Raw genomic sequence first — 121,896 nt, 5'->3', positions numbered from 1 at the left:
CCTCTTAGATTCTATCCATGTGCGAAATCGAACCCAGGTCTTTCGCGTAACGAGCGAACGCTTCACCCACTATCACACCGATTTTCAGCTCTCCAGCAGGTGATGTGAGGTCTATTAGCCTTTTGGCGTCGGATTTCAGATCAATGAATATCTATAAAACATATAGGCATGTGCGTGCGTCTGATGTGAGTGGCTGATTGTCCAGACTGATGCCGGCTGTACAGTGAATCCCATCCAAGACTTCGGGCAGCAGTTTATCACGAACACCCCACTCCGGCACAGAAGACTCGATAGTGAAGGTCCGGGTTAGACTTTGTCTGCGGCAATCAATGCTAGTAAGCCGCGACTAACATGACTTGACATGGTATCCCAATTGCTTAGATCGATGTTCGTGTTGTTAATCACTGCATTGCGTTGTCCAGATTGAATATTTAGAAACTACCGCCATATAGCTGGAATATTGCCGTTTGCGGCGTTTAACAACAAACGAACCAACCAGACAGCCCGAGGAGACTCCAAGCTTTATGTCCCTTAATGCCGTGCGACAAACTGGGACACTCAAGAGCAGACGTCTGTTACCTTTCGGTACCACGCTTCCAGTACAACCTTCCGCTCCCAAGGCAGACGGTCCAAGTGAATAGAAAAGACACAGAACAATTTCCGATGATGACTAAGTGTATTTATAGCATGAAAATAACATGAACATGACTTTGTTTGGATAAGATATTGATACATGTACATGCACTGTAACCTACAGCAATGGCTGCTATGTTGTTTAATACATCACTAGCACTCAGGAGACACGGCCTGTTAGAGACATTATGACATACAAAACACAATAACAACATCTCAAGCATTGGCCTCAAAACAATCTTGAAGTTATTTACCCTCACTAAAAATATATAATTCTTTTGCCAAGAATTCAGGGTGGAAATGTCTTCGCCAGATTCTTTTTATGAAAAAAGGAACATATTGTGACTCCATCCCCCTCTTGATATTTGTCCACATTCTTAAAAACAATCACATAAATGTTTCCTAAGAGTTCGTAATGAATATTTTCTAACAGAGGTTCAACATTTATTCAAAACTGTATTGCATTCTTGCAAGGGACATATTCAATACAAAATATGTAAAAACAGGTAACTGATAAAAATCCAACCTTTTATTAGTGCTTCATTTAATTGGTCGCTCTGATTCGCCTGCACAAAACTGATTAGTTAAACAGACTGTCACATTTATACAAACCTTTACCTCGTTATATCTGTCCCTCACACAGCTGTGATGACTCCGTTACCATTTATGACATCCTAGGGGTGATGTTTACCCAAGTGTAAAATCTACCCCAAACGCCCACGGTGTAAGTAGAGAACTGTTAATGCTGGCCCTGGATACCAATTGCGCAGCCAGAACGCCATGAACACCGGTTGTGTAAAGAATGTTTTATCGGTACACACACTTCTACAACCATTCCCTCAAAACCAAACACTCTGTGATAATAGTTGGACCACTGTACATATATTACTTCTCATGGAGAGACATAGTTGAAAAAGATTTAGACATTGAAATTACCACACAGATAATACAGATACGTCACACTGTTTTATTTGATAATAAAAATAAGATCTTGTGACTTACACGTGGTGTATGGGTGAAAAGGGTGAGATTGCTTGATAGCGATCCAATTATTCCATGAATATTTAGTTGTCATATGCTCAGTGTTTACTAAATTTGTAGTCATATTTCATTTGGTCAACATGCATCAATTTACATTGAGTAATCTGTGTATTTACTTCTCACTTCTCATTTTAGAGAACAGATACAAGTGAATACATCACTTTTGCTTTAAATATGCTACAGAAGTATACCAGTTTCAATTTCTATGTAAGTTAAAATATGAGAAGAATATCTGATGAAATTATATAATTCATCAATACATGTTTTCCGTATATATAAAAAAAATATCCCTTCTCTATCAAGTGTCCAAGTTGGGAACAAATCTTATACATTATAACCAATATTACCATCAACCCAAACTTAAAGCACATTCTAACGTAGCAATGATTGTCAATACATAGCTAAATTATCTCATAAGGGTAGGGGTAACTACAACATGTTTTCGATAGAAAAGAAATATATGTACAGAATTGAAATAATTCTTATCATGTAAAGGTTGATAGTTAGAAAAACAGAAGATGCTTCCAAAACATTTCTTTTTCAAAAACACTGTGCTGCAAATACTGTGTGATGAAAAAGTCATGATCGATATACTGGTGGATTTCTTAATATTCAAATATACATCTAAGCAACATTACAAAAATAACAGATTTAGGAACACAGGAGCAATACATCATTGTAATACGCTTGAGGTATTCAGTGAAGAAAATGTGAGAGAAACTGACATTATGAAAAACAAAGGTCAAAACTTTCATAAAGGTGTATCATAGAATTTCACGCCGTGAAATGGCAAGTTGTCTTCACAGTCAATTGCACGTACCCTTTTAAAAGCATCATCTCAATTACCTTAAATTATTTTAAATTTGAACAAAGATATCAAGAATGAAAGCTAAAATTGTTCTTAAAATTACTGAACTTCAGTAAAGTCACATGTTTCCATTAAAAAGTATATGATCAATGATCTAAATTCATCAACCAAAATAACTGGCCCATCAATGATCGAATTTGCACCAAACCTGGTACCAAGAAAATCAGTTTTGACCTCTATCACTTTCTTTGCATCTTTACGTGTTACAATATTTTACCTGCATGTTTATCATGCAAATATACATAACAAATCATGTTGTACAGTTGAAAGAATTGATGGGTAATGCCTTTCAGTATCTAATCATACAAACAAATTCATCTGCCACAGTCATTAATCACTTAAAAAGACCTGATAAAATAATATCATAAGATTTCATCAATTGCTCCTGGCAAAGCCTTTCTAAACTTTATAAATGACGTATGTAGCTTACAAATGTCCATTTCATCCGACAAAGTGAAAAGCTTTTATGTCATGAGTGCCTTCCTCGAAGTAGTCAACTGCATGTCTACATGTACCGGTAATGTCTGTTAGGATCAGGTCTGCTGACTTCCCTGTGCTGGCGAGGACGTGACATGACAGGCACCCCCACATCTGTTGTCCGTATGCCCCCAAAGGGCTGACGACTCCCATATCGTGACAAATCCTCTTCACTATTTACAAAATGTCTTGGTAGCTCACCGCTGTTTCGCTGTTGCCGTTTCTTCCTCTCCACAGCAGCTTTCACTTTCCCCCAGTTGTCATCGACTCGGCCTCTGTACAATGGCTGTTGAAGTAAGACAACATGACATCAAACATGATCCTGGCTCAGAAGGTTACAACTACTCCTTCTCAATGTTATCATCATTGTAGAATCTGGGGATTCCACAGATGTGTAATTACAGGCTTGATAACGCTCTTCCTCAGTCTTTGTACACCATGCCATTTTACTGGAAATCAACACAATTCAACAGACCTACCACCAACACTGTCTTTAATTCAACACCATTCAACAGACCCACCACCAACACTGTCTTTAATTCAACACAATTCAACAGATCTACTACCAACACTGTCTTTAATTCAACACAATTCTGAAGACTTATCACCTTGTATGTAAATTCAACACAATTCAGCATGCCTACTCCCAATCATGCCTTTAAATTCCACGTAATTTAACATACCCAACGCCAACCTTGTCTTTAAATTTAACACCTACTGACCATATCTATGATTATACCTGACACATATTGGTAGACAGACTGACCCTATCTCCATACCTCCAATTTGTACCATAACATTACTCAACACTGTGTTTCACATACCAGATCCCGAGACTCGTACAGGTGTATCGTCTCCACTTCATTGTCCGCTTGCTGTAGGTCACCTCCAGACCTCTGACTGTTGTTGGAGGACTTCTGACTTTGTCCTGATAACTTCCCTGTGACTGGCTTCCTGCCCTGAGGTAACGTAGATGTCTAATTAGAACTTGTCAAACCTACAAAGTCTTCACAAGCTCATTTCATAATAAAGGATGTGTTACATGACCCCAGTTCTTTGCCATCACCTGGTATCATAACTCTTTCAAGGTGACTCATAAACACATGCTCTGTCATAGTATCACATGGTTACAATCACTCGATTGTCTGGTTCAGACCCAAGTTGTTTACAACCAACAACACACAGCTGCAAAAATGTTGAAACAAATATCTGTTAATGATATTGTCACAACTGTACAATCAACTCTGCATTTTGCACAGTTTTCTTATGATTGTGGAAAGGGTTTTGTTGCTTCTGTTTATTGATTTCTTTCTGAAAGCTCCTGGTAAGAAAGTGCAGGAACATGTTAAGCCATTTCACATAATACTGTGCATGGTCTTCAAGCAGATCTTTGAAGGCATTGCTATGTGATCAGTGTTGTTAATAAGCTTGTCTTCAGGCCTTCTACTCTCACCAATGCATGTAAATGGTTTTGATGTTGTACATGGGGATTAGAAATGCAAAGTAACATAGCAAAGCTCCATCTTACCATCAGTCCGCAGATGGTAAAGAGACATGGCAATGCTCAGTCTGCAGATGGGAAAGTGACATGGCAATGCTCAGTCTGCAGATTGTAAAATGACATGGCAATGCTCAGTCTGCAGATGGTAAAGTGACATGGCAATGCTCAGTCTGCAGATTGAAAAGTGACATGGCAATGCTCAGTCTGCAGATTGTGAAGTAAAACCGAGTCTGGACCAGACAATCCAGTGACCAACAACATGAGCATCGATCTGCGCAATTGTGAACCAATGACATATGCCAACCAAGTCAGCAAGTCTGACTACCTGATCCCGTTAGTCGCCTCTTACGACAAGCATTGTCGCCTTTTATGGCAAGCATGGGTTGCTGAAGGCCTATTCTACCCTAGGACCTTCACGGGTACTGCAGATTGTAAAATGACATGGCAATGCTCTGTCTGCAGATGGTAAAGAGACATGGGAATGCTCAGTCTGCAGATGGAAAAGTGACATGGCAATGCTCAGTCTGCAGATTGTGAAGTAAAACGGCAATGATTAAAAAATATTTCTGCATGTGTGAAGCTTGCAGACCAAGATGGGTGAAAATTTATTTAAGATTTGTATTACAGAATTCAGAATGTGAACAAAATAGTACAACTGAGCAACAAGCTGTGCACCACCGACCCAGTCTTCCGTGGAACTGCAAATTGTCATAGATGGCTGCAGTGGATGCTGGAATTTGCCTGATTTTGTGTAACTGACCTACTGGTTACTAAGTAACCACTGTCAGACTGACCTTGTTCTGTTGTCCAGGTCTGTGTGGCTCCCCACTGTACACCTGCTCCACCCTCTTCTTCCTCTCTTGAAGTTTGATCTGGTAGAAGGAAACCCATGTTGAAGATAAATACATGAACATATTAATGGCAGAAATGTACAGAAAGATATTCTTGTCTTGAAACCTGTTTTTTCCACTTTTTTCCAACTAGATCTTCCTAGTTACCCATATCGAGGCACTGGTGATACTCTGGCATAAACTACTGAATGCCTAACACTGACAAATGTTACCTCAGCATCTGGGTCCCTGTCTTGGATCCGTGGATCCTCCAAAATGTAAGCAGGAGGTGCATCATAGTGTTCCATGAGACCATGAGGTCTTGCCTTTGTCTTCTCTGAAGGCATCTTTGTTTGCTGCCTCTGTAACACGTAAACAGAGATAAATGTAACATTCAATTCAAAGATCACTGTGACGTCCCACATGATGGTCAATGCAATATATCACATGGAGGTCAATGAAACATCCCACATGGAGGTCAATGTAACATCCCACAGTATGGTCAATCTGACATCCTACATGGAGGTCAATGTAATATCTCACATGGAGGTCAATTAACATCCCACATGGAGGTCAATGTAATATCCCACAGTATGGTCAATGCAACATCCCACATGGAGGTCAATGTGACATCCTACATGGAGGTCACTGTAACATTCCACATGGAGGTTAATGTAAAATCCCACATGGAGGTCAATGTGACATCCCACATGAGGTCAATGCAACATCCCACAGGGAGATCAATGTGACATCCCACAGTATGGTCAATGTGACATCCCACATGGAGGTCAATGCAACATCCCACATGGAGGTCAATGTGACATCCCACATGGAGGTCAATGTAACATCCTACATGGAGGTCAATGTGACATCCTCCATGGAGGTTAATGTAACATCCCACAGTATGGTCAATGTGACATCCTACATGGAGGTCAATGAAACATCCAACATGGAGGTCAATGTAACATCCCATAGTATGGTCAATGTGATATCCTACATGGAGGTCAATGAAACATCCAACATGGAGGTCAGTGTAACATCCCATAGTATGGTCAATGTGATATCCTACATGGAGGTCAATGTAACATCCCACAGTATGGTCAATCTGACATCCTACATGGAGGTCAATGAAACATCCCACAGTATGGTCAATGTAACATCCCACATGGAGGTCAATGTTACATCCCACAGTATGGTCAATGTAACATCCTACATGGAGGTCAATGAAACATCCCACATGGAGGTCAATGTAAAATCCCACATGGAGGTCAATGAAACATCCCACATGGAGGTCAATGTAACATCCTACATGGAATGTAACATCCTACATGGAGGTCAATGTAACATCCTACATGGAGGTCAATGAAACATCCCACATGGAGGTCAATGTAACATCCCACATGGAGGTCAATGTGACATCCCATATGGAGGTCAATGTAACATCCCACAGTATGGTCAATGTGACATCCGGCATGGAGGTCAATGTAACATCCTACATGGAGGTCAATGAAACATCCCACATGGAGGTCAATGTGACATCCCACATGGAGGTCAATGAAACATCCCACATGGAGGTCAATGTAACATCCCATATGGAGGTCAATGTAACATCCCACAGTATGGTCAATGTAACATCCTACATGGAGGTCAATGCAACATCCTACACGGAGGTCAATGTAACATCCTACATGGAGGTCAATGAAACATCCCACATGGAGGTCAATGTAACATCCCATATGGAGGTCAATGTAACATCCCATATGGAGGTCAATGTAACATCCCACAGTATGGTCAATGTGACATCCAGCATGGAGGTCAATGTAACATCCTACATGGAGGTCAATGTAACATCCTACATGGAGGTCAATGAAACATCCCACATGGAGGTCAATGTAACATCCCACAGTATGGTCACTGTAACATCCCACAGTATGGTCAATGTGACATCCAGCATGGAGGTCAATGTAACATCCTACATGGAGGTCAATGTAACATCCTACATGGAGGTCAATGAAACATCCCACATGGAGGTCAATGAAACATCCCACATGGAGGTCAATGTAACATCCCACAGTATGGTCACTGTAACATCCCACAGTATGGTCAATGTAACATCCCACATGGAGGTCAATGCAACATCCAATAATGAGGACAATGTAATATCCCTCAATGGAGATCAATGTAACTTCCCAAATGAGGCCAATATGACATCTGCTTTGGGTCAGTTTCATATCATACACACACGCTTATTTGATGTTCAAAATTTGATTCACAGGTCAATGTAATAATCTCACAATGAGCTCAACAAAACATTTCAAGCATACATTTAATGCAACATCACACACATGTCAATGAAATATCACCTGAAGATGTAAATGTAATGTATCACATTGAGAGCTATATAAAATTGCATGTTGAGGTCAGTGTCAGAACTTAGACAGAGATCTAGATAACATTCCCAAAAAGGTCAATTCCTTCATCCCAAGCAGAGCTCAGTATAACATTTTACACAAGTGGCTAACTGAACTATCATTAGAGATTGGTTTTGGTCAACTCATGGGTATCATTCCAACTCAAGATGTGTTGCATGGAGAAGGGGGCTACAGGAACAGCTGACCATGGCAGTACAGAAATACTACACTGCTTGCAGTCTACAACTGTACTGGCACTGATTGTCGATAACAAGGCGTGTTGTCCATTATAATCCTAATTTCACCTTCCAAACAGAAGACACAAGTAAACCCAGTATTGCTAACATGTCCTGATGAACTCTTGCATTAGAGGGGTCAAGGTGAAACTCATCTATGAGTCTGGTGAAGATAAACACACCAACAGAATTCAAATCTGGTTGTTTCGTAGCCGAAACTTCACAAATGGCAAGCCGTAGGTGTTGGCATACAAGCTGCAGCAAGCATCCTCCATAGGTATTTTATGCTTTGTTGAACATTGTAATGCCTGGTAACTTCCTCTTCTGCCATTTCTGTTAGCAGCATACTCACAGTTCATAGACGCAGTAACTTATTGAATGCAACTGTATGTGAGGCCTACATCAAACACTTCACTTGTTACCTCTGCTGGAAGTTTGTAGCCTGAGATGTGTAGTGGTGAGGATGGCTCTCCCCATGCAGTCTTCTTCAAGGGCGATGGGGGCACTGCTGTGGAAGACTGAAAGACAACATTGGTTGTGAGAGGACAGACAGCACAGAAGTCAAACACTTAAAGCACTGTACTGAATCACAACACTTGCTGTGAAAAAGTGGACATCACAGAGGTCAAAACATGTAAAGCATGATACTGACTCACAATGCTTGCTGTGAGATGATAGATGCCACAGACGTCAAAGATATAGAAAGCATGATGCTCACTCACAACCCTTGCTGTGAGAAAATGGACATCACAGAGGTTAAAGGCATAAAGCATTGTACTGACTCAGATCACTTGCTGTAAGACAGACGTCACAGAGGTGAAAAATGTAAAGAAATGTACTGACTCACAACACTTGCTGTGAGAAGAGAGATGTCACAGAGGTAAAAAATGTAAAGCAATGTACTGACTCACAACACTTGCTGTGAGAAGATGGACGCCACAGAGGTCAAAGACATAAAGCATGATACTGAATCACAACACTTGCTGGGAGAATGTAGACACCACACACAACATACGACGCAATGCGACTCAAATGCCAACACAGACACATACCATTGGAGGAGGCACTTCAATGAAGCGGGATTCTTTCACCTCAATGATGTCATCACTACTGTTGAGACTCTGATCCTGCTTCGTAGTCTGGCCACTTACAGGCTGGAAATTGTATCATGCAACAGTGTCATGCACTACAACTAGCTCTTCATTCACTAAAGCGCAGAAATTTAAACCACTCATGATTAGTAACCGTCTCACAGACCTGTCATGGTCGCTGTTCCTTGTTTCTGTTGGATCAGGAGAGACAAGGGGACAGAACAGACCTATTTGATAAGTGCTCACTTAGATCTAGATTGAGTTATCAGAGATTTCACAACTAAAAAAATGATAAAAAGGAATAATTAGGTACTAAACTGTCCCTCTGAGACAACCATAAAGGTTACTCATCAAAGTCATCACATTGTGGTTATACTGTAACATTTGCTAGAGGTCAAAACCAGAAATCATCATCACAGTGGCTGGTTATATTTCAGAACCACAGCATTCAAATTATCCCTCAACCAATCAATTCAGTTGCAACATTGATATATTTTCTTACTGTAAAACTATCCCAAAGTGTCTCTTGGGTTATAATGAGAAAGGACATCACAGGATTCGATAGTGGAGTCAAATATCACTGAGAGTTATGCAGAAGAACACAAGCACATCATATCGAATTGAAACTTCATTTGCCTTAACACAGCCCCACCAATACTTTTTGAGACAATGCAGTGTAAATGATGAAGAAAGTCGAAGTTATCAAAAGGCACCAACAAAACCCAAGTAAATCTATAACCATGATTTGGTAACACACCAACATGTGAATACTGTCATGCTTCAACAGGACAATGATCACAATAGATTATAATGAACATATATAATAAGGTGTTACACAGATCACAAATCCATCACACAGTGTGAGGTCCACCCATTCAAAGCAATATGACACTGTGCTTCTGTGAGTCCTGTGAACTGGACAGAACTCCCAACGATGATGGCTTGTTAGTCTGAGACAGAGACACAATGTGTACACCAAGTGGTCCTGATGTAAACTGACTAGAGGTTGATAGAGAAGATATGACACTCATCACTCTAGTGATATTATGGTATAAAGTATATCAGCATCCCTTTCAAGCGTAGACTCTTAGAGAAATGTACCCTTACAGGAACTACCAGCACCTCGGTCTCATCTATGACAGACTCATGACTTGGTAGTTTGATGTCCTTTTTCATCCAGCCTCCATTGATAACCTGTAATGTCATCGTGGTCAGGGCAAGAATAATGACCATGTATGATCACACAACAGTACTATTTCAGCTATATAGTTGGGGGCACCAGGAACAGGTTTCACACACTGAACCAACTTTGGACATCTAACCCTTTTAACAGGTGTTAAGACCTATGTTTTCCTTCTCCTGGTCTATTAACCTCTTCCAGGAGACTTGTCTTTGCTTGCAAGATGACAAATGGGTTTAAGATGTCCAAAGGAAACATCATGTGATGAAAGCATACACCCAAATTTTAACAGATTTTGTCTGGAATAAATATTAGAGAGAACTGAAATTTTTATTCATTTAGTAAAACATCCTGAATCTGAATATTTTTGTTTGAGGAATATGGATTAGGTTGTTTGGTACACCCAACTAGCACCATCAGGCATATAGCCATGGATGGCTCATAGCATCTTGCAGCCAGTCACAGCTACATGACAGACACAGACTGACCTACCCTAGCCAGTGGTACCTTTACTATGGCAGGACTGCTCTTCTCTAGGAAGGCATTCTCACTTGTAGATTTGTGGTTCTCTCGCACCCAAGTACCACTGACAACCTGTAAATGTCACACTGACATGCATTTCAGGAACAGAGCAAACTAAATGTCAGTGAGATGATATGTGTTTTACTCATGTTTCTGAGATGATGGCACAAAAGAAGAGTGGGCAAAGCAGAACACAAAAATGTCCTGAGCATAAATTGATATTATTTAACATCACTTAACACCTAGTGCATAAATAGATTGGGATTGAAGTCACCATGCAGACAATGCGACAATGACCAGCACCGTCCAGATGGGCTACAAGACATACCCTGCCAGGCACAGATGGTACTGACTGCTCCTCCAGAGCCTCCTTCAGAACCTCCTCCAGGACAGGCTCCTCAAGAGGTGGTTCAGGCATCCAACTACCACTGAAAGCCTGAAAATTATGTTTGACCTTGACATTCCAGTCACACAAGTGTGATGACTTTTGTGTAGGAGCATAATGTAAATACCAGAGAAGAAATAACCATGGACATTCACCTACCGTGGAAGATTCTATAATAAAATCATCATCTTCTTCATCAAAATCCTCTTCTTCCTCAGTAATGCGTTTCCCACTCAGAGGTTGGGGGCCGTGTTTCACCCAAGCCCCAATGACGGTCTGAAAGGTTCAGAACACTCAACAACAGAACAAGATGCTAGGTCTGACAGATCAACAGTACGACTTGACAGATGCAGGAAGTGGAGCCCAGTGGAAAACAGAAATATATGTCTCCAACTGACAGATCAGAAATATTCAAACACCTGTTAGGAAACCACATCCAGGAGAGTGGAATAACCAAAGATAGTAGAAGAACAAAGACTGATTGCACCATGACACCAGTCAGTCAGATCAGGGGTGCCTAAATGTCGATGAAGATATTAGTGTATGAATGTCCCGAAAACTGGTTGGGCTAGAACATTGCCACAAAGAAGGAAGGAAGTGTAGAGAAAAAGGAACATCCTTTTAATCCAAAAGAGCACAGGAATCATTCAACAGATATCCAACAAACACCACATAAAGGGCATTGTTGAGGCATACCCTTATAGTGGGTGGTTTTGATGTTTGATGGTCATTTTCCTTCTTTACTGGATCCTGGCAAAGAGATTTCAGATCCTTCTTTACTGAGTCAGCTTTCAGAACTTGAACCTGAAATGTGACATGTGCAAAGTCAGTGCAAGCATAACAAGCCAAGCACTGGTTCAGGGCTGAATGGTTAGTTGCCTAGGATCCCAGCACCTGTGAAGGTGGAGAGGTTCAGTATTGGGGCCCTGCACTTGATGTTCAGTAGAGATGATGGTGTACAAGGAGAGTATCTCTGCATCTTATCTGGACTACTGTAAGCCAGGTAAGGAGTTTGGACACATAAAGATGCTTCCATGACCTGTCTGTGCTGTGTTACAAAGCAAAATGTATTGACAAGACTGTGTAGTGTTAACCATTCTCCTTGTGGCAATACAGGAGATTTATCTCACACTGCATGACCCTAAGGGATACAAAGTAAGACAGCATCTTTGAACCTTACAGATGACACACTATCCAGAAAAGATATAAAGACATGAAAATAGAACCACACACTGCTGATTGAGGGACATTCCGCCACTGGAAGGTGGGATCTTATACGATTCCAATGGTAAATGTGGAAGGGCTATTAGTCCAAATCACATCACTGTTTGATGCTTCATGCACACAATACTTGTGAAGGAGCTGTCCTTACCAGTGAAGCTTCTGATTCCTGTTTAACTGAAATCTGAGTGTCTTCATCTTTGAGCCATCCATCTTTGATGATCTGAAAAGTCAGCCAGTTTTGGAGTGCTACTACCAAATATGTTCAGAATTAGCAAACAGGCATTCATGCATCTTTGAGTATAGAGGCCAGGAAGATTTGACCTAAGTGTATTGGTGTTCCAAAACAAAGACTTTGAATAACATCAAGACTTGACCAAGCAGGTTATCTCTAAAAGAGACATTCCCTTGGTGTGATGTTCGAAAGGACATTCCCTAAAGAAGGCTTTCTTCGGCAAAAAATTAATTAAATGTTAGAAGACATGTGAACATGCCAATCTAGAAAAACAAAAATTGCAAACATATTCTTATATCGAAACATATTAAAAATAACTTACACAAACGAAACCAACATCCAAATACATGTAGCAGAGCCACTTTAAGCTAGAACAATCCCAACCACACAGACATACCCTGGATGGAGGGGTTCTAACTGATTTCTCATCATCTTCCAAATCTGAATTCAGAGGATTGCAGTTTACTCTCTTAAATGTTCCTTTGACAATCTGAAAAGTTCAAGTTCCATGTGGCAGCATAATGCATCTTACAAGAACAACACCATGAATTCATTACAGACATGGACCCATATTCACCAAAAAGCAGTGTGAAGAAAATGTGATCCATTGTATCAGAAAGTTCCACGCCAGGAAGAATGAGATGAAGAGACTGAAGAAGATGTACCCACTTCAAATAGTGTTCAAAGAGTCCTATGCCAGGAAGAAGTGAGATGAAGAGACTGAAGAAGATGTACCCACTTCAAATAGCAGGCAAAGAGTCCTATGCCAGGAAGAAGTGAGATGAAGAGACTGAGGAAGATGTACCCACTGCCTATTCAGAAAAGTGCATATGGGAACACACCAGAGCAGGATAGTCTCAACATGACACAAACATACCAAGGGTGGCAAGGTTCCTCTAACACTGAGAGCACTCTTCTTCACTGAGGCCTGCTCACGACTTTGTTTGTCCTCTTTCATCCAGCCACCTTTGACAACCTGCAAAGTGTATATAGTTTGTAATCTGAATGACACAAGCGTCCTCCACCCTGGCCCCACACAGAACAACCAGAGGAATGAATACAAACGATCCCAAAGTCATGGACCAGTTCATTATCAGACAGTGTGAGAGTCCCAGCCAAAAACAAGCCGAGTAACAGATATCCTTAGCCACTGAGCACCATATGAACAACAGGTGCCAAGCCCAAATCAAGGACCACCACATCACTCAGCATATCAGGGACAAGGAGAGAAACTGTGTTACCCACAAGAATTTGAAGTAAAGGAGAAGGCAAATCCAAACAGACAGGGCCCATTCGTATTAGTCACATATGATCTGACCATAAGTCTTGGAAAAGGAGTAGATGCTCTGACCATTAGCACACATCAAGTCAAGTTGATAATTAGCAAAAACAAGATGATATCACTGTGCTGAAAAACAAAAACAAAAACAAAGGAAAACCCAGGCAAAAGTTACTGGTCACAGACAACACGAACAAAACCAAGGACTACCAGATATGTAGTCCAAGGGAAACTAGACAAAATCTTGGGAGATGCCTGATGATCCGCCAGTTTCAAATATACCATAGCAAGAGGTATTCTCATTGGCAGAGAATCATTGTCCTTTTAGCTGTCTATTTGACTCACAGGTTTGATGATGTCTGAGGGGGAGAACATGAAGGTGTTCAGAGTGTTGTCCATGTTCCCTAGCTTGATGTCTGAGGGGTCCACTGGGACATTGACCTTGTTGGATGGTTTCTGTGGGTTGTTGTGGTCCATGAAGTTGTCTGGGTTGGCATACAGCTTGTTGGCAATCTGCTGAACCTGGCGATCAGCTTCGAGGAAAGGTGACCGACCTGGAAGAAGCACAAAGGCGTCATTCACATGCTTAACTGCTTTAAGACAAGATGAGATAAAAAAATTCTACCCATTGTCTATTAAACAGAAGACACAAAATGTTATGTAGTAGATTCACTATGACTGTTTCAGTTTTGATCCTTAGTGGTGTATATTTAAACACTCAGACATGCTCTGCTTGTAATGAATTATGTTATGCTATGGCCATTGATTAAAGGAACTCTGTGATTAAATGTTGATGTGACTATCAATGGAGTATCCAGTCTACATCATATTTATGCTTGGAAGCCAGTGGGTGACAGCATGAACATATTACTGAGGAACTATCCCAACATGAATATGTTAATGGTAGAAGCTAATGAGACAATGTGGTCAGTTGGTACCTTTCTTGTCCAGGTCATTGATGGGTCTATCCTCCTCACTGCTGGTACTGACCAGTTTCTGAAAGAAAACATGATTATGTGGACATACAGATGACAGTACCACAGGCATCATGTACAAGACTGTCAAGAACCAAACGTCTACAGAATTAACGAGAACATCATACCTTTTGAAGGGTAAACTAAAGCTTAACCTTTACAAATGTATGATTTTTTTTATAGAAACAAATAAATTCAATTTAAATTGAAAAGCAGCCCCAGAAACTTGAACCTGAACCTGAGGAAATCTAGACTGGCTTCATTTAAGACTTTTGCACTGCATGGCGGGTAAGGTAGAAAGAAAAAATGATGTTGTTCAGGGACTGTGAGACACACTATCTGATGGTCTAAGGTTTAGTCAACAAGTTTCTGATTTTAAAGTCAAAACATGCAGCTTTTTTTTTGAGCTTCTTCCTACACAGAATTAATGTCTGTATACTTTAAATGTTCTTATATATATATATCCTCAAAACCTGCTTGCTGGTATAGTCAATAATTATCAATAAGTCCTATCAACAAGATGATTAACTTACCGATGCTGGCAACTGAGATGAGGACTCAGTTCCAGTTGTCTTGAAACTCTTGGCACGATATCGCCGTTTTCTATTCTTCATACCATCTTGTACCTGGTTGAATATTCATTATTCAAATCCAGTTAAATAGACACCCAACATGGTTTTCACAGTGCATTTAACATTAATGAAACCCATATTTGTACATGTTGTGTATAGATTTAAGAATTTAAATATCGACATGCAGTTATTTTGGAGACAAACTTCTTGTCTTTTCACTGTAAGGCTCTGTTACCTGTAGATTTCAAGCTCTAAGTTGAAATTACAACCAAACATGCCACTTTTGCTTTCAAGTATTAAAGTCACACAGATTATTCTCAAAAGTAACCTAGCTAGCAGAAAACTGGAAACTCAGTGTACTATTTCCATTCTACCTTGACCGAAATTACTTAAACTTTAACATAAACGTATGAATTAGCAAGTTGACCAGTATTCCCAATTGTGTAGATCAATGCTTATGCTGTTGATCACTGGATTGTCTTGTCCAAACTTGATTATTTACAGACATATACCTGGAACATTGGTGAGTGTGGCATAAAACTAAACTCACTCACTCCAACACATGACAGACATTGAAAACATACAGCACAACAATCTTTTCTGAATAACATGGGGTGAGCATCAATCAGTAAAACTTTTGTTCTGCATCACAGATCACTATAATGTAGCCACAGTTGTATACAACTGCCATATTCAAAGCTCTCCATTGTCCTATACAATTTGTACTCTCATTGTATGTACATTTCTATTGTGTTTTCTGCATAAACTGTTCATATCATATTCACTGAATGCTGTTGTAACCTCGCATGGTGACACCTATGATTATACATATTGTAAGTGGTGGAAACATAATTATATATTCAGCAAATACATGTGTAGAAGGCAACTTACCTGGCGTGATACCAGACAATGGAATATGAAAATGAAAAAGCCCTGAAATTAAATCAGATGTTGGTCTTAATCAAAAGCCAAAAACTTGCATAGACAAAGATCTGAATTAATAACACGTTAAAAAATAAATTGCTACAAAGAACATATTCATGACAATTTCATAGCACAAAGTATTCCTCATTGCTTCAGTTATTTCTTTATTACTTAAGTTATTCTGTCTATACACCAATGATTTCCTTAAAAGTTACCAAGTACAGTACATCTACAATCCAAAATCCTTTAAAAAAAACTTCATGTACATTGAACACCAACAGAAACACAAGTTTTGAAAGAAATTAAATCTCATAAGAGTAAGTGTTCATGTTTATGTCTTCTATTTAAAAACCTGTCCAAAAACAGTTGCATTTCTTTTGCTGTTCAGTATATTTTCTGGCTGTACGTCCTCCTTCAACAGTCAACAAGACCCACCTGTAAGGAGTTAAACACAGCGAACAGGTACTGGAAGACTATTAGGTCCTCATTCACTGAGAACACACCAAACACCCACGTGACTCCCATCAGTGGAAGCAGAACACACAGGGCCTTCAGGCCAGCTCTGAAACAGTAGCGGAGTCACTTTTGTAACAATGACTGATTGGGACAGTCCTCAGTACCTGGAGTCTTCAACACACACTCTGATCAGATTACAGTCTCTGCCCACATCAAACCATCAGGGCAAGTGTAGACAGGTGAATCCTTGACTTTTTAAGTCTGGTATTGATTTTAAGACTTTAAAAGATTATCACTCACACTTAGAATGTTCAATGTATAACAACATTATAGCCAGAAGACAAAGTCATCGATGTCTTTCACAATGGCAAAGTACTCTCCATGCATATGTCTACTAGATACGATTATGCCAAATGTTTTGGAGTGTTGTACGGCAAGGTGGATAATGAGAGTACTGAAAGGATTTTAAGTTCTTCTCCAAAAAAGGAGCAATACCTCCAAATTCAGTCAAAACCAAATGTGTTGCCATGGAAGCCAAAAATTTATTATATTCAGAGTCCCAAAACTAACAAAAGGCACCAGTTCACCACTACACCTATCTATGTGCCAGGTGTGGTGAAGAAATATTGAATGGTTTTAAAGTTCTGATCCGGAAAAGATGAATGTGCACAGATGGATGCACTGACAGACTGACACTGTAGGGGATAACTAACCCATTCAATTGTATTTATGAAAAACACCTACAAAACACAATGAAACATAATGGACAATATAACATCATTTCCTAAAATTTATATATCTGTGTCGGTGGCTCTGTCAGATGTCAGGTAATCATGTGAGAAAACTACACTTAAAGAATTTTATCATATACTTACAATTTTCAACCATTCCATATATTATTAGATTCAGTTTGATTCAATCCATTCTGAGCAATCTTATAACCAAGGCATCATGTTGATCTGTCATGGGTTTTGGACATTATGCTGTGGACTTACCTCCCCTTTTCTATGGCTGACTTTGTCATCATAGCTGTTGTACTGAACATTGTCTTTAGGACGATGAAAACAATAATCAGGTTAGCCTGAAACAAAGAAAAAAATCATTTCTTAAATAATATCATTCTAATAAAAGCTGCAACATCTGATATAATTTCAAAAGTATTTTTGTTTGAAGTTTTGAGTTATGTTTAATTCTGTCTACCAATATATCATGAAAAATTAGAAAAATGAAACATGATATTGGTAGAAAGATATATGTTAACCTTATTTCGCAAATAAATGATCTATAATTCAATAAATGACAAGATCTAGGAGCCCTTAGTAGTTATGTTACAATTACTGTACAAGTGACAACTTACCAGGATGACAGCAAGTGCTGGTGCTACAAAAGCCCATAAGAGACCACTGTCCAGAGACAGCCAACAGCTGCAAGAGGAATTAGAATTATGACAAAATATCTCCAAATTCATATGAAACATTTGAAAGTAATCAATGCCATGTCACAGATACTTCAGTTTCATCACACATCAGCTAAAACTGGAGTGGTCTGATCAGATGGTGAAGTCTATGGGGCAAGGTAATCCCCAGATCAAGGATCCTCAATGGACCATACATAGGATTAAAACAGATATCAGCAGACATTTGCAGATCAAAGGGGGACAACTCCATAAATCAAACATAAGCAGCTTAGATCAATGAGGTACCTGTTCTTCTAGATACAGAAGTTCTAAATGAGGCAGTTAAGAACCAATATGTCTAGATATAGTGTTTCATCAACTGGAAATTTTTGATGGCAGATAAAGTATACTTACAACTGCTCACTGCCGTACCCCTTCAACTGGGTGACTCCAAGTGAGATCCCCACCACCACAACAGGAGCACCTGCACAACCAATACATAATATACAGCTCTCAAAAAGGTGAATAGAGTGCAAAGGTTCTCATAGTTAATCTGCTAGTGCTCATATGAAAACTGGGTGTTTAAAAACTGGTCAACCTGTCACTTTCTCTTTGCATAAATATTTTTTAAAAGACTTGTGACCATTTGACTTTGTAAAAGTAAATGGAACAGAATAGAGTGAGTTGAGTTTTATGCTGCACACAGCAATATTCCAGCTATATGGTGGTGGTCTGTAAATGATCGAGTCTGGTCCAGACAATCCAGTGATCAACAGCATGTGAGCATCAATCTGTGCAACTTGAAAATGATGGCATGTGTCAAACCAAGTCAACTAGCCTTACTACCGGATCCTGTTAGTTGTCTCTTACGACAAGAATAGTCGCCAGAGAATAAAAATAGTACAGTAATATGTGTTCTTAGTGCACTGTGGAGTTGATAACTACTGACCCCAGCTCAGCAACAGCAGCCACCGCAGCCTGGACTTGGCGTTGAAGACGTAGATGACGCTGACGAGGACCTCCACTCCCTCCGCCAACATCAGGAAGAACACCACTAGGAAGAAGAAGTGGAGTAGAGCGGAGATGGCCGTGCACACAGCCTGCAGCAGAAACAACATCTTGTCGTATATAGCTGTGAGAGTGGTAGGACACCTTCTTATAAACACCTGGTGTCTTCACTGATCTGAGTGATCCTTCCATGAACCTGACATCGTTATTTTGTTGGTTATGCCCAATAAATTCTTTTTCAGAGTGTAATCCATGACTGCTGAATGATGCAACTCCCATATAACAGTGAGGTCAGTGATGTTACCTGGTTCTCCGTCTGTGTGACCCCGCCCAGGAATATGCAGTAAGCGATGATGAGAGCGAAACACAGATTGATGAGAATAATGGCACGGTCGGACTTCACGTACCTATAAAAATAGATGACAAAATTCATATCTTGTAACAAAGATAAGACATATAGTCATCATCCAGTCTTTCGAAGACGTCGTCATGATGATCAGACAGCAGTCTCCATTCGTTTTTGTGGCATCCAATTCATTGGGACATTAAACATGTGATCAGAAGTTTTGTGCGAACATATGATATATATATGATCTAGAACACTATGTGATACAAAATTCCTTGCAGTTGATTTAACACAATATTCTGTATATTTCAAACACTCACGTGCCAGGAAATGTATAATCCCTTCACCAAACTCTTGTACCCTGACATGAGTGTCACAACAGCTCTGAGCATTGCTAAAGTGTAAAAGACACCTATGGCTTTGGGCTTACTATATAACAATGTGGGCTGGGTTCACTGTTGAAGTGCACGTAAAAAAACACGGGTTGCATTAAAATTAATTATTTGGGATTGTAAATTGAATGAACATGATTAATGAAATGCCAAATGCACATTCTAACTGTCACAATATATTTCCAAGGCAATTTTGTTATGGTCATCCGCAAGACGTCATATCATCGTGTACATTGACTGCTATATCTACCACCAGTGGACTTAGTAAAATCACCATTACTGATGTTTGTTAAGCTGGATGTTTACATATGCTAGTTGAAGTATGTGGATGATGTAGAGTGTTCTCACCTCCACAGGAAACAGTAGATGCAGATGGTGAGGACGAGGAAGAAGATGGAGATACCACAGCCCACAGCCGAAATGATACTCAGGACCTTCGCATCTTGTTCCGACTGGAGGTACATAAACATGTATACAGTATGGCAATAATGAACTTAAAATGAGAGAAACGCTCTGACCTTGCCACAATTTGTTCTGTGCCTTTTAACTAAACCAGTTTGCTGTATCCATTGTTATGATCAAAGTTTGTTTTAATTTTCTTAGATGAATAGATATCTAATATTGTTCAGATTTCTTATATTCCACACATTTGTCAGATAAATCCAGAAAAAAAAATGAAAACAAACATAATCAATATGTATTTATAAAGTTAGATAAAAAAACTTATGAAAACCATATAAATAAACAAGGCTTTTCTCAATTTTGTTTTGATAAGTTTGTGCTGTGATGACCAGAAACCAGTATAGAAATACTTACAATGCGGCCTGGACTCATGAGTATTGCGAAGTTGGTGAGGTGGTCGCATTCACAGACGGTCATATTCTCTGTGTTGTTGACCACTCTACAGCCCTCAGATGACCACTGGCCGTCCTGCTCATAGCTGAAGAAAAATACACACCACTGACATAACACTATAGTCATATCGCCCTCTTAGACACCAAGGACAGGCTTCACACTTGTGCACATTTAGGGAACTGAATCAAGGTGTTTGTGATGAGCCAACCTTTACTAGCATCTCAGTACAGAACTATCCCAGAATATAACAGTGTGCAGAGGCTCCAAACTCCCAACCGAGATGCCCGGAACAAGTCAGTTTTTCATTTCGGGCAATCAAATGATGGTATCTTACTTGTCCATGGACTACTAGATAATTTCCACTTAAGGTTTCAAACTTCAAATAATCTAGGATTTCATATCTGCTCATAATGAAGTTTGCATTAATAATAAAAAAAAGCTAGAAGAGAGTGAAAATATCACTCTTCGATAAATAGTCTAGTATACATTAACTTCACGCATTGTGTCATAAAGTCAGGGCATGTGGAAAATTAGTCAGGACAAAGTTACATTCTTGAAGTCACTTACCCTGTGGCAAGTGGCTTTTCAACATATTTTTTAACCCCAGGGCCCAGATTTTCAAAGCTCTCTTAGTGCTAAGACAGTTCTAAGTTAATGTTAACGTATGTCACTTACAACTATCTTAGCGCTAAGAGAGCTTCGAAAATCTAGGCCCTGAGTGTGTTGAGATGATAGGAAGGAAATGCTAATGTGGGGTAGGGTCAACATTAAAACTTTGGTGAAACCAAATGAAGCCCATTTCTGGTGTCCTCCTCAGGGATACTGCTGGAAGTTGTCTCTAAAAGCATCGTAAAACCATACCCCCTCATTTGGTAAAAACCAAGGTCTACTCAGGTTTTACTGGGGTTTTGAACCACAAACTAGTTGCAGCAGGAAGTTGTGGTGCTTGAGACCAGCCCATACTTTATTGGAAATGAGTAATTTACCAGGCGTTATGCTATCAGTGTCAGGCCAGGTTCAGATATGCATCTACAAAGTCTCCCCATTTCCCCAGTTCAACATTCAGATCCACTCCAAACACAAACCCTACCCTTCAAAAAGACCAAGTCCAAATTTGTTGCCATTGAAACAGAAAGAAATGTAAGTAACTTTCAACCCCACAAAAAGCATATCTACATGATATGGAGAGGCAGTATACCAAATTTGGAGAAGATGGTTCAGTTAGTTTCAGAATCATGTTGCGGAGATGGACTCTTCCAACCTATTGAAATGTACTTTACACTCCATGGGGCCAGTGTCAGCAGATGGTCAAGACAGTTGATATTTGTGCAAAGTGCAAACCAGAGGTCAATGGCATGAACAATGATCTTTTGTGTTGGACACACAATCAGCCAGCAGCTGGCTGTGACCAAATTCCTGAGTTTGTACATTTGAGAAGAACAGTGAACATAGAGAGTTTATCATGATGGCTGTCATGCAAAACTATACATGCTTGAGCCAGCTGGCTCACAATTAAGCTAAAGAAGTAGCTGTTTGTATGTATGTTAATTAATATAAGAGGACTCACGGAGCTGAGTAGTCAAGGAAGCCACACACTGGTTCGGAGAAGTTGCCCTGAAAATATGGAAAAATGAGTTACACATTTTCTGGATTAATTTCACAGCCTGTAATGATAAAATGATCATGATGCAAATAACTAAAAAACACTAAATATTGTCCTTGAATAATAGCAACTTACATTGACATGTTCAAATGAGAGGGTTGCAGACGGTTTTATTTTGGTCTTCACACTTGGAATCAGGGAGAATGATAGAATCCTAGAATTGATCTTCTTCTCCAGAGACACACTGTCAGGATCTTGACTTGTGCTTCTGGAATAAGACAAATATTACATGTCACTGTACCTGTACAAAACCTTTTTGAAAACAGCTTTGACATTTCTGATGTTTTTTACTTCAGATATTTTTAATATGTGAAGCTCAGTAAATGCTGCGTACATTAATCCATTTACCTCACATCAGACTACAATAACATACAATGACAGGCTGACAGATGACACAGTAAGTCTTTTCTGTTTTAGAGGAAACAGACCATTTCGAGACACCCGTGAGCACAACAAGGCACTCACAATCCACAAATAACATCAGTGAATAATCACGGTTAAGCTGGGACTCAAACCCAAGAGGATCAGGTAAGGGGCATAACTCTGCAAAGAGTTACAAACCATAAGGTAATCCTTCTTAAATGTTGAATGAAAAATATCTGTACAGCACTAGACACCCTTGACTCTGCCAATGTAAAAAAAAAATTCAATGATGGTCTTAAGTCATTTTTACAAGGGGTTTGGGGTGGGTGGGGTTGAATCCCCTAAATCCACCATTGGATCCACCAGTGGCATCAACATTATTGGCAGATCACCAGGAGGAGGTACTGGTCAAGGACACAAACTCTGTCCACATGTATGAATCTGTATTTTCTTACCCATCTGTTGATGTCCGCCTTTTAATCAGTTCTTCAATGTCCTTATACAGCACTCCACTGTATCCCATCAGGTTGTTGGCTGAAAATGAGGAAACACATAAACATACGAGAAGCCATGAACAATTTCCAGGATTTCATATTCTTTTTATTCTTTGATACATTCCAGGATCTGTTCCAGTCCCATCATCAGGTAAGTAAAACTAATGGCAACAGTACAGGTACTATTCATTAGTTTTAGATCATGATGGGGGCCAGAACAGGTCCCAACCCATTGTATCAAAGAATATATAGAAGATGAAATCCAGGAGATTCTTCATGTTCACCAAATAGCATCTTCTAAGATGCCAAACAAGGATACAAGACGCCCTTTCCCTGGGGAACACAAACAAACAGGGAATACTGTCTGCTTCACTGTCAGGAAGTATTGTGTTTTGGACAAAATTAGTCAGAACTTTCAGTTCTGTTTTCAGATGGAGTGCTTTCAAATCAGAAGTTGAAAAACAAAAGCAAACAAGCATTTTTCCAGTGATTGCTTGTAACTTTATAAACAAGTGCACAGAATAAGACTGGGGTCATCTCTGATCAGCATTAGACAAACTAGTCCAGTAACACTGGCAAAAGGGGTAGAACAAATTGCAATAAAAACAATTTCTGCTGGAACATGTCACTAAGTTGTGTACTTTCAACATATCAAAAGTATAGAAAAGTATCATGAACGATTTTGTTCGAAAAAGTTATTTTTTGTAATGCCAAAACGCGCACATTTGATACGAAAAATCAGATGGCCGTTGTTATTCGCTGTGTTGCCGTAGATTGCGTCACGTAAACAAGATGGCGAACGAACGTACCGACAGTCCAGCGCAATCTGGGTAATTATTTTCAAACATGTACAAGTTAACTGACATGACTGATGTCTGATATATTCATAGGTTGCATATATTAACCGTCAAGGCGGAGAACTATTGAAGTAGTTGATACTGGACGATAGTTCACTTAGAGCTGTTGACCCCATTCAACGTTGCCAGTCGAAATGTCGAAACACGCAAAAACAAGCAGTGAGACATAACTGGCATGGTATTACTTTTCTAATCGGTAGAAAAGTAAAAACAATAACAACAACAACACCCAAACACTATAATATTTATCAAGACAACCGAAATAATCTCAAATGTTACCATAAACTGAATCTGTTTGGATTTTCAAACTATGGAAACCAATTAGGACCATTACTTTTTTCAAAATCACCTGTTTTTAGACCGGTTTTATGCAGTTGGGGGTGGGGGGGTGGTTAGTGCATGAGCAGAAATGCTGTAGAGTACTGAGGGCTCTTTTACATTTTTCCAAAACAATATACAAGCTTCACTTGTGAGTCCAAAACACTTTTTGCAGATGTTACGATGACCTAAATGTGTGTGTCCTCTGTGGAGACCTGCTTGGAAATGGAAAACGTACATCAAAACTCAGTGAAAAAGGAAGCACAAGCATCAACAGAGCAAGTGCTCTGCGCGAAGAAAGCACACAAACAAGAGAAGGACAATGTATACACCAGGAGTGCAGACGCAAACACATCAATAAATTCAGTATTGCTGCCTCTAATAAAAGAAAATTTACGGAAAATGAGGATCAAGACCAAGAAAATCAAACACGATCTTTAAGGTCGCAAGAAAAAGAGTTCAGCTTCCAAACAGATTTCTTGTTTTGTGGAGAGACTGTAAAAACAGATCGGAAGACTCACAGATCTAATGTGACTCCGGTTAGGACCGAAAAGCAGTTCCAGGAAACTATAAAAAATATTTGCTTGAAACGAGGTGATGAATGGTCTACAAAAGTTCTTGCAAGAATTGAGTATGCTGGCGATTGTTTTGCAGTGGATGCGGTTTACCAGAACTCATGAAGTGTGAATTTCAGGACAAACAGAAAGTTGCCTCAAGCTGTAGATAGTTATTCCCCAACACCTCAAAAGAAGCCACGCCAGGGAAGACCGGAGAATCCTGTGAAACTTGCTGCGTTCTTGCAAGTTGCTGACTACATTGAAGCAAATGATGATGAACAGGTTACAGTAACAAATCTAGTTTCAAAAATGGCTTCTTATTTGAACACTAATGAAGAACCCTACAGTGTAAAATACATGAAACGAAAACTGTGTGAACATTTTGGTTATAAAATAATCATTGCTGAAGCAGATGGAAAACCACATGTTGTAACCTTCCGACACAATGCTTCATCTATTCTGTATGAGTTCTACAAGACCCCCCAAAAGTCAGATCCAGATGGAGAGGAGATGCGCCTGATTAGAGCAACTGCTGACCTCCTGAAATGTGACATAAAAGCCATAAGCGGAAACCATCCAACGTATCCTAGCATTGATGATATCAAGTCAACTGAAATTCAACTTGAATACCTGCCACAATCCCTTCGACTTCTGTTGACTCACCTATTTAATGGAAAAGGCTCTGAAGTTAAAGTTGCTTCCATTGGGCAAGCTGTCATACAAGCAACTCGGCCGAGATCATTGGTACCACCACTTCAAATTGGACTTGGTGTCCAAATGCATCACCACTTTGCATCACGATTCTTGATAGACTCGCTTCATCAACATGGGTTCTGCTCATCATATACAGAGGTTAAGCGGTTTGAAGCCAATGCAGCAGCAACAGGAAGTCCTGAAGTCTCACACCCCGAACTTGGGTCATCCCTGCAATTCGTTGCCGATAACATCGACCACAACGTGTGCACTTTAGATGGTAATAACACATTCCATGGAATGGGCATAAATTCAACAGCCACACCATCGAGAAACACCATCAAGCCAATCACAAGAGGCAATCCAAGCATAAAAGACATTGTAGCAGTTGGCCGAATTGGAATGCATTTCTACAAATCCGACTGGAATGAACTGGCATGTACAGTTTATGAAGAACTTTCATCTTGTAATCGTGAAGAGTCTTCTGACCCAACTTTGGACATTCTCTGGAATATTATGTGGCCACTTAAGTCTCCGAGACCCTCCAGGTCAGGTTATATGCAGTCAGTTCACAGAGGAGATCACGCTGGGATATCAACTGTCACCTTCTTGCCTATGATTGATATGAATCCTGGTGACATGTCATGCATATATTCCACACTGAAGTATGTTGGGGCTCAAGCAAGACAACAAAATGTAACACCTGTTATCACATTTGATCAACCACTTTGGTGGAAGGCAACTACCATTGTATCAAGTGCAACTGCAGATAAAGATCTCCACGCATGTGTTCTAAGACTTGGATCCTTTCATACAGAAATGTCCTTCCTGGGCTGTATTGGTCACCTTATGTTGGGTTCTGGACTTTGTGAGGTCCGTGAGACAGTGTATGCTCCTAATGCAGTTCCACACATGATGACAGGTAAAGCTGTTTCCCGAGCCATCAGAGGCCACTTTCTTGTGGACACAGCTCTCAATGCACTCCTCGTAGGCCAGGCGTTTGAATATCCTTGGATTTGCAAGTGTGATGAACATATTGATTCAGAACGTACTCCTCAGAATAGATGGTGCAGCACAAAGGACGTGACCAACAACGATCTCAAACATGCAGTATATCTATTTGAACACCTTCTAGGAGGGCAATTATCAACTGAGGACATTTGTCAAGACATTGTCCTAAAGAGAGTAAAGTCTAGACTGGATGAGTACAAGACACAGTTAAAAGATAGAAGAACATCAAAGTTATGGCTGCAATACACAGAGATGATAGACATTTTGCGAAGGTTCATAAAGGCTGAAAGAACTGGTAATTGGGATCTCCATCTTGAATCTCTCAGGGAAATGATTCCTTACTTTGCAGCTTCTGGACATTCTCTTTATGCCAAGTCGAGTCGTTTGTATCTCCAAAAGATGTTGGCTTTGGAAAATACTCATGAAGAAGTCTACAGAGATTTCAAGAGAGGACTCCATGTTGTTCGTCGTAGCGACCGTTTGTGGGCTGGCTTGCCAACAGACCTAGTAATAGAACAGATGCTCATGCGTAGCATCAAAACTAATGGAGGTTTGACTCGGGGTAAAGGCATTGGAGAAATTCAACGTCTTACATGGGTCTTGTCCATTCCAGCATGTGCTAGTATGAACGTTGCCATGCAGACATTCACTGGAATCTCGTACAGCACCAATGAGCAACACAAGGATGCTACCCAGGCTCGAATGGACAAGGACATTCTGACAATGTTATCGTTCTTAGAAGAGAGGAATCCTTTCAGTGATGACACTAGTCTCCGCAATATTGCAACCGGAGAAATAGCTGACAAACCTGTAAATGTTGAGAATGCCAAATATGTTGGACAGACGATACTTGACAAAATGACTGGAGTGTCCGTTCAAGATTATGTCTTCAAAAAGAAAGACCAAGTTTGTACACTTCACTCTAAGGCATCTGTACAGTTTGAGGGTGATAAAGTACACGTTGATCCTAAACTTCTGTTCCAAAGAACTGTAACCAGTGCAAGGAACATGGGCGAAAATCTGGCATCAGTGCTGGAGTTTGAACTGTGCAACATTCCTCCTGCACTCTTTGAACCATCAGGTCTTCCTCTACCAGCCAACAAAGCTGCACTTGCTGACTCGTTGTGGACTTTATTACAAAATCCTGATTGGCAACCTCCAATACACACGGTCCAGCGAGAATATGTTCTAGATGGTGGAGCTCTACTTCAACGTGTAGTTTGGCCTCGAGGATGCACTTACGACACCATCCTTCAGCTCTACATGGAATATGTCCGTAACAGGTATGGAACGGCGACCATTGTGTTTGATGGATATGAAGCTGGACCAACAATAAAGGATATAGCTCACTTTAGACGGGGGGGTGCTGGAGTAGAAGTTAAGTTTGAAAAGAACCTGTTACTCAATTCTAAAAAGGAAGACTTCCTGGCCAACCAATCTAACAAACAGAGGTTCATCAATCTCCTTGGTACAGCCTTACAGGAACAGGGATGTAGAGTGAAACACCCACGTAGTGATGCAGACCTAGAAATTGTCATGACAGCTGTGGAACTTGCAAAGGAACACACGACTGTTGTAATTGGTGAGGACACAGACCTGCTGGTACTTCTATGCTACCACGCTAGTTTATCAGAAGAGTCATCAGAAATCTACTATATGACAGAGGCAAAGAGTAACAGTAAAAAGAAAAGGAAAGTCTGGCAAATAAAGGAAACAAAGCGGAAGGTAGGAGAAGTCATCTGCAGTAACATCTTGTTCATCCACGCTTTTACAGGATGCGACACTACATGTAGAGTGTTTGGAATTGGAAAATCGTCGGAGGTAAAAGAACTGGTCTCTGACATGTCCTTTCGTCAACAGGCATCTGCATTCAGTGTGGCTACAGAGAGAGAAGATATCATAAAAGCTGGTGAAAGAGTTTTCGTGAAATTGTTCAATGATGACACAGACATAGGTCTGGACAAATTGCGCCATGTCCACTTTTGTGAAAAAGTGGCAGCATATTCAACATTCGTCGAGCCGAAACAATTACCTCCAACTGCAGCTGCAGCAAAATATCATTCAATGCGTGTCTACTATCAAGTTCAGGAGTGGATGGGACAGAGGTCGTCGGACATGTTGCCTGAGAACTGGGGATGGGAACTACGAAATGGTCGTCTATATCCCATTCTCACAGATCTGCCACCAGCCCCCGAGCACCTGCTTAGAATTATCAGATGTAACTGTAAGACTGACTGCGGCTCAGCACGGTGCAGCTGTAAGAAACATGGTCTGGAATGCTCTCCAGGATGTGGTGAATGTAGGGGAGTCAGCTGCAGCAACTCAATGCATGTTGAAGATGACATCTAATATAATATTAGAGTCGCACGATGCATCACTATTGGCTTCATATCATCATGTGAGGTTTGCTTAACAACATTTAATTCCGTTCACTAACTACATCCTGTCTTATCAAAGTTTATGTGACGTGACTGTACCTTCTGCATTTTCTGACAATGTTATTATACTGATTTAAGTTGGGGCAATATTGTAAATACGGTAAATACTTACACACGTTTAGTTCATACTGTCTGGTGTTCAACATACACATAAAATGAAACGATGATTAGAAATCCCTCGGTAACAGACACATGGATCAACCTGCTGCTATATGTATCTATGAACTAGTGCGTTATACACAGAATTATGGTCTTGTTGCTTGTATTTATGTTAAATACGGTAAATTGGAAGTTTTATATTACAAGTGTGTGTGTATATATATATGTATATCACAAATAGGCTGTGCGCTTAAATTTAATTTCATTGATAAATGCCCTTTTTCGTGACAAATCTCTGTATAGTGTGCTCATTCAATCGTCTTGTGACGAACAAACATGCACGTGCGTTTTGGCGGGAAAATTGCAATTTTCGTTCATTATACAGTCCTATACTTTTTGTATCTTAAAATACACATTATATGGATTACAAAACAGAAGAGTCAGCTTTTATTGCAATTTGTTCTAGGTTGAGCTGTATATGAGCTAGGATGACTGGACTAAACCTGGACTTGAAAACATGAGCCACAGGTATGCTGATACAATAAGTCTTACTGGAATTTAAAGACAAGACGGAAGAAGCTTTTCTTCATGTTTTCAGGTACAATAAAATATTCAGCTTAAAACAAATTTGCTGAAAAAATCATGGGGAGGGGTAGAGTGATAGGGCACTGATTTTGTCATAACAAGCCGGTAGGGGTACCCTCACTTTGAACATGATTTGGGAGGGGTGGGAGGATGGTCATTCACATCGTACATGTTATTACTGTTATTGTTCAGGGTTAATAAAAATGCAAAATAACTATCCAAATAAGAATACTGAAATCTGTTTTCTTAAAAGTTGATTCACTGAAATGTGACCACAACATTATTTCAACACCTTAATTTTGAGTGAAACTGTGGGCCAATCAAATCACCTTTAATTTGTCAATGAGTGAGCGAGTGTTATTTTATGCAGCAGTTCTCAATATTCCAGATTTACTACAGTGGACTAATAATTATCTGGACCACTTTTGGCTTGTTTATGATTTGCTTTCCACATGATCAGGATATAGTAACATGAAATAAAACTGTCATGACACCTAACACCTGGATGTCTCACATGAATATGCATTACTAAGGTTTTTGGATGAATGTTCTATCAGTTCACTCCCGTTCTTGATGTGTTTTACATGATATGTTTTAAATGATTCATGTTTTAAATGATATGTTTTAAATGATTCAAAACATGAGTTTCTCTCTGATGGTAGATGTTTCTATAAATGTGGTCATGTCAAAATTTCAACAGAACATTGTCGTTTTGGTAAACACAAATATTTCTTCAAGTAATCTGTTTTCTTGTTTAATCTAAAATTAAGCATTCATGAGATGAATATTGGCCATTTCAAGGATATTGATCTGTCATATTATTTTAGAGTTATTCTTTCATGGCACTAACTATAGTTATCAAAAACAGGTTTCTTTGCCTTCTGGTGAGCACAACATATAACCATTTTGGATTTGATCTTATCCAAAATGGTATGCCAAAGAAGCCAAAGCGTAGACAATCATGTACAAAAATAATGACCTGTTACATTGTTACCTCATTAGAGGTTTCCTGTGATGCAGTCATGCTATGATAATATGACTGAATGTTAGGCCAAACATTTTTGTTTCTTGTTTCAGTAAATCTGTTTCTATCCAGTGGCTTCCATGGCCATCGAAATGACAGACATGGGGACTCAGATAGGAGAAGCATGGGTTTCAGAGATGTGAGAGTACCAAATGGTTTGCTGGAAACAAGAAACAAAAGAATTGTTTTCAGGGCCAAGTTATAGTGAACATAAAACGTGAGTGCATAGGACAGAACATGAGTGAGTGAGTGTTGTTTTGTGCTGCTGTCAGAAACATAGCAGCTGTACTGCAGCTACCCTCAAGTAACCAAGTGCTGACCCAGTGGATGATAGCTTGAGCAGTTATTCAGTGTAACTTAAAGTATGACACGCAAGCAGACGGACCAAGTGATGTTATCAACCGATATTGATCTTGATCATCTTTGAATGACAGGTTACTGCAGGGAGCATCCTTCTCTGTGCCACCTGAACAGGGCCACCAGTGACTGTCATCATGCATGATGTGTAAACAAAATTTAGGGTAATGTCAGATAGGCATTCATGCAGTGAGGTAAAATATGCTTTGTGCAACAACATCGAGGCTTTACGCTCCTACTTACTGGTTACATCCGGTTGTCCTGAAAATTGTTTGTGTAATCATTTAATTCTCTGCATGTTTAATTCAAGTGTATTGGAGTTTCATGAATTTGTGGCAATGTGTGATAAGTTCCGGCATACATAACCCCAGCAGCAGCAGAATGAAATTGTAGCTTGAAATTATAACATGAAGTAGTACCATGAATTTGTAACATGAAATTATAACATGAAATGAGTAAATTTGTTCTCCAGATCCAACCATGGCGTTGAGCAGGTATGAATGTTGTCAGATTGTGACAAGCATTTAAACATAGCACACAGGGCTCAGGGCTCAATTCAAGAAGAGATATTAACCTATTTGCATCAGGTGCAACCTAAGACAAAAACCTAGTTGCACCAGTCAAATTCCAGTTGCACTGCTATTATTTCAATATATAATGAAAGAAATATGCTACTAAAAATTTAGATGATTTATTTAGAAGTTTACCCACTCAGTAATTGACTTGTACCCGATGCAAGTTAGACCAGTCACTAGGTTGCACTTAGTAATATTGGGTTGCACTAGTGCAGGTAACAAACACTAAATCAAGCCCTGAGGGTCCACTCACATATTCATCATCAAGTAAACAGTCACACATACCAACTGAATCCAGACAGTCAGAGCCCAGCACACAACAATGACAATGAAGGTTATGTCCATCTTTCAATACTGACAGCCAGGTTAGAACAATGATGAGGATACTTATACCGGGCAATATTCCACACCACAAAGAGGCATGCTCAAAGCATGCACAAACAGCACAACATTATTACCCCAGATAACCCAAGCAGCCTGTTACAAGGTTATAGTCATATAACATCCAACCGGGTACCCGTTTTCTGCTGGATGAACAGAGGCAGTTTTGAACATGCCTAAGGTGAGACCACATGTATCACATTTGTTTTATTGTGGTACAGGACTGAAGGCCTAGAAACTCTCAGGACTCATTCAAGGAATCTCCAAGTTAAACACTGCCTAACTTCACCAGATTTGTGACATGAGCTCTAAGCACAGGACCATGTACCATCATGTTAGACTATGATGACCACAATATCTTCAGTTGAGACAGCCAGGAAAGATTTTCACATGATAGAGGCCATGTTCTGCCTTCAACACAGACAGTCATGGTAAGGAAACTCACACCATGAAGGTCACAGACAACCTTCAGAAAGACAATGTGGTAACAGTTCTTCATCATATTATTCAACTAATCTGTCTCACAGTCCCTGAACCACAATATTTCCCTACTGCAAAAGCCCTTAAGGAAGCAAGTCTAAATTTCCTCAGGTTCTGCATCTCTGGCCTCCTTTGTGCTCCTCTTTATTTAAATGGGTTTGTTTGTTACAATGAAAATATATAAATATATATTCAAAGACTAAGCATTGCACTACATTGAAATCAAAGACAACCTGTGGTTGAACAGTAAGGAAGTATGATCATTAGGTTGGTAGTTACCTGGTACAGAGGCTTCGTAGGCCTGTGCCTTGATGGTTACTTTGGTCTTGGACGTCTGGACCCATGCTGGGTACTGGCCATTGTTGGCCTGGGGGAATGTGATGTCCTGGGGGTTCGTCTTGCCATAAGCCATTACTGAGGGTTAAAGGGAACACAATCTCACACAGTATACAACCTGAAATCCCAGTTCAATTGGACAGATTTTGTATCACTTGTTTTTGTATATTTTGACAATCATCCTTCCAAATATTCACCTGTGTGGAATAAACTTTAAACTTTTATGAATATAGTTCCTATTTTAGTCTTAATTGCAATATTGAAAAAACTAACTGAAAGATGTATTTTGAGAGTAATTAATGATGTATTTGGAGAGTAATAAATGTTTTTTTTATATATGGGGCCCTTTTGACTTTTTGATGCAGCAATTTTAAGTTTCTGTTGAGGCCCTTTTGACTTTTTGATGTGGTCCTTTTCACTTTTTGATGTGGTCCTTTTCACTTTTTTATTTACGTCCTCATGACTGGGGATTTGCAGCCTGTTTGACCTTTTGATGCCCTTTTGACTTTTGACTTGGGGGTCATTTTGACCCAGTGCCCTAAATTGATTCCTGGTTCTGTCACTATTGTATATCTATCCATGACTTATCTATGGGGTTGGTTTATCTACGGTAATATACGGCACCTATGTTATTGGCATTGATGATGGTAAGACTTGAGGCATTGGTTTTCTCAGTGGCTAGTTGACCCACATTGTCCAGCGTCTTCAGCAAGGATGTGGCACCCTGCTTGTTCTGCAACATGACGGTATGACATGTCATGTAGTAAACACGGAAGCTTCATCAGTATATGTGATGCCCTCTCGAATATGCATATTACATTTTAGAGATTGTCAAGTCATACTTCTACATTCTGAAGAACAGCATTGTCACATGATATGAAAAAGATTTTTCAGACTAATCAAGTCATATCATGATAAAGAATAAGCTGGGCCAGTTGGTAGGGTTCATGACTGATCTAAACAAAACCATCTAACATGCGGATCCAGGATGAGAGTGTGCACCCACCATTTCGTCATGAAAGTTTAATAAATTAGCCCTTTTGTCAAAAAGTTGTATAGGTCCTAAGCAATGCTTCTATACTTAAAACTCATGGCTGTTGATTTGTTTGAAGGAATAAAACTGACGACTTTTACAATACTGATGAACATTACAGTGTGTATTTACTGGTGGTACTGGATATTGGATGCCAAGAAATGAAACTCTCAATCAGCATCAGAGATCATGATGTTTATCTCTGAGTGTGTCAAGTCTCACCTCATTGTGAAGGTCCTCCCACACTGTCTTGTTAGCACTCTTCAACATATTACTGGCACTCTCAACCACATCCTAGAATCAACATATGTTTGTATATTTAAAACACTCTTATACTGTACTGCATACACTCCCTAATGAGCTCATGGATTCCATACAATATGCACTTTTGATTTTACATTTATGAATAGTCTCACTGATATGCAGGATTAAATACTTTTTCCAACCCTGCATCAAGACATGTTCAACTGATCAAATCTGGTGTTTTTAATTAATATACAGTATGTAAGTATTTTTCAGTGGTGTTACTAACTAGATTGTGTCTGTGGCAGAGTGCTATCATATGTGATACCTTGACTAGCTCCTTCTTCACTGTCGTCCGTGTCTGTGAAATGTTGACAACTTGGTTGATGATGTCAATGGAGGCGTCCACATCACCGGCCACCAGCTGGTTGTTTTCTGTCACACTCTTCAGTTCATTTACAACGGTGTCAGCATCTGTTATCTCGAACCCAGTCTCTATGGTGTTCAGCTTAACAGAGGTAAAGACAGATCTTGCTGCAGTTTTATATAGTTACTCAAAAACACTGTAACTAAACAACCAGTAATATGCATTTGTCTCAAGGTAAAATATGCAACCCTTCTAGATAATGGAAGACTAGATATCCAAATATCTCCCCTCTCCATAGAATGAATATCTCCCATCTTTATGGGACCACTTATCTCCCCTAATTATGGAATGCAATATATCCTTCTAGGTCGCCAATTACCTACCCTCTGTGGAACCAAATTACCACCCCATGGGGAAACCAAATATCTCCCCTTTCTAGGGGACCAAATATGTCCCATCTCCATGAAACAAATTATCTCCCCTCTATATGGAACTTAACATAGCCTCGTGGCTAGCCAAATATCATCCCTCTCTATGGAGCCAAATTTTACCCCTCAAATATGTCTCCAATCTCTAGAATCAAATATCTAGCATCATTCTAGATCCAAATATTTCCCCTCACTATGTAACAACCCCACACCCACCAATACCATAGCCAAATATCTCACTTCCAGATTACATCCATCCCATCCATACATCACAAACAACTATTCCACTTCTAGGTAACAAAGTATCCACCACCCACCCACCCACTTACTGATGGTGTTCCAGGGTCCCTACCTGTTCCTGGAGGGCCACAAGTGTCCCCAGCCGGCACCCCGTGTAGTCAGCTCTCTGCCACTGCCCAGCACTACTGCACAGCCTCCGGACCAATCCTGTACACAATTTACCAACATGTACTGAGAGAAACAGATAAGGGACCACATGAATGCACAAGTGTTCCTCTACTCTTTTCCTAGTTTCTTCACCAGCTTTCTATCACACTGCCGGTGATCATCTGGGGGTAAACAGTCGACAGAAAAGCATGTTGACTCCAACCCAGGTCCGAGCAAGTCATTATGACTTGAGAGCTCTCTGACGTCCAGCAAATGAAGTCATTATATTGCTAACATGTCACAGTGTTGTTAAAGGTCACATGCAACCAAAAAATCAAACATAATTAAAACACATTTATCACTTATTCATGACATATAATATACATTGCTGCTTTTTAAAAAACAAATAAACAAATTATAAGCGTATAATCGCGATTCAAAAGTGCAATATTTTGTACTTGGGCTTACTTTCCCCGAAACGAAGCCGTTGGGAGACCGAACCCAGTCTTAGCACCTGGATGTGCACTCAAGTGTAACGACGGATTCTGATTGGCTGTTTCATTTGCTGATCTGCTGAGGGTTCATTGTGTGTACAGACAGATGATCTGTTTGATGGGCATTTTAGAAGTATAGCCAGTCACAAGAAAGTAAGATTCTTTATGGATAACAACTTCTTTTTGTGTACTTGATGCGTCGTTTCAGTATGGATTCATATACTGTTGTCAAACAAAATCATACACACTAAAACAAGTCGTTATCCATGAAGAATGTATATAGAGATGTTGGGTTTGGAAAATACATGTTCTCCGAATTTGCGCTCGATCCAATCAAAAATGACATCAGTAGAGATGGTAAACTACTGCGTGGCTGGAATCTGTCATTCGTCCAAGTACAAGGCAGGACTTGAAACTGACAAGAGTTTGCACCAGTTTCCGTCAGATCCAGTCATCCGAAAAAAGTGAATGTAGTTTGTTTGCAACCCACAGACATAAAAACATGTCATGTGTATCACACGTGCCTAATTACATAATGTGGCAGACACGGGACTCGGGTGCACGAGTCATAAATCAACTGATTTTCTTTATGTCGTATACTCTGATAGGTGTTAAGTTCAAATTACATGTGGTCAATGATTGAAGCTGTGTACTGCATGTTGTCTTTAGCAGACAGGCAGGCAGACATATAGGTGTGAATAAACCAGACACTGAGCTTTCTCTGTGACAGAGACTGCTTACCACAATCAACAAGTTTTTTTTACGTAACGAGTAGATCATTTACTTGTTTGTGTACACAACCAAGATAAGACTACTGCTCACGACCTCAGACGCTGGGCATGCATACTGTTTCAAGCTCCGCGAACCTATTCACTGCGCATGCGTTATGGACGCAGCGCAGCACAACTGTTGAAACCAGTTTTCCCCCCAGCGCTGGGGGGAATTTAGTGAAACGTTTGAACTCCGATTTCGCGGGCTTTTTTTTCATCGCGATTTTTTCAACTTTATAGGTTGAATTGGCATTTTTTATGATTTGTTTCGGTAAGTGCATACCGAAAGGTACCAGAATCTGCAAAGTTGTGTTTTACGTTGCATGTGACCTTTAACATAGCATGGGGTGGGCAGGGGTAATTACATTATAAAACAATCATAGACTGGTGAATTCGCGGGTCCATAAAAACAGGTATTGACCAAGGACAAAGTCCGAGGTTAATATTCCTTTTCACAGGTTCCTGAAAACAGGTACTGAACTCATCACTACTCAGTAATTGTGTAATAGATCCTGTCATATTTAGGTGCATGGTCAGATATGTTATGCAGCACATAAGATCACAAGTATTATTAAATCTACCAGTACATATGTTCATTCTCTGCTACTAATAAATACAACCTTAAATGATGAATAAAGTGATTCCTGTTGCAGAAGATGCCTGTTACAGGAGAATAATAACATTTTATTGGGGGTCAAGACTTACTGACAGAGTATGGTTTTACACCATTTTCATCAATATTCCAGCAATATCATGGTGAGACTCAAACGAAACGCTCTTCACACATTGTACCCATGTGGGAATTAAACCTGGGTCTTTGGCATCACGAGTGAATGCTTTAAGGTAACTTGGGTGGTCAGGAAGGGGGCTTTGTTACTTGCATGCTATTGTTCACTGACACAATGGAATTATGTTCACAATATCAACCACTTGTTTGTCTGGTCCTGAATATATTATTCAGAGGTCTCTGTTTTAAAACAAACAGAACAGCTTGGTGATTTAGATGTAAGAAGCACTGCACAGTGATCTGTCATTCTTTACAAGATTCATCAATGTCTGTTACCTTGGTAGCCTTGAGGACAGTTCATCGTAATAGTTTTACCAACAGGAGAGGACATCCATAACAACCCATGTGAATCGTGGGACTGGTTACAGGTTTTCACATCTGTAAAGATTTGAAGAGCACTGGAACTATCTGACCACTGACTATATTATGTCTCCTGTTTGACCTAGTGTGTAGCATGACATAGATTCTGGCCTAGATAAAGTGTCACAAGACTCATTTATAGATCTAAGCAAACAGTTCCCTTAGCTCCTTAAGATGGAGTGATATCAATGGCAGTTACATCCTTTTACTCGCTAATGGCAACACTTTCATCATTTAGATCAAATGCTTACACATATAAAAAATTGTCAGGAAAATTGATACAAGTTTACCAATGCAATGAAAACCAGTCATTTTCTCTAACAAAATAATTCCCTGTATGAATACATCCAACAGCCAAGTATTTCCCCTATTTTAGTACAGATGGAAGTACTCACTGCTCCTAATGACGCTGATGGTTGCTGTGCGGCTTGTTGTCGTGCCCGCACTGTTCGTTACTCTGCAGGAGAAGGTGCTGTCAGACAGGGCTCGGTCAATCTTTAGTATTTCCTTTGTGGGAGAGACCTTTTCCACTGGAAGTAACACCATTTTTAGTTACTACAAATTACTGAATTATTTTTCGTGAACTGAATGATGTCCAAAGGTAATAGTGTCAGTGTGCCTGGGGCTAATTTTATCAGTATGTGCAAGGTTAATTGTGTCAGAAGAAAATATTGTCATGAGTCAGAAGTTAGTTATGTCAGAAGAAAGTTGTGCCATGTGTCATAAAATATTTGTGTTATGTGTCAGAAGATAATTGTGTAGGAAGATGATTGTATCATTGTAGTCTGAGTAAAAATGTCATAGATGTGAACCACTTAAGTGAAACCAAGAATCAGAAGTCATGCACGCACAAAATAACAATCAGTACTAGGATGAATCTAATATTCAAGAAATTGAACAACATATCCTTTACAAGCTAAGGGAGGCAACCCCATTCCACGTATTGTACTTAAAGAAACTTGTACTCAAGGTTGCAGAATGAAATACAAGCAAGATTGAAGACTGTTGTTCTCACCTGGTGGGTTGGAGATGAGGTTGTTGTCTCTGTACCACCTGAATACCGCATTCTGGACTTCTCCAGACACCATGGTACAGTTGAGCTCTACCGCAGACTGGGATTTCACAAAGATGGTCAGAGGTTCTAGTTTTACTACAGGCTTTTGTACAACTAACACAGGCAACGAACGATGGTCCAACAGGTCACCAGACTTCACCTCACACTTGTATGTGCCTGTGAAAAACATAACATGCAGTTTGAAAGTTCATGGATGAGTTTATGAGTGAGTTTATGTTTAAATTCATGAGTGAGTTTATCTTTGTGTTCATGTTGAGTGAATTCATGAATGATTTAATCACTTCTGTTTCTTTCATATTGCTATATGTTTAGATCATATGTCTTAGCTGATCAGCTGCCCCAGTGCCAATGTTTATCTTCATATAAGTGCTGATTCGTCATCTGGAATTGCCCTGATTTGTAATGTATCTTATTTTGAATGTACTTTAACAAGTACCTCACTGAGTGTCAAAAAAGGAAACAAGAGAATTCATGAATGATGCCTTAGGCTGATATTAATTTTATATGCTGGTCAAACTGGACATAAAACACATTTAGCAAAAATATGCTTCTGAAAATGGATTATCTTTCACAATTTTATCCTTTATCTTTTGAATATAGTGCCAGTTTTTCCAAACTTCCAGTGATTTAGGAGGGTCACCTTAGGTGAACTTTAAATCAGCTAATCAGCTTCTATATTCCTTGTTTAAGTGGTCAGTGTCCCTTATTATTTCCACTATACAAAACAAATTTTTTTGTTAAGAGACCACCAAAAGTGTTTTGCTTGGGCCCCTTGTGACAATAAATGTGAGTAAAGGGTGTTCATCCAATGTTAGGACCACCCCCAAATTAAAAAAATATTCAATTTAAATTTTTGATTAACAACCAGATCAACATGTTATCATGGTACTGAAAGCCGTTATTCAAAATGTTGTTAGATGTAAACTGACGTTGTAGCAGCCTTTAGAACCCGACCCAACTACTGTGACTTCATAACATCTTTGGGGAGGTGGGTAGCCTTGTGCGTCAAGCATTCACTTATCATGCCGAAAACCTAGGTTCAGTTCCCCACATGGGTACAATGTGTGAAGTCCATTTCTGGTGTTCTGGTGGCATAAAACCAAACTCATGACACCCATGATATTAACAAGTTTTGTCTATTAATAGATATATTCTGAATGTACTTGCTTTGCGTAATAGTAATACTCCCCAAACCAAGTGATTGATAAATGGATTCTATAAGTTTCGCCTTGATCCTGTCAGTTTAAACCAAATTAGAAAAATGTTGGTAAGACTACATAATTCCGGATACCATCCATCGTCTTTGAAGCCACTTACTTTTTGTTAGGGTTATGGCAAGGTTTAGGGTTAGTATTAGGGTTATGGCAAGGTTTAGGGTTAGTGTTAGGGTCATGGCAAGGTTTCGGGTTAGTGTTAGGGTCATGGCAAGGTTTAGGGTTAGTGTTAGGGTTATGGCAAGGTTTCGGGTTAGCATTAGGGTTATGACAAGGTTTCGGGTTAGCATTAGGATTATGGCAAGGTTTCGGGTTAGCATTAGGGTTATGGCAAGGTTTCGGGTTAGTTTTAAGGTTATGGTTATGGTTAGAGTTAGGGTTAGGGCTAGAGTAAGGTTTAGTGTTAGGGTAAAGACTAGGGTTACATTAGGGTTAGGGTAAGGTCTAGAGTTAGCATTAGGTTTATGGTGACATGACACTAAACAAAATGACTGGTAGGTATTGGCATTCTGAAAGTGTACCAAAATTTTTACTACTGTACTCAACAACTTCAGCTTGTGATGCAAAATTCTCTAAAATGTAGTGGAAAGTTTTCTGTTTAAACCATACCATTGTCTTGTGATCCAACAGAGACAATGCTAAGATTAGCGACATATCCAAACACATCAGTATCCAGTGGGGTGATGCTGGGTGTATATTTGCCGGAGGATGTTGCAGATATGGCCTTGTCATTCAATGTCCACTTGACTCTTGGGGAGGGGCTGTCACCCACTAGTCTGAACACACACTCCACAGAAACGTCCGCATCCTCGCTCACGGTGGTGTCACCTGAACCCAGGGTCATGGACGTTATAACTGCATACTTGTCTGAAAATGTAAAGGATAACCTGAAGTAAGAAATTTTGTATACTATTCATAAGGATTTCATCATCAATTAGCAAATGTTGCAATGGTTAACTTTTCTGCGAAAAAAACACATTGTGTGTTAAGGTAAATAGGAAAAAAGGTCATTGGGAAAAAATGTTCTATTATGAAGCATACTCGTCTCAAGTTATTTACTTTGTAATAAATACTACTTTATGTTGATCTTCAAATAATCTTCAGTAATAAAAACATCCTGTTATCCAGTTATTTTATAAAAACTATTTCATTTTCAAGTTAATTATCCCTGTTGGTGTGACACTGTAAGCAGTCGATCGTATCAAAACACCAGAAATGAATATATCATAAATTGTTTAGTTCTTTAAAGGATTAATAGGTTCCACAGACCTCCTCTCTTAACATCCACAAAGCCTGCATCGACAATTTGATCACCGAGTTGGCCAGTGTTGACAGCGTTCCGGAAATCTCTTTCGGCCTCGGTGATGTTCCCTGTCTGGTTGACTGCCACCACAGCATCCACTAAAACACTCCCCGAGCTGCAAACACAAAATAGCCTTCACATTCTCAAATACAAACACTTTTACAATGGGACACCTCTTAGGAGTGAGTGAGCATTGTTTTAAGTTGCTTTTAGCAATATTCAAGCAATATCATGGCAGGGGATGCCAGAAATGTGCTTCACACCTTGTGCCCATGTGGGGAATTGAACCTGGATCTTTGGTGTGATGTGTGGAGACTAACCCCAAAACTACCCCACCATCCCAGCTTTTTGGAAGAGGAGGTTACACTTTTAATTGGCAAGCAGCATGTTTTGCAAACAAGCATACTAACCTTTGCTCACACTTGAAAGTTACACATAAAGTTAATTACGTGTAATAATGTCAACAATTATTGTTAAATGTGTTTAGCATAAACTTAGTATAGTACTCTCTGTATCTCGGTATGTGCAAGTAAACATTTAACTGTACTATATTATTGATGAAATATAATAATTTTGAGTAAAATAATAATACTTTGTTGGATTACCTTAGACCAATAACTATTACTTCATGCAGTCCAGTGACAGCCTTAAGAGCCTTCCTCAACTGAAACAGGTAAATGTAATTATTACACAAGATGTGTGTGTGTTTGTGTGTGAGAGAGAGAGAGAGAGAGAGAAAGAGAGAGCGAGAGAGCATGTGTGTAGAGTTGGTCTTTGAGTGTAGTGGTGTCACTGTATATAGAGGCATGTGGTGTGTGTGTGTGTGCATGCATATGTGTGTATAGAGAGAGATGGAGTATGTGTTTGGGTTTTGTTTGTGCACACTCATGTGTGCAGGTCTGTGTGCTTGTGTGAGAGAGAGAGAGGGTGTATATGTTGAGGTGTCTTGACTGAGAGAGAGAGAGAGAGAGTAGTGAGAAAGGGTGTATGTGTTGAGGTGTGGAGTGAGAGCGTGAGTAAGGAGAGAGGGTGTATGTGTTGAGGAGTGGAGTGTGAGAGAGAGGAGGGAGAAAGGGTGTATGTTTTGAAGTGTGGAGTGTGAGAGAGAGAGTAGTGAGATACGGTGTATGTGTTGAGGTGTGGTGTATAAGAGAGTAGGGAGGGAGAGAGTCTGTTTTGAGTTGTAGAATGTGACAGAGAGAGTAGGGATAGAAGGTGTATGTTTTCAGGTGTGGAATGAGCGAGAGAGAGTAGGGAGAGAGGGTGTACGTTTTAATGTGTGGAGAGTGAGAGAGAGAGCAGGGAGAGACGATATATGTCTTGAGGTGTGGAATGTGTGGAGAGTAAAGGATCATAACACTTACACTGATTTCAGTTGTAGTTTTGTAGGCTTTAGCAGCACTGGAGGTGAGGTTGTTGAAATCTGGCATCCATGTCATATTCTTATCCTTGTACCTCACAGCCATCTTGGTCAGCACAGGAACCTCTGCCACAAACAAGTGGTCAGCACCAGGTTATAGAACTTTCAGACTTCCTAAACCCTCAGGCTGGTAAAGTCAAGATTCAAGCTTTTCTTATTCTATCAAAGTGATGTTCAAGAACAATTTTATCTGCTCTACTATTACACAAATGGCACTGGTAATGAAATATTGTATAGAATGAATGCACTAACCTCAATGATATTTTACAGGTCACTTGATGGTATACTGAACAGCAAAACAAACGCAACTCTGCTTTTTGGTCAAGTTTTTAAATAGAAGATATAAACATGAATGCTTACTTTTATGAGATTTAATTTTTTTGAAGACTGTGTTTCTTTTCCTGTTCAGTATATATCTCACCTCTTGTACTGTCTGTCAAAGTGTTTGATGTGGCATTGCCAAATATTGTCTCTGCCTTGACTGAGATGACGTGAATGGTCCCAGGCTGGAGACCGGTCAAGTATGTCCCATTTGTCTTCTCCACTACAATCTTGGGAGTGTACACCTTGTTTCCTCCCTGGTACTCCACAATGAAGCGGTTTACTATAATGATGTAGTCAGCTCGCACAAAGCTCCAATGAAGCTGCATCGATGTGGTTGTGGTTTTAACAAGCTTAATAGTGAAATTCTGTGTCACTGAAAATGCAAAGATACATGTTGCAACATTCTGTTTCAAAATACAAGATGCATCTTTAAACAAAAAACAGCACATGAAGTTTTTTGTTTAGCATCGCACTCGACAATATTCTAACTATGTGGTGGTGGCCTGTAAATAATCATGTGTGGACCAGATAAACCAGTGGTCAACAACATGAGCATTAATCTACACAACTGGGATACAATGACACACATCAACCAAATCAGCAGGCCAGACCACTTGATCCTGTTAGTCACCTCTTATGCCATGCATGGTTTGCTGAAGATCAGTTCTAACACGGATCTTCATGGGCAGGTTATGAAGTAGTTCCATGGGTAACACTGAAAGCAGTTGTGACTTAGATCAAAGTGCAGCATGAGAAGCCTCAAAACTGTTCCTTTAAATCCTTAAGTTATACGGTTTGCACACCAGTCACAGTGTATATGTAGAGTAAATTTCAAGGAAATGGCCCCTTTCACTTTAGGCCCACAAACCCTTGACACAGCATCTGTCATGGTGAACAAGGCAACAGAACCAAGCCTACTGAGCAGCAGAATGGACTACAGTGTAACAGAAAGGGGTACTGAGCAGCAGAATTGTATACTAAGCATAAACAAGGGGTACAAAGCAATATAATTGGGTACTGGGGAACAGCACGGGTGCTGAAGAACATCATGGGGTACTGGGGAACAACATTAGCACCCATGGAACAAATAGGGTACTAGGTACCCACATTAGGAACTGCTTAACACCAAGGGGTACTCAAGGATCAGCATTGAATACAGAGAAACACCATGTTGAACTGTGGAACAGTATGGGGTACCGGATACCAACCTTGGGAACAGTTATGTTCACTCCCTAACTTACAATACAGTATTAGCAGTCACTGAGGTACTAAGGAACATGACCACTTAGTTCAGTGTTGGAAACAGTTTTCCAAGTTTGCTAGCCAGTCGGACTCGCTGTGCCTGAAAGTTACTAGTCCACAAAATAATTCACTAGACTGAACTTTGAATGTTGACAAGGATGGGTTCTTCATTAAGCTGCTAATGTGATACACATTTTATCAGGCCTTAATCTTGCATGTTATGAAAGTGAATCATGACTTAACAAGTCAGAGAGAGTGGTGTATTTATGAAATGACCCAGAAACAATTCAGTAGTCAGTCAAGCCAGTGACTGTGGAGATTTCCTGGCCTGACTGCAGGAGGGTAAGTGGCTATTTCACACACTGACTGTGATCTGCTACAGATAATTAAAAGCATGTAAACGCACACTGAACACGAATAACGACTACTGTGACTTGCTGGTTGCTGTGTCCATCCGTGATTCCTATCCTCAGTACGTAGGTTTGTCTATTGAGAGCCAACGGCTGCTTCAGGGTGATGTCCCCTTTGTCACTCAGAGCAAAGTAATTAGAATCTGGAATTAGAAACATGGGATATGTCATCCTGGCTTGTTCATAGCTCGTTATCTATAGAGAATAAACAGTTCAATGGATACTGTTTTACATTTCAAAATCATCACAACTACTTGTTTACAGGTAATCTGATGACTGATAGCATGAACATACACTGTTTGTGCAATACAACAAAATATCTGCCAGATTATATTCATAACCAAAAATCCTCGTTCAAATCCTCTTTAGCAGTTTATTAAAACCATTGTTTGTTCTGTACATTTTGACTAAAACTTACAGTGGTCAGTAAACAACAACAACAACATTTTGTTGGATTGGTCAACTTATTTCTTGTGATTACAGTGAAGTTCCTGAGTGAGTTTAGCTTTATGCCAGTTTTAGTCATATTCAAGGAACACCACAGAGGGGAATACCAGAAATGGGCTTCACACATTGTACCCACGTGGGGAACTGAACCCAGATTTTCGTCATGATGAGCAAAAGCTTTAACCATTATGCTATCCCACTGAAATAATAGTCATATTTCACAGTACATACAGTATATAGATAGTGGCACATATGCTGCATGGCATACACTCTTCAACTACCATTCAAAGTATAGCTGACTTGGTTCAGTGACTGCTTGAAGTTGGCATCTGTGCAGTTCACCTTCAGGACTGATGAACCAACACTCTTGCTAAGGCTGACCTTGACCGTATCAGGGATGGCATCACATTCGGGTGGGATGTTGATTTCCTGGATGATCACCTTTATGCTGACTGTAGATTTCAAGAGAGACAAGGTATCTGTTGCCTGGATACAGAAAACAGTTTTGAAGATGAACATGCATATTGTGTACTTGTGAAAGACAACTGTAGAATTCATATATGTTTAATGTCAAATGATACTGATATTGTAGTTTGCCATTTTTCGGGACATTTACATGCCAGCTAATTCAGTATGTTATTACTTGATGTGACTGTAGATATCCTTGTTACAACTAACACATGAGCTAGCAGTGTAAGACAATGTAACCGTCAATATGTGCAGTAACACAATATAACCATCAATATATGCTGTAACACAATGTAGCCATCAATACGTGCAGCAACACAATGTAACTTTCAATACCTGTATTGTCTGTGTTACATAATTTAAACATCAGTACCTGCACTGTCAAAGTGACTTCAAATCTCCTTTGCCTCAGCAATTCCTTCAAGCTCTTTAGGGTCTGCAGCTCACCTGTCTCAGGTTTCACCAGGAAATACGAGCTCACAGAGACTGGTTCGTAGGCTGAAATCAGTCACATATTACTGAAACATTCTTACATCATAACAATTAATAGCAATCAAACAAAAAACCGAAAAACCAAAAGGTAAATTTAAAATGAATTAACTTAATTTTATTTGTTTATCCTTTTATTATTTTTTAAGTAAAAAAATGAAGTACATACCTGATTTTGACAAGGGCCAGAATAGGATCACTCATATATTAATTTTCAGAGAAATTATGATATTTTTCTCAGTTGGTAAAACCATGTTTTTGTTGTTATTAGGATAAGAATGTCCAAAATGTGTAAAAAAGCGCAAATGAAAGAAAAGTAGTTTGACTGAAAATACTTGACAATATTACTTAGGATTTCAGTGTGATTATTGATCATCGCGGTGGTTGATTATGCCTGCATCTGTAAAATAACACTAAGAATCTACAAATCAAGGAAAATACACGTTTGGTTTACTCAGTGTGTGGGAGAGATTGTTGATTAAAGTACCTGTAATCTCGTATGTGATATTGCCTGAAAAGTTTCCACCCGTCATTGCCTGCACTGTCAGAAAGGTGTCGCCAACAGCAATATTCTCCGTAACATTAACCTCGTACTTCAGTTGGTCAAAGGCTGGTGTTGATCGCAGGTATACCACCCCTATGTCAGCTTGGAGAGTTACATTCTTTAAGCCATTGTCTACTGTTATCTCAATCTGAAAGTGTAAATGTAACAGAAAAAATGGAAGAAAGAAACATACATAACATTGTTTCATTCTGTTCAAACAGATGCAGACTGGAAGCTTGTTTTGAATACAGAACGTAACTGAACGCTGTTGAATGTCTCCCTGACACAAGGGAGGTAACTGCTTGTAAAAGATGAGTTTGTGAGGAAGATGCTTTTAGTGTGCATGTTCATACTATCTGTAATAATCCAGCTATAAATACAGGTGCATGTAACTTATCGTGTCTTGGCAGTCATGCACATCAACACCTCAGTGCTTGACCATTTCAACAGCAATAGGGTAGAGTGAGTGAACTGTCCACAATTCCAGCTGAGTTTGGAGATAACTCTTGTGAAGTAAGATTCAAATGGGACAATGTGTTTAACATTGCACTCAGCAATGTTCTAGGTAGTCTGTGAAAAATTAAGTCTGGACCAGACAATTCAGAGATCAACAGCATGAGCATCAATCTACGCAACTGGGATACGATGACATGACCACCTCTTGGTCACCTCTTACATCAATCATCAAACACGGTGCACATGGTCTAAGAACATATTCTGACGTATGAGTGGTCTACTCACATAATATGTGCCATTGGTTGTCTGTGTGTAGTGTAATCTGTAGGACCCCGAGTCTCCAACTTGAGTAAATCCACTGGTGTAGTTTCCGCTTTCTGTGTACGTCAGTGTGCTGTTCGCGTCTGCTGTCGGGTCAGTGCAGGTCACATTCAGGGATATGACACTGTTGATGATCCACACGGGAGGGTTTACCTGACGAAGTTCACACCTGGCACTGACAGATCCTGAAACACATCAGACACATGTCCACAGAGCGACAACTCGGATACATGCTTACAAGTACAACAACATTGGATACCCAATTATACAACAACATCAGATACTCACATCTACAACACTGGATACCTACCTGTACAACAATATCTGATATCTATTTGTACCACAAAATCTAATACTCTCTTGTGTAACCACATCAGATACCCATTTGTACAACATCAGATATCAACTTGTATATCAACATCGATACCTTCTTGTACGACAACACTGGGAAACTACTTGTATAACACCATCAGATACTCACTTGTACAACATCAAACATCCATTAATTTGTACAACATCGGAAAAATACTTGTATAACAACGTAAAATATCCACTTGTACACCATCAAATACCCACTTGTACAACATCAAATACCCACTTGTACAACATCAAATACCCACAACATTGGAAAACTACTTGTACAACAACATCGGATACAATCCTTGTTACCGCAATCATGTTTAAGTCTGTCAGCGCCATACTGATACTTGTGGGGTTCAGCAAAGTGGTAAACAGACCTGAAATATGCATTACTGGCTTTCCTCCTGACACACTGTCATGTAGCAGGAATACTCTTCAAAATGGCATTAACCTCAGTTCACAAAGCAAACTTGGTTGCTAGAGTCAAATATGGTGACTGATGATGTTGTATACATACGATTAACATTGACGGTGATGTCAACCACATGCTTCAGACTACTGTTTGCAGCATCACTTGCCACTGCCTGCAACTGAAGGGTGTCCCTGTCTCGTGGCAACCTCTTCCCAAGTGTGATGACACCGCTCGAGCTGATGTTGAAAAACTCTGAGAAAGAACATATATATATGATTAAAAACATCTCTGTAGACCTGTAGAAGTACTGATCGAGTGTGTCCTAGGAGACAACATTCAGCAGCGTCTGAGCCCTTCAGTCATCAAGACATATTTGTTGATAAATGGGGTATCAGTAAATGGAAACCCAGGATCATTAATAAGGTGCTGGAGAGAGACCACTCAGTTCTAGAAGGTTCTTATGGTAGATGTGTTGAGATTTATTGAATTGTTATACTTGACTATTCTAATTCATCAACAGTTGAGTATATAAACTATTCTCAATAACTTTAATTTTCAACTATTGACTTGCTCATATTTCTCAGTGTTGTTTTTAGTTCCATGAGTGAGTGAGTGAGTGAGTGAGTGAGTGAGTGAGTGAGTGAGTATACAATCATGTGGCCTCTCCTCTGTAATACACTGCTGTCAATATTCCCCTTGTAAAACCATCTTGATTAGTCCCAACATAACACCTCTTTGGACACTTGTTATAGCACCACAATGTGACTCACCTTGATCTGCCCCTTCTATGGTGTACACAGTCATGGTGTTGTTGGCATCATAGTCAGGGTCAGTGCATGTCAGTGTTGTCATGGTGGTGCCCACCTCAGTCACAAGACTTATATTGAAGGTGAGACTAGAGTCATCACATGTTGGTGCTTCATTGATGTCGATGATGTCCAAGGTGTACACCACTGATGTTGACAGATTACCTCCATCTACTGCCTGGAACAGAGTAGGTACAAGTAAACCTCCCTTGGATTTGAACTACTCAGCTACAGCCTCATAAATACAGATATGAATATAATTCAGTTTTGCTACAAGGAGTTGACTTAAATCAAAAACAGTTAATCTCGAAGTAAACATGGAGGCAGTGATGATGCAGTTTGGAGAAATCTTAATATGTTTCAGATTAGATCCACATAAGCTGTTCTGGGTATTATTCCTGAAAAGTATTTATCTATATGAAAAACATGTTGACAAAATCAGATTGGGGTTAGAGTAAGAGGGTATAACATAGTCAGCTCATATTTTTTCTGCTTTTAGCAGGGCAGTGGGGTAGCCTTAGTACCTAAAGCATTCACTCATCATGCCAAAAACATGGGTTTGATTCCCCACATTGGTACAATGTCTGAAGTCTATTTCTGGTGTCCTCCACTATGATTTTGTTGGAATATGGCTAGATGCGGCATAAAACCATTCTCACTCACTGACGCTATGATTTTTCCAGGTAGCAATAACTCAGGCATTTGTGGACAGGAGTGGAATATATATTTACCATATATTACCGTGTATAAGCCAACCCCATAGATAAGCCGACCCCCTAACTTGACCCCCCAAGTCAGTGTCAAAATGGTATGTTTCGTGCATAAGCTGACCCCCTGCATCTGACATCTGCCAGTTACAGTCTTGGATGTAAAACGTAAGTGAAAATAATATCTAACAAAGATTATACTGACCATTATTCTAAAAATCCATGTTTGTTTTCTGTTCTATATCCACAATAATGTTACACCCGACAGAATTAGAATTATAAACTATTTTTCCCTATTTTATTGGAAAAAATTCTCCTACACGTGCATCATCAACGGGTCCATATCATCAAGTTGTCAAAAGCAAAGTAATGATGTTTCGGGTAGATAATTAATCAAAGGGAATAAGTTGAAGAATACAATCAATAACAGTACTCGTAAAAGTTGTCAAATGAACATTACAACTTACTACGTGTTTTGAAGTGTTTTTGAAAGAGGGAAGTGTTAGATATTACAATCACCTTTCCTACTTTACGTTAAGGGAAAGTGTTTGTTCATTAAACAAGCAGTACAAGGTTAAGTACTGGTCCAATTGACATCAGATGTACATTAAAGTTCCTTTCAGATATTGCCATGATTTGTTCAATTTAGTAATATACAATATTTGATGACAACAATTCAGGCTACTGAAAGGATCTGACTGTAGATGCTACAGGCATCAGTGTCAGGGGGAATATTTAAATGCAGCTTTACACAGTAAGTTCCATCAGAACAGGTACGATGTGTTTTTTTTTACAGTCAGTTTAGTTATACTGCCTGGTTCAAGTCAGTTTGACAGAAAACTTGTAATATGTGTATATGTTTTACCTCAATGGTGAACTGGTACTTGAGAGTCTTGTCCAAGGTATCCCGAACAGAGAAGTATGAGACAGACATGCTGGATGAAGAGAACTCGATGGGTAGATTATCGGCAGATACAGCTGTTTGATTACTCTTAAAAAAGATCTTTCCTGAAATAAAAATACTGAAATGTACCTGTTCATACTTTATACGTACTTTATATGCATTATTTGGCAAAGTCACTATAAATTAGACATGAAGTGTTGGTCTCTTGCCATTGTGTAGTATTTAACATCATACACTAGGTGAACAGGTATCTCCAAATCTTATTCACATCTGTCTATTTATCTCCATCAAAATACCATCCATGTAATGTAGTCAGTTACCATCAATGGATGTTGCTGACACTTACTCCAATGTTCTTAATCCTTTTAAGCTCTTATGTGCCAATATCACCCCAAATTTGTGACTCGGTAGCTGGTCATTGTGTGACTGATGAGCATTCTTCAATGGATGTTGTCAACTCTGCAGTCAACAACATTCATTCAAAGTGGACTGTAAGCAAGATGATGTGAACAAGTGGTTGATGCAATGAACATCACTTTTTGCCACTGGAATGAAGTTCCATGCAATTTCACATGTCATGCTCTTTGTACTAGTACGAGCTTGCATGAAAACACGAGCAACTGATATAGTGGAAGCTGTCTAAACTGGCACTCATCTCTTACAATATAACCAAGACAATGTAAACTGGTGCTCGATGTCATGAGCAACAACTCTTGTCGCTGCAGCTGTTTATCAGTAATTCAGCAATATTACAGCTATATGGCAGCAGTCTGTAAATAATGGTGTCTGGACAAGACAATCCAGTGGTCAACAGCATGAGCATCAATCTGCGCAACTGGGAACCAGTGACCAATGTGTCAACCAAGTCAGTGGGCCTGATCACCTAATCGTCTTTGTTGCCTCTTACAACAGTTGTGGGTTATTGAAGGTAAGTCATAACCTACATCCTCTCGGGTCCATCTTTTTATGAAAATGCAGACATGATGCATACAAACAGGAGTGAGTGAGTAAGATTTCCCAAGAGACTGGAGACTGTTTCCCTGTGTTTTGCACCACAGAACATACCTGGAGCTGCAATCCTCTTGATCTGAAGCTGTGGTGTGTGTTTGTCCGGGTCTGTTACTCGGATAATGTCCAGTCCATCAGTAGTTTTCAGCCCTGTCTCACTGAAAGATCCATTGCTGATCTGCAAAACGGTGATTGTAGTCCCTACAGGCGTGGTTTCAGGTATGGCTCCGTGATATTCAGCTTCTTGGAAGCGTGGCTCTTCATTGACATCCTCTACTACAACACTCCAGGTCACAGTGACATTGCCAAGACCATTTTCCACAATCACTTTCACCTGGAATAAATCAAATACTTCCTAAAAATGTAGCCAATCCTGCTGAGGATTTCAAGATAAATGGTATTTTCATGATTTTGATTAATGTCTGATAGATAATGCTTCTACTGAATTCTAAATGTTTATCTCATTTAAAAAGATATTGTTGATAACAACCAGACAAATAAGTTCACAGAAAAGGTTTCATGATTAAAAAGGGTGTGTGACAACTGTGTCCACTTGTAATATGACTATTCACCTTCTAGAGCCTAACAGACAGGTTTACCCTGGGTAATTATAACCTGTATGTTGTATGAGTGTATAGTGACTGAGTGAGTTATAATGGTTTGAGTGAGTGAGTATGGTTTAATGTCACTTTTTGCATTATTCCAGAAAAATCATGATGGAGACTGATTCTAGCATGCCTGGGCCACGTGGAGTTCAGAACTATATAAGTGGCCTTACTATCCCTCCATAGTAACCCCACCACCAGTATGACTGCTAGCAGCTACGTACGGATATTCAATCATTTATTAATCTGGATATCTGACCAGAATTGGTTCATTTTTATTATCGTGGGATATTCACACATATCCATGCAACTAATATGTGGTGCTGGTTTTTCCCTCGATCATTGGATATGAATCTCAATAGCACATCGTATTATCAATCTCAACTCCCTTGGGAGTATACAACTCATGCAACCACTAGGCACACAATGGTTAAATTGACTTTCCGATACTTATGAGGTACCCATTTACAGCTGGATGGACTGGGATACGGTCACAGTCCTTTGTCCAAGTTTACTGCAATAATTTGGCATGAACCAAATTGGCATTTTAGTATATTAGTGCAAATTTTACAGAAACAGAAATGAGTGAATTTCTTACCAGACTCCCAAACATATTTCTGGCCAAAATCATTCTAAAGCATTTTGTGTAAATTGGCATTTTACATCAGAATTAAATAAGAAATCTTCAGGAATCATTACGTCATGGCTGCCGACACTATTCTTGAAGCTGGTGCTGTTGGCACACATTCGGAAGGCAACAGAAGCTCCAGACTCTTCCTGTTCCAGCTTGAAGCCATCTGGGAAGTTGGTCATCTTGATGCTGGGCAGTTTGCGAAGGGGGTTAGTACATTTGACCTTCTGAGCTGCACACCCGACACTGTCTGTGTCCTTGAACTGGACACTCACACTGGTCGCGTTGCAGGTGGGTGGAAATGCCTCTGAAATACACATGACCTTGACAATGATCCGAAGATTATCCCTATTCATATACGCAACACTGGACGTGTAATGATGATGTACCATGACAATGTTTCACCAAATGATCATCTTTCACATATTGGACAAACCAGCCTGAGGTTGGTGAAGAATTATGTGTTGTGTTTCAAAGTTGTGTATTATTATGATCAGGGTCTCGTGTCCAAATGAGCATACCAGTGAAATCCCTTATCTAACTGACGTGCTGGTCTGCTTGGGGGAATTAACTCAGCAAAGAGTCCAAAGTCGCAAGAAGCTAATTACAATTTTATTAACAAGAAATAGAATAACAAGGTACAACCCTCTGGGCTCAGGCCTAGAGTTGGTCTGAGTTGGAAGTCTAAACCCTTCTGAGCTGCAAATGGAATTGGAGACTATTTAACTAAACTTGAAACAATAAAAAGGTTGTGGCTCGTTAAAAGATACAAAATGGGTGTGCCCTATAATAGCCAACGAAATACTGAATATACAGAATGGGTGTGACCTACTGGAATAATCAGGCAGAGGGGAGTGCTCTTAATCCTATTAATCCTATCTTAAGTGGCATTAATCCTGCTGGCACATTTACTGTATGCTTGGGCTAGTTCTATCCAAGCCTGTTTTGACGTATCAATTATAATAGCTTGGATTACAATAGATGTGCTTCACTGGGCCATGGCTTAATGACCCTAATTAAAAATGTTTTCACACTGTTGTACTAATGATATGTTTTCTTCAAAGAAGCTCATTAAACTGTCTAGATTCAGCTTTTGTCTTAATGACCGGTTTGTGTAACCATGGTATTTTGAATATCTCACTCTAAGATTTATGTACAAACATCTTTAAACAATGCACTTGTAATTTTAAACCCTTGTGGAGATGTAGATATATGAAATTAGTTCTTGCTTTAAACTGGTGTCTTCCTCTAAGCTACTACTGATCATGATGAAATTAATATTCTATGTGTATATTTTCTTAATATCTGAATCCTAATGTATAATGTCTGTAGTGGTAATAAATGAATTTTTGTATAAATTATTATTCCATGATAGTATCACAGCTTTTTATCATAGTGGTGCATCTATGTTGGGTATCTTAGTTGTGTATCATAGTTGTGTATTGTGGCTGTGTTTTGGACCTTAAGTTGTCAGCGTTATTGCCTTGTAAGGTTTTTGCACCATTTGCAGTTTGGGGGTCAAATCCTTTATCAAATGTATTCACTCTGCTGTGAATAGAAGAATGAAAATGATGACTCTAAAATGGAGGATTGTTTTTACAAAAGTGAAATTCACAAATGTGACAGTAATGTATAAATTTCAATAAAGCATACCATCTTGGTTTATGATCTCCAAAAGTTACAGACAAAAAAATGTTAAGTCCTGATTTATGAGTTGCAATGGACCTTTAGGTTTTTAGCCCTCTTTTCACTTAGTAGTCACACGTATAAAACATTCTCCTGAGCAAAAGGAAATGGTACATGATTTCAGGCCATGGAGTAACATAAACACTAGTTTCGTCTTGCATTCTGTCTAGCCATACATACACGTCACCAGACCTTTCTGTATCCAGATTGTCATGGGAAACTGCACATGTTGTACAATCTGAACATAAAATATGATTTACCATATGAACAGAATGTGTTATAATCAAGACCAAATGTTTGCATGATGTTTTTTCCTAGTAACTAGTGTTGTACTTTTATGAAATATACAAGTGATAAAACTGAGTCTTTTTAACAAAGTTTGGCTATACTTCAGTTATTCAGATTTTCTGTTGTCCTAAACTTGTGGTCATTTCCAGTTGACAATAATGTCATCCCTTAACCTATCTAAAAGAGGTTTGACAAGAATCTTCTGATGGATTATTATTCAGACACTTACTGTTATAGACAATCACCACTTGGATTGTGGTAGAGGGGCCAATAGTGTTGCCTGGACTACCGTTGCTAACGGTAACCTGGTACACAAGTCGATCATGTTGGTATGGTATGGTATCCAAGAGTTTGATGATGCCATCCGATGACACATTGATCAATGATGTAGCCCCTGGAAGAAAAGATGGTGGAAACGTATCAAATAATGTTTCATGTGTTTAGTTCCCTGTTTTGTTGTATGAGTGATTGTGGAATGGTTCACTCATTTATGAATATTCCCACACAGAAGAATATCAGGCATGTGTCTAACATGTCATCCTAATACTTTAACCTTCTCAACGTATTTATGTGAGTCTCAGCTGAATGTCACCATGGTTGACCATGATCAACCATGGTTTACCACAGTAAATAAGGCATTTCCATGGTTTACCGTAATAAATTGTGGTCACCAACATTTCTTCTCATGGTAGACCATGGTTATCATAGATCATGGTCACCAAAAACGATGGCAGACCATGGTCATTGCCATTTTACCATGGCAGACCATGGTCATCCTGACAAAACCATGGTAGAACATGGTCTTCTCATTCAAAGCAGTGGTTGATCATGATTGTGAAATGGTTCAATCATTTATGAATATTCCCAAACAGAAGAATTTCAGGCATGTGTCTAACAAGTGAAGCTAATACTCTAACCTTCCGAACTTATTTATGTGAGTCTCATGAATCTGTCATTTACTTCTTCAGATCCAAATCTGAGCAAGTGAGTATGTTTTTATCCCACTTTTAGGAATACCCCACCCATGTCATGGCAGACAACAACAGAAGTGGCAAAGCGGGGAATCAAACCCAGGCTTTCATCATGACAGGCAAATGCTGTAACCACTAAGGCTAACTCACTTTTCCTCAACTGAGTGATATCTGGTACACTTCACACAGTTTTCAAGGAGTTAAATGCTAAAGAACTGCATGGACTATGATCATGGGTTCTACACAAGTGAAACTGCATTATGCCAAATGTCACCCACCCTGCGATGGTTGAACATCATACACCAGCGTCTTGTACTCAGTCTTCACGTCAGTGTCCCAGCAGTTGAGTTGGCCGATCACAAAGTCAGGGCCAGCTGTGGCATTCACAGTGAAGTCTCCTGGCTGCTCACATTTAGGAGCTTCATTCTCATCTTCAACAATGATGATGACATTGACGGATGTAGACAGCCCTCCTCCATCTGTTGCCTATAGCAACAGACATAAAAAGCACATGTTGAAGATATACTTGTGTGCTTTACAACAATAACAATTGGACAGTTCTCTATCAGCTACAATTAACATGTAAAAAAGTATTTTTGTTAGACCTGCCCTCAACAATTTGGGCAAAAAAACACTTTGAATGAAAGAATCTTACCAAAATAATTCCAAACGCTTTAAAACATTTAAAAGTCCACCAAACATTGCAACAAAAAATACAAGTAAAATATAAAACACAAGTATTATACCTATAGAAAATACCTCACCATCACCATGGCATAATTATTTTTTTATTAATTTCCAGCTACCATCAAACACGGAAATACACTTTCTCTTTTCCAGATGTTTATGAATACAAACACCAAACAATTAACGCTGAATGATCAAATGCATTGTATACAGGCTGTAATCACTATAAACATGTTTCCCAAACCTTCACCTGGGTAGAGGTAAACACACTCATAGCATCTATTTGTGACAAGCAAAATATGAAACCACAAATACATATGGAAATAAGACAAAACACATAATGGTTTTAAGGCATCACAATTATCATCTCTCAATCATGAGTGAGTGAGTGAGTGAGTTTAGTTTTACACCACTGTTTGCAATATTCCAGCAATATCATGACATGGGACAGCAGAAATGGGCTTCACACCTTGTACCCATGTTTGGAATCGAACCTGAGTCTTCTGCATGATGAGCAAACACTTTAACCACTAGGCTACTCCACCACAGACCCGTGGTCTGTCAGCAAGGTCTGTCAGTACTTACAGTGACTGTGTAGTTATAGTCAGTGTTCCTGGTAGCGTTCAGCACCTTAGCTACTTTAATCATCTTCGTCACATTGTCAAACTCAAAGTCTCCACCATGTGCCGACGAAGGGCCGACAGCTGTACATAAAAACAACTTTGTTACAAATTGATACAGCCTTGAGAAATAGCCACCATATCAGGGATTTATAAATGGTTCAAAGTAGATGATAGAATGTCCTTCTATTCTATTAAGTACTACAGAAGAATGTATTTTGGACTGACCACTTATGAGTTTAAGATAAGTTTGGTTTTGACTGGTTTGTTTTACGAGGAGCTCGGAACCACGACAGAAATTAGAATGGGGATTTTAGTGGTGATGATGTTGATGCTGTAGATGTTGCTGAAACAAGTGTTGTCACCCTCAACAATAAAAGAATGTCCTATTAGTATGGTAATATGTGATCCACTAAGACATCAAGCCTCTCTCTTAGTCCATTATGTTTCCTCATGTAACTAATACAAGGGTGTTTATTCCAACTTCCCAATACAGGAGGTGAGGTAAAATTGGGTTTAACATTGCATATACTACTATTTCACTCATACATATACATTTGTGTGAATGCGTGGCTGCTTGTACTGGCCCAGATATAAACTGGTTTTTACACCAGGTTGCAGCTTAGCATGAAAATCTCACACAGAAACATTATACTGACTCAGAGCCGACCAGATTTCATTGTATCAATTAATGCTAAGTAAGGGACCAACAAGTACCATAATATAACATCTTTTCATATGACACAGCCGGGATCGAACCCGCAACATTTTGCTCTGTGGGCACACGCTCTGATCGGCACACAATAAAGGCAGTAATGTTAACAACGGGCTATTCTGCATCAGGTCTATTGAAAACAAAAGTGACATTACCTTCAAAACTGACAGACAGAATACCATTGCTTCCAGGATCTGGGTCAGAGATATTCAGAGTTGTGACTAGCGTCATTACTGTTGATGTTTCCCTGATGGTGTAGGTGTTGTTGTTGTTGAGGCCACTGATGACTGGCAGGTCATTGACATCAAGCACGTCCAGTGTCAGGTTTAGTGTAGTTGAAAATAAATTGTTGGATACAAGAAGAACACCCTTAAAAATAAATAGAAAGCATGCAATTACCCCAGGAAGATGAGCCTTAGTGTAACATCTGCTATGTTCGAGATTTGAAATTCATCACACATGTTGCTGAACGAAGAATATTGATCTTATCGTATTTGGTATTAGAACCCAAGAACATCGGATTCTGACAATAGTAAGGGAAGTAACTCTGGAGGATGAACTGCAGCAAACTAAGTCTACAATGCTGTTAACAGCTTTCTATGTATATTCATTATGCTATATCATCCTAATGATGGAAGAAATCCCCAAACATATATTGCATATACGACTTTCATCAAACCAACTGGCACAGATAAAGAGCTTACAGATGGGGTGAATTTGGATTTCAAAACTTTGACTGACATCCCTGCGTACAGGTACACAGCCCTCATACCAAATGCCAGGTGTCACCCTCAATGAGACTAGAGCTACATGTGTCAGTGTGTATATAACTTGTGTGTTGAAATGAACCAAATTTTCAAAGGGTGTGGTTACAAAACCCACATCATTATTCTGATTACTCAATGAGAATTAACGAGGACACAGTTGAACTGACTGTATATACAACACACAGGTTACAATGAGCATGAGAGTGACAAACACAATGAACAGTAAATGCATCAATTCTTCTCTAAACATGAACATAGTTTTTGAGTGTGGTTTTATGTGACCTTCAGCAATGATTCCAGCAGAAGAGTATACACCAGGGAAGACTTCATACACTCTAACCCTTTGAGGAATCTTGCCCATAAGAACAAGGAAGATCTTTAACCACCAGGCTACCCTACAACCACAAAACGTGAACTGTGTGTTCTTTGTATTGGTTGAAGTTCCTCCCTTCATAAGATAATAGCCTGAGTCTCAAACCAAAATCCCTGGCCCGAGAATATTGAATGCTTGTTCTGTTACCGTATAGAGCCCTGGCATCCCCCTGACGTTTTTCTCCAGGCACAAAGTAAGGTACGGCAGCTGGGACCCCACAGAATTGGTTCCCAGGGTGAAATAGTCCAGGAGGGGCTGGTCCACAAACCCCAGGGATGTGTTGGTCAGGTTGAAGGTCAGACCGGTGGAGGTGGGGTCGGTACAACTGTGGGTCAGGTTAAGGCAGGAGGAGACTGCACTTCGCTCAGAGATGGAGTCCTGGAGGTTTGTGTTGGAACATGTAGGGCGCTTATCTGGATTGCAATGGTAAGAAAAATCTTCAGCGGTTTGACAAAAATTATTTTTCAGGTCCATTGAATATCAACCTAAAGCTGATCTAGCATATCTGAACATAATACATAAAATTTGACATTTTGAGGAGGTTTGAGATTGGGATCATGTAATAGGCAACATCTTCGATCAGATGAAGGTCACAGAGGCCAATGTGACGCAGTTCAATGGGGCATTACCACTTTGGTGAAAACCATGAGCACAGTTTTGTGATGATAAACCAAGCAAGGTATATTACTACAGCGAAGCCAGATTGAAACCTATGGACAGCAGATCTAGACAGCAAGGAACATAAGTCTGATGCAACACAAACTGAAAAACTGTTGACATTTGTTTGCTACTGAAAAAAACACACCAAAAGTATCAGTACTATGCATCATTTTATTACAACACAACAACCTATGTGAACTGCAATGATACATCATCTTATTAAGGAACCAGTCATAATTTATGGCCATGGAGCTACCAAGGATGTACATATTGTGAATGATGCTTCCCCACCCACCCAAATCCCCACCAACAAGTTATGTACAAAGCAATATAAGTGATCCTTCCAGCATGTGTACAAATTTGACATCTCCCTCTATCTTCCCAGAACAACATATGTGACCTCCCCTTAAGAGAGCCATCATCAGATCTAGCAATAAATAATGAATGGTCCCTGACTGTCCGATGCATTATCTGGTCATTATTCATTCACTCGGGAGATAATCTGTAACTGATGATTTAACTCTTTTCCATATGATGTTCATCTGAATACCTGAGAAGTTGATAGTAATCGGCAGTGTCAGATTCAGTGAAGGAGTCCCTCCATCTGCAACGATGACGTTGAATGTTGTTGATGGTGTTGCTGTCAGATTGAGGGTACTCAGTGGCTGCAGTATCAGAATCTCGCTTTTCATACTGTCATTGAAACCAAAAAAATCTGGAAAAAAACCCAGATAACAAATGAACACATTCATCCACTAAAACGTTTTCTTCAATTTGATAAACACCATGAGGCTAGCACTAAACATGAGGCTGCAATCAAAGATTGGTACTGATGTTAAATAATCAGGGACTATTGAGCAAACATTGTTACAATCACTAGTTAAACATTGCTCTAAGTCACACTATGATGAAATCTGAAAGAGAAAAACCTCATTGAACCTATGGGAAATGGTACATTAGAGATTGGATCAAGAATGTTTTAAAGGGGGATACAGATTTTAATTTTAGGGGTGGGATAGGGATTGTTGTGTTTCTTCCACATTATAACTAGACAAAATTGGTAAGTGGGCACTTCATTCAAGGCATGTTCATACATCTACATCAGGATTTATGTACATATTTTGTTTTAACAAGTTAAACCAGGGGATGACACAATGAACACTGCTCAATAGGATACAAGACCAATGTTCAGTTTCCATAATATACCAGTTTCATTATCTTTTCTTACAACAGGCACAAGGTTGTCAATCAACATGCTGCCAAGGAATTCAATCAGGGCAAGTACATGTTAAGTGTGAAATGTTGTGTTATGGTAATTGATCCTTTGCAAGTACAAATCTTCAAAAGATGAAAGGCGAGATATTCTAACATGAAAAGTATGATGACCCAGACAGTCTGTCAAACACTGGCGAAGGATACAAAAGGGACAATCATATGTTTAAGTTTAAATGTTTGTGTCCTTGTTGGTTTTTTTTCTGTTGTGAGTGCAAATTTAAATATACTATTTTTTCAGTAAAAAAGTAGGGGAACATGAACTTTTAACTTGCACAGGAAGTATTAGCATTAGCAAACCTTTCAAAGAGAGACATCTTATGAACGCACTGCCATTTCTCTTAATCACCGCCCCTAGACACATATTTACAGTAGTGCCATACTTGTGTATGGCGTGTCATTCTTGATTTTGAAGGTTTTCAAGAAGGTCGATAAATCACTGTAGACCATTTTGTTTTTCAATCATTTTCCATCATTGTTGTTGTTTATGGATGTTTCTAGCTGTTTTTTGTTTTCTCTTGGTTAGAAAATGAAATTTGTTCACATGCAAATTTTTACGTCATACACCACTCATCTTTCAAGAGCGATAACTGTACAAACAACTATGGCCATAAGGAAGTGCAAGTGGTGATGCACTCTCAAAACAATATATCATCGTATCAACATTGATTGACTCCTATACATTTCTCAATTTTAAAATTGTACATTAAAAATGAAGTTCTCCTACGTTTTTTCAAGAGTACATACTCAACATTAAAACAAGTTAAAGGATCCGAAATGAAGCCTCAGAATATACTAGGAGAGAGGCAGCCTACCTGCAAATGGTGCGTTGACCCCCTCAAGACTGAATGTGAGTAGGCTGTTGTTGCCGGTAACATCCCAGTCATAACAATTCAGTATGATAACCGAATAATTGACAGGTACTGTTACATCAACATTCAATGCAACACTTCTGGTGTAGGCACACTGAGGTGCCTCGTTGATGTCATCAACGTTGATGGTCACATTGGTGCTGCTGTTTAAACCCCCAGCGTCAGTGACCTATAACAACAAAGACAGATGTGTTAATAAACATAAAATATAATTTCTCTGTGGGATTTATCAATGTTATTTTATGAGGCCCATAACTGGCAAATTAGAAGACAAACATCAAAGTGATTTCTGCATTACACAATATACGTAAGATACATACTGTAATTGTGACAGTATAAGACATATCCAGAGAAGCATTCAGACTTCCACTGGTGTAGATCTGCCCAGTACTGGTCACAATACTGAAAGGTACAGGAATGCTGGAATTCACTGCATCTGGAAATAAAATCACATATTATTATCATTATGCAAAATATGTTTGCAGTAAGAGCTGGCACCAAGTTACAACAACACATATGCAGGGCTTCAAATAAGTACATTGAAAATAAGTTTCTCAAATTATGTGTAAAAGTCAGCAAGTGTTAATCTAAGCGAGAAAAAAACAACAATTCCTAACAAAGTCTATAGGCCTCCTATTTTTAAACTGAATATACAAAGCACCCATACTCTATTACTGGATTAAATATCTCATGTAGCAACTGATTCATTTAGTGAAAATAATATAGTCTGGATTGACAAATCAGGAAACACTACCTTCTTTATAGGGACACTTGGAAAACAAGTAGTTGCAAAGCCATCACTGTTACCATTAATTTATCAATATTAACATCTTATTCATCTAGCAGATGTATTTAGAAATCATAGCATTTAAATATACTGAGTCAAAAAAGAAACTTCACATTCTTTCTCCAGGGCAATATAAAATAACAAGAGATGGTTAGATCGTTAAACCGTTATTATTTCATTGGTGAGATCTGTGTGATGTACTCAATACACTAATAGTGCCTCAATCTGTTTCATTAGGCTACACTGCTGTTGCAAAACTTGGGTATACAGAATGTCAAGTCACAATATGGACATCGAGAATGGAGACTGGCAGCCCACAACCGATTTCAAATGGTCTGTGAGGACAGACGAGCTCTAAACATCTCAGCCCTGGTTTGTGTAGCCCGCAGAAATCTGTCATGTAGGTGACGTAGGACGATTTGACGGTCTTCTGCTTGTGACGTCACCTTGGGCAATCAGAAGTGGTGCCAGTTTGTTGTAGATGACCTCGTAAGTCATACACTGTATGATGGCCACATCCCATTGTTCTTGCAACGTCGATAACTGATCTTCCCGCTTGCAACATGCCAATGGCACATTCACATTGCACATTTGACAATTGTGGCATTTAAAGTACTGTTAGAACTATGGTTTAAACGTTGTTTTTTTCAATTGTTGAGGCCAATGCAAACACCGTGATGATGATGATGCAAATGAAGAAAACTTTGATATGGAGATCACGTGATCAATGGCATGTGCAAAACCTGATTTGGCACTAACTTCATTTGCACAACGAATGAATGGGTTTGAGTGGGTTTTACTAACGTTTTTGCAGAGTCGAAAGATAGGAATCCCATTTCCTATACATAGATGTATCATCAGAGAAAAATTATTAATTATTTTTAAATATTACAGTTTGTGAAGTTTCTTTTGTGACTCAGTATAGCTGAATCTACATCCAGGGACCACCCTCCTGCTCTTACTCTGTAAAGAGAAGGTGACACTTGATTCCTCATCTGTGGCACTGACGTTATAAACTTGTCTGTCTGATGCTAGTTTCTCACTCACAGTAACCACGGGGATGGTTGATGGTATGAACACCGGTGGTGTGTTCACTATTACCACATTAAATCTCAACTGTGTTTCTCCATACACATTTTTTACAGTCACAGTTACCTGAAAGAAAGACAAAACATAATATGTTCAAAGTTACTGACAGACAAAAATTAGTTTCCAACAACAAATTTGCATTCAATGAAAGCTTCACTGGTGTAGATGAAAAACTGCTGACTCAGCAATAATATGCACTATTCACAATATTCACATCACCTTGTTTTAAGACTGTTAAGAGTATTTCAGAAAATAATGAAACTGATATTTATTCAAACAGTGTTTGATGGGTTTGGTTGCAGATCATAACCAATACAGCTAACTTATTCTATTCATTGTCATCATTGTTGCAATAAGAAGGGATTTGTAATTACAACTGTTTTCGATTAATCAATGCTTTCTAAAAGATTTCACCAAACTGGATCAGGTGGTCAGGCTTGTTGGCAGCATGGCGTGGAACTGAACTCACAATATCAACCACTGAATTTCCTCATCAGGAATTATGTTTCCACACAGCTTGTCGCTGGCACACGATTGTAACATAATACAAGACTTGAAGCCTGCTACAATCAGAAACACTGACGACAGTGTCCAGAAACTAGTGTTATTGAGTGCTATATCATACTCACAGAACTAGGGAAGGTGGTTTCATTGTAGACTGCCGCCAGTGAGATTCTAGCATTTCCAACAGCCATCCCTTGGACCTCCCTGCTCGTTGCCGACACAGCAAAGAAATCATTCTCAATGTCGTTGTCAATATCAAACTCCATGGCATCTTTGTTTGAGCCCGCTGTCTCGCAGGTGAAGTTGATGTAGGTAGTGCCTACAGTATCCTTTTGTTTCACATTCAAGACTGAGCTGGACACAGTGCAGCTGGGCTTCTTACCTGAAACAAAATGGTTTGCTCTAGACATCATCATCATCATCATCACCACCACCACCACCACCACCACCATCATCATCATCATCATCATCACCACCACCACCACCACCACCACCACCACCACCATCATCATCATCATCATCATCACCACCACCACCACCACCACCACCACCACCATCACCACCACCACCACCACCACCACCACCACCACCATCATCATCATCATCATCATCATCATCATCATCACCACCACCACCACCACCACCATCATCATCATCATCATCATCATCATCATCATCATCACCACCACCACCACCACCACCATCACCACCACCACCACCACCACCACCACCACCATCATCATCATCATCATCATCATCATCATCACCACCACCACCACCACCACCACCATCACCACCACCACCACCATCATCATCATCATCATCATCATCATCACCACCACCACCACCACCACCACCACCACCACCACCACCACCACCACCACCATCATCATCATCATCATCATCATCATCATCACCACCACCACCACCACCACCATCATCATCATCATCATCATCATCATCATCATCATCATCATCATCACCATCATCATCATCATCATCACCACCACCACCACCACCACCACCACCACCATCATCATCATCATCATCATCATCATCATCATCATCATCATCATCATCATTCATCATCATCATCATCATCATCATCATCATCATCATCATCACCACCATCATCATCATCATCATCTCCGCTGGTATGATCATGGTTGGTATGTTGTTTAATGCTGCACTCAGCAATATTTCAATAACATGGCAGTGGTATGTAAATATTCAAGTCTGGATAAGATAATCCAGTGATCGTCAGTATTAGCATCAATCTATGCTATTGGAATACACGAGATGTATCAACCAAGTCAACAAGCCTTACCACTCCATCTCGTAAGTCAGTTCATATGACAAGCATGGGTTACTGAAGACCTGTTTTAACAAAATCTCCTTCGAGCCAATTTGCTTGATCTCATCCAAGAATATCTAACCTTGAAGATAGTTTAGGATTATAACTATTGCTTTGAGCAATGTTGCTGCTTTAATGAGACAAAGAAGCACAAATTAATGCTGATGAGCCATGGCTCATGAACATCAAGGGCTTTGATCCTGTGATATGCAGATCTTGTAACAGCAAACAGGTGGAAGTCTGCACAGAGGACTGTGATGCTTGATGTCACTGGGTCAAAAAGACCTTCAACCTTTTTGGGGAACCATGCATTTTGCCCAGAATGCCCTTCATGGACAGGGTGATTATATCAACTTGAAACATTGAGACCATAAATTTTGTTTCAGTTAAAAATGAGCAGTATTCCACAATCTCAGAGCAGCAGGTAATATTCCATCAGTGTGACAATCAGATGCCAGTATTAGTGGCTCTTAATGAATCAAGCATTGGGCACTTGATAATACCCAGGAGAGGTATTGAAGGCTAACAGATGCCCATTCACATACCTGCACTAACTGTGAAGTTGAATGATGTATGCACATCATATATTGATGAAGCTTCCACTGTGACATTGAAATCAGCCACCTGGGACGTTGTGTTCATGGAAATGGAACCGTTGCTGAACACAGATATGTCAAAGTTGGCTGGAAGGGAGAATATGTTCATGTCAAAACTGTATGTTGTCATAAATATACATATTTCAATAGCTGTCAGAAACATATGCTCATTTCAATCATGATAACCTTAACTAAAATGTTTTTTTTACAAAAAAAACTCAGTTAATCTGCAATCTGATTGAGAAAAATAACATGCGCACTGGACTATAATGAAATCCAATCTAAGAACGTTAATCAATTTAAACATGATCACCAATAATATCATCACTGATGCATTCCATAAAACATTTCAATCATCAATGTATGTTCATATGTTTCACTGCATGATGAACATCATCAGCTTTCAAAATTCATAATGTCTGTGCGCATTAAGTAAAAGTGTTGCATCCATCACATTAGGCGTCAAATCTGCAACTTCCTTCCTACCAAAACTGTATGGTATGGCCATAAGGAAATTCTGAGACGGTGGATGCCAAAAAAGTCTGAGTTAAGCCCCTTTATAAAGGTCAAGGTCACTCACTTCCTGATAGAACAGTGGCTTTGTAAGAGATGCTGTTCCCTGCCGTTGATGTACATGACAGTGGTTTAACTGCAGGTGGGGAAACTGTAGTGTCAACATTAATGATAGTTGGAGTGTCATCACAGGTCACTGCGTCATTGACCAGTAGCAGGGTGAACACCTTTTGGGCCGACAGGGGCGGGTTCCCATCGTCTGTTACCTGAGATAAAACCAACCTTTTTTTGTTAGTTGACTTCCTTCATTTGTTGCTTAATGCACATCCAGCAATATTGCCATCTGATACAGTGAAACAACGGGACTGGGCCGAAGAATCCAGTGACTGTTGTTATGAATAAATCCCCATACTCATTTACCAGCATATAGACAACGAATCGACTGCTGCAGGTCTAATTTAGCCATTATTTCTACATGTGCTTTTAATACAAGCAAAAAATTGAATAAGTATTATAATTCCTTTGACTTTTTTTTGTTGATCTAATGATTTTTTTTTCAATTTTGAGCAAATACACATTTGATTAAAAAAACAAACATTATATTGTCAGGGAGCATGACACAAGTTCATAACTGACAGAGAGATCTGCCCTGGCAAAACACTGACACACTTACATTGACAGAGATCCACTCCGATAACACTGACATGCTTACATTGACATAGAGATCAACACTGGCAACATTGACATATTTATATAATTTCAAGGATCAACACTGGTAATACTGACATGCATTGACAGAGATATCAACTCTAGTAACACTGACATGCTTCAAGGGACAGAGATATCAACGCTGGTAACATTTGCGTACTTACATTGACAGTAAGATTAACACGGGTAACATTGTCAAGCCCACTCAGGTTTGTAGGTTTTGTATAGTTGATGACAGGCATGTCACTGGTAATGCTGAAGTCCGAGGCCACTGTGCTTGGACTGACATCTGTGGTAAAACATAAAGGAGTTACAGGGACACCAGGCTTAGGACAACTGGTGGTCCTTGCAAAGAACCATTTGCTGAAGATAATAGATCGGGGATGAGATTTGAAAAAAAAAAATAAGAAAAGAGAAAGCCTAAGGAATGGGTAATCGGGTTTTTTCTGTTATTGCAGCAACATAGCCAACCGTTAAAGTCAATTGTATTGTATAAAAAAAGCATATTTTCAGAGGTTTTCAAATGAAGGCTTTGAATGACCAGAATTAAATTCAGGACTTGGACCATGTGCTTTTCCAGTCTGCACCATACTTTGTTTTAGTGCTTTTCTTTTCAGAGGATAATTAAGGAAAATTGAATATTATGGACGAATCTGTTTTCTTCTGTCAACAAATTTGGGAGAGGTCGACGAAGAAACCATGTCTTAATGACACAGGCGTATTGTAAATCCTGCAAAATATTGCCTGGTACATAGTGAAAATGATGATTTAAGTTCCTTTGGCACACCAATTTTGAACATAAAAATAACTGTATATTTTACAATATTTCAGAGCTTGAGACTTATTCCAGCCCTGCTTAAGAAGTGTCTGAAATTTACACAAAACATGTTAACCAACACCGGTATGTTAACTAAAAATCAATTTCATTGTTAAATATTTAAAACCTGCCTGCTAACTGAATCTGTGAGATGGCATCAGGGGTGGTGTTAAGTGGTATGTCTATAGTGCTTGACTGGTCGACATGGGCAATAATAATGACGGCAGGATTCAGATCACTCCCAAACACTGGTGCTTCGTTGAATGTCACACACAGTGTAAATCTGTCATGTAGGGGTGAACCGGAAACGATTTGTGTTGCAAAGACTGTAATCTGGAATATAGATCAAACCAACATGATTATTTTTGTCTGCGTAAAATTTGAAGAGGAACACATGTTATGGATAGACAACTCCTTAATACACCCCCCCCCCCCACACACACACAAAACCCCAAAACTAAACAAAACAAAAAACAACCCCCCCAAAAAAAACCCCAAAACAAACAACAGTAAATAAATAAATAAAAAGTATATTTAAAAATAAAAACTGAAAAATGAAAGATCTTCTTCAACCCGAATAGATTCTACTATCTATTGCAATAAAGTAGTTGTCTGTTCATCATCATACCACTTTGTAAATGCCACTTAGAGAGGTTTACGTAATGTAATAATTAAATAAGAAATTACAAAGGCTGTGAGAAAATACATAACAAATTGATTTTGAAATAATTTTTAAATATGTGTTCCTCCTTCTGAATTGTTCCCTTTTTCACCTTGGAAGGTTTCCATGGTTATCAGGATTGCCAAAGAAATAGGAAAATTAATTAATGGATTAATTTCACGATGTGCAAATACTTACACAATATCTCCTCTCAGTAAAATTAGTCTTAAGGAGCACAAGACAGGCACCGTTAAATTCAAAGATGTCGTAGTTTCGGGCAATGGTGTAGTTGAGGTCGTTGGTGTCGTTGCATGTTGGTGTAGTTGAGTTGACACAGTAGACTGGGTCTCCAGATAGTTGTTGTGTCTTGGTCAGGGAGACATTCACTTGTGGTTCACACTGAGGGCCCTGGCTGGTGACTACTGTATAGTCAGACAGATACAGCACACAATATCAATGTGAAAGGTCGCAATACATTGATTATATGTTCGATGACTAGAGATAGTTGTCGGTATTGATCTCTAAGATCGATGATCGTCAAATGAATATCGATTATCGATCTTTATAGCCAGCCCTATCAAAGGAATACACTGTGACTGGTCCTGGTCCAAAGTTTCAACAGCGGGTATCCCAGCCCCTGTTGCCCCCTACCCGGATACTCGTTATGTTAATTCCTGACATCAAATTGATAAGAAATAGCAGTACATTCTTCATCTCGGAGGACAAAATTTCGTGTTTTTGCAATATCTTGTGGCTGTAATTATGTTCAAATCCTCAGAGACAATGCAACCTTATAAATCGTGAAAGAATAACATATATCATTGCTTAGTCTATTAGTTACGTTGTCTTAACGACGGGTACCCCGAGCCCAACTCATTACCCACCCGTCCCTTGTATCCATTTTACCCGTCCCAGTCCCAGGGTGCACTCTGGATATAACCATCAACTGTAAATCCTCACCACACCATTAAGCAAAGTTCCCGTTGATGATCACTGATGAAATCTGAGACTTCAACAAGCATCGTCACTAATCCCCCGCCACATATTATCAAATCAAACCTAACAAGAAATGAAAGAGGAGATAGTAGTTTCAGATGAAGTAAACTGTCAACAAAAACATTACGCTCACACTCTCTTGATATCTTGCACTAAAGTTGTTCAAACACAAAAATATTTTGAAGTCACTTAGACCTTGACCAGTGTATGAAACACACCGTCAACATGACCTTGAAATTTAACTGAAGGTCACCAAACTCGACTGGGCACTGTACCTTTCCTAGATAAAGTTTGGTGTTGGATACGAAGAAAATACAGTAAACGGTTCTTCAGATATCTCGCCGACAAGGTATAACGTTAAAGTCCCCTTGTGACCTTGATATGAAGGTTAATGTCAGCAAACCTGACTGGGAGCTTCCTTTTACTGTGATAAACCTAGATACCAAATATGAAAAGAATCTAGGCAACGGTTCTTCAGATATTCCAATCTGAACGGACGGACGGACGGACGCATAATACCATATCCCCAGCTTCGCGCTAATCAGTTTTGTTTGATAGGAAAGGCATAATGCTTCAGAGATGGCAACTTCTGTATCATGTTATGTTGCAGCTCTTGGTTGGCAACGATTGAAGAATTTACACCGAAACGTTCATAATTTATTAAAGAGTTGTCATTCATAAAATATCCTACATTTCTTATCACGCTTTTGTTAAACGATTTTGTTTGAGCAAAAGTTTCTATTAGTTGATCGAGGGTACACCTTATTAGAGGTGGCACCCCAACTCTCATAGGGTATTCTATAAGCAAGAAGCACAAGAAGCATCGTAGTAAAGCTAAGTGTAGTAACATCTAAGCTATACGTGCCTGCTTGGAAGGTTTCTGTGGTACTTTGTGTTACTAAGGGGCTTGGACCTGTCGGATCTCTCGCTGAAATAAGATGTTAGTTTCTAGATAATGTGGCAAGCAATCAATGTAGTAGTGAATGGGTGAGTAAATACTGGTTAATGTTGCAAACAAACCTTAAAACTATTACTTCATCCTGAAGCTAAATGCTAAAACTATTACTGCAGCCTGAAGCTAAATGCTAAAAGTAGTACTTCAGCCTGAAGTTAAATAATGCTGGTATATTCACAACAGATTGAAGCGCACATAAAATATAGCATACCCTTCTCTGAAGTATGACCACGGCCGATTAATTTCATAATGAGGGTGAACATTTAACATGTGCTTGGTCTGTCTGATGATTTTATTGCCTGCATGATGCATACGTTCATATTTCGTGAGTGTTCAACGAATTACCACTGTAAATGAACCAACTTTGTATGACTTATACACGCATTAGGCACTGCAAGCTCAAGCTCGTTTCTGAAAACGTACATGTCCATCACATGCGCTTGTGTCATTGCGAGGATTAAAGATTTCTTTTTAATATGAAAGTTTTGAGATGACCCGATTTGAAACGCTCCACAGATATAACGTACTTTTGAAAACGTTCAAGTAGGGGTCATCTCAAAACTTTCATATTAAAAAGAAATCTTTAAGCCTCGCAGTGCCACGAGCGCATGTGATGACCATACCCACAGAGCCCCATGTAAGCTCTCTTGCGATAACATGACACTGGCAAGCTTAATCTGTACAACAAGAGAACTATTTGTTCAGTACATTCTGAATGACATGCGGATTTCAAACTGACAGGTCTGACATTTTCAAGTCACCTTGAATACTCCATGCTTGCTCAGTACAATACACATACACGCCTCGTCATAGTCTACCGTATTGTGTTCCTGAACGAGAATTAATTTTTAAAAAGCAGATCCGTTGTCTGTATTTTTTTGACATTTTTCCAATGTCGCTAGTCGTCATGGAGGTCTTCGTGCGGTTTAACCTTTGATAAACATGGTGATCTCGCTTCGTTTTCAGTAACCTATCTGAGACACATTAAACTCGATCCTTCTGCGTTATCACGTATATAAATCCGAGTTCGCTTGCCTGGGATATACAATCCATTGGCACATGCTGATATAGCTTTTAACCTGTCGTGTTTGGAACCAGAACAACATTTTGCTGGAAGCTTGAACGATGTTGGCTTTCAAGCGTATGATATTTATATGATTAAATTTGCACAGAACTGTGAACCTGAATACGAAAGGTTGTACATATTAAGATAAGGGGGGTTTTGATAAGCCATGTACAGCAATATGTTGTTGATGGTGGAGAACGTCGTGAGTGTACAGTGTTGTCTGAGTCAACCACGTTCGGTCATTCACTTCAGTAATCCCTGAGTTGAGTAAAAAGAAATCCTCTTATATATGTATATATATGTAGAACTGCCTTTACAGTACAACGTTTAACGTGTCATTCAATATGGATGAGACAAACCAAAGGTAGATATTAAGAACACCGGTCCTGCACGTACACACACAGAAGGATCCGTGAATATTCGGGATATAAATGGTCCTCAGCAATCTATATGTGTCGTGTGCAGTGACTAAAGGGATGGGGTGGCCATGCAGGCTCGCTGACTCGGTTGATGCTTGTCATCGTACTCCAGTTGCTTAGGTCGATGCTCATGCTGTCAGTCCCTGGATTATGTCAGACCGTCGACAGGCTATGTCTCAGCTGGAAAGTGGTTATCCATTATAGTTTACATCCAGGTTGGGGATAGGGATCAGAGATGACCAATAGTGCTTGTAAGAACCGATCAAAAAGGGGATCGGGTGGTCAGGTTTTTGTAGCGTGTATGGCCGTTAACTGTCCTGTGCCTGTCCAAAGGCGCGTTTAGAACTGTCCCAACAACGTTAAGGCGGAAGACCTCAAAAGTGTGATGTATTGTCGAGTTTCAAACTCGTGCCTCTCTCGATAGCTACCCACTGGGCAACTCCATCCCTAGATACGTTGAGATCATCCTGGCGCTAGAATACTTTATAACGCTACACGTACACTTCTTAAACCAGCATGGTTGGAGCGCGTTTGTATAGCCTAATGGTTAAAGGGTTCGTCGCGCTGAAGAACCAGGCTTGATTCCCCACATTTCTGGTGTCCCCCGCTGTAATATTTCTGGGATAATGATAAGTGGCGTAAATTTACATTCTGTCACTCAGAATGTGTTGGCAGATAAAGCAAAGTACCATGAAGATAAACCAAGTGTTCCTTTACTTTTTTGAGTAGCATATAATACCGCTTATTACTTCAGCACCAAAAGCACTGGCACCCATATGTATACATCGCTGTGTGTACATGAAATATGTTCCCTTCCTGTCAATACAATACCTTGGTCAATATCCTCATATCTGCACTAAACATCACAATATGTGAATCAACACCTGGTATCCTGCAATCCAACCATGTTGTGATATGTGTGCCAGTACCGAGGGCTGGACGAGTCACAGCTATCTCCTCTGTTACCACCTATCATCAGGTGAACTTAACATCCTACCCGTGAAGGTCCCGGGGTAGAATAGGCCTTCAGCAACCCATGCTTGCCATAAAAGGCGACTCAGCTTGTCGTAAGAGGCGACTAACTAGATTTGTGATGTATCAAAAGGTGCTTGAAGGTCATAGGGAAAATACAAGTATTTATAAACACAATAATTTAACAAAGTAACAAAACGGCATCGGTGTTAAGCCACAGACAGAAGAAACGAGATACTTTATTTGTATATAAATGTGTTTTATGCCCACATAACATGGATAAACAAATATGACATAAACACTTAGCTAATCTAAATCCCTTTCTATGAAGATATTGTGGATAAGTGTAGTTTTACCCTGCTTTTAGCAATATTCCAAAAATGTCACGGCTGGGAATTCAGAAATGGGTTTCGCACGTTGTATCTAGGTGGAAACTGAACCGTGGTCTTCGGTGTGGTCTTCGAACACTTTAACCATAAGCCTCGCCCCGCCACCCCTAAGATATAATGTTTTTGACTGAACGGGGATATTTGGAAAAACCGTTGTGCATGCGTCCTCTTGATGCTATGGTCCTTTTGATGCTATGATCCGCTGATCACGGGTTCGAACCCCATACAATGCCTTTGGCCTAACCTTCACCAGAGCGGTAAATGTCCACGACTTGAGACCCTCTGACATTTACTTCACATCCTTAGAAATAACAGAGTAAAGTTCCATAGCGCATCCAGACGTATCAACAACTGTAGGTATATCATACAACTGCATGTATATCCCATAGCTGTATTTATATCTCACAGTTGTACACATATCCCACAACTTCAGTTATATGCCACAACTGAATTTGTATCCACAACTGTTTTTATATCCCACAGCTGGTTTACATCTCACAACTGTATTTTTATCTTACAGCATTATTTATATTTATATCCCATAACTGTATTTATAGAGACAACTGTATTTATATCCCATAACTGTATTTATAACTGAATTGGTAAAGCGCAACTGCATTTATATCCCATAACTATTTATGTCCTACAGCTGTATTTATAACTGTATCTATATGCACAACTATTTATATCCCATAACTGTATTTATATCCCACTGTACTTATAACTGCATTTATATCCAACAACTATTTACATACCACAACTGTATTGATAACTGTATTGATATAGCACAACTGTATTTATATCCCACAACCACATTTACACCATGTACTCACCATCTACACAGAAGCTCATGAGTACAGCTAGGACGACATATCGCATCACACATCCACCCATCTTTGCAGGGAGGCGAAGTACTGTATCCCCTTTACGTTTTGAATTTAGCGCCGAAGTAACTTGTCTGAGTCATGTCTGCTTGGCCTGTGGCTGGTGGTTGCCCATGTCAGTCTGTCAAAGGAAATATCAAAATACAGGTAATGCTCAAATCCCCCAGAAGGGGGTCGTGGTTAGTTCCAGATTCAAGTTAAACAAAATCACTGAAACATATGATAGTTCCACTTGACACACACGTGCATTGGAGTGTACGTAACTCAAGTTACCTAGGCCTGTCACACTCCTGAGTGAAACCAGTCTAAGTAAACTTTGTTTCAGTACTTTTCGTTACACTCCACACCTGAGTCTAACAAAACCTTATGGGAGGTCACGTCAGGTAACCTTTGAGATTGACCAATCAGAACACAGCTTACCAAATCACGAAAGTGGACATTCGCACATACCTTTTGAACTTTTTAACTTGAAAAGGTTCACACCCGAACGATTCCGAATGCTATTTAGCTTACGCTCACTTCCAGGTGATGCATACGGCTTACGTAGAACTGTGACAACGGTGAGTAAACAGTCACTGAAAATGGTGTTTTTGATAATATTCAAGGATGTCATCTTGAGGAAATATTAGCTAATGGTAACCATGTCAACAGAAACCCCAAAGCGTATATACTGCAGATCATATAATTGTGTTATATGCGGATTTTTGTGTGTGGAGAGATCTGTGTCAGTGACCTGAATATTTTGAAAGTACCTCCGATCCCAAAATAGTAGCCGTTGTCTGATTGGTTAAATCTATTTAACCGTCTCCCGTTTGATTGGACGGTCATTAGTTGCTCAAAGGTTACCTGACGCGACCTCCTACTAGGTTTTGTTAGACTCAGTGGTGGAGTGTAACGAAATACACTGAGACTAAGTTTACTTAGACTGAGAAATCACGTCCCTCTCGTGAGCAATATGTATATAACCTTCCATATCTAGTCAGTTCTCTTCAGACTAAGATCACTAAAGAATCACTAAATAAAGAATAAAGAATACAAAATAAATATTTATTTATTTATTTATTTATTTATTTACTTATATTGGTTAGTGATGTTCGGATATTGACAAATCAATGTTCTTTTCAAGTGAAATCATTGCATTTTAAGTAATAATTTTCAAATAAAAGCATATTTATAAGCAGTTTAACATTAGGTAGTGATTTTGTGGGTAATAATGGCCTGTAGGGGGTTGTTCATGTTCGAAAATGTCCGTGTAGGGAAATGGCCATGTGAGCTCCGGACCTGGCACATTACTCTGTACGTACAGCACTCTCCTCTGGATCCTACCGCTGGCCAATGTAGATGTTGCCACTATAAACAGTTTGGCAATATGGTCAGTTTAACGTATTCAGAGAAACCTTGCTGGACCAAACACCACAAACGAATCACACACGAGCCCCCGTTTTCAAGAAACGACAAATCCCTAAAAACATTGATTTGTTAATCCGGAATACAGATAACTTGACAGTCCAGTCGACTTCACTTGACATAAACACTATAACGGTTACAAAGGTACTGGTGGCGGAGGGGTAGCCTAGTGGTTAAAGCGTTCTCTCGTAGAGTCACAGACCCGAGTTCAATTCCCGACATGGGCACAATGCGTGAAGCCCATTTCTGGTGCCCCTCGCCGTGATTTTGCTGGAATAATGGTAAAAGCGGCGTAAAACCACATTCACTCACACATTACACCATGCGAATCCAAGACAATCGGTGCCAACGCACGTGCGAATACTTTAGGCAATATTCTGTCTCTGTAACTTCTGTAACAGATCCATGTATGAATGCCCCTGTGTTTAGGCCTGTAGAACGATATGTGTTTATTCTGCAGCTAAAAGAGTGAAGCTCAGGCCGAGGAAGTTTAGGGAAAGACTCCTGTATTCCTATGTATTCAAATATTGTTTAATGCGTTGATTGTGTTTATGTTAAGCGTTTACTTTCAGTGATGTCATGGGCAAAGCGCACCTTCTCGAGGTAAACAGAGAACCGATGGAAGGATAACGGTAAAGTAAACGATCATGAAAGCCAGTCATTCTTTCCGATCTGTGCGGGCGGTCAGCGCAATCGCAATTATCTCATAACGTATACAAACATCGACTTAGAGATTAAATACGTAATAAGAAGAAAAATACTGTCAGATATATCAAAACATATTTACATGGCTATGGTCATGCAATTATGGATAAGTTCTTATCATGAAAACGGTCTGGGTTTGAAATGTTGCAAACTACGATGAACATCAAACAGAAAGGCTCTCACAGTCACAGCAGTCCACATATGTGAAATGCGTTAGAGCGGCGTATCGCTACATTAACATGTCTCATATATATAAGACAGTGATTCAGTTAGGAGACTTTTACAAGCTGAAATCCATGGAAAAAAGGCCATGATGGGGGAGATTCTGCTCATACAAACAGCAGAACCGGCCTCAACTAAGGGACATAACTCTCATAGAGAATCATCACATCGCAGACGAGTTAAGAGAGTTATCTCGGGTAATAAGAGCTACAGATATATAATGATAATTTAATGACAGTCTGATAGTTGAGTTACCCTTCAACCCAGCCACGTATGTAATGCCAGAGCCCCAAATGAAGCAAGTGTAGATTTCATCCGGCACTGAATCCCGAATCCCATAGATGATCCTATAATTCAATTTTAACCAAGTTTAAACTCAGTATTTTCAGCGTCTAAGCGGTAGGTTACCTCACTCTGAGAATCATTACACTTGACATAGAATCAGAGAAACAGGTTCTGAGAAAAGGCTGCAATGGGTTTAGGCTTGCCTTGATTGTATTGTAATGTTATTCAAACCCATTGTAAGAACAACAAACTGACATTTATTTAATCTAGTCCTTGGTTTCTACAAAAGTTGAAATGATCTGTTTATATCAGTGTCTACGCCAGGTCAGCTGAAACTGAAAAGGAAAAGCAATGGCGCCAAAAAGGAAATAGTACTGATTTCCGATCTTGAAATCTGATTTTAAATTCACTTTCGGTGAAACTAATTAAGAGAAGTATTTGAAGATGCAATGAAATATGGCTTGGCATCGCAGTTGGGCTCGCAACTAGCGTTGTACAATGTCATATTACATGAACTCCCTATAATTAGAATTGAATTTTGAGAAATTGGTTTTTGAAAATCAGTAAACTGGTTCTTTGTTGGGCTTGACCCGTTGTCCAAGTATGTGGGAAATAAGGTATGTTGTCAATAAAATGTCAGTTTAGTAGGTGCTGGTGAGATGAGGTGAGGTAAGGTCGAGCTCAAGATGTGTTGCCCGGATGTAGCCTTGAGAGCGCACTTGTGTCGGTGTTGGTGCCAAGGGCGACTACTCTAGTGCGATAGAGAAAATGCATTACCAAATTTTCCCAACAGAGCCCCACTCAGAGTATACTGATTTCGAGTGTTGAGCAGCAGTGGGAGACTTAAAACAATTTTCAAACCTCATGTAGTTTTCCTTGCACACCTTTGAATCAACGAAATATTTCACTATATCCCCCAATATGTCCTAATTTGACACTATACACGACACGGTCCTCCTTATTTGACTTCTAACAGTTGTGCCCTGACTTGGCACTGTATGCCAGACAGTAACCGACAGCGTGGCTGCCCTAACGAAAACATACCCCTGCTCGGTGTCCGTGTACACCGACGCAGGCGTCTGGGAGTGATGCACGTTTTTCACGAATGGCTAGCCACCGTGTTCAAGTGGTGCGTTCGTGCGAATGTTATGGGTTCGTTCGGGCCTTCTGTCCATCGAGCATCCAGTCGTTGTTCTATTCCTGTAATGCAGACCACCAGGCAGGGTGACAACAAGTACCAGCGTTTAAAATCTGATATGAGAGGCGATGGGGTAGCCTAGTGATGAAAGCGTTGGCTCGTCATGACGGAGACCCGGTTCGATTCCCTACATGGGTACAATGTGTGAAGCCCATTTCTGGTGTCTTCCGTCCTGATACTGATGAAATATTACTAAAAGCGGCGAAAAGTTTAACTCACTCACTCACCCTGATATGAAAGTCAATGAACGAACTAATCGGTCATACAGACACTGAAACAAATACGTCTAATAAAGTCCATGCAAGTCTAGAAAATGTGGCAAGCCTAGACTGCCACAGTCTTACACTGAAGAAAGTCTCTGGGCTCCTTTTCACTATATCTTTTCAAAGTTATAATTACTAACCGTCCATTTAGGAATATGTTCATTTCCGGGGCTAGATGTTAGTCAAGAAACAAACCACTGGTCATGTTTATATTCTGGGTGTAGGCATTTGATTTATATATCTAGGTTACACTGTGTAGGCATTTAGGGTTTAGGAAAATATGTTTTTACACAATCGTAGATGAGTATGATATAAATTCTAATAGTGAATATTTACACAGTTTTTTAATGGGTCCCCGTAGCACTCATACGAGGGAGAGAAATATAGGACAAATGACTAAAAACCAGCGGATGTTTGCGTGATCATTGGCGTCAGTTGGGACACACATGCACTTTAAAATACAATGAACTATGTTCTTAAATGCGGGGGCACCCACTGAAGAGAGACACGTGCATCATGACTTCCCAAACATGCATTTATGCATTCGAAAACATGCTAATTTTTAATGCAATCGCAATCCGCATGATGTTAATCCAAGAAGGTTAAAGTCACATGAAGTTTTCAACACAACCATTCGAACTCAACAATATCAGGCATGCGGTTAAAATGTTTATGTTTTTTCGTTAAAGAATTGAAAAGGGTCTTTTTGTCACGAAAAAGAAATCATCTCCTTTGAGTAGAAAATGATATCTACGTAATTAATGCTTGTGTGGCGGTATGGAGGACTTTGAGTGTCCGCGCATGTGTTTGGCGCCACCTGTTGGAGAACTTTTTACTCTCTAATGGGTGTATCCCTGTGTAATTAGTCGAATAAAATAATCTTTTTTCCCCACGTGGGTTCTTTGTAAGAGAAGCAGCACTTGTGTGAATAAAGTGTGTAACCCATTAATGTACACAGTATGAACGAAAAGGGAAGTGCTATCCAGGTCCAACTTGACATCTGAACAAGGACATGAAAGGATCTATTGTTATGTCACGATGACCTTGCCCATTTCTAAGGGAATGGACAAATCATGTAGTTGTCCTCAAGGGTAAACATTTCGTGACGGCACAAGACTGGCGCGTCTTGGCCATATGTTGCGAATAAAATAACTTAAATGTCAAGGATCCCACAAAATTCACGAGCACGTTTTGAACACACAAAACAGGAGACTTTCACTGTTTTGAAACAAAAGAAAATACGCAGTTCGAAATGTTCTGCTGACATTGATGCTGTGCTTTCAGAGTTTCAAAGCCCCGATGCACCAGACTTTGTTTCTGCTTGATCATTTTACGCATGCGCGTATACAGTTCCATTAGTAGCAATACTTGATACTTCAGGGCAATACTGTGTTGTTTAAAAAAACAAAACATCTCCTTCATTTATCCCCGCCCACAAACCATCCCCCTTCCTACTCTGACATATGATATATGTTGACAGGTAAACAGCTGCTTGGAAGACGACTTTTTCAATGTTCAGTATTTACTCAGTTGTGCTTGATCGATATTCATGATCCTTGCGAACACTGAACCTTGATCTGTCTCAATGTGAACACTCTGGGTGTTCAAATACTTACGTACGTGGATACGGAGTGACTGAGTGAGTGTAGGTCGATACCGTTTATAGATATACACCTATTCCAGTAATGTCAAAACATTCATTACAGAACAGTCTCGTTTCCTGTTTACTGGATTCCGTCCCGTTGCGCAACGTAGTGAGATAACCAGTCCAGAATTTTTAGATAAAGTCATTTAACTGGATACTTAAATATTAATCAGTATGATCTGATAGGTCTAAGCACTTGCATACTGGAACACTATACGCTTCTTCTAATCCTTGTAAACATGTCGTACATCTTGCTCTGTGGAGCTATGACAAACGGAAACCTAAAAATCATGGAAATCTCAAAACGAAGCTCTGTCAAAAAACTTGGGCCGTCTGGTACGTAACTGATATTATATCAATCTCATTGTGCGTTACAGAGCTGCACTGAATTTTCTATTTTCAGTTTCACAACAGAAAATTCGGATCGGTTGTAAAGTTAGATCAATGTCTGGTTAATGAGACTCATGTTTCGGTATGAGAATACAAGAAATTCTCTTCATACATTGTAGCATGGTGGGGATCGAACTGGGGAGTGACCTGCAAACGCTTGGTCCCATGTGGTTATAGGAAATACACAGAACGCCAATATTGTTTAAATAAAGTCATTTCGAATATACCAAGATAAATCCCATGAGAACCTCAAAATACTAGCTTACAGTATACGGGGACACGGGTAATATCATAACGAACTAAACATTGTATTCGGACATTATTAGAGGTGACTATTGAGGGAAAAACAGCTATTGCGATAGTGATAGTCTACTGCAACATTCTACTGCGATAGCGATAGTCTATTGCAACGTTAACATTCTACTGCGATAGCGATAGTCTATAATTGCATCGAGATCGAGATTTTACAAAGCAGCAAGATGAGGCCATGGCTCCTGCATAAAAAAAATATATTTCGAATCTGAATTCCAATCTTTTACGCAGTGATGTAAAATTAGGCCACATGTGTGCTCCTCTTCAATATACAGTTGTTATGAAATATGGATTATGATAACATATTTACATAAAATGGCGACTGAAAGGTACACACAGATGTGTGCGTGGGATCTATAGGCATCCTCCACGTGGTTCGACCTACATCTGCCACCAAATCTCAACGTTATTTAACAGGAAGGCTCCTAATGTCGAGGAGAGAAAAATCATCACTTTGTACTAAAATGAAAAATAAAGTGAAATTTAATATTTCAAGCGTCTTTATTGTCACTTACATGAAGAAGGAGCAAAGTTTTTCTTTGGAAAATCAACTCCATTTACAGACGTGCAACCACGGATGTCATTTATTTCCTTACCATTTTTATCACTTCTTGTACACATGGCACCAACATGGCAGCACCATGGCAACAGTAGAGCAATGTGTACCGCCTTCACAAAACATTACATTCTCCCACGATGTAGAAAAAGTGTCAATATTGTAGGCATTTATCAATTTAAAATCAAATGGACTGAATTTCAAGAAGGCGATAAAACAAGGCAATGTTTTTTGTCCCTCACATTTGTCAATTGTTCAATTTCTTACATTAAACGTGCTCAAACTAGAGCAAGTCATTTATCACTATACCACTGTTATCAAGTTGGGTACGTTTTTCACAAACAAGGGGGCGAAATCAACTCGTTAGTAAGTACAAGGTGAGGTTATTGGCGCCTTGTTTTTTCCTCCAAGAAAATCAGGAGTCGCACCGCTGACAGTCTGACCGTGATAAGGTCTGTAAGTGCCCCGATATCACTATTTCCTTCAACATCAGCACCGTATCAAACACACTGCTGGAAATGGTTTTAAGTCAAGGGTGGAATACGGTGTTTTGTTTTCATTCAATGCCTGACTCGATGCCATCTAGTGGATTTTTCAATCTTTTTATCGTACATAATTACATTGGCCTTGAAACTGTTGAAATTTGATTGTCTATAATGGGAATTTGACACTGAATGTCAAATGACTTTAACTGAATAAACGTTTTTGTTTAGATAGCAGTCAGTGATATCTGTGGGTATTTATCTACTTCGTGACACTATCGACGGCATCAGCAGGACACGATCGTTCCTGGGTGAAGGAACATTAGGAAGTAATGATGCTGTGATGCAATACAACGTGTGAACTGGAACACCGATAGAACAGGGTGCTTCTGACTTTCGTCCTCACGTCGAACACTGCGACCACGTGGCCCTCCACATCGACACTCACGCCTCATTTACAATAATAAAATCGTTAATTTTATTTTATTTTTTGTAAATGTTGACTAAGACATTGTGTGATCCGTAGTAGACTAACCAGCCGAACTTGTTACATCGGCCAGTGTTAACGAGGGTGACGAATGGGCTAGTTAGGGTTGAAACAAAATAGGCGTTTATTAATTTATTTATCAGTGTATCGTATACTTAATCGACATTAAAGAAACATACGACATGGTCACAAAGCTCTTTACTTTTGACTACAAGTTCTTAAACATAAATAGAAATACGTTACGCAAAATGACCCAACAGACATCTATACGAAACAGATGTTTGCATATTAGTTTGCTTTGGATACCTGATGTTTGCCTTTAATCAGATTTCATGATGGTACCATCGAAATTATATATGATGGTCTTTCGAAAAACTGCCATGAATCAATTCTGGCAACATATGTCCCTTTATCAAACCCAAGGGTTAAAAGAGTATATAATCACATGTAAGAAAACTGTCGATGGATGCGATGAATATCCATTGTCGGTATGTTCTCAGCGCTAGCAAATATTGCTGGCCTCTATAAGACAAACGGGTTACAAATGTACCGCCAGTGCCTGGGTGAACGCGTAATGTATTATGTGTTTATATGACCTGTCACTTCCACGCCATCAATATGTTTCGCCCGCCGAGATACCAAACCTGAACTACATGTTTATAAACACAATACAGACATGTACAGTTTCCTTTAACTGGAAACAACCCCTAACTATGTACATCCGACTGGCTGTGTGCTTTGCATGATTCAACGTACTCTTAGTAGCATTATCCGTTAAACAAGAACAGACTCGCCCAATGACAGTTTTGATTTAGATTTACACCCAACTTCCTTTTTGTGATTTTTAAGCATTTTCCGCCTATCAGTATGTACTTCATTTAGTCCTTGAAGAAATATCCCATGGAATTTTGTTATCCCAGTGGCGGGTCAGCCAGCGCCATAGTCGACCGATGTCATCCTCGGGGTGTAATTAAACCCCCGTAGGTTCCTTCCAAGCGAACAATCTATCCAGCCAACTGCTAGGGCTTATTCATAACAAATCACAATCTTGGTGCAGTCATGGTGGCATGTGGTTCTGTGCACCAGTTCAGAACACTATCAGGTAAACTTAAGCAACGTTGTGCACGGGCAGTCCTTGGATGGCTGACCGTGTGTGGCAGTTTGAGAATTTCTAGGACTTGCCCCTCCACGAAACACATATGATATGTGATCCCAGCCTAGGAAAGCGAGTTTATTCAAACTGTTCACACAGCAGAAAATGGGTACCCGGTGGCATAATTCATGTGACTATAATCTTCAGGCAGACAGCTTGCGATATCCGGGGTAATAATGAACAGTGATGTGGATGAGGCGCTGTAAAAGTACATGGCATTATAACCAGGATGGCATTATAATCAGGGTGCGCTGTACTCTTATTGTAAGTTATGTAAGATAATTGAATATAGCAACTTTAATGTGTTTCAGGTTAAATATTTGGCCACAGGATAGAATGAGTTTATATACACATAATTGATAGACTGATTTCAAATCCTAAGGCTGGCTTATTAGCATATACCATTAATGCTGCACATACACTAGATGGGATTCTAGAGAGGATCCTCATCTTGATCGAGTTTTCTCTCGATACGATAAACTTTTGACAGGATTCTTCTTGATTTCTCTGAACAGAATAAACTCGACGGGACACGTTTTTGTATAGGATACTCTCTTTACAGGAGACAGGTTTGATACCCCACACGTTTGATCCAGTGGACTCTTTATAAGAAACAGTATGCGAATAGACACAATCATGATAGGAGACACTGCAAATACGATACACCTTTCATCGGATACACGTTGGATGGCAATTGATACGATGAGACACCTAGTCTGTTATATGGTCTGTGATTCATCTTTTACAGGATACGATCTCAATGGTGCCCGGTGTGCCACATCAACGTTCATCCACATATTTCAATTCATGCGACTGTGATCGAATACTATATTGCATTGTGATATATGTGTGTTTTCACCATGCTCGTATTCAGTCACAAATGTCCAATACTTTTACCTGTCAGGCCACTAATCGCTCATTCTCTCAACAACGCCCGCGTATGCCAGACATCCACACAGACACCCCTTGTAGTTTTAAAGAATGACTGAATCACATTTCCGCGAAATACACAATGATTTAAACCGTTGACGATAAGATTGCGTGAAGAAATAAAGGCCCAAGTGTTGCAGTGAGAATCTAAGACTATTAGCCGCGTCCTTAATTTCAACAGTTTAAAGTTCGCACAGACCTCGGGAAAAGAATTAAACTCCACTTGATGTAGGACCTCCAATTCAGCCTCAGTAACAGAGAAACGCTGACTCTCTTCAAATATATAATTTTGATTGTAACAAATAAACCCATTTGAATTGAAACGGAGCCCCAGTGAGATCACACGTGGGGAGATCAAGGCTTGCTTCATTCGGGGCTTTAGCATGGGGGACCAGGCTGTAGGGAAAATAATATGGTTCAGGGACTGTGAGACAGACTGAATCACTGACGACAGAATCGAATTTAAAGTCGAAGGAAAACAAATTTTATAACCAAATATGTAATATTACGTATAGGTTATTCTCTGTGCGGGAGTTTATCCCGTGCTGATAGAATATGCTTAAATATACGCCTTCACATTTCTCAAACCCCACACTTTTGCATGTCTTCATCAGATAAGGACACATTTGTGGCCTAAAATGCTCCCAGGGCAAATTTAATTTTCTCGCGCAGATAAAGCGTGTTTTTAACAACTGAGCCACAGAATGATACTTGTCATAAGTAAACATGAGCCTGTTGACAGCTGGTCATTTTGCTGATGAGACTGACAATGGTTTATGTATTTTCATCATATATACCATGACGTCATTGCACGTGCGTTAATAGATATACCGGCCTGAGAAAAGTCGGATCTGGGAACCAGGAAAATTATAAACCGTACGCTGTAAAAGCAAACATAATGTATCTTAAACGTTACACATACATAAATTCTCCTGGCTCGTCGAAGGCGATATTGTATAGGACATACTCAGACTCCTCCACAAATAATCTTTCACCTCGATATATTTGTTTACAGAAAGATTATCTAACCAAACAGGGTGGAACATCATTTTTTCCCTCATTCCTGTGCATGTTCGGTATTGTGCTACAGACGCTACAACAACAAAGTTGTTATGTGTGAAAACTGCTAAAAACAACAATGGCCTTTTGTTTACACGTATTACACTTGTCCGGATGGAACCGGATATTGATTTTAAACTTGATCGTGTCAAATATATCCAATTGTGCATGCATATTGATACCATTTGGTATGTATTTTTTCTTTTTCTTATCAGCCAAATTCTTTCCAGGTTTTAAGCAACCAGACGGATCACAATGAGTCATGTGTGTAGGAACAGTCTTAAAGATGCGTGTCGTCTTGACAAATGGCAATCTTGTGTGTGTGTTATTCCTGTCGGTTCAGCATCAATGCAGTTTCCGCAGGCGTTAAAAGAGATTGTGTTTAGAACCTCTCTACAGAGGCCGGTGTATTATTGCCCCCAGGATCCTATTGTCCTTGAATCCATTGGTTGGGTGGGTTGTTGTTTTACGCCGCAATTTCCCAGCTATATCAGGCGGTCTGTAAATAATCAAGTCTGGACCAGACAATCCAGTGGCCAACATCATGAACATCGTTTTACGAAGCTGGTTTACGATGGCATGTGTAAAGACAGCGAGGCTGACCACCCGATCCTGTTAGTCGCCTCTTATGGCAAGCCTGGGTTGGTAAAGTTGACACATGTTCAGGTATGGCAACTTGCACAGAACTGAAGATCAATTATAACGCGGATCTTCAAGGGTATCGTTGACTCGAACCCAAAATTGGTTCCATTGCGACCTTTGGTCTGTCTAGGATGTGTTTCCACCATATTAAAATCACAGCAAATCAGTGTATACAGTTGAAAAGAACTGAAAGATTGACAGCTGGCTATATCCTAGTCCATCAAAGCCATTTAGAAGTCATACACGTAAATGCAAGAATTGTATGGATACTCAGCAACATTCCACATGCATTGTGGCGATCTGTAAATATTCGAGTCGGGACCAGACAACCCAGTGGCCGACAGCATGAGCATCGATCTACACAATTGGGATACGATGACATGAGTCAACCAGTCACCCAACCTGACCACCCGATCCCTTGAGTCTCCTCTTACGACAAGCAGCTGATGCTGAAGACTACTTTTAACTTAATTCTTTAAGTTAAAACGACATAAATATCTCAACATATATAGAGATAGGTCACTGGAAAAAATAACTCGGAGAAAAGATCCATAAAAAAATGAGAAAACAACAACAATGGTTCCCCCTAACTTGTGAACTTCACACACGAAGAAAACAACATAATCGAAACTACACCCTATCACCCAGGAGCACCTACAGGCGTGAGAAACCTGACCCTGGTCACGCCTTAGTCCAAATGACCAGTATGACCGGTACGAGATTAAACCATTCACTGGACAACCCTGTTCACAACAGCAGTAAGTCTTACGCGCTCACTAGGGGCTCCGATAGGGGTCAGCCGAACGCTGTACTCGCCCTAAACACGCCTCACACACAACAGACGTAAAGTCGGCCACCTTTTATCTTGTCTGTTTGAGCAATGCGACGTCGGTGTGTGGGATTAATAGAATCAGGTATCTGCAGACGGGGTGGAATGCGGTATTAAAAAGAGATAAAATGCATATGAATCAGCGGTTGACAAAAACGTTCTACGTTCATGCAATGAATGCAAATTGAACATTTACAAAGTTTGTGTATATGGGATATAGCCACTTTGATGAATAGACTAAAATATGAAAACAATGTGTTTCCTTCCTCCAGTCCCTAGCTTTAATGCTCTAGTTTCAAGAGAACAAGTTCACATCTTCCCAAGCTTCTCTTTGTCTCTGAGGTTCTTTCAATCTTGTAAACTTAAAATTAAAGTTCTTTGTTTATAATGCAAGTGTACATTTTCAACGTCCAAGCCTTGATTTAACTTACTACAAGCATTTTAGAAAAAGATCCGATGATTAATTTTGAATTGGGTTCAAAGACGATAAGACGATTCTAAGTACAAACCACAAGCAGAAAGCAAGGTGTTGACGTATACACTGTGAAACGCATTCTATCGATAACTTCGGCAGAAGATAAGTATCAAAAACATGGAATCGAACCCAGAAGAACAGAAACCATCGAGGTCTGTTGATTTTACTATGATCATCAATCACTCCCACTTCCACCATTTGTACCAGCACAAATGTAATAATAATGGTCTGATTGAATGGCGCTAATAGCCAGCCACATTGCCCGCTCAAGATGCTACGTATAATTTACTATATCCCGGTGACAGGACACTTTCGTACTTTCCGATACTTTTTAAAACTCAGTGAGGATCATACAGCCTTGCTGCCTGTTGGCTCCTATGAACTAAACACTTGCATTGCCAGCAAATCCAGTTTACACCTGGGTAAACTGTGGATTTAAGTATCTTGTCGAACGATACTACGCAAATATGCCTACCTTGGGACTCGAACTTAGTTGCCTCCACCGGGGATCCAAACCAGGCTTTCGGCCTGATGGCCAGACACCTTACCACTGCACTATCACGCTGATGGCCAGACACCTTACCACTGCACTATCACGCTGATGGCCAGACACCTTACCACTGCACTATCACGCTGATGGCCAGACACCTTACCACTGCACTATCACGCTGATGGCCAGACACCTTACCACTGCACTATCACGCTGATGGCCAGGCACCTTACCACTGCACTATCACGCTGATGGCCAGGCACCTTACCACTGCACTATCTCGGTGATGGCCAGGCACCTTACCACTGCACTATCACGCTGATGGCCAGACACCTTACCACTGCACTATCACGCTGATGGCCAGACACCTTACCACTGCACTATCACGCTGATGGCCAGACACCTTACCACTGCACTATCACGCTGATAGCCAGACACCTTACCACTGCACTATCACGCTGATGGCCAGACACCTTACCACTGCACTATCACGCTGATGGCCAGACACCTTACCACTGCACTATCACGCTGATGGCCAGACACCTTACCACTGCACTATCACGCTGATGGCCAGGCACCTTACCACTGCACTATCTCGGTGATGGCCAGGCACCTTACCACTGCACTATCACGCTGATGGCCAGACACCTTACCACTGCACTATCACGCTGATGGCCAGACACCTTACCACTGCACTATCACGCTGATGGCCAGACACCTTACCACTGCACTATCACGCTGATGGCCAGACACCTTACCACTGCACTATCACGCTGATGGCCAGACACCTTACCACTGCACTATCACGCTGATGGCCAGACACCTTACCACTGCACTATCACGCCGATGGCCAGACACCTTACCACTGCACTATCAAGCTGATGGCCAGACACCTTACCACTGCACTATCACGCCGATGGCCAGGCACCTTACCACTGCACTATCACGCCGATGGCCAGGCACCTTACCACTGCAGTATCACGCCGATGGCCAGGCACCTTACCACTGCACTATCACGCTGATGGCCAGGCACCTTACCACTGCACTATCACGCTGATGGCCAGACACCTTACCACTGCACTATCACGCTCCACATAATGTAACACTGCTTGAAACAATATTTTTTTCAGATCACGATTTCATAACAGTTTGTCATGCATAAGATGCAAACGCTCGTTCTGTTATCATTCTTCCGATATGAGATCTTGAAATAACTCGGCATTTAATAGAAACACTGCATTTGAGTCCACTTCGCCTACACAGCCAGTAACAAGCACACACGGAATTAATTGTTCTAAGTTGTTCTGGTGTATGAGGTGTATGGTAGATCCGAGCCGGACATCTCGCGATATCTTGCGATAGGGTGGGTCCCAGACGGGTACCCAGTCCACTCGGGTGAGGGTGGAGGGAAAGGAAGGGATATTGGTCATTGAAGGAAAAAATAAAGTTAAAGACTTAGTGTATTTTGAGTCTCGGCTGCTTGTGAATTAGTGTTGTCTCCGATATATGACTTGGGACTGGTTCATATTTTCATTTAAAAATTAAAAGGCTGTTTCGTGGTCAACCTCGATGTATTCAGTTCTTTATCAGAGACAGAATTTCACATTAAAAGAAGTCCTTATCCGTCTGTTCAAGGTAAGATCGGCGTACAGGCATTCATACCGACATACCAGATAGACAGACGCACAAAACATGTCTCAACATGTACTAAGACAATCATTGATCAACACACACACAGGTTCCAGACAAAGATACGAACCAAACAAGGACATGCATGATCCAAGAATCTATACACACCGGCACCTGATTCGACACACGGATACAAACTCCGACATATATGGATCCAAGAATCTACACACACCGACACATGGTTCGACACACGGATTCAAACTTTGACATACATGATACAAGAATCTATACACACCAGCACATGATTCGACACACGGATACAAACATAGACATACATAGATCCAAGAACCCGAGTCATAATTCGACACGCATGTCGTAAGTGGCGACTGATGAGATCGGTAGGCACATGTCATCGTATCCCATGCAGTTGCGTAGATCAATGTTCATGCTATTGATCACTGGATTGTCTGGTCCAGATTCGATCATTTACAGACAGTCGCCATATAGCGGGAATATTGCTGAGTGCACATATTGCGCAACTAAATTTACTCACCCACAGACCCAGGACGGGTATGCTGCAACACCAAGAACAAGTATGGAGGACATAAGGTAACAACCAGTTTCAACTTTCAAAGACTGAACCCACACGTCGGAGAGATCAAATGACCTTGCTATATTTCCTTATGTCAACTGAGTAAAATGCTGCAAATCGTATTCTAAAGGTAGTCATGGAATACACAAGCTGAACATTGCCGAGGCTGTGACCTGCCTGCACGGTTGGCTAATCCAGGATGTAACGCACCTGTCACTGGCTACTGCTGCGCTGAGGTGTGCAATGAAAACTCATAACTTACTTATCAAGGCTACACGTTGATACATGTCCACGTCCCTATTACAAAGAACAATCATTGCCTACAATTATTTTTATTTTTTCAGATCGCGATCTTAGGCCACAATCGCCATCAATAATATTTGCGCAAAGCGCCTGTAGGCTAAGATCAATTGTAAGTTACAATCTGCGGAGCTAACATCGTAGTAGTCTGTGATAAAATGGCGCTGGTGTGACAAAAGGAAGCTCTTATTATCATACAATCATCAGAAACCCAGATCATTTTCATTTTATTTCCACTCCCAGTTTTACATACCACGACGAAATAATGATATACATACGACTGATATATATGTTGTACATCACATTATTCACTGGCCAGCGCTACGTGGCGTTTCAGTCATTGACTCATTCATAGAGGCACGAACAAAACAGGATCCGTACCACAACACATCCAGCCCAGGTGCCATTGTGCCCCGGTGTACTCAAAGTCGTAAGGTGATACACGCGGGGATGAATTGCTCAACCTCCTTTGAAACTTTGAAAGTTCCGGATTAACTCGCTGCAAGGCTGAACATCCGTTCAAGTGGAATTTAAGAGCGCTGATACACTGTGAGACATATACTTACATGACATTGAAAACCCGCATTATATTCCTAAACCGAGACAACCGACGCCGAATCATGATATCATACAGGAAAGCCGAATTCAGTTAGCCTGTATCACAATCCTTGAACCCAGTCATTCCTACCATCCCATCCTTACTCTAAATGATAAAATCACCACATGAAGCAAGTCTAGATCTTCAGATTCTAAACGGATATCACCGACTCTCGTTTTTAAATTTCAGTTTCAGTTTTTGAGGGGAGACTAAAACACAAAAACAAATCTGTTATATTCAGTTTTGATAAAGTCCAGGCTCTCATCGAATGTATTACATTGTGGTTTTTATTCTTATTTACAGTAATTTTTTTATACTTTAACGATGCACTCAGCATTAATACAGCAATGTGAACTGTAAAATCGAGACTGGACCAGACAATCCATTGTCTGACTTCATGAACATTGACTAATGGGATACGATGACCTGCGTCAAGCAAGGTAGCAAGCTTGACCTCCAGCAGTGACCTTTTACGACAAGCATAACTAACTGATGACAAATTATTACCTCAAGGGAGATAACCGGTTGGTATCATCATAATTGTTACACTGATAACCGACTGAAAAATGACACCAGAGTAATTGATTCTTTTTCAGAAATTTAAATTCTGCTGCTACCAATACAAACCCTAAGTTTTCCTTGTATGTTGGACATGAATAGTCACAAAACTATTCTCTGAAGTGGAACGGCAGCGTACAAGCAGAGACCATATATATGGTCTCTGGTACAAGTAACAGTCACAATGTGCATATAAACTGTGGGACACAACCGAGTGATTCCAGTGTCACAGTCCTTGCTTACTCGGGCGATGCCTTGCACAACACCATACACGACACATACCCGCCCTGTTTTGTACAGACTTGTTACTTTGTTAGAGTTATCCACGCATGGCCGGTACTCACACGTCACTTCCGGCGACAAGATCATATAGAGATAAATGTGAACATGTATCTGCTGACCCTGCCGCTTTTGAGTAATATCTTCTGAGGAGGTGTGGGATGGGGTACAACCCCTAAACCCACAACCCCCATACACACACATGTAGACAGCATTAGGACCCAAGGCCAAACAACCGTCTCTCCACATCTGTTAAAATATTGCCTGCAGTAAAACGCATTCGTAACTACTCGCCATTTTCCGTGGTCCACGCCATCCGGCTTGCTGGAATGACACGAGTAGTTACGAATGAGCAAATTGTGGCGGTGTTTTATTTTGACATGACAAACATTTTTCGAACCGAAGCGAGGATACTACGTTGCCAGCCTTTGCTCGCATATAAGAAGATTGGTCATTTTCTCTATGCTGCGCAACCCATTTGTGTTACACTTTACCTATGGCTGATCCATTCAATCAACACACACGTTGACTGGTCTCATTTGCATCCTATCAGTTCTTCTTTCGGAAATAAGATTAGTACTTAAAGACGAATTTTCACCGGACAAACCAGTCACTGATATTATGAACATCCTGTCGTGTCATCTGGTTGCGATGAGACCCGATCAACCCGTACGCCAAACTTGAGCACCCGATCAAATTCATCCCCATGTGCGATATTCTTTGAGAATTGGGCCACATCTGACCCGGAAGCTCACCAAAGACTTCTAATGGCTGATAATTTACCACCAAATCTCTTGTGTCTTCTATGTCTCCGTAATTCACTGTGCATAGGTGCGTCTCTTATGCGTGCCCGTGATTAAGCTAAAATATACTGAACAGCAAAAGAAACGCAAGTTTCGAAAGAAACTCGACTCGTTCACTTCTGTAGATCAATATATATGGACATACTCTGAGGTGCAAATACCCCCAGGGGCCACAGTTAATGATCCTGTACAGATACAGAGGTTCTGTTAACTACGCCCTGTCTTAACCTACCCGAGGTTTACTTTACATAATCTACATATGCGCTTGAGCAGTCAGTGACACTGGCCAGATGGCCTGTAGCCAGCGGCCGAGACAGCCAGGTATCCATCGGAGACAAATTGGTGTGGTAGCCAGTAATTAAACAGGGCAGGACAAGAGTGCATGTCGCCTGTGCGATCTGTTAACATAGAACAGGTTCTGCTTCAAAGCGAAAAGCATCTTTGAGTGGCTTTTCATTACAGTAATTATGCAAGTATATGGGCTGGAGGCAAGGTGGGCCTGGAGTAGGAGCTTACTTGAGGGTTTTGATCGTACTGAAGTCCAATGTCACGGCCATGTTTCAACGTTTTCGTTTCCTTGACGTTGTACAGTCAGAAAATGCACTGTGTAGCCTGGGATACGCTCATTCTAGTGAGTGCCTGAATTATGCGGATACTATCATATAATTATATACGTGAGACCAGTTGAAATCCGAGTTAGAATTGTTCTTAAGCAACCCATACTTTTCGCAAATGGACAGTAACTGAATCGGACGTTTAGGCTCGCGTGTTTCGTTGATGCATTTCGTCGTGTTCTATTTGTGTAGATCAATGCTCATGACGTCAATCACTTGAGTGACTAGCTCAGAATAGGTTATAAACAGATTGTCGAGTTATAGCTGGAATATTGTTTAGTGCGGCGACATAACAGACATAAGAATGTCCACTTGCGTTAAATGCGCCTTGAGCAATATTCCAGCAATATCATGTGGACAGTCTGTAATGGGTATACTGTACTCGTGAAGAAAATCAAACACGGGTCATGGTCGTAACCAGCTAACGCGTTAACCACTAGGCTACCCCCACCACACCCCCAGTACAAACTCACGAGGTAATGAACCTTATATTAACTTGGGAAAGTACAATTTCGTTTACCCAATCAGATACAAATGGGCCCTTCCTTCTCCGTACACACCCGACCACGTGGCCCAAGTTACGCAGTTACGTACAAACCAACCAACTGGAGTTTCACGCCTCCGCCTCCTTAGGATTTCAGGGTCAACTAGCTTGGGGTTCGAATCTCAGGTTGTCCTGTCCTGACAATCATTTCAACATCACACCCAGCTCCGCAGATTTCCCTAAAGTCGCATACGTCCACAACCCGCGTTATACAAATGTGTGTAAAGACAATTCTTACTTATATAATTACACTGCTTGACATTCCTTCAACTTCTCAGATAAAAGCTATTCAGTTTTAGCGCGCTCATTCCGGTTCAGTGATCAAGAGTTTCATCACATCAGTGCGGGAAACACGCCAGGCGGCCCTTTGTGATAAATGCATGTACAATAAACTGAAGCATTTCATTCATGGATAAATACACCAGCATTCTTAAATCCCCTGAATCGTGTTCGTGAGAGACTGCAGGTCGCTCGTACATTATGTGTAACGTATCATCGTGTCTACCCCTTGATATTTCAGAATACCACTTTAAAACTGAGTAAAACCAAATTCCTACGACATACTTTAAAATATCTACCTAATTTCAAACACATTCAAAGTACAATGTCATTTTTTTACAGTTTTTTGTCTCAACGAGCGAGCGAGTATCGTTTTACCCCGCCTTTAGCAATGTTCCAGCAATATCACGGTGGGGGTCACCAGAAATGGGCTTCACACATTGTACCCATGGGGGGATCGAACCCGGGTCTTCGACGTGACGAGCGAACGCTTTAACCACTGGACCATCACACTGCCTCATTTGTTTAACGCTGCAATCAACAATATTCCAGCTTCATGACGGCGGTATGTAAATAACTGAGTCTACGTCAGCCACTCCAGCGGCTGAAGTAATGAGCACAGATCGACTGGGAATCTATTATTTACAGACCGTCGACATATAGCTGCAATACTACTGAGTGCGGCGTAAAATTCAATCAATGAAATAAAATGATTCCATATACGATAGAAAAGAAGAAACCAGATGCAGCACAAAGTTAGTGTCATTGTGTTATATTTTCAACTCCGCGAGGGCGGTGGTGTAGTCTTGTGGTAAGTTATCTAACATTTACTTGTCCCGGTGACCCGTGGAGGTCCCGGGGTAGAATAGGCCTTCAGCAACCCATGCTTGCCATGAAAGGCGACAATGCTTGTGGTAAGAGGCAACTAACGGGACACATGTCATCGGTTCCCAATTGCGCAGATCGATGCTCATGTTGTTGATCACTGGTTTGTCTGGTCCAGACTCGATTATTTACAGACCGCCGCCATATAGCTGGAATATTACTGAATGCGGCGTAAAACTAAACTCACTTAGTCACTCAGTTGTCCCGGTGACGACACGGGTTCGAATCCCAACATGGGTACAAGGTTTAAAACCATCTTCGTGTGTATCTAGTCGTACTATTGATGGAATTCTACCGGACGAGCGTAATACATCTCTCTCGACACGACAGAGGAGCAACTACACCCTGTTCTCTTGATCAGTACATTACAATACCCGGCACGGGTTTATGCCAAGTACTTCAGCATTTACAACCTCTGTGTCTAGAGATAAAAACGACGGACTACTGCTTGAGGCAGCAGTATTTGATGACTACGACAAAGGTGTGCGATTGTCCAAGATGTCACGTGTATCTCCTCTCTCAGATACTTTGGTCATAAAAAAGTGACAAAACGGGAATAATGGGTATGTAGATACGTCCTCTCTCGGCCGTTAGCACAGACATGGGGACGGGGGACGTCGGAGGTGGGGAGGTTTGGTTTACTCTGTCAGATATACTCTTTCACCGTAGGGACGAAGTTCGAATTCCTGCAGGAGCTGTGGAGAGATAAGGAGAGAGGTGGGGGAGGTAGGGGAGGATGCATACATGTCCCGTGTAGGGTTGTTTATCGGAAGACAGTGACAGTTGGGGGAGGGGGCATGAACAGGGAAAGAGAGAAGGTGTGAGTGAATCTGTGAGTGGGGAGAGAGAAGGGAGAGAGAGAAAGTGTGAGTGAATCAGTGAGTGAGGGAGACAGAGGGGAGAGAGGGAAAGTGTGAGTGAATCAGTGAGTGAGGGAGACAGAAAGTGTGAGTGAATCAGTGAGTGAGAGAAAGTGTGAGTAAATCAGTGAGTGAGGGAGAGAAAGGGGAGCAGTGTGGGTGGGGAGTCAGTGAGAGAGTGAGAAAGAGTAAGAGAGAATGAGTGTGAGTGAGTGAGGAAAAGAGACGAACTTGAATTGTGATGTTTTCGTGGGTCTAAGATAAGGAAAACTAATTTTGAGAGACATTATTACGCCAGCTCATCAAGACTGGTTTGTGATCTAACATATGTTTTACATTGCAAGGGTTATGCTCCTGTTATGCAGAAAGGCATATTTAAACATACAAAACTGCACCCGCCCTGGGCATAACAATGGTTGTGGGTAATATCAGCTATAACGCTCACCCCATCTGACGGCTGCTTAACACAAGTCGTGGCTGATACCGCCATTGTGGAGATGATATCTGTATATGTAAAACTTCGTCCTAGCTTAGTGTTTAATCGTTGACAGAATTAGGGCCTCGAGGACAATTTCATCACTTAGGGAACAGTTCTGTGGATGCTACTGCTATGAACGCAGTTCAGATCAGATATCTTCCATAAAGTGAAGGTATTACGACATCGTAACATTGAGGCTTGAAAGCACTCTGACATACAGACCCTGACACAAATATATACAGTTCTTAAAAGGCCATGAGAGAGCACCTCAATGTAACTGCCGTAGCCTAGTGGTAAAATCGTTAACTCGTTACGTCGGGTTTCTATTCATAACATGGTAATAATGTCTGAAGCCCATTTATGTCCCTCGTCGTGATATTGCTGGATTATTGCTAAAAGCGGCGTAAAAACATACTCACTCACCATTAAGATCCTTATGAACTGTGGTTCTTTTCGAAAACTATGTTCATTGCGGAAACTGTATATGTATTCGATAAATGTAATGTTTATTTAATAGTTTATTTCTACATGCTACACACCATGTCCTAGGAAGAACCTGTTCAATGAATAAAAGAATATTTATTTCATCAGTCTTATAATTATGCGGACCTTCGGGTAATATTGAACACTACTATACACCTACAGCCCGCAAGATAAGGCTGACCTTTTCCTGAAAAGAAAAAAAAGCGTGCATACGAGACATATGTCCATTCTGGAGTTAAACCTACTTCACAGTCGCGATGGGCTTCGTTTCAAACACGTTTTGGACAGTTTTAAGAAATAAACAAATACAATTTACACAGAGTGATTGATGCTTTTATGCGCTGTTTAGCAATATTGCAGCAATATCACAGCGGGGCACACCAGAAATAGGCTTCACATATTGTTCCCACTGTAGGATTGGAACCCGGGTGTTCGGCGTGACGAGCAAGGCTGTAACCATATGCCGCAGTAGATATGACCATATGACCCGTCGATTACATGATGATCACAAAGGTAAAGGGAGGGTATACAAGCAACACTTCTGCTTACAGAAGCGGGGTATTCAGTGTATGAGTACCCGGAAGAGGCGTGGTTACAATCTGAACGACATCAATGATCCTTTCAGGTCACGGAAAAGACCGAGGGTTTATGTGGACCACGTGACACAATACTGCCGGAGAGTAACACTAAACCCACTAATCACATGTAGAATGTAGTGTCGCTCTTGTGTTAGCATAGCCTCAATGCTTTTAGTGACAGCTTTGTGTACTCAGATATTACACTTACAATAGGTCACGCAAGGACGAACATTTCCACATTCCAGTATTTATAACGTAGAGGGAAAACGCATATGAAATATATTACCCATCAAAAGTTAGACTCACTTAAAGCGCTCACTATATGTTATATGTTATACGAGGATACATCAAAGATGGATTTCTCCATTATCTTGGAGGAACCAACAGCAAACTTGATGCAGATGAATTGCATAAGTATCATGCATGAAATTACAGAAAAGCATGTACAGATATCGTGCATGTGAATAGCTGCGTTTTGATGTAAAGTTTTGCTAGGAATTTGCCAATGAGTTTCATCATTTTTTGAACTCATGACAATAATATGTTCGACGTTACATGTTTCTTTTACAATACATAAGTTCATGCATTGTGTAAACAGTACGGCTGGACAGTATGGAAAATCTTCCTAATCTAGTTTAAGTGACTGAAGTACGTGACACCAGAGAGCCTAAACTTTTGATGGGTAGTAAACATAATAATGTTAGCATCTTTCTACGATGAAAAATATTAACTCTTATAATATTTGTAATATATAATAATTTTCTCTTAATGAAATGGCAACATATACAGTGAGTGGGTGAGAGTAGTTTTACGACACTGTTAGCGATATTCCACACCATGTGGGAAATCGAACCCGGGTCTTCAGCGTGACAAGCGAACACTTTAATCAGTAGGCTTCCCCATCACAACCATCAAAATACAGAATGTTAGCGACGTGCATATGTTCTGTCTTCAAAAAACACCACTGGGCGTGTAGTTTCTTTTGTACTTCACTATATCTGATTGGCTGTTTGTCATCGTACTTAGACATGTTTCGTTGTTTATGACAGTAACACTTGTTTGCTTGGTTCAGATATTCAGACATACAGGAAGTATCTGAAACATCGGTGGCTGCGGCGTATGACAATATTCACTCACTCTCATGTCGTATGAGGAGAACAAGTGGAAAGGTGAATCCAAGATTGTGAAAAAGAAATGATAAGTGTACATAAGATACGTACCAGAACACCACCCTCTAGGTCTGAAACTGACCACATGAAGTGAAAAGTCAAGCTCGATGGTTTAATCGTACCTCGATGATCGTGTGTTCACATTATCAATCACTGGCGAGTCGATTATTTATGACCGACGTCATATACCTGGGATACTGTGAGTAATACATCATACAACAGACAGCCAGAAAACCGGCGGGGCATCGGACGTGATAGATTACAGCTAGTTCAACGTCGCTACAGTTTGGGAAACTCTGTTTCTCTATAATTTGAGATTTTCGTGGTATCGTACCGATACCGTATACCCAGACAAAACACCATCATGAGAGTACTATGAATGCCGTCAAATGTTTGTAGTTGGCAGATTGTGTTTTCCTCAACGGTTGTTGTTCTTCGAATGAAAGTGTGAAAGCACAGACCGATTTCCTTCTAAACTGTATAATCCAGGGATATGGCTGAGGACTTATTACCTGGCTGTCACTCTGTGCCATCGTTATACACTCGTGACGAACTTCTGCAACAAAACCAACCTCTCGCTCTCCATGAATGAAAGTGCAGAATCTTCATTATTCTATAAATAGTTCTTTATTATGATATTTCAGTGATGTGTGTACTGAATCACAACTAACGACAAAAGTATCTCCTTCAGTAATTTGAGTCTCCGAGTTTACAGAAAGTCTATCAGAGACGGATCCCTGACGTCGTGAATGAAGGGCGTGATCGAAGCACGAGCAATTTACGGGTCGTCCATCTTGTCATCATTGTTCATCTGTTTCCCACATACACATCTAAAAATACATGTTTAATTGTGGTAAACGATCTGGTGAACAGGTTTCTATGCCTAGTTAGCAATATAACTTCCTTAGATGAACTGCATGGCCAGGTACGAGTGGATTAAGACAGTATATCGAGTGTGCGGCTCATGATCGAGACGGATAACCTCTAACACCGAGTATATGTAATCATGTCTTATTTTTAAAGAAACATAACACATGTTATATTGAGAGTACATTTTCTTAGTAACGTAAATATTCTAGTACATTTGATGGGATGAGTCCAATTCGGTTTTCGAACAGCAGGCACCTAATCGCCAGCACACAGAAAAACGAGTGATCCCAAACACAGCATATGTCACATTTGACCACTTTCTAAGTGGCAATGTGTAATCGTGTGTCTAAACATTTTTCGAAATATTTGAACGTGTCAGGAAATAATTTTGTTTGTTTGCCCAACTATTTGATGGCCGTTTATATGTAAAATCGAGAATTTGCCAGATGATCCAGTGATGAACGCCATAAGCATGGGTCATGAAATAAATCCACTTGTCCACAAGAAACAACAAAGTTCCCGTTCTGTTGTTTGAGTATCATATCTACTGTTTGAGTGAGTATCATATCTACTGTTTGAGTGAGTATCATATCTACTGTTTGAGTGAGTATCATATCTACTGTTTGAGTGAGTATCATATCTACTGTTTGAGTGAGTATCATATCTACTGTCTGAGTGAGTATCATATCTACAAAGACATTTGTTGTATACTTTAAATAGTTAATACAAAATTTTCTCGGGATTTGATACGTCCTTGTTGAAGCGTTTTCATTTCTGGCTTTTTAAAAGCAGTTATATAAAACAGCCACTTCTCTATGAATTCAAACATATGCTGATAAGTTCCAGGGAAAAGCGGAACACTAAATGAATGGACTGGTTAAAGTCCCAAATACGAAACACATTGCCTCCCATAACTCAGTCATTATTACAGACAATGGACAGCCATTTCCCAATTATAATTAACCACTGGCGGCACAAATCAGAGTGCGGAGAGACACATATCGTGTTAGCTGCCACACCCGTGTACCCGGATTTTGAATGCGTCACACATCGACGCATTACTATAGCACTGGGTGATATGGAGTCTGACGGATTCTACTGATGAAGAATATGCGTGTGCGTGCGTTCGTGTGCGTGCGTTCGTGTGTCTCTGTGAGTGTATGTGTTGCTGGGCTGGGATGGGATGAGAGCGAGGGCGGTAAGCTATTTGTACTGAACGGCAGAGGGTATTTGAATAGAAGCCATAAACGTGAACTTTTATAAGACTTCATTTTTAGAAACTTGCGTTTCGTTAGCTGTGTATATGGGTATATGTAGGTATATGCCTGTATGTATGTCTGGTATAGCTGATAGAGTTTTACACCTCAGTCTACAATAATAAATCACGATGACTTGTACATATCCTGACCTGAACAAGGCAGGTATTCCTACTTACGACAACTCAAAACACGACACTTTTAATTTCCAAGATCACATAGTACTTACTGGTCACACGCTGGTACCAACTTGTCCCCATGAGTAGCCAGTTACCAAAACACTAAACTGGAGACTTATTGACCAAAACTGAAGATAATTATATGTTAATAGGATGGGTGAAAGAGGCGCGTCAATAACGGAGACCCCCCTCTGGAATAACCGGTTGGGGCTCTCTAGTGGTTAAATCGTTAACTCGTCATGCCGAGGACTCGGGTCGATTCCCCAAATGGGTACGATGTGTGAAGCCCATTGCTAGTGCTGGAATATAGCTACAAGCGGTATAAAACTAAACTTATTCACTCACTCATTCACTGAAACAGGCAAACGGGTGGTCAGTACGAGTGATTTGGTGGACAGCGTGCTGAACCCATCTAGTACATCAGTGCAACCATTGACACCTCACCTACCATCTCCTCCTACACCGACTGCAGTCACACCACGTGCAGTTGTACCTCGAGCACCGCCAGAGTCTAAATCATGACTGCCTCTATGGTGTATATTACCACCCACCACATATATCACTTAAAAAAATACCTAACATACAACAAACAAACGAACTGAAACCTACTCGATCACTTCATGACACACTGACACTTCCAAGACTTTACATCTGTTAATTTCTAAATATTCAAACAGGTGATCTTCATAATTCGCACTTCATTTCACTCAGTATATTTATACTACCCTCTGAATATTAGTTTCGCTCTCGTGCTCATGAGGCTTTTGTACCCAAGGTAATTTCAAACCAGTGAAACCCATTCAACTAATGCCAGTGTCCCCGACAAGGGTATTATAACCCTGATACCTGCGGTTGGTCATGGGCTATGACCCGGGCATCAATCTGGAATATTCAGGTCAGTCGGTACAGTATCGATGTACTTGACATCGTCTACAGGATATTTCGTGTGACCTGGTTAATTTTGAATAGAACTCGTATCTAGTATATACCTACATAGAAGACTTCCAGCTCCTGTTGATAACCCCCTTTATTCGACTCGTTATAAAGGGTCAAATAATTTTGTAATCTTCATTTTAATCTTATGAAGCTTGACTCATTTTTTTCGTATTAAGTTATAGAACTGTCCAACTTCCAGCGGAGACCAACATGGATGACATCGTCAGATTTGCGCGACGTCATTCAAGACACAAACGATTGCGGATCAATGAAGGTATCGGCAGGAGAAAAGGCTGACGGTTTTTTTAGACAAAAGAAAGTTATACACCCATGTTTGGCTAAATAACAAGAAAAAACAAAAAATAGTCATTCGACAGTTATGTATTTGATACACTCATCACAGATGTGGTACTGGAATTTCAGATGGTAGTGTTTATGCGATTTTTATCGCCCTGTCAGGTTTGGATAACCTTTGTGATATTTTTGTTAGTAAATCACTTTTCAAACTACCATGTCCTCTCGCTTGGCTTTTACCTTGACGTGGAAGGAAAGCCAAAAAAGCCAACGTTTATGATGTTTACAAGCAATGACCTTGACAAATCACATCATAGTCATAATAGATGCGACAATAATTCAATTCTTGCTTTTGTGTGATGTTACCACCACGAGTGTAATACCACTGCCAAATAAAGGTCTAGTGCGACACATGTGACGGATTATGACACACTGGATGAGATTCGTGTGAGATGTGCCTCTATGTCCTTATTCAACACGTCTGACAAGGAATCTAAAATTACTCGTTATTACCCACGCATTCCATCATACTGACAGAAAATTGTCATAAAGCCCTATTTCCCCACGATCACTTCCATATATAGTGTCTTAGCCAAATGACAGTCTCACAAAACAATTACCTATTTTACACGATGTCAATGCAAAACGTTAACATACATACTGCTCCATATTTGCCAAGGATAGGCACTTTGAACATCATATGTTAAATTGTATGCATCAGTTGAAGACACTTTTGACGAGTTCCATGTTGTGTGCCACAGAGCCAACAGACAACATGAGAACAGGAATCAGCCAGATTATCTGTCAGAATGAAAGTATCTGACCAAAACTGAAACATCAGATATACACACAAAATGTATGAATTGTTTGTATAGAACTGTACATACAGTACAGAAATGTATGGCTGCTAACATATGATCCATGTCGTGCGGTCACAGCCAAGTACCCTCGTTTCACGTTTCCAATATGTGGTCGCAAAAGAAGGATGGTTCCATTCTTCAGAAAGAGCATTGCCGAGTTACACTGGAGCTGCAGTCTCTTCCCGTAATTAGCCATCAACGACCCCGACACTATCAGGGCGTACCTTGATAGTTTATGAAAATATACTTAGGTAGTCTCGAGAAAACATCCAAAATACCATCCTTGTAGCATACATCCGTTGTATGACATGTAGATCGGTTGTACTGATACCACCTGAAAGAGGCCGTCCACAGCGATCATGTTCGATAAGTCTGTAATCCAGAAATATTTCTCTTTGCCTGCGAGAACATACCGGCAAGACGACGCGTGAAGTGTAGAAAGTATTCTGATGAATCAGTTGAGTACCTGGGCCGAATAATGTCATCTGCAACCGAACCCATCACGCCTGTAATGTTTGATTCGTAGGGTGCGACTGCGATCAGTTAGTGACTGGACACAAAACTCACGATGACATGCCTGCCAACTCCAACGACTCATGCGACTCACCCTTAATTACTCATGTCACACTCGCACAAAGACTGAAGAGTCTCACGTCAAATTGCGTTCATATGACAAAAACGCACTTTTTGACCACTTAAAATCACACAAATAGATCTGAATACAATGGAAGTTGTCAAAACCGGTATCTATGCAATCCGGCAAGTTGTCATCACCAGCACAAAATCTCAGTCCTATCCTTGACGTGTACATTTATCATCAGCTCTACAATGCGGCACCACGTATAAACCGGATTATTTCTTCAGTCCCAATGAGTGCCGGTTTAGACAGTTTCCACTGTATATTGTTTTCAATGACTTTTCTGAAAAGGGGATTTGCAATTATGCGTTCCACCATGGTCCTGGTCGGGTTTTTGCAGCTTCTCAAGGTTTTTTATTTCTCTCTTGGGGTTGGAAGCTCTTCAAAGATGACAACGCTGTCTGAGAAGAAACGAAAATGCCACTGATCGGGTTCTGCAGGTAATTTCTTAGCGTGGTGGCAGTTACAGAGTGATGACGCGTTACTGCGAATATGTCGTGATGGCATGCCGTCGACTATGCACTGAGTAGCTGAGCCCAAAGTCTGGCATCACTTCCATGTCTTGCTGATCAATCATTGGGTGACACTATTGAATCGTTATGTTGAACCAGTCTGAACCATGGTGGTGTGTTGGACGTTGAAGGGGCACAAGCGCATTGAGTAGTTGTAATCCTCAGAAGAACATTGTGGGGTTCTGTCATACAACATCTACAATGACGTTTCCAAGCGCCTAGTCCACATGTGCCCATTAAGTTATGCCTCTTAGCTGTCCCGTCCTAAACATCCTGGTCCAAAAGAGATTTACGTGTCTGGACATTTAAATCTTTACTTGTTGGATAAATTTCTGATAACACCACAACTTGATCCTTAGCAAACTTTGAGCAGTATAATTAAACAACATATCTCACAACTCCTTTCGTCTCCGGGCCAATAAGCATGGGCATATTTTATGCTATCTTAGTATAACCTTCAGCGAATTATGCAATCCTTACCTCAGAGCTTTGCCCGATCGGACACCAGTAATGGGAAATGTGTTGCAGCTATCTCTGTAAATGTGATCTTTAGATTACTCCTTTTTCGGCAGAACGCCCTATATATTTACGACAATGTGCCGTTATTTCAACAACAAATGCCCTTTGATTCTTAGGTAACAAACCTGTAGTCAGTAGACAGATTTGATATATTATAAGAAAGAATGTCTGTTTCTGTAATGCCTCTTCGACCCAGAAGTGAACGCTCTGCTAGCGATTGACTTGTACCGTTAAGATTTAACAGAACTTTAAACGATTTGTATCATCAAGGTTTGACATTTTGTGTCTGAGTTGATTTCAGTACGCCTTAAAGAGTAATGAATAATATATGCAAATGCATTGAAGCAGATTTCTTCAGGATCGGTTGGTTGGTTAGTTTGTTGTTCAACACCGCACTCCGGAATATTCTAGCTGTAAATAATCGAATCTGGACTATACAATCCGGTGATCAACGTCAAACACCGATGACATGTGTCAACCAGGTGAGCAAGTCTGACCAGTATGGGTTACTCGACACATTCTCACCGGGATCTCCACAGGTTATTTCGCAAGGAAGAGACATCTTACCCGTACCTACCATAATATAGAAATGACGCCACTTTAACACTAAATAATGGCAAATGAAAATACTATGTCATATAATGTTACATTTATTGAATCTACTCATGTTTTGTACCGGAATCAAGACGTGCCATGTTCTCCAAATGCGCAGTTATGACGATTTAAGCCGGAATTGGGTCGATTTCATTGCGGTATTAAATACCACCAGGATAGCCTCAGCATGCACTCCAGCCCCCACCCGAACACTCGGAATACCCAATTACGATGAGTACTATATTAACCTTGTTATTGTCTGGTAATATAGAGATACTAATTGATAATGAAATCCAAAACCGAATATGAAAACAAAATTCAAGGAAGGCGAAACAGGATCGCCAATCATTAGTTTCCAACACGGTCTGACGACGCTGATGTACGCAGGTTTATGCTTCATAAAAAATTATGGTTATTTCGTAAAATGTAAACCAAATGTTTGAAATTCTTAATATCAATTCCAGCCATCAAGAGCGTATCACCTCGCACAATGGGCCATGTGTTTCGGAGGAGCATCAATCACATTGCATGCTAATTTGGAGAAGTCATGCTTATTCATGTACATTATCTGTCGGATGATAGGAGACAAGACAACTAGGGGAATCCCCCCCAGGCAATCTAGGGTGTCGTATACCGCCATATATCGCGCATCATAGCCCTTCGGTGCTGTGGGTGAAACTATAGTCGGGTGGGTTGGTACGTCATCACACCCAGGGCGAAATGTACACGGTACTGCCTGACTGAAATGGTGATACCCCATTAGTCAGACACCCCAGTTGTCAGACACTGGATGGTCTCTGGGTATTGATGCTTAAAGATAAAAATATAAAAAAACATGTGTTACTTGGTCTGAGCATTTAAACAACGCGATGAACATATCAGGAACACAGTATTTATTTTGAGAGACAACGATTGGAGTGTTATGAAAACTAAAAACTGTACGACCACTAAAAAAGATAACGATGATTGTAATTTCTAATATAAGCTAAGCAGACCTCAATACAACCAGTGGTTCAACATATATACATGCGATATATGGCGACAACAGTCAGTTTGGGTGCAATATAGTTCATTCCATGACGTGCACTCTTTGTAGTTAAAAATGTGATGATTTTCGCATACTTTCTTACTATCACGTTCATGTATTACAATAACTATTGTAACATCACCTTTATCGCTTATTGTCTTACGATGACGTCACTTCTCCTACTGTCTGCTGGAGCCCGAACTGTTCACACACAGGCATACGCAAGGCGTTTTCATAAACATTTGTTTTCAGGTGAGTCTTTTTAGGATATCATGTACTGAAACATGATTTTGGATTTTCAACCGATTCGACTAAATAATACCTAATCAGTTTATGCTTTACAACATACCTGTGCTCGTGGATTTCTCCAACGAGGAAGACGTTTAAGAACTGTACCACTCCGGGAGCTTGAACTGAGATATTACTGAAATATTGTTTAGAATAACTGAATATAATTTACTCCTTTACTTGCAACTACACTTAGGGTGTACAATTCCTTTCCCGTAACATTACAAGATGGCAGGTACTTGAAAGGAAGGGACGCGTGAAGGATAGGCCTTCAGCGACCCATGTTTGCCATAAAAGGCGACTATGCTTGTCCTAAGAGGCGACCGACGGGATCGGGTGGTCAGGCTCGCTGACTTGGTCGACGCATGTCATCGGTTCCCAATTGCGCAGATCGATGCTCATGTTGTTGATCACTGGATTGTCTGGTCCAGACTCGATTATTTACAGACCGCCGCCATATGGCTGGAATATTGCTGAGTCACTAACTTTCTCACTAAAATGAAGGAACTGACAGCAACAACGGAGGAAGGAAACGTGGCGGAAAGTGAAACCATACAGAAGATCGAACCCGCATTTACCACGCAACTACTGGCCCATCAAAACAGATGACAATCATTTGATTGTATACCTGTCACACGTGGCTAGGGCTCTACTGAATGCACCCTTTTTGGCTAATCAGTTAACACTACTGAAGAAGACGTTAAGAAATATAGCGTTATGATGTTCAGTAAAATATAACGAACAGACGGATATGATGAAGTCATCGCCCAGCAACAACCACCAGTGTTTTTGTAATCTTCGAATTGTTTATGAAGGTGACAGTAAAAGCCCCTTGGACTTCGACACATTGGGAATTTACAATGTTTTACATTAACTAATTCGAGGCAGGCCTGCAATCTCCAACAGCTCATTCCGGAATTACACCAGCTCGGATATAGAGCCGTGTTAGTGCCAAGAGTGGTGTATCAGTAAGGGATTACATCGTCATTGATTGGAATGAAAAATCCAACCTACCTTTGGTATCAAGTTGGAGGTTTCAAGAATAGTTTTATCGATAACTCATTTTGAATAATCGGAAGTCACACTCCACTTTAATTCCCGATAGCGTGAACACCATCTATCAAACAGTATTGTAAGAAATGAGCACCTGGTAGTGACTACACCCGGGGTGGAAGTATTCTCTAACCTACCTGAGTCACTTTGGTTTATGTCGAAGTGTGCTATAAAGATAATTATACTTTTTTTTAAAATAGGGGAACTTTGTTTTTAATTTACGATTAAAAACAAATGGGACAAATATCGGAGTCAATCAATGTTGATATGATAATATCTAATGTTTTGAGAGTGCATCACCATTTGCACTTCCTTATGGTCATAGTAAACTATATAGTAAACGCTATTATGCAAGATGATCGTCAAAATTAATGGCCTACTGTCATTTATCAACCTTCTTGAAAACCGTCAAAATCAAGAATGACACGCCATGTACGTGTATGGCGCTACTGTAATGTGTGTTTAGAAGTAATGATAAAGAGAAATGGCGGCGCGTTCATACGATGACTCTCTTTGAAACGTGTTTTAAAGTTTATACTTCCTGTCCAAGATGAAAGTTCATGTTCCTCTGCTTTTTCAAAGATTACAAATCGAGACTTTCATTCCGCAGGCTGGCAGAGGCTGTAAGATTATAAACCCTGATTAAAATCTTCTGGTCGTATATTTAGAACCAGTAAACCAGATATTTAAAGCAACGTGAGATTACAACAAGTATTAATCCCAGAAATCTCTGCAAGTGAGTTAGTATCGGGGATCACGTTGACAACAACTCCTGTCGTTAACACAATCTCTAGTCACATTCCTCTCCGTTTTCTAAGACCTAATTCCCTTCTTGAATGAAGCCACAGGAGATAATATGTACGTCGGGTAGAAATCTATTTCAACGGCTACCGTGTACATAACAATTACGGGTGTGTTTGCCTCCCTATGCTATTGTAAATTCACCGCCTAGGGCATGTTGATTTCAAGCGACACATGTCATTTACATCTCTGAGGTAATCTCTTTCGTGTATGTGTGTCAGTCACAAGGTGAAATATAACAGCTTGACCCAATGTCCAAGTTGTTATTTTGGCCAATAAATCCCGTTTCTTTAACCGAGAAATACTATACTAAGGTCAAGAAATGGCCAGTGGTCATTTGGGAAGATAATGTGTCTTTGTCATAGCATGGTGTAATAAACGAACAGCTGCTTTGAACGTGGGGCTTGAGGCGATCATCTGTCAGTCATTGTTGACTGATATATTGACAACACCGCTATGTGTAAAATGCGGGACGTGTAAATAAACAAACTGCAACAACAATATAGATGACAGATTATGGGAATTTAAATATGCATATAATAAGCCACATAAGATCAATAATTACAGTAATCAATGAATTGTAGGTAATATTTTTGTTGTTTCCACTGTAAAATATAATCTCAAGTCCAAAAATGTAAGGAGCTGTTGTTTTCATAGAACGCCATGCAGCTCTACAAAATGAAACGCGAGTTATAAATGTCTACAGTATTAAACACGTGTTATGCTTCTCTACGATTTGAAATACGTGTTATGCACGTATATAACGTACGCAAACGTACGCAAACATTAGCTATGCATGTATATAGTATGACACGAGCTAAACGTATCAACAGTATGAAACACGAGTTAAACATGTGTACGGTGTGAAACACTGGTTACACAACGGGAACCAATCGCCGAAACCAAAACGTTAAGCATCTAAGCATCAACACTTACCGGTTACGGTTAGAAATCTTGTAATATCCAAATCAAGACAGCAAACTAGTATCCCACAGATGTGCCCTCCTCTAGTTCAGCACTGAGACCAGCTCTGCTGACGAACACCGGTTCACCGTCAAAGAATGACAACGTCACAGGTAGGTCTCGACAGGTAAGTCACAACAGATGATCTATGGTGATCTCAACAAGTTACGTACATTTATACCTTCCCACCTCACTGGTATTCTTTACAAAACCATCCACTGTGACACACACCAAGTTTATAACGTGTTCCACGCGAGAGAATATTTCAACATTCCGTGTAGAATGAAAACTTGCCAGAGCTCTGTAGACCCACCCAGACCTGTTCCGCCAAGCCCTGGGGTTCACTGAAGAAGGGCTTACAGCTATCACAGACAAGCGCTCAGAAGCTCCTTGTTCGACCAGCACACAACCGAATCTTTCAGGACGAAATACTACCCAATCTAGTAGTGTTTAAGCGTTCGGGGGCAGTGGGCTAGCGCTGAAACGCGATGGGATGACATGCGACGCCGTGTTAATCGTTATGTAGGTGGTGCGTTCGGTTGGAACGACTGTACATGTTTGTCACGCATATTAGACATTGAGGCTGGATTGACAATGGGTTGGGTAAGACAGGGATTCTGGTATTCTAAGGATTGTGTTTAAAAGAAATGAAAGGTAAAGTACGGGTCAGCGAGAGCGGTTGATGTCTCCATGAAAGAAACCCTCGATGGTAGCGATGCAATATAGTTATGTCACAAGTCCAGTGAGAGATATCACACTGTGTGGGGAACAGGTTTCCGCATCTACTACATCCCTAGCTAGCGTGGCTGGGAACATCAAGAATGGATTTTAGATACACGTTGTGTCCTGGGATTCGACCCCAGAATTCCACCGTATCATGGTCACCAACCTGGTTACCCATTGGGTAACTGGAAATGTAAACATTATTAATTTTAATCTCAGGTAAATACGAATACACATATACACATTGAAAACACAAATTCACAATTAAGCAAAAATACACAGCCGCGCACGCACACACAAAGGAAGAGAGGGAGTGATGTGTGTGCGCGTGGATGTGCATGTGTGTGTGAGTGAGTGAGTGAGTGAGTGAGTGAGTGAGTGAGTGTGTGTGTGTGTGTGTGTGTGTGTGTGTGTGTGTGTGTGTGTGTGTGTGTGTGTGTGTGTGTGTGCATGCAAGTTTGGAATAGCTTTTGGAACCCACATCTTTAGATTCAGAAGTATGTGAGGGAAAATGTATCGGTGTTAACATATGTGTATGTGCTGTAAGTGGATGTACACACCGTTATCCGAATGATCTGACATATATCATGACTATCACCTCCATAAAGCAGAAAAGTCAGATCGTCGAAAATACTGCGTGTCGCAAAACAGAGGCAATCCGTTGTTGAAGTGGTGTCATCACCTTTCATCTCACGGCGTGCGTTAAGGAGTCGTGAAACCAGAAATCACAGAAATGACATGTCACAAATTTGGTGGATGTTCTACCCTACCGTTTCAGCCAGTTATGCATGCCTTTGAATAAGTTTGGAAAAATTGAAATCTCATTAAAGTAAGCGTTCATGTTTATATCTTCTATATGAAAATGTAACCAAAAATGTTGCGTTCCTTTTTGCTGTTCAGAATACTCTGAATTCAAGGCTTCAACTGCAGCGAATATCACCACATAAAAATGTGCGTACAAATGGGGAAATTATTCACACTGAACATACTTAATGCGGAACAGAGAACTCCAGAAATATGGACCATGGAGCACCCTTACTGCAAGAACAGAAATTTGTAAAGCAGGCCCGTGAACCTTGTTAATTATGGTAGGTCAGATATTCAAATATAAATTCCTTACATATTGAAAAGCTAGATTGTTTAAGCAATTAAGAAAGCTATAGAACTAGTCTATATCTTTAACCTGATTCGCATATTCCCTCAGCTAACCACAAGTACCCCTCCACGAACCTCGATACACCACATTATAATCCCATTTAATTTATTTAATAGCAAAAATAGTTTTTTGGAGGAAATGGGAAAAGGGAATAATGGTGTGTTTGTGATTCCAGAAACGTTTCCGCCAATTGAGATGCCTAAATATTAATTTCCTAAACGATTTTATTTGGTTGCTAATTTACAATTTACACTGCATCTGCTATATATTCTTAAAATCCGTTCAGATAATTTCTTTAAATGAAACTTGACCTTAATGGATGGGCATTATCCCAGCAGTAGTGAAACTCGTAATGACGTATTTAATGTCACTTGAAGCACATGTTATAGATGATGGTCGGTATACAGCTGTAGTTATGGCCTTAATTTGTCACTTGATCTTTAACGAATCTAATCAACACCGTGCTGTTTTCAATGTTTTCAATTAAATCACACAAGACTGTACACTTTTAAATGTGGAGGTTTAGCTGTGTCTTAATATTATTACCTAACTAACGCAAGGACAAATATCAAATGTCTAATTATTTCAAATAAATATATTTTAGTAGGCATGGATTTTTTTCAAAACTCTTCAAAAGGGAACACCCATGATTCGAAATGTTTCTTTAGTTCTGTGAGAGTCGGATTTAAAGGATATTAATTTTCAATGTTTTCTCAGACAAACTGTTATCTTGATACAACTGTCTTCCTTGACAACAACCTCGGTGCCGTCTTTCCAAATACTGATATAGTTCCGTCGCTAGGTTACACTGTGTCTGGTAATCAATTCCTGATTGAATTAATGTCAGTTAAAGACATATGAATCCTTACGGAAATGTTTGTAGATGTAGTTTGTTGTCATTTAAATTAAACAACATAGCGAGATGATTTCAACTCAGAGCGTTATAGGGATGATCGCACTGCATTAATATAAGTTTAAATATCGATTGCTGACATCGGTAAAATGTCCGACTATCAATAGATTTTAAAGCATGAAAAACACACCTCTACTTGACCGTTCCCTAGCTGTTAACACATGATGGCGTCATTGCTTTGTCATGTTTGTCCGCGTCGATTATATGTGTTCCACCACATGCATAATATAGCTCAAGTGTTACTAACTGCGGCGTCAAACACTAGTCAATCACTCACATAATTTTACACAGACGGGAATACATGAAGAGATCATTGATTAAATAAAAAAAGAACATGCATTTAAAAATATCGATGGTAACATTGCGTGAAACCAGCAAGGAAGCAATAAGTACTGTTTAAAATTCATTAGGTCGAACAACCGTACAGTGAGAATGCGGGAACGTACTTGTTTACTCAAAGACTGTCCTCTCTAACAGTATCCTGATATTTAAACTATCACACAGTATTCTTATTCTTTTACATTTGGAGATTATATACAGAACTCAAGGAGGTCGACCTTGCGTTGCTAACATTAGTTGTGTCTGCAAGAGGCACATGGAATACACTAATTCATCATGAGTACGTCTAACAAGTACAGAAGAAGGGTAGTTAAGTGGTTAATGCGCTCGGTCGTACGTCACTCCGAAGACCTGAGTTCCACTGCCCACATGGGTTCAGTGCGTGGAGCCCATTTCTTGTGTCCGTCGCCGTGATATTGCTGGAATAGTGTTAAATGCAGCGTAAAGCTAACCTCACTCACTTAGCATGAGTTGGAGACTACGTGCCTGACTCTGGGGGTGCGGTTTCGAATCCTGAATGACACTCGATCGAAAATGTAAAAGAATTTGTACTTTACTAAGAAAGTGTAGTTCCAAATATAACATTGCACTCCTATTTGGCTGAAACGAAAACCTAACACAAATGCAACCTATCAGCTGTCGATTTCTAATCCGAATGTAACGCTAGGCCGTCGAATACACGACCGGTCGCCAGTCAAGTTCTAACGCTATTTAAGGAGAACGTTTAATATCTAAAACAGTTTACCATGAACACCATAACAGCTAAAATAGTTTACCCGAACATTTAAGACGTCTGATCGTTCCCGCCACTTAAAATGAATAGATCAGCTTTGATAATAAAAGAATATATTGTATCAACAAATAATATGAAAGAGAATTAGATAATAACACATAGGTTGGGATTATGGTCGATGGATTGGTAGTCCCAGCCCTTTCCCTGTCCAACAAAATATGTCAGAAAAGTTCCGAATTCTTTCTGCACAATAATGTACTTTTAAAGTATTCAGGTTTCACAGGATAATACAAATATTTAAATATGTATTTGTTAGTTCAATTTGCATTCCGTTGATTCATGTTCCGTGTCAGCCGAACTTTGGCTTCGCGCACCTGCATTTCCACGACGCATGTTCGTGTATCGCATAATTTCCAACAAAACTTGACATCATTCATCTGATTGTGAAAAGTAATGAAGCGTCCTGAGTAGATTAACTGGAATATGGATTCAAGATAATAAAGCATACGTAACTGAGATTAATAATAGATGAAATAAATAATTAATAGACTGGCTTCAAAGTGAACCCCAGAATACGATTCACACATTCTAACTGTGTGGAGAAAAAAACCCGTCTCCTTCCTGTCGGGAACCATGCAACGATCTAGTTGGTTTCGAAGACAAACTTATGGGACAGAGTTAAGAACACAATACGCCATAATAACACCCTGTCATAATACAATGAAACGCTAACAGCTGCAACATTAATCCTGCTCGAGTTAAAGACCATTCACTTTCTGACTCAAAAGCCAACTGTCCACGTGTTTAATAAAATGCTTTCACATGCCTGCTCAGCTCACACAAGTACAACTCGTAATGTAGACACATGTATGTCACTGTATGCAGATGAACTGAACTGAAGTAACTCTAGACGACGGGTCTCTACCCCAACAAAGACGTTAATTCCAAAGAAAAACATTGGTCATAAACCGTCTCCCTGATGTACACAGTTGTAAACATATGGCTACTTTAAGGATTTGTTTGACCTGTTTTATAATAAGATTGGAGCCTCCGACCGTCAATGTCAAACAAGATGGCTCCTCACTGTTGTTGAAAATAGGAAAGAAAGATGGGGACGTTGGTGAGTGGAACTTCTGATACAAAGAGCGTCATGGGAGGATGATTATATTCAGTATCACGACCGAGATCATCTCTCATTCGCATAGATAACATCCGTTGCTATAGCGACAGTGGGATATCTATCTTTTAGTGAATAGAACGTCACTAATATACGTCTTTGATAGTGTATGCTTGCCCATACAAATATGGGCCTAGCCCGAAAATATTCGGATATATAGCCTCTGGTCAGAGAATGGTTTCACATCTTGTTTAGCACGTTTGTGCATCATCACGACAGTGGTCATCCGCCTTCTTCACTACTTCGTCTTAGGAATGATGAGCCAGAGTTTTCACTACTGGATTTCCCCTTTGTCAAATATAGAATTAATGTATAATGAAATCCCCTTTTCATATCCAGCTAGACCTACATTCAATATAAAAATCAACACCAAGGCCACCACATGCTGATACACATCAGGTCTGGAATCGCCACTATGTCCAACTTGTATGACCAAGGACGTAGCACTATCTCCAGCAACAAACAACAGGTATTGTGGCGGAATGTTACTAGATATCGAGCACAAAGACAGCAACAGAGCTGTCAGTTGTAGTGTTTGTATACAGCAGTTACAAATGTGATAATTATTCCTGGGCTAAACACTAACACTAATTTTCCTCTGTATGTTGCACGCATTAACATTATCGAGGAGCTTAATCACATGATATGTGTCAGATAAGGGTCGGATCATTGGAACACTGCTGTGGACATCAACTTAGACCAGATACACCAGATATTGTATAGACCGCACCGGAACTGTTTGTCGAGTTGTGTCCCATAGATATGCCACACTCTACAGTCGTGGGTTCGAATTCCAGATTCCTGAAAAGTTTTTTGATTATGTAATTTTTCAAGTGTTTAGTACCATACCCGGGTTGACGTGCAAAAAACCGTCATCATGTACGCACGCACGCACCCATTCACGTCGACAGAATGTCATCCTCCCCACCCTGGAATACGTGCGCATATTCCCACACTACAACGCTATAGTAAACTTACATGTATACACAAACAATGGACGCCTTAAGCTTGGAGACGCCTTATGCATGTTCAGAATGGGGCGAGGATGACTTGAATGTCATGCTATCAACCCTTGAAAACTATCTCTGCTAAAAATGACTTTCATTTATACTTAATCCACCCTCAGTTACTTAACATAAGAAACATATAATTCTTGCATTTATTTACTGTTATTATCTGACTGATAGTTAACACATACGGTTCAGCTGACGAGAACAGATCACAACAGCATTAATGACGAGAATTCAGATAAAGAAAATGACTTTGCTGAGATGAAAACACGAATCAGCATATACACTCGCGACACCATACATTGTCAAACATAGTGAGAGCAGCGTATACGAAATGTCTGTGTTTGCATGAGACATCAGTATGTGAGATAACAATCGTTCCTATCGGTATCAGATAACCCATTATGTGTGAAAATGAATGCTGCCAAATCCTATAACATATATATCACTGGGCGTTTCAAAAACCTTGTATTGTGACACATTTGAAGATGTATAGATTAAAGAAAAAAACATTTAATGTTATTTTCCCTATCCAGTGGCAAGTGTGCTTGGTTTGGCTTCCAACTAGCCAACGATTACGTGTTGTCTGGCATGGAACCGTTTGGAAAACAACCTTTGGCGTGGAATCCATCATACCCTGTGCCCCACACAGTTAATGAACTTATCACCGTTGTTTCTTCTAAAGAAACGATTCTCGAATCCGATCTGTCACATAATGTGATAAAACTAAATTTACTAAGTGTGTTGGGGGATGGGGGGTTAGGGTTGAGTTGAAGGAGAATCTGACCTGGACCCGACGGTCACGCACAACACAAAGTCGTTACCGGTAGAGATAACAACATGCTATCGTCACCCGCTCCCATAGCACATGCTTTGTGGAGCGAAGAGGGGCGGGGCAGTTGCAGGAATCTACATCGTTATTGATAACACGTTTCTGCCAAGTTGCACATTGGAATAGAGTTATTTGAACGGGAGGTTTCGGGACTGCATGTGTCCCAGTATGTCATGTTGACAAGCACCCGCATCGTCCTTAATGAAGTTGAAAATGTGTTATTTTCTTTTCTGTTTTGTTTTATTTTTGCCCCTCTTAGTTACCTCTTCAGCTTACTTTCTTCATGGCTTTCAGCAGTGGCACTGAGCGAATACTCCCTGACGCCGCTTTTAGCAATATCACGAGGCGTCACCAGAAGGGGCTTCGTGCTTTTAGAACCATGTGGGGAAGCGAACCCGGGTCTTCGGCTTGACGAGCGAACACTTTGACCACAAGGCTACATCAAAGTACACAGAACATAACAGTTATTCTGATTTGCTGCCATGGGTAATGATAATGGTTCCATTTGATAACTGGGTCTGTGTAATTGCAAATATAACGTATTGCAAAATATACTTGTATCCGTATTACCATATACTGGGAGTTAGAGTGTGGACAGTGAGCACACACAAATCCTATTTTCTACATTCTAAGGTCTCATACTGAATACTGCGGTTCTGATTATCAACAGTCTCAAAATTAAGGTTGGATGGTTAAGGATCCTGTCTGTCGTTTTACACAACGTAGACTTTGTGATTTATCAGTTAATTACGAAAGAGGACATCAGTTGCGAGTAAACGTCTGTGTAGAAATTGAATTCAGTCTTCGAGATGATCACAAAATTTGATATAATATTTTATCCATTAAACCGTTTTTCAGAAACATTTGTAGCAGTACGAATATTTTGAACACTGCCTTGCCGTATACAGATATAGCGACAATACCGTGCAGTTCAAGCGATAACCCATCGCAAAGTTTGTTGGTTTCTTTCATATAATCAGTTTGTGTCAATTTAAGTAAATGACAAGAAAAGCGTAAGTAAGTCATAAAAATAGTGTGAAATTAGACGAGAAACTACCGCCATACACCCCAGGACAAGGAAACAACTCGTCTCCCGAAAATGGGCAGAACCATTCGCGTCTTTCAATTTACTCCGTTGCCCTGAGCGACACGGACAAACTTCAGTTTTAATTATACTTAATATACTTGCAAAGTCTGCTGTTGTATTTATTTTGACATTTAACGTTATGTTTTGAAACCCAGATAACATATATGACGGGCTGACCTGGCATTTGAAAAGTGCACACATGTTCTTATCATCAAACACCATATAACACTGTCCCCATTCACTGTAGATATAACCACTGTTAACATATTAGTTTTTAAAAATTATAATGATGCCAACAGAATATATTTAAAAACCGTTTCCCTTTCATCATGACGCTAAGGCGGCCGTTCACCATTTTCTCATTCAAGAAAATCGGAAGAATATCAAAGACAAAAAGGCGCCCGTTTCCGTGACATGCACATGTCGGTGATCCATTTCATGTGAAATGTACAAGTTGTGTGGCTTCTAATTGTGCAGCAAGTGGGAGAGTTTATCAGCCGTCAGGTTTGACGTATCGCCCGCTGACACAGCTAAATCACGTGACAAGTTCCAAGCAGTGGTTTATGCGCTCATGAGTCAAAAGTCATGCTTTTAAGTTTTCTTAATTTTTTAGTGGAATGTAAAAAAATCGCTTGTAGTTCCTGCTACCATGCTATCATGACAATGATTATCCAACCTAGTCTAATGAATAGGCAATGTTTGATTTATTATTGAAACTTACATGTACTGAAACAGATACGCTGTGTCGAGAACCACTAGTTTATTTTATTAAACACCCCTGGAAAATAAACACTGTAGGCTATTAATCTAGTTTGCAGGCAAAGTATGTTCTGACAAAACTTTTCTCGCTGATATTATTACAAGCATTGTATGATGCAGCGAAAGAATCTTACATATAATATATACGAGCATTTGGAAAGACAAAAAAAATGAATTATTGAAGTCGAGGCCATAGGAATTTGAATTTCGTGCTGAAATAATCATTGTAGGGTATCACCTTGTCGTGCTTGGTATTTGTCTTTTTTTCACTCTCTCCACACATTCTCCTGAAAGCATATTAAGCATTTAACAGAATCACACTTGTGCTTGATAAGAGGCGACGAAAGGACGCTTTACGCAAAGTGATAAAAGTATAAGCTCATAAAATTTAGTATCCCCATCATAAGAGAAATCAGTAGTGTGGTAAATTGTGGTAACGACGAAACCGTCAGCAGCGTTGTAGACCGTCTCACGGCATTGCTATGTAATGTATCGAGGCCCTATAGTTAAAGGTGGTACTAGTTCTACTGCTACGGCTAATAGTAAATCTCCTTGGTTTGATGCATTATCTCGTGGATTTGTTCAACAGACACAGGACGGTTTTAAACAGCAACAGTTAAACTAATATATAAACGTTTGATTAGGAAAACGAAAAATGTGTATGGTTCAAAACGGTGTGAGGTGTTTGAAAACCTGAGACATAAACACCCAAAGGAAATATTTTAGGTGACAAAGGATGAATTATGAAAACATGCCCACATCCCAAGGCTTTTATGATCTCTTTGACAGTGTATTAAGGAACTTTGAACAAGCTGCTAAACTAAATGCTGAATCTGATCTGTCTGGTTGCGAAAAGCATGAGTTGTTCACTGAAGCAGAACTATGTACAGTCAGAATACAGAATACAAAATGCTGCGAGGTGCTTGACAGTCCAATATCACGGAAGGAGGTTCGAAAGACTGTAAATGATTTAAAAGTGAATAATAAGCCGGTAAGTCTATATTGCCTGGTAAATGAAATGTTCAAATGATCTTGCGCCTTGCATAGAAAAACACAAAATATTGGTATGAACCACATTTATTTTTCAACATAGTCCCCTTGTGAGTCAAGACACTTGTTCCATCTTTTCTGCCAGGCGCTGATGCCATCTCTGTAGAAGGCGCCATTTTAGTCCTCAAACCAAGCCTCAGTAGCAGCAATAAGATCATTATCATCCTGAAACTACGACCACGCAAGTGTTTCTTGAGATGTGGGAACAGATGGTAATCACTTGGTGTCAGGTCTGGAGAGTAGGGGGGATGCGGCATTCCTGGACAATAGCGGCTACAACGCGAGAGGTGTGTACTGGAGCATTGTCTTGATGTAGAAGAATACCACGTCTGATCTTGCCACGGCGCTTCTCCTTGATTGACTGTCGCACTTGCCTCAACAAGTTAGCGTAATATTCCCCATTCATTGTTCTTCCTTTTGGTAAGTAATCTATATGGATGACGCCTTTGCTATCCCAGAAGACTGTCGCCATTACCTTCTGCACTGATCTGGAGGCTTTGAACTTTTTGGTCCTGGGAGAAGTGACATGTTTCCATTCCATGGATTCTTGTTTGCTCTCAGGATCATAGTGTTGGACCCAGGTCTCATCACAGGTTACTAGCCTATAGTGAAAATCTTCTGGATTCTTGTTGTATCTGGTTAGCATGGAGTTGCTTATGTTGACCCTTGTTTGCTTCATTTCATCTGTAAGCATTCTTGGCACCCATCTAGCGCACACCTTAGATATGACGAGATGTTCATGAAGAATTGTCTCGATGGATCCGTGTGAAAATACTGTGGTCTCCTCTAACTCGTGGAGTGTGATTCGACGATTTTCCAGCACAAGTCTGTGCACTCTGAAACTGCTGAACGCCGTTCTTCAATGTTCTTCGACGAGTTTCCTTCAAGAACTAAAACCTTAATAACTGCTCTATACTCAATTTTATTCATTTTCACTGCCGTGAGGGGGTCTCTTTCTGTCAATGTGAGCTGTTCAATAACTTCTGAGAGTAGGATACCAAAACTTATATATCACATCAGCTACACCCCAAGGTTCAATGTCGTACCATAGGCTGTGACACCTGGGTATGAAAAATGCTCAAGGCTCAAAACTTATTGACATAACCTCGTATCTACCTCTGATATATGTTATGTATCTTGGACAAGAGGTGTAATCATGACCTCCGATGTATATTATGTATCTTGGACTAGAGGTGTAATCATGACCTCCGATGTATATTATGTATCTTGGACTAGAGCTGTAATCATTACCTCTGATGAATATTATGTATCTTGGACTAGATATGTAATCATTCCTATTCACAAAGAAGTTAATGCAAGTGGTGTTAGAAAGGGACTGCACTAAATAGTTCTTTTCCGATGTTCTTCACAGCTGTGTCGACAAATCGTTTAAAAGTGTGGGCTCTTAACAATAAAATTATGCCGAATGGTCATTTTGATTGTAAAGAGGGTCACTCCACAGTTCATGGAATTTCTATACTTAGTACAGTCATCTGAAAGTTTAACTCAGAAAAAAAAAGACTCTACTGATCTCTTATTGACCTTTCGAAGGCATTTGATAGTGTATATAGACAATGGAATTTCAAAAAGGCGTGAAAGGTAAAATGTGGTTGATTATTAAATCTACGTATTCCGAGGTGAAGTCCTGTATCAAGGCAAACTCTGTACTATCTGTTTGTGAGTAGATTATTGGAGCAGGCGTCAGACAGGGCGAGGTTAGGTCACCTATTTTGTTTTCTTTCTTTCTATAAGATCTTGAGGATAAACTTAGGGTAAATTCTTTGAGCGATGTAATTACTGTTAACTGTTGATCTGTTTCTCATTTTATTTGCTGATAATGTGGTTGTTGTCTCGAAACTGCAGGATTACATTGTCATATACAGGTTTTTTTGGTCAATATAAGTAGGGCTAAGGGTATCTTTTTTCGCGCAAAGGTTAAAATGAAAGATAATGAGTTTTGGACGATTAGAGGTCAGGTCTTGGAAATTGTTGATCATTTTGACTTACTTGGTTTTCATATTTCTTACACTGAATGTTATAAATTTGGTCAGAAAAACCTTACAGGGAAGGGCCTTAAGTCTTTGAATGTTTTGTCTTTTTACTTAAGGCGGACGCGTGGAGTTTTCTCAGTCAACACATGTTGTCAACTCTTTGACTCTATAGTAACGAGTACTCTTAGCTATTATTATGAAATGCGGGGCTTACATGGCCCACCGCACATAGAAAAAATACATCTTAGATTTTGTGAGAAAATATTACATGTCCATCCCAATGCATCACATGCAGCACTTTACAGTGAACTTCCTGGTAAGCCATTGTACGTAAATAGACATTGTGGAGTTTACTGGTTTAAATTGTTATGTACTGAACATCTTGAAAGCTGCCTTTGTGGTCTCCTTCAAACAACGCATGAATGATAATTATATACAGAAATGACGAAGTGAGTAAG

General features: G+C 40.0%; 1 protein-coding gene across 3 annotated transcripts; it reads right to left on the bottom strand.

Annotated features, from left to right (window-relative positions):
• Positions 1-662: 662 nt before the first annotated feature.
• LOC137287058 (uncharacterized) lies at positions 663-110,077 on the bottom strand. Of its 3 annotated transcripts, XM_067819171.1 has the most exons (61): positions 109,642-110,077; positions 74,650-74,821; positions 70,881-70,943; positions 69,218-69,441; positions 68,490-68,691; positions 67,706-67,830; positions 66,901-67,099; positions 66,270-66,407; positions 64,496-64,752; positions 63,740-63,932; positions 62,311-62,426; positions 61,934-62,159; positions 60,397-60,561; positions 59,334-59,599; positions 58,202-58,415; positions 57,297-57,415; positions 56,303-56,510; positions 55,283-55,447; positions 53,148-53,386; positions 51,901-52,177; positions 50,797-50,939; positions 49,189-49,402; positions 48,524-48,670; positions 47,611-47,831; positions 46,813-47,017; positions 46,210-46,334; positions 45,650-45,854; positions 44,918-45,064; positions 43,367-43,642; positions 42,890-43,011; positions 42,131-42,189; positions 41,492-41,640; positions 40,832-41,089; positions 38,949-39,164; positions 38,329-38,463; positions 37,850-37,951; positions 35,488-35,582; positions 34,669-34,848; positions 34,320-34,391; positions 33,689-33,797; positions 33,008-33,142; positions 31,536-31,553; positions 23,315-23,393; positions 22,572-22,704; positions 22,401-22,447; positions 20,795-20,918; positions 20,327-20,430; positions 19,545-19,647; positions 19,182-19,332; positions 18,647-18,716; positions 18,194-18,260; positions 17,832-17,917; positions 16,816-16,942; positions 16,348-16,389; positions 15,418-15,510; positions 14,849-14,906; positions 14,256-14,464; positions 5,584-5,712; positions 5,315-5,392; positions 3,844-3,978; positions 663-3,305 (listed from the first exon to the last, which is right to left on the bottom strand). In XM_067819171.1, exons 2-61 carry the CDS (start codon positions 74,708-74,710, stop codon positions 3,048-3,050), a joined length of 8,883 nt encoding a protein of 2,960 aa, XP_067675272.1. In that variant the 5' UTR covers positions 74,711-74,821; positions 109,642-110,077; the 3' UTR covers positions 663-3,047. The 3 variants fall into 3 exon arrangements, with proteins under 3 accessions (XP_067675272.1, XP_067675273.1, XP_067675274.1); XM_067819172.1 differs by lacking the exon at positions 31,536-31,553; XM_067819173.1 differs by lacking the exon at positions 70,881-70,943.
• Between the last annotated feature and the right edge of the window lie 11,819 nt (positions 110,078-121,896).

The sequence above is a fragment of the Haliotis asinina genome, chromosome 6 (genome assembly GCF_037392515.1).
Source record: "Haliotis asinina isolate JCU_RB_2024 chromosome 6, JCU_Hal_asi_v2, whole genome shotgun sequence".
Classification (NCBI taxonomy): domain Eukaryota; kingdom Metazoa; phylum Mollusca; class Gastropoda; order Lepetellida; family Haliotidae; genus Haliotis; species Haliotis asinina.
This window is presented reverse-complemented; position numbering and strand designations above follow the sequence as displayed.

Excerpts from the sequence above, each read along its gene's own strand:
- LOC137287058 (XM_067819171.1), bottom strand. The coding sequence starts at position 74,710 with ATGGGTGGATGTGTGATGCGATATGTCGTCCTAGCTGTACTCATGAGC. Across the intron at positions 60,562-61,933 it reads GGTCAACGCACCATTTGCAG|ATTTTTTTGGTTTCAATGAC; the intron begins GTAGGCTGCCTC and ends GTTTTTTTCCAG. Across the intron at positions 43,012-43,366 it reads TTTGACAGACAGTACAAGAG|AGGTTCCTGTGCTGACCAAG; the intron begins GTGAGATATATA and ends TGTTTGTGGCAG.